Genomic DNA, 118,586 nt, shown 5'->3' with positions numbered 1-118,586 from the left:
GGTTAGTTAGCGTTAGCTAGCTTGTTGGTAGTGGTTAGCTAAGAGTTTTGCTTGGCATGAGCTGGTCTGAGTTTAGGAAGGCATGGATATTCCGTTGCTTGCACATATTAAAACGGGGAGTTCAGAAATGTTGTGAAACTTCTTTCCTGGTGTGCCGTATAGCACTTCAGAGTTCAGTCTTTACCTCATTTACCTAACACACCTGGTTCGACTCATCTGGTCAGTTGAGGTTGACACTTTGGATGCACTTACCTCATTGGGATTCATTTCTCCTCCACAGACATGAACGCAGGTGAGGCAGCGCTGTGATTGGTTAAATGCTGCGTTCGATCGCTCTGGAAAGTTTACTTTTCCTGGGAAACCCGGATGTTTCACCTCAAGCTTGAATTCGTATTTCTGAGATTTGAATCTGAGAGATCAGAATTTTTTTTATCTGAATTTTTAAAATCTGAAAATTGCAAGTTGTGATTTTGAAATGAAATTTTTTCAACAGCAAATGTCATTACCTCACAAGTTCAAATCACAAAAAAGCATTGTTAAATATCAAATTTATAAATTACGCCATTAAATATTTCAAATTTATAAAATTCAGATTGAAATATTTCAAATTTATAAAATTCAGATTGAAATATTTCAAATGTATAAAATTCAGATTCAAATACTTATGGCAGCGTTTGAGCTCCATACTCTTAACAGTAACAGCTTATCAGAACTGTAAAATTTAGGCAATAAAGAGAAATGTTTTTAATATTGAGCAGAATGAAGTTAAGCCCTCCACAACAGTAACAGTTTCTTATGTGGTCCCTTGGAAAATTTAATTGCCCACCCCTGGCTTAAGTCCTCTCCTTCAATCATTTTGTCCCTGTTGATGTCAATGCTATGAGCTCCTTATATTGTAAATAATGTAGGCTAACAAAAACATGTGATTACTAACAGGTTCAACACAATGTATATTTAACAAGAAACAGTAAATAATGCTCTGTGAAAAGCATCTTTTGTCTTTTTGTGATCTACTTTGTGATCTAATTCTGATCAAGAAGGAGAGCTTGTTTCCCTAAGGTGCTCAAGTAGAGCAGTGGTACAATGTGCAGCTCAGTACTGCATAGATCAACGGTTTAAATCCCCAGCAATGCAATAACCCGGTCGGACGCCTACATACATACATGACTGGCTATATCTAGGCCTTGTTATGGACTGGCATTCTGTTCAAAGGCCCAGTGATTCAGGAAAACTGGACTCAGCAACCCTGATTAGGATAAAGCAGTGGTAAAACATGACAATTAAATAATAAAAAAAAACACCCTAAATAATTACTTCATTTTACAAAGATTCAGTGTTTTAGGATTACTTACACAGAGAGCCCCAACACATATGGAGAGTTCTGTGAATTATCCACCCCTTTGTACAGGCACCTCGACTAACCAAGAGAGATTGTATTTGCTACAGCAATGTTTGTTTGTTTTGTTTATTAAGATTTTAACGTCATGTTTTACACTTTGGTTACATTCATGACAGAAAGTGTAGTTACTCATTACACAAGGTTTATCAGTTCACAAGGTTATATTGAACACAGTCATGGACAATTCACCTCACTTGCATGTCTTTGGACTGTGGGAGGAGACCGGAGCTCCTGGAGGAAACCCACGCAGACATGGGGAGAACATGCAAACTCCACACAGAAAGGACCCGGACCGCTCCACCTGGGGATCGAACGCAGGACCTTCTTGCTGTGAGGCGACAGTGCTACCCACTTAGCCACCGTGCCGCCCTGCTGCAGCAATGAAGAAACACATCAACCAACTTCCCAATCTCCCTAAGGCTTCGCCAGTTGTGCCAGTTAGATACACAGCCAGGTCAATAGCACAGTATGGTTCAACCTCAAGAGCTCAATGGTTGTGGGCCAGTGCAGCTCATTAGGCCACTTCACCACCCAAGTGGCATTTATTAGAAATTGAAAAATATACTGGGTTAAAATATCCATACAGCTCTTAGATCAGCTGGTGCTCTGTGCTCATATAAATAGGACTAGTTTAACATTACCTGTTACAAAGTACATGGAGCAGAAACCTCTTGCCAATTTCAGAAAGACAACCAACAGTGCCACACTAAGGTGAGCAGAATTTTTTTGGAAGGTCCAGTGTAATCTGAGAACCACCAGGTGATACAGCTAATGGACACTGTTCTAATATTCACCAGCGTGTCCCAGATATAAGTGAAATAATAACACCCCAACTGTTCAAACCTTTACTTTTTATTTTTAAACTTAACAATGAGAAACACATAACACAGTATGAAGCACTCACCCCAAATTTAATAACAAGCAAAGCACGAAAAAAATGCAAAAAAAAAAAAAAAATGTAAAGAGAAAAAAAGAATAAATTATTCAGCCAGTTTTTGAAAACTTGCAGGAGGACTTAGATCTACGTGTCCTGCTGAAGTCAGACCTACAGTAATCATACCTCAATGCATTAAAAAACCCATTATATCAGAATCAAGTGCTGAGTAGAGTTGGCGGTTGAGACGATGGTATGTTGACGGTACTGTGGTCTCCAGTGAGATGCAACACAGATGAAGAAGAGGGTTTAATGAGTTTCATTGCATCGGGCTGCTGGATAAAAGCCAGTGGAGAACTGACATTGTCTACACAACAAATATATAAAAAGAACATGTCAAACTTTCATACATAAAAAACAAATCATTGAACCAGTAAATCTTAGAAAGTGCTTACTTACCAGGGAAAGCACTCCTTGAATTCAGTGAACTTATGTCGGACCATGAACGTGGCTAGAGCATCAGCTACCTGTTAAAAGAGATCCAGTCGGCAACAATGGTTAATTCAATATAAAATAATGCAAACAGCCACTCCTTCAATTTAACCAACCAACCAACCAACCGATCCATCCATTAATCCATGACACAATATGGCACTGCTATTGTATGCAACCGGTCAAGATGGCTAAATGTATACCATGTCAGAACGGTCAACTTTAAGTGCCTTAAGTAGAAACATCTAAAAGTAACAACAGTCTTTAAAAAAGTTGACCATATTTGGTAGCAACATTCACCACAAACTTCCAAACTGCCTCTAGAAGCAACATCAGCCCCCAGACTGCTCGGTGGCTGCTTCATGGATTGGTTTTCCATGGCTGTATGGAAGCCCAGGATTGCCATTCACTATGCTGAGCAGTGGCTAAGCTAATAAAAAGCACAGCACCTTTAGACTCTGAATCAATAGAAACTCATTCACTAAATTCATTTGAACAGAATCACTTATGTTGAGAGCGATTCATTTCAAAAGAGTCATCCATTGTGAGAATGATTCATTTGAACTGAGTCATTCTTGTCGAAAATGATTCGTTTGCACAGAGCCATTCATGTTGAGAATGATTCGTTTGCACAGAGCCATTCTTGTCGAGAATGATTCGTTTGCACAGAGCCATTCTTGTCGAGAATGATTCTTTTGCACAGAGCCATTCATGTTGAGAATGATTCGTTTGCACAGAGCCATTCATGCCCTTTTACTGTGGACTTGGATTTATACACATGGATTATACACCTAGTGGAACATCACACAGATTTAAATGTAATTACATTTTATTAATTAACGTAAATGTAAACTAATGTAGATTTAACACGATAACCCACATTATAACGTCACATGCTGCGCTAGGACAAGACGGTGCAACTCCTGATTAAAAAATTCAATTTAAATATCATATGTTATTTTTTAATCTAATTTCACTGACTGTTAAACCTGTAAGGATTTTAGGGCAGGAATCCATCTTGAATTTTATTGCTAACTTCATCCGGTGTTTTGTGCCACTTTTAATGACAGAAAGGTATAGTAAATGTGATAAAAGTAGCATGTAAAAATTTAATCTAGCAATAAAAATGCCCTCCTATACATGCAAGAAGAGCAATTGTTAATATTAAAATAATAATAAAAAATTGTTAATATTAAAATAATAATAAAAATATTAATAATAATAATAAAAAAACATACTTTTTCAGGTGCATCCTCATGAACAGCGTGGCCACACTGTGGGAGAACCTGCATCTGAAACTTTCCTGTAGCAATAACCACCAAAAGTATATAAGACCCACTTATCCAGATAAACATAGCAATAATAAACATATTACAGTTCTACACAATGTTTTAGAAGAATACTGAAGTAAAAATAAGTAAATACAACCTCTGCAGCAAACTGGATTTCCAACAAGCTCATGGCCAAGTGTCAAAATATTTTAGGCCAGATATTATATGAAATTATAATAATGGAACAATGGAAAATAGTTTGTTGCATAGATTGTTTTTCTTTTTACTAAAAATCAACAGAATGTGACATAGTACCAAGTCTTACCCTGCATCTGTCCTATGGTCAGGTCTTTATCCAGTCTGTCAATGCCTAGAGAAAATACAAGCATGGTTAAGCTTAAAACCACAAACTTCAATGAAACACTTGATTCTGATCAGGGTTACAGCGAGTTTGGTTTCACTGGGAAACATTGAATAAAAAGTAGGGAAAACCCTGGACACAATGCCAATCCATCGCACGGCTTCGCCAACACATAGCCAATCATGTCTGTGTAGACACCTGGCTGGCTGATAGCACCACTCAGAATCTCAACGTTGGTGGACTAGTGAAACAGACTGCCACACTAGCTTAAAACTGCAATAATTATTTTACCCAGATCAAAGTTTTAATAAAACAAAATTGTACAAAAAAACATAGTTATAGTTAAAAGTTTACATACAATAGTAGAGAAAACATATGATTCGATAGTCTTAAGATTTTAGTACTTTCTGCAACTGCTCTTTTCCTGTTTCATTTAAATGTTTTGATAGATTTTTGAACAATCAGCAATGTCAAAATATACATGCATTAAATTAGACTGAAGGCGACCAGTTTTTACATGGTTATTGTAACAAAATCTCAGCCCACTTACCTGCCAGCAACAGCAGTTTTGGTTCAGAGCAGCTGAGGAAGAGGGAGGACAGGCCTCTGAACCAGCCCTCCCAGTACTTCTCCGTCTTCGACAGCTCAATGCGCCAGGTGTACAAACTCTCTTTTTTTACCTAAAAAACAAATATTCAGACATTCAAACACACAAACAAAAGTATATAATTTATTTATTAGATTTTTTTATGCCACTTTATACACTTGATTGTGTTATTTATAGCATGATCTGTGTTATGTTTAAGTCATTTTTTTCTTGTTTCTATTTGTCCATTTATATTTTTGCACAAACAAAGAGTATATAAAATACAGCTGAATCTGCAGGTCCTGGCAACCTAATCCTCCCCACCCCCCAAAAACTGTATTTTACTGCTAGCTGGGTAGAACACTGGAATTTTTAAATAAGAACTACAAAAGCATTTGAATCTACAGTATAATCCGGCCACACACTGATTATGACTGTAAAAGGTATTAGAGATGGACTTGAGTTATCAACCTTAGTGATAAATCATAACCTATATCTATATTTAAATGTTTGGGTTTTAACTGTAAATACATTTTCCATAATCATGAGGAAGTGCCAAGATCTCATCTCACTTTTTAAAACAAAGGATATTTCTGATCATTAACAGAATGTAAGAAAAGACTTTTTATTTTCTGTAAAAAAGCAGCTGGTACCTCCTGGTCATCTTCCTTCTTCCTTTTGTGATTGGACTCTCCTTCTTGCTCCTCTTCTTCCTCTTCCTCAATGATCCCTTCACTGATGCTCTTAGAAATACCAGCACTGCTCAACGGTTCCTCACATCTGTAAACAAAACAACGTTATTACATATGGCATAATTCAATACCAACAGGTCAAACGTAAAGTCTTTCTTAAAGCACAGGGCGCACTCACTTTCTTACTTGTCCAACCATAGACACACGTGCTGATTCAATATTCCTGATCTGTCCACTCTTCACACTGTCATTAACAAACAGATTAACAACAATTTGTGAGCTTAATAGTGCAGTGGTAGCTTAGCGGTTAAGGTACTGGACTAGGAATCAGAAGTCCCACCACAGTCAAGTTGCCCCTAAGCATGGGCTTAACTATAAATTCGCTTAATGCCATAAATGTAAAAGATGTTGTATCCTGACTGTCATGTGTCCAAAAATGAGATACACACCCAAATGACACCTACAACATAGATATACTTTGTGGATGTACAATTATGGACTGCAGATCTGCCGTTGCTCTGTCACCTCTTACATCCCTACCATCAATGGAAAGGGACTCTAATAGGACCCCCACTCACCTGACGATGTTTGGGTGGTGGACCATTCTCAGCACTGCAATGATACTCCCATGGTAATGTGTGGTACTGGTGTGAGTGTATCAGGTGCAGCAGACTTTTTTTTTAAATCACGAATGGTCAGTGAGGGTCTTATGAGAGTTCCTTTATGTTTATGGATGGGGTAAAGGAGGCAAAAAAGTATAGAGCCAGTGAATGCATGTACGTGAACCATATAATGCCTCAAAATAAATTACATTTATTACTACCTAAATGTTAATAAAATGTTATTAACTGATAAAGACGGATTGGAAATTGTCTTTGGGAATTGTAGCATACCTCCATTCAATTGCATTTTCCACTGACTTAAAGGTTTTTGGTCGACTCCTTAGAAAATTCTGCATACTGTTTAAGGCATCCATTGCTGTTCCTAAACCAAGACCAAAACACACAGACGTTATTAGCAGGCGTGGACTTTATTGCATCTAGGTTCCCAGCAAGCTGTTTTAGCAGAATGAGAGTTTTGTCTAAAGTTACCCTAAATTCACACAGGACAGTAGAAATCAACCTTAAAATCAGTTCACACTGGACGCATCTCTGCCGGGTTGCATAAGCACTAGTGACAAAAGGCACACAGGAGAATTCTAATTATTTTATGCATATAGGGGTGGCACAGTGGAATAGTGGGTAGCGCTGTCACCTCACGGCAAGAAGGTACGGGTTCTTTCTGTGTGGAGTTTGCATGTTCTGCCCGTGTATCCAAAGACATGCAGTCAGGCCAATTTGTGTGTGTGAATGTGTCTGCCCTGTGACGTACTGGTAACCTGTTCATGATGTCTCCTGGCTTTCGCCCAATGAATTGGACCCACTGTGATCTCTGTACTAGCGGAATGAACATCCTGTGTCTGTTCAGCTTAGTCTATCACCGTCTTCAAAAGACAAGTAAAGACCCACTTCTTTATTAAGAACTTCTTAATCTTCTATACTTAAACAAACCTTCTACCTATACTTTTGTTCTAACAGGGTTTGAACAAACCTGTTTCCAGCAGATCTGTGTTATGTTGTCGTCTCTTTGAACTATAGTAATGAAATGTTTTACTGAAGAAGTACTTCTGGAGGTGCAGAAAATGCAGTTGTAATAAAATGAGTGTTATTGCTGTGTGTGATGCACGTCTTGAGCGTAAACAAACCCTGCATAATTGCGTCCAGTGTGAACTGGCCTTTACACCTTAAAGAAACAATAAATCTACCTTCCACCACGTCGATGACACAAAGTCCAAGCAATGAGGGTAGATGATTGGCTGCGGCAGTGTGAACTGCTATTGCTCCTCCCATGCTGTGTCCAATCATCATGATCTGAGGTGGGTTTTCACCATACAGAGCTTCCACCACTTTCCCAATATCCCTGTACAAGAATATTCAGTAGCGTTACTTTTGTAATGTTTGATAACATTAGATATTGCTGAACAGAGTTTACTCAGTGAGTGTGTTAGTATGGGATGAGTATTTATATCTGCTAAAATTTACAGCTCTAAAATCTATCCCATTTACAAAGAAAAGAAAAAACAGAATCGGCACATTTATTTAGTACAAGAAACTTACTTGGCCATTGATTCAGCAGACAGGTCTTCTGAGTTTTTTACTTTTGTGTCTCCTGCAAACAGAACAGTGAAGTGCAGTGCACATGAAGAATCATTTTATTTATGATAACAAAACACCCTAACGTTTAGTACAGTACCTGACAAAGTGAATGTTACCTCAGAAGACAAACACTGGTAAGAGAGTGTGTGATACTAAAGCACTTAATGACTGTTAACATGGCACTGTCATGACATGCCATAAAAACTAGAGTTGCCCCAGTCAACACAGTAAACATTGTGAAGTGGAAGTGAGCGGCATGGTGGGGCCTGGGTTTGATTCCCTAGCCGGGCGGGTGAACGGGGTCCTATCTGTGTGGAGTCAGTGTGCATGTTCTCCTTGTGTCAGCTTGGGTTTCCTCCGGGTGCTCCGGTTTCCTCCCACAAGTCCAAAGACATACAGTCAGACCTCAATAGCTATGATTCAAATATTTCTGTCTGATACAGAAAAAAAAAAAAAAAAGAAAGATTCAACGACTCACCATGTGCCCTGAGATCCATAGCTACAACCCTGCAGTTAATCCTGCTACATATCACTCCCTACAAAGAAATAACCAAAAATTTATCAGGTTTAGCATTTTAAAACCTTGATATGTTTAGGAGCACTCAATAAAAACACTGCAGAACACACACACATACAGGGTTTTAAAGCTTATGTAGACAGTTTATGCAAAACATAAGATGTAACTGACAGAGAATACAGCCCAGGAGAGGGCAGAGTGGCCTCCGCCATGAAGCAAAAGAAGCACCGGACCCTGAGAACCACTGCTGTAGACTCTGAATGTGTGCACAGGAGTCAAGGAGCAGCAAACAGCATTAAGTGGACAAAAAGATAGATAATCTAGGTCAAATGGAACACCTTCATTTGTCATATATACATATACACATTTAAAGTACAATGTAATTTCTTCTTCATATCCCAGCTTGTTTAAAGGCTCGGGTCTGAGCGCTTGGTCAGCCATTGTATGGCACCCCTGGACCCGAGATAGTTAAGGACCTTGCTCAAGGGCCCAACAGTGGCTGCATGGCAGAGCCGGGATTAAGACATACAGACAGAACCTTCCATTCAACAGCCCAAAGCTCTACAAACTAGGCTACCATGGAGTGTCATCCCAACAGTTTCTGCAATGTCTGAAGTACTATACAGCTAACTATTCGAAGGATATATCTTTGCTGTTGTCATTTTCCACTTCTACGTCCTCCATGGTTTCAAAATACTGACTCCAGGGCAGAGGAGAGAAGTCTCGCTTTCTTCCAGGTCTGGGGAGCAGAAAGAAAAAAAAAAGACTTATGAAAACACTCAGTACTAGGGCTTATTTATAATACTTATCAGACAGGTTACAGATCCAAATGTATCTGGGCCTTGCTCATGGTCACAAATTCTCACAAACATACTCCAAAGTACTGCAAGAAGCCTTTTAAGAAGAGCGGCTGTGGTTATAGCTGAAATGATCATATAGATGTCACTCTAATACCATTTGTAGCTTATGGCCGGGTGTCAGAATACTTTTGGCCATATAGTGTATATTTCAAATGATTTATTTATTATTTCAGTGTCCAGTGAAGTAAATCAGACAAGATCATAGGACATCTCACCAGTGGTGATGTAGGAAAATTGTAATGTAAGAGATTATGGTGTGTGTGCTCCACTTACCATATAGAAGCACTTTGAAGTTCCACAATTACTGACTGTAGTCCATCTATTTCTCTACATACTTTTTTAGCCCCCTTTCATGCTGTTTTTTAATGGTCAGGACTCTCAGGACCACTACAGAGTAGGTATTATTTGGGTGGTGGATGATTCTCAGCACTGCAGTGACACTGACATGGTGGTGGTGTGTTAGTGTGTGTTGTGCTGGTATGAGTGGATCAGACACAGCAGCGCTGCTGGAGTTTTTTAAAATACCATGTCCACTTACTGTCCACTCTATCAGACACTCCTACCTGGTTGGTCCACCTTGTAGTAAAGTCAGAGACGATCGCTCATCTATTGCTGCTGTTTGAGTTGGTCATCTTCTAGACCTTCATCAGTGGTCACAGGACGCTGCCCACGGGGTGCTGTTAGCTGGATATTTTTGGTTGGTGGACTATTCTCAGTCCAGCAGTGACAGTGAGGTGTTTAATAACTCAATCAGTGCTGCTGTGTCTGATCCACTCATACCAGCACAACACACACTAACACACCACCACCATGTCAGTGTCACTGCAGTGCTGAGAATGATCCACCACCTAAATAATACCTGCTCTGTAGTGGTCCTGAGAGTCCTGACCATTGAAGAACAGGGTGAAAGGGGGCTAACAAAGCATGTAGAGAAACAGATGGACTACAGTTAGTAATTGTAGAAATACAAAGTGCTTCTATATGGTAAGTGGAGCTGATAAAATAGACAGTGAGTGTAGAAACAAGGAGGTGGTTTTAATGTTATGGCTGATCGGTGTATATATGGCTATATGGCTATATCTGCGCTGTATGGACTAATGTTATGATTAACTGGGTTCCATACTGTGATGTTTGCAGCTGGATATTGGCTTTTACATTAACCTGACTAAACTGAACTAATAGGGGGTTAAAATACATGCAAGACCATCCCTAGCATTTGAGACGTGGATGTTAAACAAGATATGTGTGCGGAACACCGTGACAGCAGTTCTACATATTAAACATGACTAATAAGCAAATATACAAGGTAGAAGTGCCTAGATAACTAGCAGCTAAAAGTATACACGGCTTATAAAGGGCATCCTAGCTGGCATGCAGTTGGCATATACGTGTGTGTATATTTTAAATGCATTAACATTATGTTGTTTATCTGACTGTGCTAGTTTTATCAAAGTCGTGACGTACCATTAACGACGGTCAGCTAATCAAACAGCTAGTTAGCCAGTGCTGTATACATTCAGATATTAATGAAGTTATACATTTTTAACCGTCTGAGTTTATTTATTTACACGCACTTAACAGTAAACTCACCCCATTTTCATTTTGGAGCCAGATTGGATGCCTCCTGGCATCGGGGGTCTGGAGGCTAACAGATTCAGGTGCAGCTGTCTCTCCATTCTGTTATCAATGCTAACGCACTTAGCTTTCTCCTGAATCTCACACACACCAGTTTACATCTAAATAAATTAGATTATAATACTGCTACTGACATGAAACCCAGCTCCAAAACCTACACAGCCAACTCTCCACCCACTCGTGAGTGCCTTCAGCTCAGCATTGTGGGAAAAGGAGGCCAGTACAAACGCTTTACTGTATACAGAAGGACGCTGAAAACTGCATTTCCCAGAAAGCACCGCGGTTTGCCCCGCAAAGACGAAGGGGGCTGAAAAAAGATGACGTAATGCTCCAGTGACGTGCTGGGCATCACCGTTTTTAGAATGAGTGGGCACACCAGCTTCGTGAGCTGTGCCCGGGGTTTCTTAGCACGTATTTCATCCTGGTCAAGGGCATGGTGGGCGCCACCAGGATAAACTGATTTGCTTTGTGTAACATTCAAGTCGTCAAAGACGCATATATGAGACCTTTTTCAGTCATTCAGTCATTTTAAGTCGTCAACCCAGCTAACAAAATTACGTTCTGAGAATGTTCCCCAAACGTTCCTTTTTGGTTGTGGGAACGTTGCACTGGAACGTTCCCTCAACGTTATTTTGTCCAGTTTTCATGTTCTCAAAACTTTTTTTTAAATATATGAAAACGTTCATAAAACGTTACATAAACCTCATTTGCAACCATAATTTAACGTTCTGGAAACGTTGTCTTGGAATGTTCTAAGAACATTTTAAATAAAGTCCTCTGAACGTTCCCTTAACGTTCCATTTTGGTTGTATGAATGTTTTATTAGAACGTTCCTTCAACGTTATTTTGTCAGTTTTTTTATCAGTTTTCTTAATATTCTCAAGACATTTAAAACAAGTTAAAGAACATACCCAAAACATTTTTAAATGTTTTAAATGTTACTTTAACATACTTTTAACATAACTACAGATAATGTTAATCCAGGACAATGTTAATCCCTCTGTCTCTGTAATATATTGGATGAAGGAGATTGCAGGCAGAGAGAATCCGTTTAACTATGCACATTTATTTGCAACATACACACACACACACACGTTCATGCTTCCAACCCGTTACATGTGCATTCACTTAGTAATTCTACCGTCATTATCTTATATAGTCATTAAGTATTTACTGCCACCTTCTAACCGTTAACTAATTTACAGTTATATATCACCAAATACAATTCTAATATACTACAGTCTTGCCACAAAAAATGAAAAAATAACAATCCCTCAATTTTTCTATCTCTTATAAACTGAGGTAAAATCAGTTAGAACATATTGTATTTATTATATGATGTTATTATTATTATTATCAAGCAATTAATTAAATTAATCAATGGAAAATGGAAAAAATATATATAAATTCTAATGTAAATGAATAAATTGGGGAAAAAAGAAAATAAAGTTAGGTAGTAATTCAGGGCGTCTCTGCATTCTCCACCTTAAAAGTAAACAAAAATATTTTTTAAGTATTTCTGCATATTTATCAGTACATGTAAAACATTTTACACTGTAACCAAGTCATTCTGGGCAGCTAAAATACAAAGCTTCCTTGAAGTTATGTTGCCGTCTTTAATTTAATTTAAGTCTTCAATGTGCAAGAGGTGTCTGTGGCTCTTTTTTAATTGTTGAATTACTCGTATGTGTGATTTTACAGTGAAAATCATGAAATAGCATTATTTCATGAGGTACATGGCAGTATTTAATAGGCCATAAAATAATTAAACAGCCAGCTTGATTAAACAAAATTAATAAGGGAAATCATACTAGTGTTGTGGATGTTTTAATATTTATTTAAATATTGTTGTTGTTTTTTTTTTTAAATATTGTTTCTGTTTCTGTATTTTAAATAATTCAACTAAGCAATTAATCAAAAACATAATCACCAGATTGATTAGGAAAATAATTGTTAGTTGCAACCCTAAATGTGAAGTGAAGCATTTTTGTTTTGTGCATAGACGTTAGTTTAGGATTATAAACTGTTCAGTCAAATGTAGGATATATGTCACATTAATAAGCTACAGGAAAAAAAAAAACTAATTTAATGTTAATCTTTTTATCTAATTAATCTTCTTTTTACTGAGAATAGTGAGGTGTCTTTGTCTTAACGATGAGGTGCCGATTGTGAAATGACGACTCCGTTGACACAGTTTATTTGCAATTAAGAAGTTTATTACAGAATAATAGCAGTGTCGCTCGGACAGCCTGGCTTTGTCCGGAGAGAGCTTGTGTTCGGATCTGCTGCTCTCTGACTCCAATGAAATTTGCTTCTCCTTAAATACTTGAATATCCATACAAAAAACATATGGAATGTATTGGGTGTGTCATTTTCTTAAAACTCAGTAGAGGTTCCCACAGTCCTACTGACAGTTAGGGCCTCTGTGTGATTAATATATTTTCTATAGAATAACAGAAATGTATGCATTTAAAATGGATCCCAGATGTGGGATTGCAACCGAATACACCCCGGCCTCCTTATGGAATGTAGAGGTCTCATGAGAGGCATCCCAGAAGTGTGGGAAACACTTCTACACAATAACCTATATATGAGATTGTTTTAAAAGGAATATTAAAAAGAGATATCTGACCAAATTATTTTATATGAACCTTCCAGACACCTCATATTCCCCCCTTTGGGACTAATTAGTCTCAAAAATCAAAAGAATAACATAATGAACAATGGTTATAGACATAACATAATCTAGTTCCTCCCACATGTATGTTTCCCCAACTTAAATGTAGCACTTAGCGACTTTTATGGAGTGCAAGGAGCGAAAAACCTATCAGGCAGTGTCATCCTTCTGAAATGTCCATCAATCAATCAATCAATTTAGACAGGAAAAACTCACTCGCGACCCCTCTGCCCAGGCGGCCACATATTGTACTCCAGTCCAATTGTCCCCAGAATCTAAAGGAGGAACTATTATATTTGAAAGGATCACATCCAATTTTACCCCAAATTACAAACGAAACTATTATATTTGATAGGATTATGATTTTAGCAAATACATTCGAAAACCTCAGAAAAGAAAATCAATAAAATGTCCAAAGGTCAACGGGTCAACCCCTCGGATTGATCTATTGGACCTTGTTCCTACCTATCAATCAATCTGTCCCTAACCATCGAGAAACAAACAAAAAACTCTGAGGTCCCCAAATGTACCTACCTCATAACCGAACATTTTTCATTAAAGACTAATACCTCCAAAAACAACATAATATCACATTAAGTACTCCAAAAACAACATAATATCACATTAAGTACTCATAATTACATACTACAATTATAACAGCACACATCTTATTTGCATAGTATAACATAAGAAAGACATAAGAATGTATCACACTGCAGCTCCTCAGCAGCGCTGACTCTCCATGTGACTCCATGAAGTCTTGATGATGTATTGAATCTTGACATTCATCACAGAGTCCTTGTTCAGAGTCTATCAGTCCATTCTTATTGTCCTCATGTGAGCTGTATGAACCCCTTCAGCACATCAGGGTCCTCGACTAATCAATCAACCAAAAAGTGGTCTCCCCCCTTTCATACTAAAAGGAAAGAAAGAACACCAACCAGTATCTTTTGCATAAACAACAGATGCAAATTGAAACATCAATTAACTCCTTATACAAAAATGTAAAATCACAATATCATACTCTCATATTCCCCCAATCTCATTACTCCATGGTAAAACTACCAAACAAAATAACTAAAATAAACGGTAGGACTACAGCCATATAACGAGATTATAACGAAATTACATATTCAAAATGGATACGTCTCCATCAGTTCACCTTCCACCATCAGTTCTTCGACATCGTCCATGTCAGTCCCTCGTAATAAAGGCATCTGTATCCTATCACCAGGCATCACAACACCTACCCATCTCATTATCATAGCCTTTGCAAAGGTCAATAACAGCGTACAAAAACAAAACATCACACACAATGATAGAAGAACCGCTACCAAAATCTGAACCAACACTGCTCCCAACGGTCCTAATTTCTCTTGCAACCAAGCATTCGCAGACCATCCAGCTCCTGCTGACGCTCCAAACGCATCCCTTATATTCTTCAATGCATCTATAACACTAGTCATATTATCTGAACTATCAGGAATCAAAGTATAACAAGCATCTCCTGTCAAGTTCAAAGCTACACACAGGCCACCCTGTTTGGCCAAAATGTAATCAAGAGCCATATCATGTTTCAGTAACGTCAATCTGTGACTTTTCTGAGTATTTGATAAGTATTCAAACCCTCTCACAGTTTCATTCGCAAAACCCTGTAGGGTGTAGGTAATATTATCAATGTGATCTGCTAAAAATGTCACACCATACCATGGAAATAAGCCTATACCCCACTTTTCTCCTATACTTATTCTCCAATGGTAGGCCTCTAGATTATGAAATTGTGCCATGTCCCTTTTCTTTCTACTTCCAGAAACAGCCTCAGATTGGCTCTCATCCGGTCTTTCACCTCTCTGAATAGTAAAAACCTCATATGGCAGCTTCAATGTTGCCATGTAACAACATCCTATCCATCCATATGGCAGAAATATATAAGCTTTATCACCACAAACCCACCAAATATCTTTAAAATTTCCTATAGTCACATTTCCAGGCAAAATCTGATTCCTCACCATCAAAGTTCTGCTTTGTTTACGGTGTGGCATATAAAAAGTCACCTTAAATAAATCACTCTTAGCCTTCTGCTTACGCTTACCCAAATCCATTATATAATTGTCACAATCTGATATTCCCATAAACATTCTAGTTCCTTTATGAGTGTCATTTGAACAAAAACAATCTTTAGCTCCAACAGATCTTACCTCTATTGCATCAGGAACTGCTGTCAATACATTTTCATGCTGATCAAGTAAATTCACATATGGTAAATCTCTCAACCAAGAACAATTATTCTTAGGTCTAAACAAATGCACTGACAAAGCCATCAATCTATCTCCTCCTGATTGCTGCTGAAATAATAACCATGACAGCACATAGTATTGACATATAGAAAGCAACGGCTCTGGTTCCGTTTCCAAAATTGAAGGCCATGTCCCTGGTGTTGGAACTTTCACTATACATGGACCATTCAGTCGTCTAACTGATCTTACTGAATGAGTTAACTGCTGAAACCACAAATTCCTACTTGCCCATGGGTCTGAGATTTGTAACACTGAAGAATCGAATCCAAATGCTTTCCACTTAGTTTCTCTCTTCTGTAATGAACGGTACTGGTCAGTCATTTCTTCTGATGTCCAGTCAAAATCTAAGAACTGATCTTTAACATCCAAAACAGTCCTCTGAGTTGTCACAGATGAATCTACACCCTTCTCTTCTTCCATCTGCTTCCCAGATTTAGATATCTTACTACTACTATTTACACTAAGCTCTATCTTTAACATAGGCTTCTGAGTTATATTCACCACTTCCTTAAAGTTCAAAGTCGTCATGTCAGGTGTTTGAGTCACCTTTACAAAATTCCTAGGCAACATCGTTGTCACCGTATTATTAACAAAGGTTGCCCTTATATCAACCTTACTTGTAATATTTCCAGAAGTGACAAAAGTAGATGCTTTCACCATCACTGTAGTAGCTTCTATTCTCTTCAAAATCTCAGCTACAGTAGTAATCTCCACTGATGTATTAACACTCTTAGTTGTTTCCGGAACTAAAGTAATACTCCTCATCTGTGTTCTATTTACCCCTAGAGTAGTCGCTGTAGTAGCTTGCTCCTCAATTCTCTTAGCAACCGTAAACATCTCCACAGGACTCAAATCTACTATCATAACCACCACTTTACGAGTTATATAACCTCCTCTCCAACTATTTACCAAGGGAATGAATTTAAACTCCGGCTCATAATAAGTACATGTATACTCCCCTAGGTCTTCTCTAGTAATATTTCTCACAAAAAGTGTACAATCATCACTGACTGTCAACCACCTTACATCATTCAGCAAAATATATTTCCTCTGATCAAGAGGCACAGTATCAACCTCAGATCCCATTAACAACTCTTCATCACGACTATTCCTCCACACAGGAGGATTACTACCACCAACATTAAACCTCGAGCATTTACAGGGAAGATAAACTGCTCCTCCTAACTTGGCTCTAACTACCTTCTTCTTAAGAGTTGACACCATTGTCACCATCTGAGGCGCTACCGTAGTTAAACATAACACACTCATACTTTCAGAATCATTCAGTGCTGAAAGATTACACTTCTCTGAAGTTCCTACCACTCTAGTTGTCATAACGCTTTGGCCTAACCCTTTTCCTAGCTGGTCTTGGACTCCTTTGTTTACCTGTGTCTCTGCATTCTCCTGCATCAGAATCACTTCCCTTTGTAACCTCTGGCGCTTCACATTCCTCAGGAACAGGCTCTGCTGTTCCTGGGACATATTGAAAATCAACGTCTCCAAATCTCCTTTCCTGCTCACTAACTGCAGAGTCATCTCTGACATCATCAGACACATGCACACTCCCATCAACATCTTCCACATTATCTTCCACAACATTTTCTTCTAACTTTCTTGACCCTTCAACTTCCTGACTCTGTGAATCTAGTACCTCCTCACTTGGCGCCTTAACACAATGCGACAAATGGTACCACGTTGGAGACCCCTTAACCTGAACCGCAGTTCCCGTACTGCGAACAACTTCAAATGGTCCTTCACGACGTTCGTTATACCACTTTCTTCTAAATACCTTCACAAACACCTTGTCTCCAGGTTGCACTGAACACTTCCTTTGTTCGTCCAGTCTCTCCTGCACCTCCTCTTTCTTTTGCCTGTCAGAAACGTACGCGGATATTCTTTTATGCAGATTAGCCATATACGCAACATATGCTCTCATTTCATCCTCTAAAAGGGCTAAGCTTGGACCCTTTCCACTTGTACGCAAACAAGGCATCGGCATCAATCTACCTGTAACCAATTCATGAGGTGTCATATGTAACTCACGCAGCTCACTCGAGCGACACACCATTAATGCCAATGGAAGTGCTGCTATCCAATTCAACCCCGTATGCTGGCAAATTTTCACAATGCGATTTTTCAAAACACCATTCATCTTTTCACAAATCCCTTGACTTTGCGGATGATAGACCGCACCAAGACGCTGTTTAATTCCCAGTTTTTGCAAAATCAATTTCACTGTTTTATCCACAAACTCTTTCCCATTATCTGAGGATATCCGATCTGGAAGTCCCCACCTGCTTATGACCTCTCTACACAAAAACTTAGCAACAGACTGGGCATCCTTTCGCTTGGTTGGACAAGCCTCAGGCCATCGTGAAAATCTATCCACAACAACCAACATATACCTCTTTCCTTCAACTGGCTTTATCATATCCACAAAGTCCACAACCAACTCACGCATAGGACCTCTCGGAGTTGGAATATAACCAGGAGGAACCATCACTCCCCTTCGAACATTATTTTTCAGACAGATAGTACATCTACCTATAACATAATCAATCTGCTCAAGCAGACATGGTGCCCAAAAACCATACTCCTTTGTAATCTTACGTTTAACTTCCCCCCTTGCAACATGAGCCAACCCATGTGCTTCCTGAATCATTAGACCTAACAGGTCTGGAGGTGCTACTATTAATCCCTCATGATTTCTCCAAAGACCAGTAGAATCCTTGGTGGCACCTCGGTCTAGCCACAACTGTTTATCCACATCAGGAACAGCTTCCTGAAGTAAAATGACATCCTTAAGTGTAATTTTTTCTTCCAAATTCACTTCATGCGTAACCAGAAACACTTCACCCACTTTGTCTGCTCCTGTAACTGCCTTTGCAGCTTCATCAGCTGCTTTATTTCCTTGTGTGACCCTTGACATATCCTTTTTATGTGCTGCACATTTAGCTATTGCTATTTCCTTGGGCTTCATCATAGCATGCAACAGTTTCATTATTTGAGCATGATGCTGTATTGGGGAACCATCAGTTTTCTTAAACCCTCTGTTCTTCCACACTGATCCAAACAAATGACACACATTGTGCGCATAGGCGGAATCAGTATATATTGTCACTCGCTTACCTTCCGCCAACAAACATGCTTCAGTTAGCCCCACAAGTTCAGCAAGCTGCGCAGATGCAGGCTGCAGTATTATTTCAGCCTTCTCAATAACAAATCCAGCTCCTTGGGCTTTCACTACTGCATAACCAGCACTCAACTTATCTTCCACACGATAACAAGAACCATCAGTCCAATATTCTACATCTGCTTCATGCAGTGGGAGAGCTTGCAAATCTGACCTAAGTTTCATATACCTCTCTGCTTCCTTAACACAATCATGTGGTTCACCATCCTCAGGAGTTGGCAAAGTCTCAGCTGGGTTCACTGTAACACACCTCACTAAAGTGACATCTTCCTGCTCTAAGAGTCTATGATAGTCCCTAAGCCTAGGCATAGTCAATGTATACTTGCCATAATTCAAAAGATTTCTAAGGCTATGATGGGTAAGAATTGTTACCGGATATCCCATCGTAACAGATGATGCTTTATCATACATTAAAGAAACTCCCACCATTGCTCTGTAGCACAGGGGTAACCCCAATTCTACTTCTGAATACGCAGTAGAATAATAAGAAACAGGTTGAGGGCTTGTTCCTGTTCCTGTTGGCTGACAAAGAACTGCACATGCATATTTACCCCCAATAGAAGTAGACACATACAACAGAAAATTCCTAGAATAGTCTGGAAGCGCTAGCGCTGGAGCCTCCTGTAACCTTCGTTTGATCGTCTCAAAAGCCAAAAGGCCATCCTGTGTCCACGAAAGATTACAATGCAATTGCGCATTCCCTGTATCTTTAATCATGGCTCTCAAAGGCCCCGTTAAACTAGCATAATCCTCTACCCATGCTGAAGAATAGCCAGCAATGCCAAGAAATGTCATCATTTCTCTGACCGTTCTAGGCTTTGGAGCCTTGCGAATAGCTTCCAACTGACTATCAGCAATACTTCTATGTCCCTGTGTTATTGTTTGTCCCAAATAAACCACTCTCTCCTGACAATACTGCAGCTTTTTCAGAGAGACCTTATGCCCCTTCTCTGCCAGTATCTGTAACAACCTAACTGAGTCCTTGTGACATGTTTGCTCATCTAATGAACAAATAATAATATCATCCACATACTGAATAACCGTGCTTTTTAGCATCTGATCTAACCCTGTCAGATCATCCTTCAATACTTTATTGAATATATGAGGACTATGTTTAAATCCTTGCGGCAACCTCTTATACTCATAAAACTGACCTCTGTATGTGAATCCAAATAAGCCCCAACTTTCTATACCAAGTGGAACACTAAAAAACGCACCACATAAATCTATCACTGTAAAATGTGTCGCATCTGGAGGCATTTGGGCTAACAAAGTATGCGGATCCGGCACTTCTGCTGGAAAATCAGCCACTACTTCATTCACTGCTCTTAAATCATGTACCAGGCGATAAGAATCGTCTGGCTTCTTCACAGGCAACAAAGGCGTATTACTCTGAGGATTCTGTGTTATCTTCAAAACATCTGCTTTCAAAAGTCCTTCAATTTGTGGTCCAATCCCCCTAATTGCCTCTTCTTTCAATGGATACTGGTTCCTCCAAGGAAGTTTAACTCCTGGTCGTAGTTCAACTTTCACTGGTTGAGCTGACTTCACCAGTCCAATATCAGCACTATGCTGAGACCATAAACATTCTGGAACTTGTTGCAACATCTCTTCTCTTATAAAGTTTCCATCCAACTTAGCACTGCAAATGGACTCATGCGTCATCCGCACAGTTTGTGGCTGTCCCTGCCCTTGAGCAGAAATCATAATCTTAATAAAACGCTGGTCCTCACTTCTCCAAATTGCAAGATTCTCCTTCATCGGTAGAAAAACAGCTTCCTCTGCTTGCACCATCATTTCTCCTATGTGCTTCTGCTCATAATCCTCAGACACCAACAAAGTCACATGTGGGACACTCTTTTCAATATCAAACTCCTTGGACAAATAATCATCTCTATCTATCTTCATAGCTGCCCCTTGTGGTCCCAAAACTATGCAGCACGAACGAAGTTGAACTTGCTTCGGTTGACATTTCAACCATTCCTCTGAATTCGATTGGGCAGCATCCTTGAAATACTTAAGCGTACAGTGATATGGATACTCCGGGAGCTTCGCATTAGGCATGTTTGCTACAATAAACTTCTCCCACAACTTGGCGGGCTCCAAAAATTCTGCACCAAGATTTCCAATCCAGAATACTGAAGAGACCTCAGTCTCCACTGACATCAACAATTGGTGCACCACATCATTTGGCACCTCCACCAGACAGCCGTCAGGTGTACACTTTATCGTACAGTTCAATCTACATAAAGCATCTCTTCCCAAAAGTGCAATAGGTGTATGTTCTGATACCAATATAGGTATTGTAGTCTTCAGATTTTTATAACAAAGCTCAATCGGTTTTGTAAGAGGTATCAGCTGTTTTATTCCCTCAAACCCAATTGTCCTAATCCATTGATTAGACATAGGGAGATGTATAGCATCTTCAGGTCGAATACAGGTGAAAGCCGCTCCACTATCCGCCATCATTTCCAAAGGTCTATTATTTACTTTCACCTCTATTGTTGGATCTTTCTCCGACCCTGATGCTACCAGCTGACACCCCCCTTTTGGGTCCTCTGGGCACCTCTAAAATCCTTGCTCCGGGCCCCTGTAAGGGTTCACAGGTCCCTCAAAAGACCTCGGTTGGCCCCTAAATCCTCCTCTTCGGAAATTTCTTCCTCTGAAAATTCCTCCTCTGAAATTTCCTCCTGGCCTGTTGCACTCCCTGGCAAAGTGACCAAACTGTCCACAATTAAAGCACACTTCCGAAGACTGTTGAAAATACGGATTAAATCTTCCTCCTCTTCCTATGTTTCCACGACCTCTTCCTCTCCAGGTCTGCACTTGACCAAACAATGGCTGTGGGTAAGAAACAACTGGAACCACTGATGATGACTGAGATGGTTGAGGCTGAGCCTGGCTCGGCTGTACTTGTGGCAATGGTGGATTTTGCTGAGACTGACTCTGTATAACCACAGCCTGCTTCTTCTCCTTCTTCTTATTATCCACCAATTGTATTTGGTTAAGTTTTCTAAGGGTTTCTTGGTCCTGCTCTTTTTGATCATGCTCCTTCTTCCTATACAGCTCCACCTGGTGGGCTATATGATCTGTATAGACACCCTTTTCCATGCTTCCAAGACCAACCACCTCTGCTAGCTTACTCCTCACCGGCAAAGGCAGCCCCTTCTGTATTTTAGCTCTCAAAATTGACTGCTCCATTCGATTCAAGTCCGGATCATTTCCTGTGACATTTCTCCACACTTGATGGGCTCTCGAGACATATGCCCTCGGGTTTTCTCCCTGGCCCAATGGCTCAATGAGAATATTATCTGGATGCACATTTGTCGGAAACGTATCTCTTAGCGCTCTCCACACTCGACCTCTATTCGCAGAAAACAGCTCCGGGTCATTCACAGCAGTCCCCACATATCGATTAAGCCCTGCTTTCTGTAGAAGCTCCTCCATGGCTGGAACCCCAAGGAGATTAGCTAGAAGTCTCTTAATATCTCCTACAGCCGATTGTGTCCCCACCATAATCTCTTCCAGCTTTGAAATCCAAGGATGGGCTCCATCCTGAAGAGTAGGCAACTTCTCAAGTATATCTGACATATCTGTATTCTGCCAAGGCTTGTACTCCAAACTCTGTCCTCGGATGACCACTGGACACATCTTCTCCAGTGACTTCCCTTTTCTTGAACGCAACACATACTTTCTGTCCACTTGTTTGGAGTCTTCTTTCTGCAACTCTTTCTTCTGTATCTGCAATTCCCTTAATTGCTCCTCCAGCTCTTTCCGGCCTTCCGGACTAGTAGATTCTTCCAGGCGTGAAAGACATTGATCTATACTTTTTCCTACCTTTCTTAAAGCCTTCTGTTTGTTCTCAATTCTGGTGCTGGATGTTGCAGGAAAAAACCCTCTTGAATACATAGGACCATCTGAATCACTATCGCTACCTCCATTTTCACTCTCCTTAGAGCTTTCATCTCCTGAGTCTTCTCTCCTCCTTGTTTTATCTCCTCTCTTTTCCGCTTTAGCCAATATCTTCCTGACTGCAGGGTCATATCCTCCCATGACCTCCTCCAGATCACTTCGATCTTCATCATCTTCAAATTCCATCCTCCTGATCCTCAGCTCACCCTTAGTTTTCAAAGATGTCGTCTTCTTCTTACTTTTAGAACTTGGGTACATCTTTATGGTCGTTTCCGCTTGTCCCATTTCTATTATTCGATCATCCTCATTTCTGATTTGATAATTGCCCTCCTGACTGATCACTGGGAGCTGGGGATAAACCTCCTCAAATTTCACATTCGTCTGATAGGGAGGGGGTTTTTTCACTGAGTCCACATGTGAAAAAGGCACATTGACTTCCGCCATTCGTTTTTCTATTTCTTTTGTGCTTTTTTCTATTTCTTCTGCACCTCTATCTCTCTTCTCTTTTGCAGCTCTCATCCGCTTCTGCCCTTCATTCTCAAACAACTGGAGAATGCCAAGCTCCTCTTGTCTTTTTTCTTTACGTTTTTCACCTTTTTTACCCTTCTTTTGATCAGCTTTATATGTAGACACAAGCACCTGCATTGTATTAATTACATCTGGATTAAACGTTCCCTCCAATGGCCAAGGTTGGTTAATCTCAGGCCAACGCTTATTCCACTTCTCCATCATCTTTGGGATGCCTTTAACTAAAGAATTATTCTTCTGTATCACATCAACAGGAGTAATAACCTTCGCAATTTTAGCGTCCTTCTCTGACATTGTAATGACTTCCTTATGTACCCTTATTGCAAAGAATGAGACTAATCACTATAACTACTTAAAACTATTTCAATTACCACTCCTTTATTTCCCTAAGCAACCGATGTGACACAATCAATAAAACCTAAAATGAATTTGCCAACTCCAAAGGTGACAACCATCCACAACACTAAGCATCTCCTATTATAATAACCAAACACCCAAAGAATCTATCAAATTGTAAGCAAAAGCTCACTCAATTAATCCCCCAAATAAAAGAAAGTCCTATCCCATATGAAACTCAAACTCACACACTCCCACAAGGGACCAACTATCATCAAATAAAGTCCAATTCGCATATTCATTCACCTTAAACCAACAAATAGTCTCAATATCAAACCCCAACACAGCTTAGATCAGAAATCATGCACAGACAATAAAACTCACATTAGCCATCAAAGTTTAGTATATTCCTATAGACGATCAGTCTGTTGCCAAGCCTTTTCTCTCTAAAACTATATCATATAGTGTAAACAAATACACATACTCTTGTATACCCAAATAGATGAATAATAATCATAAAATACACTTAAAATGCAGGTATTGGATAGCAGAGTTTGTGATAATAAACAGGAACACTGGCCTGATTAGATGAATGATGTCATCACACTTCAGTCCTTATTGAACAGCAGCACCTCCACTCCGCGCTGCGCACACAAGGGGAGAATCACCCCTCCTTCTCCTCTGCTCACAGAAACCCACTTTGTAGTCGTCTCATATGAACACACAGGAATCAGAAGACAGGGCAAAGTTTATAAAGTCTTTTACTAAACAGCACTCTATTAATTCACAACTTTGCTCAGGTTTTTTTCCTTCACTTCAACAAACTTTTATACACATGCAAGCATTTGCAGTCAGGCTAAACATTACACCTACAAAGGTTAGGCACGTCAACTACACACACACACATACATTAATGTACATGGACCTACTTAGTTCAGTTCCTTCAGTTCCTCTGACTACTTTTCAGTCCTTAAATCCTTACATATTCCTTATTTCTGTTTACATTAAACTCCTTTATATTGTCTATTCCTTAAACTCCTTTTAATAAATTTTTACGTCCTCGGATCTCTGCAAATCTGAATTACATGCATTCTATTCTTCTGCTATCTTAACTATTTGCTATCTGCTCCTCATCCTTCAAACCTCCTGAGGCTGGCTCTCCAATGTCTGTGGTGTCAAAAACTCAACTTCAAACATACTTTATCTTAAAACCACACCACAGCCAGCAGCAGCAAAAATCACATAGATTCATGGCATATTACACACACTCACACATAACTTTACAATTTATTGGTTTACTTATCCTAATTCTTCATAAAAGTGGGCTTAGGGGTCTTTTTTTCTCCTTTTTTTTTTTAAAGCCTGCCCTTACCACACTTCGCATCATCTGGTTTCCGTCATTACTCACATTACACTCAACCTCACACTAGACGACACCCTCCAATCACTATGATTGACAGGTCTCCATACCATTTGATTTCCTTACTCCCTAGGCCAAAAACTCCCCCTAAACGTGGGATACTGTCTCTCTCTCCCATACGCACATAGAAGCAGCACCTCTGACGTCACCTTACACAGCTCTCTAAGTCTGGGCAGCCCCCACTTTTTCTCCCCCTCTCACACACACACACAAAGGGATCAGGGAGCAAAAAACAGGACTTTGTTACTTATAAGAATTCAATGCAACTTAGCTGTCAGCACTTCATCTAAACACTAAGCCATGATTCACACTATACTTCTCACCTTAATACTATATCCATTCTTTAAAAATCTTTCTTGGGAGTTTATTGCTTACATTTCAAATGTCCTCATCATTTCTGAGGCTCATAAATTTTTAATTAATTAACCTCCCAAAGAAAGCTCATTAATTATCATTAATTACTTAATTAGCATTAAGCTGTCCTCTTGAAGAAGCTTATTATCTTTACTTATTAATTATTACTCAATAAAAATCAAACAAAAGTCTTCTTCAAGGGCTCATTTTATTTCTAACTAAATATCCTATTGACCACTACAGCAATCTATTACAATAATCACCCACTGACAATTAAGACAGGCGCCACACATTACACATATGCACACATACTTCTGTATCTCTCTCATGCAAAGGGGCTTCTCTCATGGGAGCTCTCTCCTGCACACACACACCCCAACCTAAAGCTCTGCCTCTCAAACAAACACAAACACACACACAGAATCCAAAGAGCCCAGCTCTTTGCACGCACACACATAGTCTTAGACACACAAACTCAATCCTAACACACACAAATATACATTACATAGAGCACACACACATAGACTTAACGCCCTTATGCACTCACTTTTTCCTGCTCTTCCATCTGACATACACACACACACACTTAGAGCTCTCACATACATTCCTAAAAACATTTAATGCTGCAAAGTCGACTAATTCATATTTTCCTTAATGCATGCTTCTTCCTTTACTCTCATTTAATCTTCTTAATTCTTTTTAACTCTTCTCTTTTTCCTTAAAACACTTCACTTTCCTCTTATTTACCTTTGTATTCTCTATTCTTTTCTGTTTCCTTTTAACCTTAAATTTCTCTTAATCCTTAACTTTAATTAATTAGCACCTTATTAATTGCTAACGAGAGAGGATAATTGCTCATGTCTTACAGTCAACAAAGTTAATAGGCCTATACTAAGTCACTCGCATGGCGCTAATTAACACTCTTACTCGTTAATAATCAAGGCTATTCCACATACTTCAACTTTTTTTTCCCTACTTAAACTTTTTCCTTTTCCATCCCATATTGTCTCTATTTTCACTTTACCCCCCTATTGTGATGTCCATATCACAATAAACCTTGAATTTGGACGGAGCATCATTCCACCGTCCACACCTCACAGCACACACAAGAACGTTGCAGTGCAGCCAAACACCACAGATTACAACACACAGGCTCACGCCCTATCATCATAAAAAATAGAACGCTCACCTGATGTCGTTCTGACAGTGTAGCAGCTACATCAGCATCCCATCCTCGTCGCCATCTGAGGTGTCTTTGTCTTAACGATGAGGTGCCGATTGTGAAATGACGACTCCGTTGACACAGTTTATTTGCAATTAAGAAGTTTATTACAGAATAATAGCAGTGTCGCTCGGACAGCCTGGCTTTGTCCGGAGAGAGCTTGTGTTCGGATCTGCTGCTCTCTGACTCCAATGAAATTTGCTTCTCCTTAAATACTTGAATATCCATACAAAAAACATATGGAATGTATTGGGTGTGTCATTTTCTTAAAACTCAGTAGAGGTTCCCACAGTCCTACTGACAGTTAGGGCCTCTGTGTGATTAATATATTTTCTATAGAATAACAGAAATGTATGCATTTAAAATGGATCCCAGATGTGGGATTGCAACCGAATACACCCCGGCCTCCTTATGGAATGTAGAGGTCTCATGAGAGGCATCCCAGAAGTGTGGGAAACACTTCTACACAATAACCTATATATGAGATTGTTTTAAAAGGAATATTAAAAAGAGATATCTGACCAAATTATTTTATATGAACCTTCCAGACACCTCAATAGTCCACAGAGTAAAAGTGTCAGTATAAGAGTTGTTGTATGTAATGTGGGTTACACTTGATAAAATACAACTTGTTTTGGAGCAATTTGATGAATATTTTAAAAGATATTGAAGTTATTAATATGCTGAATACTTTAAACGCTATAAAATTTATGAATAGAAATCTGTTTTTTATTATGTAATAAAGGGTAAAAGTGTCAGTATAAGAGTTGTAGTATGTAATGTGGGTTACACTTGATAAAATACAACTTGTTTTGGAGCAATTTGTTGAATATTTTAAAAGCTATTAAAGATATTAATATGCTGAATACTTTAAATGCTATTGAAGTTATGAATAAAAATGTTTTTTATGATGTAATGAAGGGTTAAAGTGTCAGTATAAGAGTTGTAGTATGTAATGTGGGTTACACTTGATAAAATACAACTTGTTTTGGAGCAATTTGTTGAATATTTTAAAAGCTATTAAAGATATTAATATGCTGAATACTTTAAATGCTATTAAAGTTATGAATAAAAATCTATTTTTTATTATGTAATAAAAGGGAAAAGTGTCAGTATAAGAAAGTATAAAAAAGTATAAGTTACACTTGATAAAATACAACTTGTTTTGGCGCAATGTGCTATTAATTTTTAAAGCTATTAAAGTTATTAATATGCTGAAAACTTTAAATGCTATTGAAGTTATGAATAAAAATCTGTTTTTATTATGTAATGAATAAAAATCAGTTTTTGCACTGATGATGGACTAGAGAATGAATAACACAAACTGTGCAGCAACAGATCAGCTATTAGTTGCGTCCTCAATCTTATGGACTTGAGAAACGTCATCATTCGCAGCCCAAGTACTGTTCCATTTAAATGTTCACATCTAGCAGAGTACAGCCCAAATAACCAGATGTTGTTCTTGCTCACCCATATTATTAAGAATGCATCACTCTCACTTGTGCCATATTGCTTAAACATTCTAATGTGAGGCACTATAAACTTACCTGTTATGGCTCTGATTGTGAGTCAGCAGCTGGTTTGACTGGTCAGATTAAATCTTTCACTTGGGAAGAGCACTTTTCTTACAGTCTCTTGGTACAACTCTCTTGGCTGCAATATGGTATTAAACTCTATAAATGTTTTTTTTTTTTTTTAAATAGTAGCAGCAACTGAAAAAAGATCTTTAAAAAGAAAAGAAATACTTTTATGGTCACAACATTGAGCCTAAGCAGGAGTTAAAGGGACAGAGTATCGTTATTTTCAAAGATAATGTTATTTTTAAAGATAATCTGTTTATATATATATATATATATATATATATATATATATATATATATATATATATATATATATATATATATATATATATATATATATAGTATTTTGTGATCTCAGCATTAATTTTTATGGTGCACAAAATATTTATTGCTGAAAAACATGACTTACCTTCACTAATGCACTGTCTCAGACAGATGTTCTCTCTCTTTAACTTCTTTATTTTATGCTGCAGTACATCTATTTTGCAAAGTAGCTCAGGTGAACACACCCAGCAAAATTTGATAACAGTCAGGGCTTTAAGCATACAGAGGTGGGCGAGTGAGCACAAAGGCGGATGAATGAATAGATATTGTCAGCACCAGAACTGAAAAAAGCGAGTTGTTCCACAATATATTTTCAACACAACCTATTTTAATAAAAAAGTCAACTAGCACTTACTTCAATTGATTTAGGATATGGGCTACAAAAACAATGACGTTCTGTGAATCTGGTTGTGGAGCAGTGTACTAAATGTCAAACTTGTTGCCACTATTATAAACTTGAATATGGGCGACCAATCCTTTTGTGCTGATGTGAATGAAGGCAAATACACTGAGACTCTCTCTACCTCAGCAGCCCTCCTTGACATGTGGTCATTTTCCTGGAATAAAAAAACCTGTTTTTAATTTCATATTTTAAATCTGTAGTTAACAGAATGCTACAATAACTGAACACAATGGCACAAATGCAGGGTTTTACCTGGGTTGTTGGTGGGCTTAGGTGGTTTAAAGCACACATATAACCTATTATTTGAAAGAAAATTTTGGACCTCCAGTATTTTAAGTGTAACATGCAGGTTAACGTCCACATTTAATTCATGTGTACAGATATGTGTATAAATATGTCATCAAAGGTGAATTGTCTCGTAAGAGATGTTAAAAGCATTTACAAACTTCTCTATGTTCATTTCTAAGTAATATTATCTGTAAACCTAAAATCATTAAAAGTCATGAGTTTATTATAGTGCAGTTCAGCACAATAACAGCACTATAAACTAAGCAATTGCACCAGTCTTAACAAGTATAACTAAGTATTTAAAATGCACAGTGAGAAGGTTAATGTTAACGTTTAGCTAACGTCCCAAGTTACTCATTAGAAAACATTTCATGCTGATACCTGGGTTGTTTTCGACTTTCTACAATGACCACTTATATATATATAATTTTTCCTAATATGCGTCTAAAGAATATCACACACATACCTTACCTTTAAAATTTTGTTTTAAAAAAAGTTCAAAAAACGTTCATATAACATTACACATCGAACAGTATATTTATCAAGGTCACGTGACACGTTTATAAAACGTTCTATTAACGTTATTGTGAGAACGTTTGCTCGTAACATTAGAACTGGGAACGTTCCCTGTTAGCTCGGAATAAACGTATATATATGAGACGTTTTTCAGTCATTTTAAGTCGTCAATAAACGTATATATGAGACGTTTTCAGTCATTTTAATTCGTCAATAAACGCATATATGAGACCTTTTTCAGTCATTTGGTCACAGGAGAAGAATTGCAGAAATCCTCAAAATCTTTGCCATAATATGAATGTCCCTTAAAAATGTTTTAATGCATTGGAGGGACTTAAAATTGTGACCGAACCAAAGAATTGAAGGTTAAGAGACTAGCTTAAGGTTTCAAAAGAGATAATTCGTTCGTGGTGGGGCTTGAACCAGTTACCTTCTGTTTACTAGTCCAGTATGCTACCATTGTACGTACTACAACAGCCAACATCTTTCAAACATGTGACATTTCTTAGAAATCCAAAATGTGCCTAACCCAAAATGGTCAATCAGACCGCCACATGCTGAAGCATAATTCATCACAATGCAGAATTGATTTCCTTTGCTCAAAAGGTTAATGGTAGTGATTTATGTCACTTCAACTAACACATGGCCTTGTGCATGATATCCTGTGTGGCTACTCGACCACAGAAACCCAAAAAATCTCTACAAATAGTTCTAGATATTGAGTCTGGAAACTATGTTGAGTTAGTTCTAGATCTCATCTAGGGTTTTAAACAAATTACAATGAAGTTGGTTTTTAGAAACATGTCTCAACTTTCACAGAAATAAGGTTTGTTTTTAATCCGTTGTTGTTAAGCGGGCATGTTTTAGAAAGCCTGTGGGTCTCTTTTGGTTTCACCCTGTAAAATGTAATAAAAAGATAAACAGGTAACACATATAAACCCTTCTAAAACATGTTTTGCACATACAAATATATTTAAAAAAAAAATAAGAATCTGAGACCAGAACGTTTTCTCTCCAGTTTGCTTTAATAGCTGTTTAATAGCATTTCGAGGATCAGAAAGTATTTTCAGGGCAGGACGACTGTGTGGATTTGATGCAACAAAATTAAATAAATAACGTCAATGAAGCACCTCAGTATGGATCATGGATGTAAATGCGTGTGAACTACATTCAGCAAAACTCTTTCCTTCAAGCACATGCGTCCTAAAGGCGCTCATCATTAAAAAAAAAAACATTCACAGTTCAGCAAAAGAAAACGCATGAACTATGCCACAGCAGAACCCTTTTCCCTTTTAAAACATTTTTGAGATCTCGGTGCACTCTTAGCATCCCAGAATGCAATGCAATCAAACTTCCTGTGGGTCTAATCACACTCAGTCCACAGTAATAAAAATCACTGAGAGCCCAAAAATTAAAACACCCGAACATCAGCAGAGCCACAGTAAAACTCATAATTTATACTAAAATCAGAACCTACAGAGCTGTTCAGTTGGCTGCTCTTCACTGAAGTCAGAAAGTAAACCAAATCAGCTTCAATCACTGAACCAGAGCGCCATCTACAGTTCAAACAGAACAACCACACAAACAAGCAACACAAATACAATCTTCATTGCATTTCAAACACAAAATAAAAACTAATTCTACAAAAGAAAGGGATTTGGGCATGGAGGGAAAATGTGCATGGAGAGATGTGTGCAAGTCTCCCCACAGTGCATCAGAGGGTGAAACTTCACATGCTGGACGAAGGGCTCAAAAAGGGGAGAGTCGCTACTTCTTCCAGACAGTATAAAATACCCACCTGTATCCACATGTTAAGGAAAAGCTTTAACAGATGTCGAACACAAGACATGATACTGGACTTATGTAAAGGATACAGCTCCATGTAGGAGGGAACACACACCACTTCTTTGGAGAAGTCCACCTTGCATGAAAGCCTTCCCAGCAGCTCCTCATACTCAGTAAGTGCCTCAGTCAGATTCACACAATTCCCCTGCAGAAAGAAAAAACATTATATAAGACCAGGGTACACACACATGTTTAAGCTGGCTTCTGAAAAACCCTTTACCTGAGTGAAGTACTTCCCAGTAGGACGTAAAACATTGATTGACAGGTCAAGAATAAGCCTCAGGAACTCCCATGTTGACTCTGCAAATATAATGAAAAAATTATTTAATGAGCAGTTTAAGCATAAGTTACATAAGACACATTTACATAATTTACATATTTATAAATATACACAAGACATATCTGATGTTCTTACCTTTCTAATTTTTTTAAGTATTAGAGAACAAGTACTATGTGTACTGACATTTTCCATGAACAGCAGAGGGTAATGACGCATGTACAAAACAAGTGTGTCCAAAATGGAATTAAACTTTTAAAGAAAGTCACTTTGCAGCGTGTAAATGTTTTAATTTATTTCAATAATTAAATTTTGCTTTAGTAAATGAAAAAACATAGCTGGGCCTAAATGGTGCACTACCTGAGTATGTCATACCTAGATTTATAACAAGGTACTAAATCAAACACTCAAATTGTGCACTACTAATGTGCTAGCCGCTGAGAGCTTAAGCTATTGAACCTGATTAACCATGCTTGAGGGAGGGTTGCTGATTAGATTCCTTGTTCACTGCAGCCACTGGTCAATGTGTCAACACAAGGTATGGGTGATTCATGGAGGGCACAACATAACTCTCTGTACATGATCAAAGACATGATTGGTTGTGTCGAATAGAGAGTGACAAGTGATATATCTGGGTAATTGGATACAGCAGATTGTAAGAAAAAGGGAAAATGTATAAATAGAATAAAAAAGACAAAGGATGACTGTCATGTTCGATGACAAGATTTTTTTTAACACTTCTCAGTGCCTTGACAGAAGACAGAAGACAACTAAAACACTCATGGACATAAATTCATACCCTCCTCTGGTGCTGTAGAAATCGGGACTGCTGTTAGGTCGTTAATGACAAAATCAAACATCCTTCCCTCTTCTACAAACTTCTTCAGAACTGGAACACAGTCCTGCACAAGCACCTGAAAACAAGAACAAGAAAAAAAGATGCAAAGTGGTAATAAAACGTTGAACTTTTTCTCAATAAATGTTAGCTAATCAACACATATAGACAGTTAGTCTTGAAGCAACGCGATCAGCTTCCACCAACCAATTACAAGCTCTCTCATTAGCAAAGCCAAGCAGCTTCTATTCAGCTTCTGTCCACATCACTTGTTACTTGCCACACATCCTGTTTAACTTCTTAATTCTTGTAAAATAAGTAAAACCACAAATCTGTGCTGTTTGCTTACTTCATAACAGTCACCCTTTAAGTTATCCAAGACGTTTCCACACGTCTTCCTCATGTGTTTCCGACATCCGTCAATCACCAGCTGATCGATGTGCACAAAGTCATTAAGGAAATGAACCACACTGCATCTGTTCAATGCACTTTACATCGATTTATCATTCAATGAAATAAGTAGAATATATTTGTTATTTGTCTCATTGTACTGTATTTACTATAGGGTGATCAGGTGGCACAGCAGTAAAGTACACTAGACCAATTGGGTGTCTGCATTGACATGATTGCCCCCTTAAACATAGCAGTGCATTCTGGTGCCACTTCTTCTGTCCAATTAGGATACCTAGGTAGGTGCTTTCTATGTTATACAAGAGTACGGATGAGCACTTAAACTGGCCTCTAACTACACAGCCCTATACAAAAACAGGATCGACAATGTGTGTCGTGACACATTCACTTCATCACCAGTATCAAAATGAACTAGGGCTGCAACTATCGATTATTTTTGTAATCGAGTATTCTATTGATTATTCCAGCGATTAATCGAGTAATCGGATAAGAAATACTTTTGCTTTAATAAAGAGCAAAAATAAATACATAATACGTAAGATTAAATACGACATGTCTCTTGAAACAAACTATATATTTTTATTATTTGCATACAGGACAGTTTAAAGGGTTTATTATGTATTATGAAAACATTTGGGTTTCCAGATTTACATCTGGATCTGATACACAGTTCAGAAGATAGCACCTTTTGTCGAAACCCACCCATTTTTCTTGTGAGCGTAGACAATCAGAGCTATTTATTGTTTAAATAATCAGTGTAACAGGACACACCTGGGCAACAAAACACACCTGACAGTCACCTGTTCCAATACTTTTGCTCACAAGAAAAATGGGTGGGTTCAGACAAAAGGTGCTATCTTCTGAACTGTGTATCAGATCCAGATGTAAATACCTGGAAATAAAAGCTGAAATGTTGAACTTTTGTCTCATAATCATCTTTTAATGTCAAACCCAAATGTTTTCAGTCTACAGCAAAAATGAAGGGATTGGCCTCACTGTTCCAATACTTTTGGAGGGGACTGTATATATATATATACTATATATATATATATATATATATATATATATATATATATATATATATATATATATATACAGTGTATCACAAAAGTGAGTACACCCCTCACATTTCTGCAGATATTTAAGTATATCTTTTCATGGGACAACACTGACAAAATGACACTTTGACACAATGAAAAGTAGTCTGTGTGCAGCTTATATAACAGTGTAAATTTATTCTTCCCTCAAAATAACTCAATATACAGCCATTAATGTCTAAACCACCGGCAACAAAAGTGAGTACACCCCTAAGAGACTACACCCCTAAATGTCCAAATTGAGCACTGCTTGTCATTTTCCCTCCAAAATGTCATGTGATTTGTTAGTGTTACTAGGTCTCAGGTGTGCATAGGGAGCAGTTGTGTTCAATTTAGTAGTACAGCTCTCACACTCTCTCATACTGGTCACTGAAAGTTCCAACATGGCACCTCATGGCAAAGAACTCTCTGAGGATCTTAAAAGACGAATTGTTGCGCTACATGAAGATGGCCAAGGCTACAAGAAGATTGCCAACACCCTGAAACTGAGCTGCAGCACAGTGGCCAAGATCATCCAGCGTTTTAAAAGAGCAGGGTCCACTCAGAACAGACCTCGCGTTGGTCGTCCAAAGAAGCCGAGTGCACGTGCTCAGCGTCACATCCAACTGCTGTCTTTGAAAGATAGGTGCAGGAGTGCTGTCAGCATTGCTGCAGAGATTGAAAAGGTGGGGGGTCAGCCTGTCAGTGCTCAGACCATACGCCGCACACTACATCAAATTGGTCTGCATGGCTGTCACCACAGAAGGAAGCCTCTTCTGAAATCTCTACACAAGAAAGCCCGCAAACAGTTTGCTGAAGACATGTCAACAAAGGACATGGATTACTGGAACCATGTCCTATGGTCTGATGAGACCAAGATTAATTTGTTTGGTTCAGATGGTCTCAAGCATGTGTGGCGGCAATCAGGTGAGGAGTACAAAGATAAGTGTGTCATGCCTACAGTCAAGCATGGTGGTGGGAATGCCATGGTCTGGGGCTGCATGAGTGCAGCAGGTGTTGGGGAGTTACATTTCATTGAGGGACACATGAACTCCAATATGTACTGTGAAATACTGAAGCAGAGCATGATCCCCTCCCTCCGGAAACTGGGTCGCAGGGCAGTGTTCCAGCATGATAATGACCCCAAACACACCTCTAAGACGACCACTGCTTTATTGAAGAGGCTGAGGGTAAAGGTGATGGACTGGCCAAGCATGTCTCCAGACCTAAACCCAATAGAACATCTTTGGGGCATCCTCAAGCGGAAGGTGGAGGAGCGCAAAGTCTCGAATATCCACCAGCTCCGTGATGTCGTCATGGAGGAGTGGAAAAGCATTCCAGTGGCAACCTGTGAAGCTCTGGTAAACTCCATGCCCAGGAGAGTTAAGGCAGTTCTGGGAAATAATGGTGGCCACACAAAATATTGACACTTCAGGAACTTTCACTAAGGGGTGTACTCACTTTTGTTGCCGGTGGTTTAGACATTAATGGCTGTATATTGAGTTATTTTGAGGGAAGAAAAAATTTACACTGTTATATAAGCTGCACACAGACTACTTTTCATTGTGTCAAAGTGTCATTTTGTCAGTGTTGTCCCATGAAAAGATATACTGAAATATCTGCAGAAATGTGAGGGGTGTACTCACTTTTGTGATACACTGTATATATATATACAGTGTATCACAAAAGTGAGTACACCCCTCACATTTCTGCAAATATTTCATTATATCTTTTCATGGGACAACACTATAGACATGAAACTTGGATATAACTTAGAGTAGTCAGTGTACAGCTTGTATAGCAGTGTAGATTTACTGTCTTCTGAAAATAACTCAACACACAGCCATTAATGTCTAAATAGCTGGCAACATAAGTGAGTACACCCCACAGTGAACATGTCCAAATTGTCCCCATATGTGTCGTTGTCCCTCCCTGGTGTCATGTGTCAAGGTCCCAGGTGTAAATGGGGAGCAGGGCTGTTAAATTTGGTGTTTTGGGTACAATTCTCTCAAACTGGCCACTGGATATTCAACATGGCACCTCATGGCAAAGAACTCTCTGAGGATGTGAGAAATAGAATTGTTGCTCTCCACAAAGATGGCCTGGGCTATAAGAAGATTGCTAACACCCTGAAACTGAGCTACAGCATGGTGGCCAAGGTCATACAGCGGTTTTCCAGGACAGGTTCCACTCGGAACAGGCTTCGCCAGGGTCGACCAAAGAAGTTGAGTCCACGTGTTCGGCGTCATATCCAGAGGTTGGCTTTAAAAAATAGACACATGAGTGCTGCCAGCATTGCTGCAGAGGTTGAAGACGTGGGAGGTCAGCCTGTCAGTGCTCAGACCATACGCCGTACACTGCATCAACTCGGTCTGCATGGTCGTCATCCCAGAAGGAAGCTGACGCACAAGAAAGCCAGCAAACAGTTTGCTGAAGACAAGCAGTCCAAGAACATGGATTACTGGAATGCCCTGTGGTCTGACGAGACCAAGATAAACTTGTTTGGCTCAGATGGTGTCCAGCATGTGTGGCGGCGCCCTGGTGAGAAGTACCAAGACAACTGTATCTTGCCTACAGTCAAGCATGGTGGTGGTAGCATCATGGTCTTGGGCTGCATGAGTGTTGCTGGCACTGGGGAGCTGCAGTTCATTGAGGGAAACATGAATTCCAACATGTACTGTGACATTCTGAAACAGAGCATGATCCCCTCCCTTCGAAAACTGGGCCTCATGGCAGTTTTCCAACAGGATAACGACCCCAAACACAACCTCCAAGATGACAACTGCCTTGCTGAGGAAGCTGAAGGTAAAGGTGATGGACTAAACCCAATTGAGCACCTGTGGCGCATCCTCAAGTGGAAGGTGGAGGAGTTCAAGGTGTCTAACATCCACCAGCTCCGTGATGTCATCATGGAGGAGTGGAAGAGGATTCCAGTAGCAACCTGTGCAGCTCTGGTGAATTCCATGCCCAGGAGGGTTAAGGCAGTGCTGGATAATAATGGTGGTCACACAAAATATTGACACTTTGTGCACAATTTGGACATGTTCACTGTGGGGTGTACTCACTTATGTTGCCAGCCATTTAGACATTAATGGCTGTGTGTTGAGTTATTTTCAGAAGACAGTAAATCTACACTGCTATACAAGCTGTACACTGACTACTCTTAGTTATATCCAAGTTTCATGTCTATAGTGTTGTCCCATGAAAAGATATAATGAAATATTTGCAGAAATGTGAGGGGTGTACTCACTTTTGTGATACACTGTATATATATATATATATATATATATATATATATATATATATATATATATATATATATATATATATATATATATATATACAGTGTATCACAAAAGTGAGTACACCCCTCACATTTCTGCAGATATTTAAGTATATCTTTTCATGGGACAACACTGACAAAATGACACTTTGACACAATGAAAAGTAGTCTGTGTGCAGCTTATATAACAGTGTAAATTTATTCTTCCCTCAAAATAACTCAATATACAGCCATTAATGTCTAAACCACCGGCAACAAAAGTGAGTACACCCCTAAGTGAAAGTTCCTGAAGTGTCAATATTTTGTGTGGCCACCATTATTTCTTAGAACTGCCTTAACTCTCCTGGGCATGGAGTTTACCAGAGCTTCACAGGTTGCCACTGGAATGCTTTTCCACTCCTCCATGACGACATCACGGAGCTGGCGGATATTCGAGACTTTGCGCTCCTCCACCTTCCGCTTGAGGATGCCCCAAAGATGTTCTATTGGGTTTAGGTCTGGAGACATGCTTGGCCAGTCCATCACCTTTACCCTCAGCCTCTTCAATAAAGCAGTGGTTGTCTTAGAGGTGTGTTTGGGGTCATTATCATGCTGGAACACTGCCCTGCGACCCAGTTTCCGGAGGGAGGGGATCATGCTCTGCTTCAGTATTTCCCAGTACATATTGGAGTTCGTGTGTCCCTCAATGAAATGTAACTCCCCAACACCTGCTGCACTCATGCAGCCCCAGACCATGGCATTCCCACCACCATGCTTGACTGTAGGCATGACACACTTATCTTTGTACTCCTCACCTGATTGCCGCCACACATGCTTGAGACCATCTGAACCAAACAAATTAATCTTGGTCTCATCAGACCAGAGGACATGGTTCCAGTAATCCATGTCCTTTGTTGACATGTCTTCAGCAAACTGTTTGTGGGCTTTCTTGTGTAGAGACTTCAGAAGAGGCTTCCTTCTGGGGTGACAGCCATGCAGACCAATTTGATGTAGTGTGCGGCGTATGGTCTGAGCACTGACAGGCTGACCCCCCACCTTTTCAATCTCTGCAGCAATGCTGACAGCACTCCTGCGCCTATCTTTCAAAGACAGCAGTTGGATGTGACGCTGAGCACGTGCACTCAGCTTCTTTGGACGACAAACGCGAGGTCTGTTCTGAGTGGACCCTGCTCTTTTAAAACGCTGGATGATCTTGGCCACTGTGCTGCAGCTCAGTTTCAGGGTGTTGGCATCTTCTTGTAGCCTTGGCCATCTTCATGTAGCGCAACAATTCGTCTTTTAAGATCCTCAGAGAGTTCTTTGCCATGAGGTGCCATGTTGGAACTTTCAGTGACCAGTATGAGAGAGTGTGAGAGCTGTACTACTAAATTGAACACACCTGCTCCCTATGCACACCTGAGACCTAGTAACACTAACAAATCACATGACATTTTGGAGGGAAAATGACAAGCAGTGCTCAATTTGGACATTTAGGGGTGTAGTCTCTTAGGGGTGTACTCACTTTTGTTGCCGGTGGTTTAGACATTAATGGCTGTATATTGAGTTATTTTGAGAGAAGAATAAATTTACACTGTTATATAAGCTGCACACAGACTACTTTTCATTGTGTCAAAGTGTCATTTTGTCAGTGTTGTCCCATGAAAAGATATACTTAAATATCTGCAGAAATGTGAGGGGTGTACTCACTTTTGTGATACACTGTATATATATATATATATATATAATAAACAACAATACATAAACATTGCCTCTAATTTGTGCAACTGATCTCAAACTTTCAGTCGTTTTCTCTGTTCCTCTCTGCTCATCCCGCTATATTCTCTCTCTCTTTCCATTTTACAGTCCGCGCTATCAAATCTCGGCTCAGTTTCAAATCGCTACTACATACTGAACAGTACGAGTGTGTACAAACAGGTGAAAAGTACCCGGATTAAGTCCTGTTAGGTACTGTTTAATTGAGAGTTTTGGGACGCAGCCCTGGGGCTTCCTCGCGTCACCTGAACACAGCGTAAACGCGTTGTGAAAGTGAAAGTCCGTGCGGAACACCGTGAGCTAGGTATCGGTGTATGGAATAAACGATTCCTCGATGCGAAAAATTTGAATCGATCATTTTTAGTAATCGAATTACTCGAGGAATCGTTTCAGCCCTAAAATGAACACATTTGAGAACACAAATGAGACACAGTAGCTCTTCTGTTCGTTCAAATAAGATGCCATATTCTTGGCTGCCCAGCAACAAAGCATGACTTATCCCTCCACAAACCACTGTCAGCAGGTACCCACCATAACTGCCTGTAAGCACCTCTTGTTTTCGAAGATCTGACCATATCTGTCACCTGACCATGACAATTTAGTCATTATTAAAGTCACTCAGGTTTTTACGCTGCCCATATCATGGAATGTGAAACGCACAATTGTTAAAATAGGCATTGCCGTGCACATTTTGGGGGTGGTCCTAACAGACTGGCATTTGTGTAGTATTTGGTCACATGTGAACTAAAGAGAAAAACAAACTAAACTCCACTAACAGGGATTGTTGAGGTGGTCAAATTAAAATGCTCCATTAATGCAAGATGCGCAAAATTAATCAATTTCTCTAAAGCTAAAAATAAAGCATGGTTGAATTAAATTGGAAATGGAATTGAAGGATATTTCCAACATGGTAATCATCTTTGGTTTGAGCTTTACTGCTTCACAGAGAATCCCTCCATCTCCTCCACCTAGGATCAGAACCTCCTTCCCAGCATAATGCTCCCTGCCGCTGCCCATAATGGCCTGCGTGTATGGCAAATCGCTTTCTGCCAAATCTGAAAAAGTCAAAGAAACAGTTCAGCTAAAAAACGTACACATTGCTATCAAAACCAAGTTAATGCAGAGTGTTACCAGAATCATACACAATATACACAATGCTTAGGAACATTGACTCTGAGGTCATTTCGAGGTGTATGGGAAAACTGTGGGGTTGAGGTAGTGTTAAAATATTCAAACATTTACACAGGATGAGTTTTATGAAAAACAAACACAACAAAACTTACTAACGTCTCCGTTGAGAATGAGGATGTTACCAAACTGAAGTGAGTGCAGGATTTTGATGTTTTGATAAGCAGAATCTTTCTCATACACAACTTCATCAATGTCATACTCAACCAATCTGCCATCAGCTGTAGGCCAGTAGCGGTCCACTTCAGCCCCTCGGCTCAGTGCAGGAAGCCTAACAACAACATAGATTGTCTAATTAATGAAATTCATTTAAGAAAAGATTGGGACACTTGAGTAGCACATAATTAATGAAATTCATTTAAGAAAAGATTGGGACACTTGAGTAGCACATAATCTAACATGCTAGAAATGTTAGTTAATGGGGACAAATCCTTAAAAAAGTACAAACGCTGGAATTCTCACCTTTTGACCCTTTGGATAGTTCCATGCAAGAGAGTCCGTAGTTTATTTTCCAGTGCATTCAGTAGCTACAAAGATAGAATAGATTACCCACAGCCCATTAAGAACTGTGTTTGAGTATCTATGTATATAGTGTATATGTGTGTGTGACTGATCATTGGCAGCTGTGTTTGCGGATGGCAGTGTGTGTCTCTCCGCATGCAGTGCTGCACTAATATTAAACTGCTGGAGATATCAGTGTGTGTTATGGGAATGTGTGGACTGGTCACTTACATTGTCCACTTGAGCTAAATCGTCCTCTTTACGACACTGCAGGTCGAAAGTCACCAGACCATCAGAGTGCAGTCTCAGGACGGCAAACCTGTTTGAGCAAAAAAAGACAAAAGAAAAAATGTGCTTATTATAGGAAGAGAGATCAACAGAGATAGTAAAAAAACATTTCTCTGCCAATCTTCCTTATTGTTAATTACCAACACAAACAAAGAATACCATGAGCAGGCAAAGAGTTAATGTTAAAAATAGTTATATTGACAAACATTATTTAGATATATAAATACTAAGCCTATGAGAATGTAAACATCTAAATACCAAAGACTGGTAAAAACACCGTCCCTACTGGAGACCATAAAGATGAACATCTATGGCATTAAACAAATGCCTTTATGCAATGCGACTTACAACAGTGCAAGCAATTAAAGGTTAAGAGCCTGGCTCAGGGGTCCAACAGTGGCCACTTGGTTGTGACAGGGCTTGAACCAGTAACATTCTTATGTCCTTATGTAAAGCACTTGCTATTGCCACTGTGTATGAAAGGTGCTACACAAATAAACTTGCCTTGCCTTCTGATTATAAGTCCAGTACTTTAACCACTGAGCAAGGTTGAACAGGTAGGTCGTACTGAATCTGAGAACACAGTGATATATTGCACCAACATTGCATCTAAACACAACACACTCATTAATCGATGGCACTGTAACTGTGCCAGCTACCTTCAGATGCTGACTCAAGCCTTTTACTGGTCCTGAGAAAAAGCACTATAACCATTACTGCTAGGCAATAGACATACTAAGCACTTGCAAGACAGTGACGATATCCAGCTTCATGTCAGTCTAAAACAACATATTGTCATGTGTGTTCACAACAAGTCACAAGCTAAAGCTGAATATACAAAGCCACTAAATCTCAACCCATTGTTGTCCAGAGGATGCACTTAATCACCCAGTCAATGGTCAATGCAGAGAGGGTCTAAAAATAACCTAATGTTTTTAAGTAGGGAGTATAGGGGGTGGGGGAGTGTGTGCCCTTAGGCATAGATGTACTATGTCCATCTCTGGTCACTAGTTTTAGTATTGTGGCAAGCCTTAGTGGAATGGCTTAAAGTATTTCAAACAGGGCCATGAAATGAAAAATCAAACAACTGGTCAGTTACATTTACCAATCATGATAAAATATATTCTAGATAAATACACTGCCAAGATGTATACAAAAATGTGCCTATTTTAACCATTTTAAAGTCTGTGTTGAATAATAAATTGTTTACTTGGTTTTTACCTGCCCAGGACAGTAACATTACTTAAAGCATTATTAAAGCATCTCTACAATTTACCTTCAGTAAAAAACGCCAAATAACAGTAAAATAAAATATGTTTATTTATATACCCAACATGCAGATTTTAAAATGCCTTTATACATCTTCCTAAGTTCAATAGCTGTTCTGCAACATTACTTACAGTGTTTTTGCCCCCTTTCCAATTTACTCTAATTTTTCATGTCACACTTACATGCTTTAGCTCAAAGATAATCACAAAATGCTTTTTAAAATAATGCTTTCATTTATTTTAAAAAAATTTGATCAACCCTGCTGTTTAGCTACTATCAACCAGTTAACCAAATTCAGTGACAACTGGGTATAATTTCACTAACCACACCTGGGCACAATTTACTGCCAGATCTGTTGAATGTAAACATCACTTACATGTAACCTGTCTGACAATGTACTGCAGGCTAAAGCTGCTTTCTTCTGGAGCTGCTTTAATTCCACAGGAGCTGAACAACTTGTCATAACTGATGGAACCATGAATTCTGCTCTATCAGAAAATCCTGAAGGAGAATGTCTGCCCATCAGTTTGTGATTAAAAGCTTAAGTGCAGTTGGGTTATGCGACAGGACGATGATCCGAAGCACACAAGAACAAAGGTCGATTGTACAGCTGAGATTTGAACTTAAAAGTTTGATATCGTAGCAGTGCTGGGCATTAGAATAATACTATAATAGCTTAATAATGACACATTGGTCGGGTTTCTCCAGCTTTTTTTTTCAAACGTAACATAGGTGGTTTTTTAAGCTTTGACATTACACATGCTACCTGATGATGTTGATGCTACCTACCTGCCATTCTTGCCAATAAAAGTGGCCAAGTATCCATGTCCCTCTGTATCATGGACAGTCTCTGTCATTTCCTGCTCTTGAAATATAGACTGCAGGCCACGCACAGTTGCAGAACAGTCAGCTGGAACAAGAGATGAACAGATGGAGACAAAGTAATCAGCTATTCTGTTCTCCAACCTCTTAAGATTTCTCTAGAGAGAGCATTAGTGCTGCTGACCCCGGTAAGAAAATCAGCCTTCAGTCGGACCTAATACAGGCTAAATCCTCATCATTACCTTACATACACACAAACATTGGGTATTCATTTCTTTATCTTCACTACCTGCTGGTCATATTTGCAGTGGGCCCAGAGTCACTGGGAAACACTAGACGCAAAAGGGCATTATAAGGGTTTTTGGGGGATAGGAAGATGGGTAACAGTGCATGGAAAAGAGAAACAAACATTTACATATTACAGCATTTAGCAGATGCTTTTATCTTAAGCACTCAATCCAAGCAATTTTTACTAGTTTTTATTACTAGTCCAGTATCTTAACCACTGAAACACCAAAAACCGACGTAACTAAACCCTGTAGCAGTGCTGCATCCACACTACACAACTCTGATGTGCATTACAAACATTTTTTTTCTGTCCTATACTTTACTACTTTATTTTTTTAGGTTTGTATTTGTATGACCCTATGAAAAACACTGGTAAAAGATAAGGTAGTTTGCTGCACAACTCCACCCTGACTACACCCTGTAAGGGTCATACTCACATTTGCATAAGAAGCAAATAAGGCTGACGCAAAATTAACTCAAAAAGCTTTCTCTCTTAGGATTAACTAGGAAATAAAACTGCTCCCTTAGCTGTGTATGGACATTATTATTTAATCTTCATGTAATGATTGATAGCATTATTAATTTAGAAATCTTAATGTATACCTGTCAAGTGCAATGCATAATACATCTGACTGGATCAAAAGATTCCAGAGTCAACACATTGTTTTACTTTTTGTTTTAGAAATGGTCGGGATAATGTACGTTTTTTTATTTTTATTACTGTTATTAGTAGTAGTAGAATATTTGGTAAACATGCTAGATGGCAGAACTAAAATAATTAAAGAAAGAATTAAAGAAATTATAGGAAAAACAATATTGGTGCCCCCTGTCATCTCAAATGACATTATAGAAATTTCTTTACTACCAGATTAATAATCCAAGTTATTTTATGTATATTTTGTTATATTTTTAGAAAATCCACAATAAACAAAGGCATTCACTTTATCAGCTAAAGGTATATGGACTCCCCTAATTATTACTTAAGTACTTCAGGTGTTTCAGCCAGACCCATTGTTAACAGGTGTATAAAATCAATTATAAGCTTTCAACCTTGTGGCAACAGTTTGGGGAAAACACTCTCCAGTTCCAGCAAGACTGGGGCAGTGGTAGCCTAGTGGGTAGAGCTTTGGGCTACCAACTGAAAGGTTGAACATTCAAATCCCAGCTCTACCATGCAGCCACTGTTGGGCCCTTGAGCAAGGCCCTTAACCCTCTCTGCTCCAGGGGCGCCGTACGATGGCTTTCAAACAAGCTGGGATACGCGAAGAAGAATTTCGTTGTACTGTACATCTGTATATGTAATATGACAAATAAAGGCATTCTATTCTATTCTAAACACCTTTAGAAAAATCTGGAACAGCAGGTGTATACCTGACCTCACAAATAACATATTGGGCACAAATTTCCACAGACAGACTCCATATTAATGCCAATGGTTTTAAATGTGATGTCCAACAAGCTTAAATTTAGGTGTTTACATACTTTTGTTCTTATATTGTATGTGTATCTGAAGCATCTCTAAAATGGTTTAACTGTAATTTGATCAAGCTGATGAATTTTAAACTATTTGACATTATTTTTACACTATAGCAAAAATAATAATGCATTTTATTTTGTTAAGACATGTTTAATTTTACTAATACAAAGCTGGCTCGTGAGGTTCAATTGTACGGAATACTGTTATATACATGCATTATATGCTGCATAAACAAAACATAAAAAAATCTATTAATAAATTTCTATATTGAAAAAAAATCTAATAAAAACCAGTACAAACAGTCTTTCTCACATTATTATAAAACTCGATAAAGGTCAACTGTATGGAACACCGTAATGTTGCTAATACACATAACCTGACCCTAGCACTATTTATAGTACTATTATAAATTAAAACATATATATATATATGAAGATTTAGATATTGTCCGGACATATCTCAAATCACTAAGCTTACTTTGATAGCCAAACTCAAAAATGTAAGTTAATAAATAAGCCATTTATGTTTCGACGGCGTGTATGCAGTGTGCTAGCCTGCTTTGTATGTGTATGTGTGCCCGTGTCAGATGAAAGTAAGGTTAGCATAACATTAGCGCGCACTGTAACCCCAGAAAGTCAAGCTAACGGCAGGGTAAATGCAAAAAAGACATTCTTACTACTACAAAGAGCAAACTAAATTCTGTTATTTGTAACCCTAATTTGTGTCAAAACTCGAACTCGCTATTTCGATGGTTCCGTTCCACCTTAAACGGTGCAGCAGCACTTTGCTGGCGCCTGTAGATGGCGCATGCGCCAGCAAAGGGCTGCGGCACCGTTTAAGGTGGAATGGACAACTCACCTCGAGTGTGTGTTAGCCGTTAGCCAGACAATAAAGCCGGGCATAATAAGAAAGAAAACGACAGAGCTCCGCTGGCACAGCCGCGTACCTGGTGCAAAGAGCTTGAAGTCGAGGGTGTAATGTCGCACTGCCATGTCGGGACGAAGCCGTCTGCCATGCCGGGAGAAGGCGGCCGGGTGTAGCGGGGGTGACAGCGAGCAGAAGGCGTATCTGCAATGTGCAGCGGGGACGGTAGCTCTCCGTATACTGCGGGACAGAAAGGGGGCGGGGATGGACATCATGCATAAGTAAAACCTATGGGGGTAGGTAGTGCAAAATATCATCTTGTGTCGCGTATTTTACAAACACACCAGTTTTGCTGACATTAATCGGGGTCGCGGTGGGACCGGGACGAGTGGAATGTTTTGAGGGAGGATGGAACCCTGGTTACTGGAGTTGTGCGTCACTATTAGCACCTGTTGCTGCACAACCATGCTCTCCAGAGCTCCAATTTACACACGTTTACTACTAATTATACACAGAGCTAATGCAAAAATATGGAAAATATTATGGGAGATGTATTGACTTTCATATTGCCAAAAGTATTCACACACATATAAACTTGAGTGACATCCCATTCTCAATCCATAGTGTTTAATATGATGTCAGCCCACCCTTTGCAGCTATAACAGCTTCAACTCTTCTGGGAAGGCTTTCCACAAGGTTTAGGAGTGTGTTTATGGGAATTTTTGACCATTCTTCCAGAAGCGCATTCGTGAGTTTAGACACTGATGTTGGACGAGAAGGCCTGGATCGCAGTCTTCGCTCTAATTTATCCCAAAGGTGTTCTATCGGGTTGAGGTCAGGATTCTGTGCAGGCCAGCCAAGTTCTTCCACACCAAACTCGCTCATCCATGTCTTTATAGACCTTGCTTTGTGCACTGGTGCGGAGTCATGTTGGAACTGGAAGGGGTCATTTCCAAACTGTTCCCACAAAGTTGGGAGCATGAAATTGTCCAAAATCTCTTGGTATGCTGAAGCATTAAGAGTTCCTTTCACTGGAACTAAGGGGCCCGAGCCCGTTCTCCTGGCAACCGCCAAACCCAGACTCGTCCATCGGATTGCCAGACGGAGAAGCTTGATTCGTCACTCCAGAGAACACGTCTCCACTGCTCTAGAGTCCAGTGGTGGCGTGCTTTACACCACTGCATCCGATGCTTTGCATTGCGCTTGGTGATGTAGGGCTTGGATGCAGCTGCTCGACCATGGAAACCCATTCCATGAAGCTCTCTACACACCGTTCTTGAGCTAATCTGAAGGCCACATGAAGTTTGGAGGTCTGTAGCGATTGACTTTGCAGAAAGTTGGCGACCTGACCCCGCTCTGTCATTTTACGTGGCTACCACTTTGTGGCTGAGTTGCTGTCGTTCCCAATCGCTTCCACTTTGTTATACTGTGGAATATTTTGTAGCGAGGAAATTTTACGACTGGACTTGTTGCACAGGTGGCATTCTATCACGGTACCACGCTGGAATTCATTGAGCTCCTGAGAGCAACCCATTCTTTCACTAATGTTTGTAGAAGCAGTCTGCATGCCTAGGTGCTTGGTTTTATACGCCTGTGGCCATGTAAGAAATTGGAACACATGGATTTAATGATTTGGATGGGTGAGTGAATACTTTTGGTAATATAGTGTACATATACAGTAAAGATGCTTCCAAAAATTCTGAACTAAATTATTAACAATAAGGAATATACAATAAGCAATAAACAACTCGTCATGTTTTTTTTTTCTTCTTTATATGCATATTTGCCCCAATTTTTCTCCCAATCTAGTCGAAATCCAATTGTAATTCGCCTCTACTGCCGCAGACTTCCAGTCCTAACTAACACAATCCCTCTCTGACCGCTTCTTTTACCTGCACCAGGCGGGTTCATACAGGGATCTGTCTCACATACAGAGTCACGCACTGATCTACATTATCCCCCATCTTTGTGCAGGCACCATCGATAAACCTGCAGAGGTCGTAATTGCAGCAGTTTAGAGAAATTCTCTCTGTCCCCCACTCCCCCAGACAAACCAATTATTTTCTGTATAGCCGATATCACAATCACGTTTGTACACATTAAATAAAACTCCTGGACCCTTATGTGGCCTTCTGCAGTTGTAGCATCAAGGTTTGAAATGTTGCACATTCTAAAATGCTTTTTAGCTTACAAAAGTTGTAGAGGGGTTATTTAGTTTGCAATAGTCTTTCTGTCAGGTTGAACCAGTCTGGCCATTGTTCTGTAACTTCTCTAATCAAAGTTGTTTCTGATCGCAGAAAGGCTGGTGACTGGATCTTATGCACAAATCTGCCTAAACTCTAAAATGTATGTGATAGACACATTTCTGAATGATTGGATTATTACATGAATGAGCATCTGTACTGGTTCCAGTCAGAGTGTAATTAGGTTTCCATGGTATAAACCTTGTAGAACGCAGTTCACGCCTGTTCACAACTGATCCAGTAATTAAAAGTCACAGGCAAAAAGACATTTATTGTAAATAAAAATGAAAGAAATATGGCAAAACATCAAGCAGTTTTTATTGATAAAATTAATTTCATTTCGCAGATACAGTACAACATAGTTGTTTTCACATTAAAATTGTATCCTGTCAAAGGGATCAATACTTATATCTTCAAATAAGACACAGCCTGAATACAAAACCATGTACAAACATGTGGATAAATATCATGCTTACAAAAATAGACAGCGTTTCACTCATGAACTCATTTAGTTTAACACGATCAAAGCCGTGGGTATTTCACATTGTACTGGGGTTAATTTAGGGGTTAAAGGCCATACCAGAGACCAGATGCAAGCAAGGACACGGGTCACACACTCACTTTCTTTGACAAGGGTAATTACACATGATCATTTTATATGTTATACTAACATACACTCTGTTACAGTAATGAAAAATAGTTCAAGTGAAGCTAGAATTCACACATTGAGTTTAAACTTAAACAAGCACCACATAAAATCTTACTTGTGGTCATGCAAATAAAACTAGCAACACGATCAGAAGTAACAACAATACTAGTTTTCCTTTTGTCAGTGCGTTGTTTCTTTTGCAGTCATTATTAAGAATGGATGTGCAGTCATTTGGCAGTCGTTAAAAAATCCATCACGTCAGTTAATACAAATGATACGATACACAGAAATCTCAACATGACTTTGATATATCAATATACAAAATAATGCCTTCGTATCCCATATTCACATTGTGCAATGTCAGAAACGAGTCGAAAAAATATAGGAAGACAGAGTTGGACTGGGTGATAAAACAAAATCATAAAGTGATATTTTTACATTAAATAATGTGTATCGTTAATTTATTGATTTACAGATGGACACAGTGTCAGTCACTCAAGATGGACTTAATCACTCACTCAATCACTCACTCACACCAACAATAAATATAATAAATCTGTCAAACATTAATATTAGCACATGAGTAAAAATAACATACATTATACTGCCAACAGTAGTTGGTCACCTGACCATGAGCTTGTTGGACATTCAGTTTCAAAAACAAATGGTATTAATTCTATTAATAGAGTCACCTCTATGTGATCTATTCTCTTCTGAGAAGGCTTTCTACAAGAATTCGAAGTATGTCTGTGAGAATCTGTGCCCATTCAGACAAAAAAGCATTTTGTGGCTGGGCACAAATGTTGGTCAAGAAGACTCAGTTGATGTTCCAGTTCATTCCGAAGCTGTTCAGTGGGTTTGAGGTCAGGGTTCTGTGCAGGACACAGGTGTTTCTTTAAAAAAAAACTTTCTTTATGTCCTAATAGTATTTTCTTTGTGCACAGGGCCACAGTCATGCTGAAACAGGAACTAAATGGTTGCTGCAAATGTATTTTTAACTGATTTAACTGATGTTTTACATGTGTAATAATTGCAACTGTTGTGGCTGCAACACATCACTTACAAAATTAGAAGGGGTGTCATAATACTTCTGCTCAGTGGTGAAATGCATATGTTTTTTTTTAATTCATATTAAAATGTACGTTGCTTTCCTAAATAGCAATGAATCTGCTGGCAGGGATACAGGGAGGGATGACACCAGTCATTTGGTGAACATGTGCTGGGGGTTGAATGCTGTGCCACAAATCTACATGGTACTGATGTGTGAAATCCACAGTCTTTGCTCAGCTCTCAGTATAAGTATCATGTGTTAACCTACAACACAAATCACATAAATACCTAAACAATAAAGCCGAAAATATGCGGACACCACTTCTAATGACTGAGTACAGATGTTTCAGACATAGCTGTTGCTAACCAGCGTATAACATAAATATTATAAATAAAATGACACACTTTCAACTCTGAGGCAACAACAGAGACCCGACCCGGGTTCAAGTGTCAGTGGTGCCACCTGAGCTCTTTTTTTTTCATAATTATGGGACTATGTACCTAAAAGGTTTATGTTCATGCAAACGGACTTAAAGTGAATCATTAATTAATTTTTACTAACTGCTTTATCCTGATCAAGGTTTCAGTGGGAATCACTTGTCCAAGGCAGGAATCAACCATGAAAAGGGCACCAATTCATAGTAAGGCAACATACACTCACCTATTCGCTCACTCAAGAAGAAAAGATTTGGAGTAAAATAGCCAGCTTCTTGGCACTACAACAGCAACTTCTACTGTCTGGTTGAAGCGGCAGCATGAGGGTGGAGGAATACAGAGGGCTGAGCATGTCAGGTGTAGGAATCTGCCGCTGGCTAGTAAAAAAAAATGTTGATAGTTTTGCACATGTCAGAGTGGGTGTGTACTAATCTGTGACTTTTCTTGGCCAGCATGGGTGTGGTGTGTGCGGCTGGAAAATTGAGGTAGATAAATAACATAACAACAGACTACACTGGCAAAAGAAATGCAAACAAAAAACCAGTCAGTTCCTGGCGAAAGCGATTAACAATCAAGTTACAAAAGCACTGCAAAGAGTATTATGATTATGTATCACAATATCAATATCATATTATCCTATCACCCAGTCCTAGTGCAGAGATATGGCAAGTAAAAGATGAAAGGAGAATCCTGGTATAGAGAAATGAGTCAACATCAAAGAGGAAGTAGAGAAAGGAGGTTGTGCAGAGGTATCTCTTCATTACCGTCAGTAGTCTTTATTTCTAAGGACAGATGTGTGATATAGGCTAGTCTCTTGCTACTTTTGTTGATTGCTGAATGACGTTCCTATACATCTCGATGAATGATCTTGGTCTCTGCCTCTTGAAGTGGGACGTCCTGTGAGAAATTAATTTACATTTATTAATTTATTTATCAAATGTGATTTGTAAGTGAAATACAATACATCAAAAAGACTTGTAGATCAGGGCAGTGGTAACTCAGCTGTTAGGATACTGGGCTAGTAATCAGAAGGTTGTCACTTTAAGCCCCAGCACTGTGAGAGTTGCCTCCGTTGGGCCCCTGAACAAGGCCCTAAATTCTCAAATGCTTCATAATTGCAGTCATAATTGTAAGCAGTTTTTGATAAAGTGTCTGCTGAATGCTGCAAATGTAAATGTAATGTAAAGTATAATGCATCAAAAGCATAGAATCGTTGAAGTTCTGGAGGTAATTTGGAGAGTGCAGGTGAAAAGCAGTTTAGAGATCTGACCACAGGTCCATATGCTTAAGATCAGGACTGTAACTAGACCACGTAAGGATATTTTTTTTTATCTTAACCCATCAGTGTGACTCTGATTCAGTTTGCTTTAGCGTCTATCTCAGATTAAGCTAATGGCAAAGTTTAGTCTGCTTTTGTCCAAGATATTTCTGTAATTGGCACCAATTGTTTTCCATAAATCCTAAGAAGACTGCCTGTCTCTGCTGCTGAAAAGCATTTCAATAACATGATGCTACCACCATCACATTTCACAGTAGGGATGGTGTTATCTTATCAATGTCCTGTTAGGTCAACAACCTAAATGCTACCTGGTACTTAAAAAAGCTAAATATTTCAGTCTCATCACAACTTAAGATTTTCTGCCATTTCCAGTTGATGTTCTGAAAATGCTTTAAAAATGAATACTTATGAAATGTACATTTTAAAAGTTACATTTTACTATGCAGTTTTCTTTGCTTTTGTGGTCTTTACAGCAAAGCTACATGTCTGATTTTAAAATACTGCACTTTAAATTACTACCAGTAAGATGTGTCAATCATTTATGTGAAAAAGGGTTGGGGGTAATTACTAAGAGTACTAAGAGTAAGGTTAAGAGTTAAGGTTAAGAGTATGAATCCCATCTCTGCCATGCAGCCACTGTTGGGGCCTTGAGCAAGGCCATAAACCCTCTCTGCTCCAGGGGCGCCATATGATGACCCTGCACTCTGACCCCAGCGTCCAGACAAGCTGGGATATGCTAAGCAACTGTACTGTACAGCTGTACTGTACGTCTGTATATGTATATATGACAAATAAAGGCATTCTTTTACTGTATAGCAGGGCTTTTCAAACCCTGGGTCACGACCCACAAAAATGGGTTGCAGAGAAAGTAATAATAATTAAATAAACTATTTTTAACAGGCACAAAATGAACTTGTACATGAACACCCCTTGTGGAGGCTTAAACCACAGTGAGACCAGATTTCAACCATTTTTTTAACAATGTATATTTCTTCTTGTGTTTTGTTTTGATGCATTGCCTGGGTCGTGGTAAAAATCATGGACAAAATGTGGGTCGCTTGATGTATAGACATGTTGTGTCGGCTACAAAAATCCTGGGTGTGTCAACAAATCTGGCTGTATTCTTAATTACTGGCACATGCATAGGTACAGCACATTTACTAACTAGATATTATATTTTACCTTAAACGTATTTTGAAGTATGCGTAGTCGGTGCAGCTTCTCATTAAGCAGGGGGTCGTTACCACGTCGGACGAATGAGCGCTTGTACTCCAGACGAGTGGGGGGCATGTGCTCGTTCACAGGGGACAGACTGGCCCTCTCCAAAGCTCGGTACAGATCACACAGAGAATCAGCCTGCTGCCTGCGTTCCCGCTCTATACCTGCAGAGGGCACCACAGCACCAAAAAAGTACATGAACCCAGCAGTAAATACTGAAACATCAATGAGGTGATGTGGTTACTATGTAGAGTGATTTCCCTTTAAAACAGGCTATGAGAAGGCTGAGATGGTTAATCTGGGAGTTCTGGGGACTACCAATAATATGATGTTTATATTAAATGTGTATACACCCTCAAAATCCACCTATTACATGTTTTTGAATGGCAGATCCATTCAGTAAGCTAAATTGGTTCTTTTATTTTAGGTTCTGGGCTTTAATGAGCCATGGCAGGTAGTGTGAGTACTAGCCAAAGATGTAATTGTGTGGTACCCTTCAATGGATTTGAACTTTATCTAGGTCTAGGGTGCTTTGAGTCAAGTGCTTCAGGGTGGTCTAGACCCACCAGAACCCTGATAAAGTACCATGGTGGCATGGTGTTTACTGGCACAATTCTGAGTACCTCCACTACCAAATCCTACAATTAAGGGGCAGCATGACACCTCACACGGGTGTTAATTTTATTAAACAATGCACATGTGCTTCCATAGATCACTGTATTTCTCAGTAAATGAATTTTTTTGTCACCCGGGCACAGTAATAAGAGATTCACAGCTGATAAATGATTACACCGTGTGCAGTAGAATGATCTGCTTCGTTCTGCTGTTCAGAGAGGTTTAAGAAGGGCAGAATGGAGGAGAGATGGGGGTAGAAATAGCCAGGAGCTGTGCCCTCTACATGAGAAGACATTAATATAGACTGAAAGCACTTCCTTTCAGGTCACAGCCACTTCTCTGATACATTCTGTGTGTGTGTGTGTGTGTGTGTGTGTGTGTGTGTGTGTGTGTGTAGTGTGTTTGAGAGTCTGTACGGGTAAAATAAAAGAGGGCAAGAATGCAAGAGAACTGTCTGAATAAATGGCATTAAGTGACCAAACAGTGCACAAGATTTTTCCCAATAAGATGTTTTCTAATTAAATGTGTTTATTAAAAAGCGTGTTCAGAGAATTTATTACTGAGGGGTTCCAACATTTCTTGACCAGATTCCTAAGTTGTACTGCTTAACAGCAGCGCTGCTGGTGTTTTTAAATACTGTGTCCATTCACTGTCCACTCTATTAGACACTCCTACCTAGTTGGTTCACCTTGTAGATGTAAAGTCAGAGACGATCACTCATCTATTGCTGCTGTTTGAGTTGGTCATCTTCTAGACCTTCATCAGTGGTCACAGGACGCTGCCCACAGGGCACTGTTGGCTGGATATATTTTTGGTTGGTGGACTATTCTCAGTCCAGCAGTGAAAGTGAGGTGTTTAAAAGCTCCATCAGCGCTGCTGTGTCTGATCCACTCATACCAGCACAACACACACAAACACACCACCACCATGTCAGTGTCACTGTGGTGCTGAGAATGATCCACCACCTAAATTATACCTGCTCCGTTGTGGTCCTGGGAGAGTCCTGACCATTGAAGAACAGCATGAACAAAGCATGCAGAGAAATAGAAGTGCTTCTATATGGTAAGTGGAGCTGATAAAATGGACAGTGAGTGTAGAAACAAGAAGGTGGTTTTAATGTTATGGCTGATCAGTGTACTGTATAATTGTGATGAATATTTTGACCTGTCCACTTATAAGAAATTGAAACATTACCAGGATTTGTTTTGTCCATGGTATCTGATAACTGTTAACTGTGTAAGAAACACGTTTGGCTAGAACATTCTTTAAGAAATATCTTTAAGCTAAAACTATTGATTCAACTGATTATTTTTAAATGGGTTTATTGTTAGAGGAGGAAATTTATGTTTATGGGTTTATGTATTATTTAAGTAATAAAAAAGAGAGGGAGTGCGTCACTGAATAAGATTACAACTGTGGAGCTGCCCCCTTCCCAGGTCATCCTGCATTTCTGCATTTTAATTGAATGTATAGCTTTTCCAATTTACTCTGCAAGTACTGCAGAGAGTTACCTGCTTCTCTGATGTACACCTGACCCAGCTGATGTTGCTGGACGTCTCTGTGGTCAGGTGTGCCCTCCGTGGCCGCCAGGATGGCGTGCAGGCCACTGTCTCGTGGCAACGTGAAGCTGCGGTGTTTTCCCTCCCTTCCTATCCGGGTCGTGAAGGGCGCCTGGCTGGACGGCTGGGTGGGCGTCAACAGGCTGTGGCGTTCAGGATGCGGGCCTCTCTGAGGGGGCAGAGTAGCCTGCCGCTGGAGTTCCCCAGAAGCTCCGTTGGGCTCCAGGAACACTGCGTCTTCCAAAGGCAGAGACTGCAGAAAGTGCAGACCTGAGCTGGTGAGCGGCGTTTCGATCAGGTCCTGCCAAGAACGCCGCTGGCTGGCTGACTTGCGCCCAGGAGAGCTGGCACTGCTAACACTGGCACACTGGGGCTCAGGATGGAAGACTTCATGGGGGGAACGTTGCTGGACAGACTCTGTGGAGGGAGGTCGGATGTGCTTGGGCTCCAGGTAGGGACTCACCTGCGAGAATTACAGAAAAGACAAATGAAATTCTGATGATCATCATTACTAGCCCTACTACTCACATGGTTTATACTGGTTTATATTAGAGTGTTTGTGGGAATCTGTGCCCATGAGGTAAGAGCATCTGTGAGGTATGGCACTGATGCTGGACAAATAGGTTTGGCCTGCAATTGATGTTTCAACATCTTCCTAGGCTCTTTAATAGCATTAAGCACCCAAACTTATTTATTGTATTTATTGACCCGGGAAGGACCTTCCTCAAACTGTTGCCACAAAGTTGAAAGCATAAATACATTCTCTGTCAATGATTTATACACCAATTAGAAAAGAGTGTGGATGAAACACATGAACTCAATAATCAGGAGGAGTGTGCAAATACTTCTGGCCTTATAGTGTATATTCATGTTACTGGCATTGTTATTTTTGGAATTATATGTATTGTTGTTATTTTTGGAATTACTGATGTTGTTATTGCGCTAGGAAGAAAATCTACAAGTATCTCATCTTTGAGGTGTGCTTTCACAATCCTGTATCCCGTATATGACCCACCTGGATTTAAAAATTTTTTCTATTATATTTTATGCATTTTCTCCCTTTTTCTCCTAAATTTAGTGTAGTCAATTTATCTTCCGCTGCTGGGGGATCCCTGATTGCAGTCGAGGTGGGTATATTGCTGCTCACACCTCCGAAGACCCGCGCGCAGCCCTTAGCGGAACCCTTTTTCACCCATGCATTCTGCACAGGCGCCTCTCTATCTGCCAATCAGGGTCCTTACACAGCTACTGAAGACCCCACCCACATAGTCCGGTCATCCCGCCCTAGCAGAGACGTGTCTGCTGCTGGCACTGCCAATTATGCCCGCTAGATGCCGCCCAGCCGACTGATGGCAACACCGAGTTTCGGACTGATGAGTTCAGAATCTCGGCGCTGGTGTGCTAGCGGAATATCCTGCTGCGGAATATCCTGCTGCGCCACCTGGGTGCCGGATTCCAAATTTTAACATTACTGACCGCACCTTTAAGCTACATATAATCTTTTTCTTAAGCCAAAGTGGGTGAGGTGACACCAACAGGAATAAAAGAAAAACTGCACACTTTAGGGTTGCCTGTCACCATCAGGTATACATACACACACAACCAGCTCTCCCACACGGTATTATATGTGTCATCATTGGCAGGATCTGGTATCAGGAGACGCTCTTCAGAAAGCCCCATTGTCTCACCCTCAGCCACACACGCTGATCCTAAGAGCTTTAATAATTAATGAATCTTTCAATTGGTTTCCTTTGTCTATTTTACACGTCTCTTTTTGGTCTCGTCTACAGCCCCTCTCCATTTCATCTTTTTCCATCTGTACAGACGTCTCTTTCTTCACTCCCTTAATCTCTGAAAGCTGCCTCACTGACAAGCGGATCTGAAGAGACGTAACGAGAAACAGCCAGCTGTGCTCCTGCTATTCCACAGAGCCCGGTCCTCAGAAAAAAACACAGCATGCAGTAATATTACAGAGATCTGTGATATACAGAGCTGGAGAGACGTACTAGGGCAGGAAAGGTGTCATAGGGAGGTGGAGGGCTGTCATGTTTAACCATTGAAGACATGTTATCACTATCCTCGTGATCGCTTTCACTCCAATAGTCTGAGAAAAAACAACAATAAAAAGCATTGTTATCAATATATTAATAAAAGTGTACACTGGTTTGACTTTACTTACCCTTTAAGTAATGTCTGCATACAGCCTAAATATACATAGACTGACATTATATACATACAGTACATATATCATGTTCCAATTTCTTCTCGGTCTGGTTGTTTCTAATTACCAATTGCAACTTCTCTACTGCTTGCACCACTCCTGCCTTGATCAAGGACTATCAAGCAGTTGCTGACCCCTTCTTTTATCCTGCTAGAGGTGAACACTCACAGAAAGCTGCATTGTGTATGTACAGTCACATTATGCTCTTCCATATATCCTCCACCACTCATGCCTTGACCAGCCAGCAGGAGTTTATAGCAACCCCACTGTCCTTCCTCCCTCTGGCACAGAAAATTAACATGATCAGATTGGGAGAAATTATTTAAAGTGCTGACATTGTGATGTAAAGGTCTGTTTTAAAAGAATATAATTGTATGATCTGACACTATTGACTCTTTTCAACCAAATAACTCTGGATAGGGTGGCACGGTGGCTAACTGGGTAGCACTATCGCCTCAAAGCAAGAAGGTCCTGGGTTTGATTCCTAGGTGGGGCGGTCCGGGTCCTTTCTGTGTGAAGTTTGCATGTTTTCCCCGTGTCCGTGTGGGTTTCCTCTAGGTGCTCCGGTTTCCTCCCACAATCCAAAGACATGCAAGTGAGGTAAATTGAAGACTGTTGAATGAATCTTGTGTAATCTGATGAATCTTGTGTAATGAGTAACTACCGTTCCTGTCATGAATGTAACCAAAAGTGTAAAACATGACGTTAAAATCCTAATAAACAAACAAACATAACTCTGGATCTTGCCTTGGTTCAGTTCAAACATCTTTTAACCTTGGTGCTATTTAGAGAACCAGCCCTATTTGCACTGAGTTTTTTATTGGAACCAAGGATGTTTCATCAACGCAGGGTGTTACACAATGCACACAATGTTACGACTTGACACGACCACAGATGTCGCCACAGTCGAGCTAAACCCACTATACTTTGGTTGATGTTTGGGAACGAATGTTCATGGTTTAAAATTAGGTGCGTGAATTGGAATGGAACCCATTCCACATTGGTGGAAAAGGGCTATGAGTGCACATGACATCACAGTGTGATACCGTGTGTCATATAAAATGTTGACAAGTAGTGATCTTACACCGCCACTAAAATCTGGCTTTAGATTTGTTTTTGGTAGATTCTAATGTAAAAAAGGGGATGTTACCTTACAGGAACAGCGACATTAGCAACAAGAAAGGTACATTCAGGGACTGTGTACATTCAGTGTTGGCTCTTTTATATTACATTACATGAAGGATATACAGTAGACCCTTGACTTACAAATTTAATTGGTTCCAAAGGGCTGTTCTTAAGTCAAAATATTCGTTAGTTAAACCTATTTTTCCCATAAGAAAAAATGTAAATAGAATTAATCCATGCCAGACCTCCCAAACCACCCCCTTACCTAACCTTTCTAATGTCTTAAATGGTCTTTTTTGTTATAAATACAACTATATTTTCCTTAAATTATAGAATAGACATTACTGTAATAAACAATAATAAACAACAATACACAGTAGTACTATACATAAAACACATCACATTTCAGTACAGTACGTGTGCTGTACCGTACACCATAATAAATTTCCTTTTTTTTATTTTATAAAATGTATCTACCAGAAACAACAATACCTCTCATATTTCTCTATTACTTCCTTCTTTATTTCAATAGTGTTGTATTTTGTAGGTGTAATTGCACGAAAGAAAGAATAGTTTACTCAGCCTTTTTCTCTCACTCACTGTCCCCTCTGTCTGATACACAGTGACAGTTACTGGCAGGAGTAATTATACAACAACAAATAGTAATAGATTTTTTCATTTTCTCAACACTGCGCTTTCTCTGCACCTTATTTGGGGACATTTTAATATAGAATTTTACAAAATATAAAGAAAACACCGGAAAAACACCATCCGCTGTCCAAACGTTCGCTCACTGTATATATACAGTGTATCACAAAAGTGAGTACACCCCTCACATTTCTGCAAATATTTCATTATATCTTTTCATGGGACAACACTATAGACATGAAACTTGGATATAACTTAGAGTAGTCAGTGTACAGCTTGTATAGCAGTGTAGATTTACTGTCTTCTGAAAATAACTTAACACACAGCCATTAATGTCTAAATAGCTGGCAACATAAGTGAGTACACCCCACAGTGAACATGTCCAAATTGTGCCCAAATGTGTCGTTGTCCCTCCCTGGTGTCATGTGTCAAGGTCCCAGGTGTAAATGGGGAGCAGGGCTGTTAAATTTGGTGTTTTGGGTTCAATTCTCTCATACTGGCCACTGGATATTCAACATGGCACCTCATGGCAAAGAACTCTCTGAGGATGTGAGAAATAGAATTGTTGCTCTCCACAAAGATGGCCTGGGCTATCAGAAGATTGCTAACACCCTGAAACTGAGCTACAGCATGGTGGCCAAGGTCATACAGCGGTTTTCCAGGACAGGTTCCACTCGGAACAGGCTTCGCCAGGGTCGACCAAAGAAGTTGAGTCCACGTGTTCGGCGTCATATCCAGAGGTTGGCTTTAAAAAATAGACACATGAGTGCTGCCAGCATTGCTGCAGAGGTTGAAGACGTGGGAGGTCAGCCTGTCAGTGCTCAGACCATACGCCGCACACTGCATCAACTCGGTCTGCATGGTCGTCATCCCAGAAGGAAGCTGACGCACAAGAAAGCCAGCAAACAGTTTGCTGAAAACAAGCAGTCCAAGAACATGGATTACGGGAATGCCCTGTGGTCTGACGAGACCAAGATAAACTTGTTTGGCTCAGATGGTGTCCAGCATGTGTGGCGGCGCCCTGGTGAGAAGTACCAAGACATCTGTATCTTGCCTACAGTCAAGCATGGTGGTGGTAGCATCATGGTCTTGGGCTGCATGAGTGTTGCTGGCACTGGGGAGCTGCAGTTCATTGAGGGAAACATGAATTCCAACATGTACTGTGACATTCTGAAACAGAGCATGATCCCCTCCCTTCGAAAACTGGGCCTCATGGCAGTTTTCCAACAGGATAACGACCCCAAACACAACCTCCAAGATGACAACTGCCTTGCTGAGGAAGCTGAAGGTAAAGGTGATGGACTAAACCCAATTGAGCACCTGTGGCGCATCCTCAAGTGGAAGGTGGAGGAGTTCAAGGTGTCTAACATCCACCAGCTCCGTGATGTCATCATGGAGGAGTGGAAGACGATTCCAGTAGCAACCTGTGCAGCTCTGGTGAATTCCATGCCCAGGAGGGTTAAGGCAGTGCTGGATAATAATGGTGGTCACACAAAATATTGACACTTTGGGCACAATTTGGACATGTTCACTGTGGGGTGTACTCACTTATGTTGCCAGCCATTTAGACATTAATGGCTGTGTGTTGAGTTATTTTCAGAAGACAGTAAATCTACACTGTTATACAAGCTGTACACTGACTACTCTAAGTTATATCCAAGTTTCATGTCTATAGTGTTGTCCCATGAAAAGATATAATGAAATATTTGCAGAAATGTGAGGGGTGTACTCACTTTTGTGATACACTGTATACTGTATATAGAGAGAGACAGTCGGAGTCAACGTGTTCGTGGCGTCACGTTTCGCGAATTTCAGTTTGTAATCCAAAATTTGTTCGTACGTTACGTTAAATGAACGCTCGTAACCCAAAATGTTCGTATGGTAAACGGTTCGTAAGTCAAGGGTCCGCTGTACATAATTTTTGTGTAATATTTGTGTGTACATTTAAGTACTTTAATTTTAATAAATAAAGACATTTACATTATAAAACTTTGATGTTTACAAGCTGTAGTCCAGACTACACAAGACGAAAGTAAAAGAAAATGTCATTTGACAAGTTCAGCGTGGTGTGAAGGCATCTTCTCACCATGATCCTGCCGAATCCTCTCCTGCTCCGAGTGAGCCGCCGCTGCCATGTTTAATCGACTCAGCCATCTGCGTGTTGACAGGAAAAAACAGCAGTCACCTGCAGAGCTGCTAAATGCTACCTAAATATTACTCAAACATGAAAGAACTGCTAAACTGCTGAACCACTCAGGTGTAAAAAGCTAATTGCAATAATGTAAAGAAACAGTTCCATGCTGCAGCTTTACGCTCACTCACCTGTTCATATCATCCACATTATCTGCTGCAAAGTAGAAGCTCTTGATTTTGGGATGGCAGGCCTTAAATGCACTTTAGAGAAAATGATAAACAATAAAAATGAGCATTTTTTTCCTTTAAGGAGGCACATCTGCTAAAAAAAGAATACAAATTGTACGTACAACTTTTTGCGACATTCATTTGCTTGGTCGATTTTGAACTCAGGGAGGCAGACGAACCCCTCGGCCTTCTCGTTCTGCAAAAGGCAAAATCATGTGACCATATCATCATGTTGGCTCCCTCATAGTCATTACAACAGCAACACCTAGTGTCTGGAAACTGAGCTGACATGAGCGGTGGAGAAATACAGAGAGCATAGTCTGCATGTCCGCATGCGTAAAAATCAACAATCAGCAGCTTTTTTTCACCAGACAGGGGCAGACACTATGCTGTCTGTATTTCTTCTGCTCGATCAGCGTGGATTTCGCACATGCAATCATTTTTTTTTATTCTGTTCTGTTCATATTCAATGACTTACCTCCTCGTTGTTGTACCAGTACAGACAAGCATCCTTCAGCACCACCCAGTATTTCTTCCACTTCTGAGAAAAGTAGCTCTTGGCGTCCTTTTTTTTCCAGAGCCAGCCTGCACAGTCTCCCTGTCCTAAATCTTTACAGGAAATCCTTCGCTTACTGACAGAAGGCACCGGGCCTGCTAGAAAATAAAAAGAATAAAATAATTAATTTGTTAATTTCAGCTATGATAAGAGCTAATTCTGAGAAGAACATACAGTAACTCACTTTTTAACTTATTTTTTGACCTCGACAGCATTGAAGACTGATCAAACGTCTGCAAGAAAGAATCACTGTTTAATAAGTCGGTAAATAATTAAATGTACACAATTTTTACATCCACTTGACTGAGCGTAGGGTGGGATGAATGTATGGGTTTGAATCTGTTAATAAGCTGAAGCAGCTAAGCCAGATACTGTTTAAAATTGTGTGCATATATTAGAGTATTTAAGGTAATTAAAATATTATTATACAAAATGTACAAACGTTTTTAAACTTATCCATCCAACAAAGATTTTACGTCCACCCACACTGCTAGCACACCAGTGATGAGATTCTGAGCTCCCGTGTTCAAATTTCGGCTCTGCTACCGGTCAGCTGGGCGCCCTCTAGCAGGCACAATTGACTGATTGCCTGCAATTTAGTGCTTTAAATGTAAAGCAGACAAAATTGCCTTGGGTGGGAAAGACCGGACTAAGGGGTTGGGTTATCAACGCTGTGTAAGGACCTTAATTGCCCAGAGCGCCTGTACTAAAAGTGGAGGAGCGCAGGGAACAGGGTGTGGCTCTCCCTATGCAAAGCCAAATCTACTGAAGTATGGGTAAATAAAAAGGGACTGGTGGACTGTGCACACATCAGAAGGAGTGTGTGTCAGGTGAATATACACCCTCCTTGGACGTCTTCAGGAAGTGGATTGGGCTAAAATGCATTAAAATAATAATAATAATAAAATAAATCCCAATAATTACCAATAGTCCCAGCAGTGGCAGAGCCAATAGCAGTTTGGGTGGATATACTAATATAAATTACATGTGATACTCATTATCTAAGAAGCAAAGATTACCTACCTTATTTAATTTCAGTGGGAACAGTGTTGTTGATCACCCTCTTTTACCAGCATATTGACTCAGCTTTTTGTAAATACTCAAGGAGTAGGATTAAACAGCCATATGTGGCCTGCGGGCCAAAATCTGCCCACCACTTGCCTATTTTCTATATATAGCTACAGGGAGGACACACTTCCATAGATGGCATTTGTATTATTGATCGGTATGGGTCAGCAGCAATTACCTATGGATAAATATGTAGGGATTTCCCCCCACGAGCCAGCCAATTGCAACCTCATTAGGTTAATCTAACTTTATGACCTATTTTTTTTTTTATTGGCCTTCGGTTCGATCTCGATCCATCCAGCAAGTGACACTGGGCTTGGTGACTTGGAAGCTGGTGTCAGAGTGCAGGGTCAGCCATTGTATGGCACCTCTGAAACAGACAGAGACCCAACAGGATCGGGATTTGGACTGACAATCTTCTGATTGATAGCCCAAAGCTCTACTACTGTTTCTGAAGAGACAATTTTAAAGTGGAGGGCTACTTTCTCACATGACAGCCTCTAAGCTTAAGGAGATATAAGGTGGCATGGTGGCTCAGTGGGTAGCACTGCCGACTCACAGCAAGAAGGTCCCGCGTTTGATCCCCAAGTGGGGCGGTCCGGGTCCTTTCTGTGTGGAGTTTGCATGGTCTCCCTGTAAAGTTTGCTTGGCTGTTGGCTATGACACAAATGTTCCAGCAGTTTTGTGGTTCTTGGAACATGTCTGACCATCTGGACGAATTTCCCCCTGACAGTCAGTGACAGTTTGGTTTTCTTGTACTTTGTAATGATTGGTGTTACTGGTAAAGTAACCCTATTTATATGGGCACAAAAAAAATCACCAGTTCTAGTCAGTCATTGCTAAGGTTTAAGAACTTTGTACACTGTCAAGTAGCTGAATGCCATTGTAGGTCTTTCTATATCTATCTAGGTCTTTCTATACCACCAAATTCAATAATCGATGTTGCTGAATGTATATTTTTATTCCGGCCTATTAAACCTATAAAAGAACTCAAATTCTTGAATGTTTTTTAAACAAGTAAGTATAATCTGGCTGATCCATTCCATTTGTGGTTCTAGAAAAATCGTAAAAATTGGATTTTCCACAGAACCGTTGTGTTCACTAACTAAATGTGGTGACACTAACCTGATAGATGGAGGAAGTTTCTGAGGTGGGTGTGGTTATCGAATCCTGTCTCATCATCTCCACTTGATGGGCAGGAACCAGGGCATATCGAGCAGGGCTACTTCCTTTCTCATTTTTCCTCCTGCTCCGCCTACTGCTGCTCCGTCCAATCACATACTCGTCAGGCATTGGCTTGTCTTCACCAACGTAACGAATCAGGGAATTTTCTGTGTACACAGTGATGTGATGATTAACAAGTGGGAATTGGTGGTGCATGGTGCATGTACAATTAAGCTGCATGGCTTACCATCTGCCCACTGGTGTATTACAGAGCGACTGTTCATATCACATTTATGAGTAATACAATGTAGTGGTGACACGAAATGATTACTGATGTCGAGTTATAAATAAACACACACAATTCTGCCATTGTGACTAAACAGTCCGTTCTCGCTGCACCTACTCAGTTTGCCACGAAGCCCCCACAGCCACGGATCTAGCCTGGAGTTTCCATGGCAATAGAATAGCACAAAATTTTGAATTCCTCAGACAAAGGGAATTACAGACATGCAGAGGGAGGTTTGGCGAAGGAAACAGGAGAGGGCGTGAGGGAGGGAGGATCGACACAGAGCAAAACCACAAATCGGACAGCATGGTCTGAGAGGGGTGAAGGGAAACCGATGGAACTGGATTAGGATTCATGGGCTCAGTAAGACTGAAGGAAGGAGGCTGAAACGTCCCCTGCTTTCGCACTGTCTCTGTCGTTCCCGCCTCCCTCACCCACCTCTCCTGAGCTCCTTCTTCAGCTTGGCTGGGTCTTCGTAGTCTCCCACCCAGTTATACTCCACCGGCATGGAGACGGGCCTCAGCCTGCCTGCCTCACACAGAATCATACAATGCTAAATACCACACTGCCAACTTCAAGACTGTTTACAGGGCAATAAAAAGCATCAGAACTGGATTTTGTACAGTACAAGTGTCACAGTTCTTCATCATTTTACCAGTCTCACAGGTCATACACACACACTCACACATTTACATTCTTGTGTAAGAAAGGTATCATGGCATTCTTAGGATCTCAATTATTTTCTTTGACTACATGATCATAGAGAACACAAGCTTCTTTCCCCTAGAATTATGTCATCATGGGCTTAGAAGCTGCCATGCAAACAAGTTTGAGTGAAGTTATATCAGATACGGCAGTTGTAACTGCTGGTTCAAGCTGCTTGCATTATATTTGGTCACAATTAAAAGTCACTTTGGATAAAAGCGTCTGCTAAATGCCATAAATGCAAAGATTTTGGGTAATTACATACACAAAGAAAACTTTGGCTTAATTCCTGCACGGCAAGTTGGTTCGAGTGTAGACAGTGACAGCAGAAACAGTGTTCCAGCAACTTCTACTTCATAGTAGATTTTCTTTCAAATTTCTAGACCCTCATATAAATAATCTAAATTGCTTTATGTACATTTTTCCCAATTTTTCTCCCAATCTAGTCATATACACTTACCCGATTGCATTACGCTTTCTGTTGCTGATCTCCACTCCTGATTGAGGAGAGCGAGACTGAAACACGCCCTCTCCAACATGAGTACAGTACCAACTGCATCTTTTCACCTGCACGAGTCGAGTTCATACGCGGATCAGCTTTGTGTACAGAGAGCCACACCCTGATCAACACATTATTCCTCGACCCTGTGCAGGCGCCAACAATCAGCCAGCAGAGGTCGTAATTGCATCAGTTATGAGGTCCCTATCCGGCTTCCCACCCTGTGTAAACAACAAGCCAATCGTTGTTCATGTAACCACCCAGCCCAGCTGGATGGCAGAGCTGAGATTCGAATTGACAAGTTTGAAATGTCAGCTCTGGTGCGCTAGCGTGTTTTACTGCTGCACCACCTGAGCGGCTTGTCTATTTTTTTTAAATCCACAATAAACTGAATGATTTTTTGGTTTGTGTCATTTCAGTCATTCAGTCACAGAGAAAGTACAGCTGAAGAAGTAATTTACATTGTCAGACTGCAATGACATTCATGAGCTTTACAAGTGTATGTAAACTTTTGACTTCAAATGTATATAAAGAACTCAGTGATTTAACAGAGACTTTGTTTTTTAGGTTTAGGTTTGGTATAGGACTATACAGAATTAGGTAGCATAATAGCATTATAGGCAAGGTTTGAACTCAGGGAGCCAGGACTCTGGTCTGTATGTTCCAAGTTTATATTACAGATATTTACAATCATTTAAACCTTTCATGGGCTGCTGGCTGATAACCTCTAATCCAATGTTTTTAACCTCTAATGTTTTTACTGGAAAACTGACCCCAAAATATCCAGTTCATCTAATAAAAAGCATTTACCATACGTGAGGGTGTTGTCCCTGCGGACAGGAGGGGGTCCTGGGTTCTGGTCGTATTCGTAGCAGTAGAGAACTGCATCCTCATCCACCATGGGAAATCTCCGCCCACACTCCTGATCCAAGAAGGAGTTGGGAGACTCTGAACGCTTAGCCACCTCATGTTGGGGATGGTCCCCACCCGCTCCCTCTCTGCAAAAACAAGAAAAGTATGGACGTCTTTTTCCTGGGTATAATAATAATAATAAAGTAGGTTCTGTACAGAGTACAGAGGTTCTAGTCTGTCAGCTTGATGTAAACTAAATGGCCAAAAGTATGCAGACACTTGACTATGAGCTTGTTGTAAAGGTGTGTAATCACCTGGGTGTGTAAGGTTCCTCAGGTGGTGGAGGGAAGTAAAGGTCCTGCAGGGCGCAGCTGTCCCGTTTTGAAGGGGTGCTCATGGTGCTGGAGGGTGTGGCTGCACTGCTACTGGGACTCGAAGGGAAGATGGGCTAAGGGTAGGACAGATATACCACATAAAGACAATCAAAATCTGCTAGTACAAAACCCAGTGTAACCCAAAATGGTGTGAAGATTATGCTCCAAAACTCAGCAAAAACACAGACACACATTGCTTATGTTCCCTCACTTACTAACTAAACACTAACGGATATTTTGGGCAGCACGGTGGTGCAACAAGTGATGGTCCAGGGTCATGTGGACCTTGGTTCAAGGTCTCTGACTGAAAGGAGTTCTCCCAGCATCTTTGTGGGTTTCCTCTGAAGATTGGCTGGTCTGAAAAACTTGATCCACCAAAAAGTAATACAATAGTATATATAACAATATAACAATAATATAAAGAAAAAAATAATTAATTACTCAATTTTACAAGGGCACTGGGGTGTCACAGTGGTCTATTCACCCATCAATGCTGAGATTCTACACAGACATGATTGGCTATGTCTGAAAGAGGCAGATTGCTGAAGCCATGTGATGGATTACCGCCCTGTCCCGGGTGTGTACATGCCTTAAGCCCAGTGATTCTGGATGGAGCCAGACTCAATGTGGCTCTAACCGGGATAAAGGGGTTAATAAAAATAAACTGAAAACAAAATGATTTTTATGTAACCCTTACATACACCACATGGCCAAATATAAATGGACACCTGACCATGAAGTTGTTGGACATTTCAAATACATTGCATTAACACTGGTTGATTAATTGCCTAATATTGATTTACCCCCCAATCAGTTTACATGTGTTTGTGCTTGGGGGCGCAGCAGTCTGTTACATAGGGCGTGAAGGAAAATTTGGAATGCACTGCAGTTGGGAAGAGCCCTTCAGATAAAGAGTCTTTAACACGAAGCATCACGAAGCATGGCACTCCTCCGATGTAAATCATTATATTATTCACACCACTTAAACAACACTGCTGTCTATATTCTCCTGCTCTCTCTCTCACATACACACACACACACTCACAGATGCTGGCGGTACCTGCAGTGCCAGCGGCTTCCATCTCATGTTTTTCAGTAAGGCAGGGGTGGAAGTGAGGGTGCTCTGTGGGCGTTTCTTCAGTGTTAAAGACACGCCAGCAGGGTCGCTGCGCAAAGAGTTGACTAAATTCTTCAGCTGCCAGCCCACCTACACAATCAAAAACTTACTTGAACTCCCGTAACATCAAAACACCTCTCAGCTCAGTAAATAACTATCCTTATATCAGAATCATTTGAGCTTTTAGGTATATTATGTAATCAAAAGAATGTAGACACAGTTTCTAAATAGTGACTTGGTCTGTTTGAGCTACATCTGTCATGAACAAGATGGCAGATGGAGACTTTACACCAACACAGGCTATGAAACATTTCTTGGCTGATTAAATACATTTGATTAAAAAGGTTTAATAATGAAATGTATTTACAAACAAATTCGTTGAAATATACACCGATCAGGCATAACATTATGACCACCTTCCTAATATTGTGTTGGTTCTCCTTTTGCTGCCAAAACAGCCCTGCAACTGCGATACACTGTGTATTCTAACACCTTTCTATCAGAACCAGCATTAAGGTCTTCAGCAATTTAAGCGAAAGTAGCTCGTCTGTTGGATCAGACCGGCACAGGCCAGCTTTCGCTCCCCACATGACCAGTGAGCCCTGGCCGCCCACGATCCTGTCGCTGGTTTACCAGTTTTCCTTCCTTGGACCACTTTTGATAGATACTGACCACTGCAGCCCGGGAACACCCCACAAGAGCTGCAGTTTTGGAGATGCTCTGACCCGTCCCGTCGTCTAGGCATCCCAATTTGGCCCTTGTCAAACTGGCTCAAATCTTTACACTCACCCATTTTTCCTGCTTCTAACACATCAACTTTGAGGATAAAATGTTCACTTGCTGCCTAATATATCCCACCCACTAACAGGTGCCGTGATGAAAAGGTAATCAGTGTTATTCACTTTACCTGTCAGTGCTTTTAATGTTATGCCTGGTTGGTGTATAGTCATATATATATATATATATACTGTATATATATATATATATATATATATATATATATATATATATATATATATATAGTACTTTAAAAAAATGTAAAAATAAATAAATAATAATAATAATAATAATACTAATAAATGCCGCACCACTGTCTGATGATTGACCTGAATGACTTCATCACCAGCATGGATTTTCTTACAGCGGTCAGCCGGGGACTAAAACACAAGAAGAGAGAGTCTGAGCAAGAGCATAATAAGAGATGACAATTACGGACAGAAAAAAATGAAAAAAGTCAGGTAAAATTTTTCTTCCTGATTTACTCAGTTTTTATGTTTGAAAAATGTGCACTCACAAAAAAAGTTCAGGCCCTTTTATAAACAACATCTACAGTGGGGTCATTTAAATAAACAAATTCATATATAAATTCATATAATTCATATTTTCAGTTGTGTACATACAGTACTCATCATTTATTTTATTATTATTTGTTAAAAGAGTATTTGTATGGCTAAGCACTCAGTTGATGTTTTAGTTAATCCCAAAGCTGTTTAGTGGTACTGAGATCAGGGCTCTGTGCAGGACACTGGAGTTTCTTTAAACCAAGCTTTTCTTCATGTCCTTATAGAGCTTGCTTTGTGCACAGGGGCAGTCATGCTGGAACAGGGAAAACCCCTTACTAAACTGTTGGTGCAAAGTTGGAAGCATATAATTCACTTCATATAACTGATTTATAACAACTATTAGACAATGTTATAGCATAAAAAAGTGGTGGTTCAGTGGTTAAGATGCTAGAGTAGTAATCAGAAGGTTGCTGGTTCAAACCCCACCTCTGCCAAGTTACCACAGTTGGGCTTTTGAGCAAGGCCTTGAACAAGGCCCTTAACCCTCGATTGCTTAGACTGTAAGACTGTAAGTTGCTTTGGATGAAAGCGTCTGCTAAATGACAATAACGTAAATGTAAATAAAACACATGAATTTAATAATTAGAACAATTGTCCCAGTAATTTTGTCCATACAGCGTAAATGCAAAAAAAAACAAAAAACGCTGGAATTTATACTGGAGCTCATGGATGCACTGTTACTCATATGAAAGTCTGCAAAACAACACCTAGAGAGAACTGAATCAAACAACAAGCCTATTTTCAATCATTCATTTTGGAGATTTAGGTTGTTCACTAAAACTGTTATGAATTAAAAGCTGTTGATTTTAAAGCAGGGAGGCTCCACAAGCCCGTGTTTAGTTTCAGCACTGTTAACAAGCCATCTTTCCCTGGATGTAATCTTGTTAATGATCCAGGATGACCCTGTGAGACTGGAAGGTCAGTCAAGCCGGGGCCTAATTTTTTTCTGTGATTATATTAGTCCACAATGATATGAGGCTAACAGAACTGATCCAGCTCATGGACGCATGAATCCAGTCCTGAAGGTCTGATGTCCAGCACAGTTTGATGATTTCCCAGCTTTAAAAAAACATCTGGGTCAATTCATTTTATTTCTCAGGTTTGTTAGGCATGATAAAGAAAGGAAATGATCAAACTGTGTGGACTCTGGCATTGGTTGTGAACACCAGATGTACTGTAGAATTAAAGTGGATTCTCACCCCCTCGGTGGTCCCTGTAATGACATGTAGGCCATCGTACGTTGACTTGATGTACATGCCCTGCAGGAAGGAGAGGAGGAGTTGTTAGTTGAACGTGTCAGACAGAAAACATGCACTGCTAGACACTTAAACACTTATACAGTTTGAAACACAAGGATCGAGGAGAAGCAGAAAAAGAATGTGTGAAAAAGAAGGTTTATTTTTAGCTCTGCTCAGCCTCCATTCACCCCAAACTGAACACACTGCAGTGTGTATCTGTGTGTTGGTGTATGTTTGTATATATGTGAGTGGGTGGGAGCAGTGCAGTCTTAAAGTCACATGTCTATTACCACAAGCATCCATGACTACATGTGGCTAAAAGTGTGTATAGTAATGTGAGGGGGGAAGGTTCCATGTTACGTCCCTTATGTGCAGCAAAATGCTTATGTGTATATTTAATATTTATACATTATTTGCAATCATAACAATCTCCTCTTTCCTGGTAGGCTTTTGAAATGTGTCTGTGGGAATTTGTTTCCATTTAGTCAAAAGAAAACGTGCGAGCTCAGACAATTGAATACAACAATTGAATAGGAAGGCCTGGCTCACAAATGACATTCCAATTCATTTTAAAGGTCTACACTACGTTTGAGGTCAGTGCTGTGGAGTTCCATGTACCAGACCCTCTATGCCCATCCATTATTTAAAAAAAGTCAGCAATAGGATGAGCAGTGACCTGATATTTTCTGGAGGGTGGAATCAATATTCAACACTGAAATAGTTAAGTCACGTTTATTTGTATAACACCTTTAACAGTGGACATTGTCTCAAAGCAACTTGGCAGATTCCAGTTCCCAAACCCCTAATAAGCATGCAGGAGGCAACAGTGGTAAGAAGAAATCTCCCTACATATTCTGGAAAAGAAACCTTGAGATGATCCAGACTCAACAGGGAAGAGTCTTCTTAGGGTAGCCTACAGAATAATTGGATGCAGTATAGTGGTCTGGTGGTCTATGATACTGGCTAAGGTGGATCTTGCATTGCATTTGGCATGGTAGCAGCTGATTATGTAGTAAGCCACACCTACCAGACCCTCTGAAGATTTGATGTTTTCCAGTTGTATCACCTCCAGATGAGCAGCCTGGGACACCATGGGGTCTGAGGAGAGTGTGATTATGTGGTCACATACACCAGACAGCATCTTACACTGTTTAAATCAGAACAGAGAAGAGAGGAGCGTAAAGAAGGATAAACGAAAAGAAGTGCTTTTTAATCAGAATTCGTTTTGAGGAGGGTGAAGCTGATACTGTTCTCAGAAAACGAACACATGATCACTCTGGAAGAACTGGGATCCTCTTTTGGATTGATGTCTCAGACATCAATTATTTCTATTTCTATTTATGAGATTCATACAAGTCAGATTGGATTTATTGATCCGCATATATGTCAAACCAACGATTTCTCCTCAAGTCAAAGCATGCATGAACCTCCTGTGGACAGGGTTATATTTTATTTACTTTGGCTAATGCACCAGCTACACTGCAGCATACTACCACCATCAAGTATGACAACAGGTATGGTGTGGTTGGGTTTGAATTTTCCAGACATGCTTCAACCATTATTTCATCTGACCACACAATTCTTTTTCAACTTCTATGTCAATGTAATCAGCAACAAACTCCCGTCCAGGTTTAAAGTGCCATTTTTGGAACAGGGACTTCCTTCCTGCATGAGACTAAGATTATAACAATGTAAAGCTTGCTCAACTGTGTACAGTGACACCTGTGTTCCAACAGCTTTCAACAGCTTTTGGCTTTCTTTCAAAGCTTGGAATAGACCACTGTTCCATTAAGAAGAAGATGAACTATGCCTTTACTTGTCATATATACAGGGGTTGGACAAAATAACTGAAACACCTGTCATTTTAGTGTGGTAAGTTTCATGGCTAAATTGGACCAGTCTGGTGGCCAATCTTCATTAATTGCACATTGCACCAGTAAGAGCAGAGTGTGAAGGTTCAATTAGCAGGGTAAGAGCACAGTTTTGCTCAAAATATTGCAATGCACACAACATTATGGGTGACATACCAGAGTTCAAAGGAGGACAAATTGTTGGTGCACGTCTTGCTGGCGCATCTGTGACCAAGACAGCAAGTCTTTGTGATGTATCAAGAGCCACGGTATCCAGGGTAATGTCAGCATACCACCAAGAAGGACAAACCACATCCAACAGGATTAACTGTGGACGCAAGAGGAAGCTGTCTGAAAGGGATGTTCGGGTGCTAACCCGGATTGTATCCAAAAAACATAAAACCACAGCTGCCCAAATCACGGCAGAATTAAATGTGCACCTCAACTCTCCTGTTTCCACCAGAACTGTCCGTCGGGAGCTCCACAGGGTCAATATACACGGCCGGGCTGCTATAGCCAAACCTTTGGTCACTCGTGCCAATGCCAAACGTCGGTTTCAATGGTGCAAGGAGCGCAAATCTTGGGCTGTGGACAATGTGAAACATGTATTGTTCTCTGATGAGTCCACCTTTACTGTTTTCCCCACATCCGGGAGAGTTACGGTGTGGAGAAGCCCCAAAGAAGCGTACCACCCAGACTGTTGCATGCCCAGAGTGAAGCATGGGGGTGGATCAGTGATGGTTTGGGCTGCCATATCATGGCATTCCCTTGGCCCAATACTTGTGCTAGATGGGCGCGTCACTGCCAAGGACTACCGAACCATTCTGGAGGACCATGTGCATCCAATGGCGGTGCCGTGTATCAGGATGACAATGCACCAATACACACAGCAAGACTGGTGAAAGATTGGTTTGATGAACATGAAAGTGAAGTTGAACATCTCCCATGGCCTGCACAGTCACCAGATCTAAATATTATTGAGCCACTTTGGGGTGTTTTGGAGAAGCGAGTCAGGAAACGTTTTCCTCCACCAGCATCACGTAGTGACCTGGCCACTATCCTGCAAGAAGAATGGCTTAAAATCCCTCTGACCACTGTGCAGGACTTGTATATGTCATTTCCAAGACGAATTGACGCTGTATTGGTCGCAAAAGGAGGCCCTACACCATACTAATAAATTATTGTGGTCTAAAACCAGGTGTTTCAGTTATTTTGTCCAACCCTGTACATAAACATGTGTACAGTACAATGAAATTGAAAGCTGATCTCTATGTGTGCAATATCTAGCTGAATATGTGAATCCTCACAGATCAACATAATCAACATAGTTTTTGTACCTAAATCAGGTTACACTGGTACACCAATCAGCCATAACATTAAAAGCACCTCCTTGTTTCTACACACTGTCCAGCTCCACTTACCATATAGAAGCACTTTGTAGTTCTACAATTACTGACTGCAGTCCATCTATTTCTCTACATACCTTTTAGCCTGCTTTCACCTGCAGTGACAATAACATGGTGGTGGTGTGTTAGTGTGTGTTGTGCTGACATGAGTGGATAAGACACAGCAATGCTGATGGAGTTTTTAAATACCTCACTGTCACTGCTGGACTGAGAATAGTCCACCAACCAAAAACATCCAGCCAACAGCGCCCCGTGGGCAGTGTCCTGTAACCACTGATGAAGGTCTCGAAGATGACCAACTCAAACAGTAGCAATAGATGAGCGATTGTCTCTGACTTTACATCAACCAACCAAGGTCAACCAACTAGGTCTGATAGAGTGGACAGTGAGTGGACACGGTATTTAAAAACTCCATCAGCATTGCTGTGTCTGATCCACTCATACCAGCACAACACACACTAACACACCACCACCATGTCAGTGTCACTGCAGTGCTGAGAATCATTCACCACCTAAATAATACCTACTCTGTGGTGGTCCTGTGGTGGTCCTGACCATTGAAGAACAGGGTGAAAGCAGGCTAAAAAGGTATGTAGAGAAATAGATGGACTACAGTCAGTAATTGTAGAACTACAAAGTGCTTCTATATGGTAAGTGGAGCTAATAAAATGGACAGTAAGTGCAGAAACAAGGAGGTGGTTTTAATGTTACGGCTGATCAGTGTATGTATTTGCATACTGAATAAATTTTTAATAGTTTTTTTTTACAATAATAACTTCAAAAACACTATTTGGCCAAAAGTAAGTTAACACCCGACTGTGACCATTGCAGCTATAAAAACCTCCACTCCTCTGTTAAGACAATGTCTGTGTGTGTAAGAAAAAGGCCTTTCCCAAAGTTTTTCCCCAATGTTGGAGGCATATAACTGATTAGCACATAATTGGCTGTAATGTATAGCACATTTAAAAAATCCCTTAGCACCTGCAAGTAAATTAAAAGCCTCATAATCGAGAACAACAGGACATGTGAACACACACAGTGCTAATATAAACACAACCCAGCAAGCTAAATCAAATCTAAAATATCGAGTCAGCTGATAGAAAGATCAGCTGATGAAGCAGGCAGTTTATTACTCTCTGTCATTCTGCCATGCGCCCGGGATCCTGCTGCGCTGCAATATGCTGAGCTTTCGATTGCATGGTCACTGTGACGCCCCGCCACACCATCTGTGCTGAGGAGGAAAATTCTGTCTGATCCATGTACTGTTATGAAACTGTTCATCTACATTATATAATAACGTATATATTTAGATTCATTTGTCTCTTTTTTATTTCATAGAACACTCCTTTGACTGTGTGGATCCAGCCTCGCTTGTCTTATTATGTTTGACTTTGCATGTGTGGGTATTCCTAAAATATGAGCACAAATCTTAAAAGGAAATGTATACAGTACTTCAGATGAATATTTTGTCTCTTTGTCTCTCTAATGACACAGTGCATATGGTGGTATTTATAGCAGGAGGACAGTTCTGTTCAGTGTAATGTGGCACAGATAATCTACAAAAAGCATCAAATCACAAAGATGAATTTTTTCTTACCACATGAAGGATTTTATTCTCCGTCTCATAAACTGTGTTATCCTAGAAAAAACAACAAAACAAAACATAAATAGTTTTGTATTATACATTATAATTAAAGGAGTATTACTATTATTATCAGATTTCACAATACTTAGTATAATAATCTATTAGCTATGATCAACATCTGATGTATGCTACTTTCATATCAGGCTAATACAGCTACAAAGCATTAGAACCTCACCCTTAATCATTTACTAGCAGTAAATGTTCCCCTTTTTACATTTCCATTCTAATTGGGATATTCTTGTGTTCACTCTGAAGACCTCTACACCACCTGCTGGTCAAGCTAGCACACACCTCATCCAACTGGGTAAAACCCAACAGTCATTCAATTTATGACCAGTATTAAAATGATCTGAAATCTGAGTCATATTTTCTGCATTTTTGTTGATCCATACCAGATATTACAAAGCTATAACATGTATTCTGACATCAGTGAGTCCTGGCTGCCCAAAACACTGTCGGTGGTTAATGGCTTGTTCATCCTCTGACCAGTGTTCCACATCCAGGATTCCCCCTCTTGTAGTACTTTAAATAAAATGCCTGTCTGATTATCGCTTCCTCTCAGACAGACGAGCGAGTTATGAGTCAGGCCACCTACACTCAGGCTGATGAAATACTTCTCTTCTTCCCCTGGCTGCTCATTTCCTCCTCTCCTCAACTCATTCCTCCTCTTCCTCCACCAATCTGAACTGTCAGCTGTCTGTGCTGCGTGCCTGCTCTGAATTATGTGGGCGCGGTGGCTTTCTGTGAGGAACTCCACTGGTTGGATCTGAAGTGACTCTGAAGTGGCCATTAAAAATAATATTTAAACACCAGTAACTAGTTTAATATTTTTGCATGCTTTACATATTTACTCTCGTTAAAATCATAGGATATATATTAATATTTATGATCATATAACTATAAATCAGCTATCCAACAATTTGACAATTTTATAACAGCTTTATGAGGTCTAGGGACATCCTGTGCAGCCTTTACATCCCACAGTCTATTTATTCCAAACACTGCTTCCTTTTTGCAATAATTAGAACTATTATATAATATCTGTTTACATAACATGTACGTCAAGCTGCTGTAAAAATGCCAGGCAAGCATTCACTCGTCACCGTGGCCTAATTCTAAAATATAAAATTTTTAGACAACGGTTTCTACCTTGTGTGTCCCTCTGACAAGAAGAAACACTATTCAGTCCACGGCACAGAAAAAAAACATCCATGTCCTCATTCTATAGAGCCCTCTGACCTAAAATAATCCCCCAGCTCTCAAACCTGGGTCTTAAAAAAGTCTCCACAACCTTACGTAACTAAAATACGTGTCAGCAAAAACAGGACATCAAGGTCAGAACTTTACATACATTTAAAAGGGACATGGACTGGGATGTATGGTAGTCTTGGGATTTCAGTTATTTCTACGACAAATGACAGAAACTTCAAAAAAAAAAATTTGCCCTGAATCATTATCCCACTTGTCATTTGAAAATTTATTGTGGTTTTAGTAGTTTTTTTAAGACAAGTAACCAAGTTAGGCCATATGTGTACAATTTGCCTTAGTAGTCTAAGTCACCGTTAGCAAGCTTAACACCCATAAACAATACTAAAATTGACATATTCTAGTCTATCTATAAACCTAATTCCCAAAATAGGTTGGGGTGTATTAAACTAATAACTATTGTTTATTAATACAAATGTCCTAATTCTAAATTTGATGGCTGCAACACATTTCAAAAAAGCTGAAACAGCAGAGGTACTACAGCGCCCATATTTATTACAGAAGCTTGTGGGTTCTGAGGGATCAGAAGTCATCTGCAATTAATAGTGATCTTCAGCATGCACTTCAAATCTCTGCATACACACAGATATTCTGACAGTTCTGCCATGAGTTCTGACACCACATGTTATGGACTGTAGATGGTAAAAAGTCTAAATTTCTTGCAATCATGCAGTGAAAATGTTCTTCAGCTGTCTTATATTGTTCCTGTTCCACTTAGAATGCTATGCTGAAATTAAACATGGAATTCGTATTAAATATTTTAATTAAAAACCCATAAAACACATTGGTTTTTGTGTATTTATTCATTTATTTTTCATTTTACCTGTCTATTTTAAAATTTTGGAAACTATTTTGGAATTTGGTTTTTAACTAAGCCTCTTGACTAAAAACAATAATAAATACTTATATTGATACATTTTTATCAAACGATTTGTAGTTGATTGAATGTGTACTCTGCATGTGTGAAAAAAAGCCGTATCATTACTAGTATAATAATCTGGTATTTACACAGCTCTGAACTGGGCTTATGACTAGACCAAAATTAAGTGACTTAGATTTGTGCCCAGTAATGCCAGATTTCTTACTCATGCAGGCTTGATGAATACTGGCCCTGGTGTGGATTTAAGAAATGTACCTGCTGTACGATTGTGGTTAATTCCAGACACAGCTGGATCACGTTGTTCCTGGTCAGGGAGTAGTCAGCTACAGCGGCAAAAGGAGACCTGAGAAAGATGCGACACCAAAGATTAACCAATAGTTTTAATAATGTAGTTATAGTTTAATCTCATACTTGCCAAAATAAAATGTATAATGTTTCAATACAAAATATTGCTATACACATCAAGGTTAAACCTTATCATCAGTTTTAAATTGAATCATATGCATAATCAGTAAAACAAATTAGTATTATTAAAAACTGTGTTCTCCTTTTTCTGTTACAAATATATAGTTTTACTCAAACTTTATATAAAACTTGATAAAACAATAATAATAATAATAATAATCATATACACTTTTTAAAAGCTTCTTCTTTTTCAAAATTATTAAGACCATTGTGGTCCTGGGAGCACTCAAAGCCTTGAATATTTTTTTATATTCTTGCTCTAATATTTGCCACAATTTGAAATCCACAGACACTTTTTCTTCAGTTTTTGATTTTTAATTTATTTTCAAAAACTTTAAAAACATGTTTTTACTTTGTCATTACGGGGAATTAAGTGTAGACTGGTGGGTAAACATGGCCATGACATCAATTTAAAATCAAATTCACAACACAATAAAGGGTACAAAAAGTCAAGGGGTCTGAATATTTTCTGAATCTACAGTATATACCTGTTAGCAATTAATGATGCTGAAATATCTGAACATTCATTTAAGCAACATACTGTATTTATTTTGAAATAAAAGTGCATTGAAAAATAATAAGAAGCAGAGCATTTTAAGCACCAAACATGTCTCAGCTGATTACCGACATTTGGAGTGAGTGGAAATCTGCGTACGCTTCATTTTTCATTGATCCATTAAAGTCTCTGATGAAAATTTATGACCAGTCAGTATTAAATGAGAAGAAAGACAGGAGGACAGAGAGGGGTGAAGATATGAAGGCTGAAAGAGAAAAAGGGAGCAGATTTTTTGGTCCAGTGCACATTTTCATTGAGGCAGTGCAGGAGAGTGTGTGGGCGTTCATACTGATTATTCCCACCACAATGACTGTCATTATGTCAGCTGAAGTTCTCCTAACCAGCACTAAACTACCTTCATTTAGTTAAAGCCCATAGTGAAGCTAACATCACAGTGATAAGAAGTAGGGGTGTGCTACTCCAGAGTTTTTGAATGAGATGTTCCACAATGCCCTGGTCAGGTGTCCAAATACTTTCAGGCATTTTGAAAAATAAAAATTATACCTGATCAAAAGATACTCTGACTACATAGCATTAATGACCACAGGATTTGAGGGTTTGCTAATCAACAAACGATGCGTAAATGCTGTTATTATAAGATGGAAATATCCTTAAAAGTGAATGCATTTCATTGTGAAAGAGGTAAATTTTTCACAAACGGGATATAATTTATGGTTAAATGTGTGTTGTATTCAATTATTATCATTGTGGAATATAATTTAGTTAACAAGTGTAACAGGGACAACTAGAAAGGGGGCAATGACTTTTTTACACCACTGTTCAAAAAGCACATTTTAAAAATGACAGGAACTTTAAAAGCATGCAAGTTTTGCTGTATGGGCTTGGGCTGGACTGACCTGTCTAACCAGGCCAGAAGGCTTTTGGCAGCAGCGATCAGATCCACAACAGAGGTCAGGAAGTCGTTAGGAAGCTTGCGAGTGGCTCTGCCATCGTAGTGGCCTCCTCGTCTACGACCTGTTATGAAGTTCTGCAGGTTTTTAGCCGAGGCGTTGAGCTTATGGGAAAGAGTCTTCAGATTTTCTGTCTCCAGACCGTAGTTCTGTAAAATTGTACAAGAAGAGGAAGGATGTATATGTGCAATTTCCAAAAAAGTTGGGACAGTATGAAAATTGTAAAAAAAAAAAAAACCAGCAATAATTATCAGTTTTTTAGAAATTTTATTCACTGAAAACACAAAAGTAAAATATATAACGATTAAACTAACTGAACCAAATTGATATGAAATAAAATATATATTGGTACTTTGCAGGTTTGAGACATCTTTAAAAGGATAAAACAGAGTGAATTATTAAATACTGCATGTGCCATATTACAATGTGTTACACCACATGTGTAAGGTAAGACATTTACAATTTTTACAACTGAAGACCTGTTCTAAACTCACTTCTAATGTTTATTATTTTGTTGGCGTACCAAAAACTTACATAACAAAGCTGGAATTGCAAGCAAGTCACTCTTTTTGGCAAGGCCTTGGTGGAGGTGAAGGTGTTCAGGGGCAAGGTTAGAGGTTGCTCTATTTTAAAATAATGACATTTAAGTGTTTTGGTGGAATCCTTAGCCTCAGAAATTGCTTTGGAATCCTTTATCAATGTTAATGACTTTTTCCTCAGTTTTTTTGGAATTTAGAAGGAAGGGTTTTAGACTTTGGCTGTAAGGTTCAAGATTCTTCCAACTTTGTGGCAATGGTTTCAGAGAAGTCCTTTTCTGTTCCAACATGACTGCACCCCTTTGCACAAAAGTAAGGTCTATAGAGACATGGGGTCTGTCTAAAAACAAAGTGAGCTCTCTACATATACAGCATTTTTACGTCATCCTACACGCATCCGTAGAGAATGATGTGTAAAAGGCCTACTGAGGTGCCCTAATTGTAAGCGATAAATTGACCAAATAATGAGGGAGCGTCCGATGCTTCCTCATCACTGAAGGCAATCCCAGCATTCAGTGCAGCACAACTTTTCTCTCAAAAAACCATTCCCACAAAAATCTCATTGATTTTTAACTGTCAATGACAGTTTAACCATTTTTGGTACACGGAGGGAGACGCTAACTGGCCTGCTAGTGGTTTGTGCTGCTTCAGCCCATTGGTTTGAAAGGCCTGAGGCTAACTGTGTTAGCTTAGTAAGTGAAAACTGTGGTGATAAAATTGAGGTAATTGCTGTCTAATGGGGGTAATTGCTATCTAAAATAACCTGCCTTATGAGTTAGATGTCTTATTAAAATTCCTTTCTACTCAGGCAGCTGACCAGGTAGGTAGTAGGCAGCAAGGCAGCTCACTAGGTTTTCAGACAGACCCTTGGTTTGTCGTAGAGGAAGAATAGTGGTCTGCACAAAGCCCTGACCTCAACCCCACTGAATGCCTTTGGGATGAAGTGAAACGACGATTGCAAGCCAGGCCTTCCCATCAAATATCAGTGCCTAAACTCACAAACACTCCTTTGTCTAAATGGGCACAAACATCCACAGATAAACTCTAAAATATTGTGAAAAGCCTTCCTGGAAAAGTAGAGGTTGTTATAGCTGATTATAGCTGAGGAGGGACTCTATATGAATGCCTGTGGTTTTGATGTGTAAGCTCATGGCCAGGTGTACACATACTTTTGGCCATACAGTCTATGCCTTTTGATTAAACGTGTGTAAAAATTCAAACTTTAAAAAAGGTTTTATGATTTTTCTCAGAGTTTAAATTATTATGGTAATGGCCAATCCAGTGCAGATGTGGTACAGAGAGATGAAATGAAAAAAGCCTGGAGGATTCCAGTACCATGCAGTAGCACATCTGTGCAAGAGTTACTCATGCAGAATTAACTGCCACGCTGAATGACACTGGCACACAGATGGGTTTCCTCTGTATTATCTCTATGTAAGATGTCACCCTGCCAGATCACGGACATGAGTAGATCTCTGTTATGTAGGGATTATAGAGGGATTTCACTAATGCATCGCTTTTTAAAACCAGTGTCAGAAACGAGGTGACTTCCGACAGAACCGCTGCACCGTTAGTTTAAGATATAATTTACCATTAGCCATCATTTTTTCATTTGGACTCTGGCTTTTACTGTCCATGTTTAGGTTTAGGATCTAATTCCTTTAATGCATTGCTACAGAGGATAGAGAGATTAGTGCATTCCAATAGTGACATAACCACCTGACTGTGATTATTTAACACACTGATGAGCCAAAACATTAAAACCATTTGTCTAATATGCTCCTAAAGCAGCTCTGACCTTCACATGGACTCCACAAGATCTGAATTAGTCGTGCAATATCTGATACCAGAACATAATCAGCAGATCAGTAACATCTGTACATTAAAGGTTGATCCTCTTATAGTGCAACTATCTTAAATCTGTTCTGATATCTACATACCCACTGTAGATGTGTGGGCCACAAACAAGGACCTGCCCTCTCCCACGCAAGTTTCTGGCTTCTTCTTTACACCAGCTAAGGATTCTCGAAGAGAGGTGCACCAAAATGGAAAGTCACTCTATAGCCTATTTTTGTCAGAACACTGACTAGACAAGCAGGAATACTGTTGCAAGAAGCAATCTGTCCTTTATCTGTCCCTCCCTCCCACAAAAACCAACAATGCCCAGCCAGGCTGGTAGCAGCACTAAAACTTAAATTCAGGGTCCAGGGGTAGAGGGTATTGAAGGTAATTGAGGGTAATTTACTTTTTTTATGGACTATAAGCTTGTCAGTTTATGGATAACTTCTGAGTAATGACTCTTGGTCAAGTTTAAGAGAAAAAACAGCAGAAGGAATTTGGCAAAATGTATATTTCTAAAACAAATCTTTGCAGATTGGATGAATATTAACAAAATGTCTGATTGATGGTGCCTGCACAGAGTCGAGGGATAATGAGGATCACGGTGTGTCTCTCCGTACACAAAGCTGATCCACATATAAACTTGCCTCGTGCAGGTGAAAGGATGCAGTCGGCGACCGCACACGTGTCGGAGGGGGCGTGTGTTAGTCACAGCTCTCCTCAGTCAGAGTGGAAGTCAACATCAGTAGAGAGAAAGTGTAATGCAATCAGGTGATTGGATATGACTAGATTGGGATGAAATTGGGGGGAAATGCAAAAAAAACCCAAAACGTATCAGTTAACAACAGCAATGCCTACTGTCTGGTGGAGCTGCCAGTATAAGTGACAGAAGAATACAGAAAGCAGAGCTAGTTCTTAATTGTAAGTAAACGGTGTGTGTGTGTGTGTGTGTGTGTGTGTTTGTGTGTGTGTGTGTGTGTGTGTATATCTCTTTATTTAATTTGGCCCAGTGTCTCAATTAATTATCAGCTAAAATCTCATAATAGTAAAAGGCCTGAGGAAAGTCTGATGCTTGACTGCTGTAACACTGAATGGCATGAGGTGTTTCATCAGAGTCCAGGTTAAGGCACTTGAGTGATGAATGGGGCACATGGGGTTTCATTTTTCTTTAAATTTTAATTCTGCACCAGTGCATTCTGTCACTTTCTAGAACTCTCTGTTACTTGTTATTCTTTCCTTGTTTCTCCTGTCATCCCTCCATCCACTCTCCCACGCTCATGCTTTTGTGCTCCCGTCCCTATTTCCAGCTCTGAGCACAGTGAGTGATAACCCATGGGATTAATATCTATTTTGTATATGATTATCTAATAGAGTGAAATTCAAGCATTATGGATATGAAACCAATATTGACTTGCAAATCATCTACAGCCTACACAAGCTCAGCATCATTGTAAGAACCTTAATATCTAACATCTTCAACAAACACAGCAAAAAACCTAAGAATATAAATACATGAGCAACCTCAATTTCTCAAGGTGTATTCAGTCACAACTGTAAGTAGCTTTAGATAAAAGCATCTAATAAATGCCGCAAATGTAAATTTAATGGTGAACAATCTAAGAAAAGCACAGAAGCTGCACAGCCAACTCAGCAAATGCTTCAGGCACTGACCCAGTAACACAGACCACTTCCCATAAAAGCAACAACCCTGAGCAAAACTGGTCCTGTAGCTTTTAATTTAATCCTCCTGTTGTGCTACGGTTATTTTTATAGTATTAATTGCTTTTTTGCTTTTTTGAGCTTTGTACAACACAGTTCTAACCACACACTGTTTTAATCACACTGTAACTGTTAAATAATACAGACATGTGAGATAAATACAACCAACACACAAGTGACGGGCAAGCCGTAGCGTAGTGGTTAAGATACTGGACTAATAATCAGAAGGTCACTGGTTCAAGCCCCACCACTGCCAGGTAGCTGCTGTTGGGCCCTTGAGCAAGGCCCTTAACCCTCAATTGCTCAGACTGTATACTGTCACACTACTGTATGTCGCTTTGGATAAAGGCGTCTGCTAAACGCTGAAAATGTAAATGTAAATCTGATAACAGCAGGTTATATTAACCATACATTCAACGCTCAACTGACCAGTTCTTTTAAGGAACAGACCTCTTAACTATTTGATACTTAATATGCTTTTAGCTTTCATTTTTGTTAGAGTTCAACAGCATTTTGAAGTAATTGATTTTGTAGATTGATTCTGGTTCTAATCTCAACGGTGATATCGGCTGGCCTATTTACTATAATTGACTGACTTCAGACTGACCTGCCTGATCGTATTAATACTGCGTGTGTGTGTATGTGTGTGTTGTTTTACCAGTGCACACAGCAGGTCCACCGCCTCCAGTATGAGCTCCTGGTGGCCGATTCGAGACACTCCGAGATCCTCCAGCTCCTGATGGGTAATACGCAGCAGCTGGTCTCCTCCCACATTCTCCTGCTCAAAGTTCTTAATGTACTGCTGCAGACAGTCATCCAGACCTGCAACCCACCAACACACCAATAACACAGACATGTAAGATGACATTTTACTCTTAATGATTTCACATTTTAACTACATGTTGTTTTACCCCGAGGTTAAAGACTGCACATGCTGCTCCTGCTAGATGTGATGGAAACCTGGCTTGTTTGCACCAAAAATGTCAAGAACTCACTACGGACTTTATCACAGACAAATAATGAAGAACTTCAATTATTTTTTGCTAGTTTTAACTTTTAGTTTAATTTAATTTTGTGTTTGTATGATTTGGGTAAATCCTATTTATTCAAATTATCCTCCAGGCCACCCAAGAAGGATGGGTCCCTGCTGAGTCTGGTTCCTCTCAAGGTTTCTTCCTGTAATTTTAAGGGAATTTTTCATTGCCAATGTTGCCCTCGGCTTGCTCAATGGCTGTTTTTGGTCTGTAGGTCCTGGATTCTGTAAAGTTGCTTTGAGACAGTGTTCAGTGTAAAAAGCGCTATACAAATAAATAAATTGACTAAGATAAATACAAAAACTTACTTATTCATGAATCCCTAGCATTTTAGGGGTGATTGAATTGTAATAAATACTTAATGTAAAAATGTAAAATGCAGATTCACACAGAGGACCATACAGCATTACAGACAAGCAAGGAAAAACAAGACAGTTAACAAGCTGGGACACAATAACACTAAAAAATATCACAAAAATGATCATGGAATCTGCTACATCCTAAAACATCACACCTCATATCAGTGTGGATTCTGGCAAAGGTGGGTTTATTATTTGTCCTCACACTTCATTTTCTCAACATTATTGTTACAGTTAAACTATTAATGTACTATTAAATCCTATAAATAGTGAATATTTACAGGCTGCAGTGTGATAATTTAAGGAAACCTCAATCCAACATTATAGGGCCATAGTACGTAACCATAGCAACCATCATGTAAAAGCTGGCTAATCTACGGAACTATATTATAACAAATGTACTCTATAGAAGAAAACAAAACATACACCCCCTCTTTAAATGTTGTCTGTCCTGTTTTATGGAACACTGACCTGTGTACTTCACCTGTTTTGTCTGTAGTTTCCCTAAAACAGAACAGTATGTATTGTACAAGTCTACACTGGGCATGTGTGTGAACCTCCAGTACAGAGTAAATGTACTGGCTGTGTGGTGGCACACACACACATTATACCAAACACACAATTTTCTCATGTGACACTGGCTGGCACACACAAAAATCCCAAATGTTATAGAATGAACACATATGGCGACTCACAAGGAGGTGAGAATTAGTGTATATGTGCTGCATTAGAATACATGAAGGTACATGTATACAACACAACACACACCTATACACACACGTTATTATGTTAATAGACACAGTAGGGTTTGATGTGATGGCTTTATCAACCACCTGTTTAAACAATAATGAAATTATAATATTAAAATCACACACACACACACACACACACACACACACACAGGAGTGAAATGCCTGGCTGTCATGGACAGATTTCCATGGATTTGAAGGACTATTGTCATTATTCAGGGCAGAACTGCTTGGCAGACCCTCACGGTTGTCACGGAAACACCCCCTCTCAAAAAAACCCACACGCACCGTCTATCCCCTGACCCTCCTGCAGCGCTGTTCCTCTGTAGACTCGACACAAAAAGAAAATTTCACAGATATATTTAGCCTGTCTGGGGTAAAAATATTATCTCATATACAAGACAGCATTATAATAGAAATCAAATGCGATCAACAGATCAGTATGGCACAGCAGACTATTGCGCTGGCCAACCACTCATTTAGTCAAAAGAACATTGTGAGATCAGGCACTAATGTTAAGCGAGAAAGGTCTGGCTTATGGTGGATTTTCCAAGTCATCTAAAGGTTGTTTAGTGGGGTTTAGATCAGGGATCTGTCCAGGTCACTGGAGTTCCTTCTGTAATGGATATTTTTCTATACAGGCACAGGAAACTGTTCCAAACTGTTGGCACAATGTTGGACACATTTAAGTATTTTAAACAAATAGTTCTAATACATTTAGTAGCTAGAGGTAACACCTAACCTTAATAATTTGGAGGACTGTCAATGTACTTTTGGTCATATAGAGTATCAGAATCACAAATACGATACCACCCGGCTCTCAGACAGCAGCACTTTCTACCCCTGAGCTTCCTTATCCATGCAAACTTCTTTATCCTTTCTGACAAAAGAAGCTCAGCGCAAAGCAAGGATCCCGCAAATCCAAGCTCAGATATGGTAGCTAATCTGCTGCGCTGTGTAGTCTAATAAAGCATGAAGAAAAAGCAGCTACACAATAAGAAGCTGTATCTGATTTGTGGGGGTTTAACCAATCAGCCCCCTCAGCAAGATCTTTTAACCCAAAACATAGGAACCCTTCACGGTTTATCAGTGTAGGTTGCTATAGAAACAGCACCTGGACAAGCAACTTTGATTAGGGTGCCAATCATACCATATTTGTGTACACCAATGATTATGCATAAACAGATGAATGTCAACTAATCAGAGCTTTGGTGGCATCAATACCTCACAGTTCAGGATTATTCACAGAGGGATCTGCACTGAAGGGCCCCTACTAGCAGTATACAATAGGCTCCAATCAATACTGCTTTATTTAAGTATTTCACATGTGTTTATGCACCAGGCACTTTAAACTAGAGACAGGCAACTAAATCCCAATTTAATTAAAGTAAAGAAATAAAAATGTCCGGCGGAAAACATGAAATTGGATTGGCTGCTTCAAATGTCCCCTATGTGTAGATAAGTTAGTGTCTGCCTTGAGCCCTGTTTTTTTTGGGTGACGATGTACCTACCACCAAAATCCTGACAATGAGAAAAGGACTAAAATGGCAATGTCATTCACAGGAAATCTGTGAAAATCAGGACAAAATCTGTAAAACCAGGGAAAATGTTTGAGTATTCAATTCAGTTGTTTAATGGCACAAATGTGCAGGTACAGTGCTTTAAAAAGATTTGCCACCTTTCTGCCTTCTTGCAGTCGTGGAATCTGAACCAAAACCTGATGGAGAAACAAACACTGTTGCTATTTTTAAAAGCAGAAGGGCTGTTTTAAGCTTATTAAAAATGCATTATTTACTCTCAGTACAAGAAACACTGAGAACCTGAACCAATTATGAAATGGTTTCGTATTAAGCAGGGAATAAACTTAATTATATTCACTATAATTCCTCTTTACTGATAAGCCTGGTGCTTCATGTTAATGCCCCAAAACTGATTCTTGATGCTTTACTCACTGCATAATATGGACAAAATAACATTATTGGTCCAGATTTCTTTGACATTTGTTTTATAATAATTAGGATTTATCTTTACAATGCCTTTTCTGCTTTTAAAAAGTAGCCAAATGTGACTGTTTTCCATCAACTAAGCACAAGAAGTGTGTGTATCTGGACATTGTAATAAAAAAAAGTGGACAACAGCATAGCGTAAAGTGCAGCAATATAGTTCCTGGATACCCAGATTGTATCCTCATCTTCAGGTACTGCTTGTCAGGTGTTTTGCACACTCTTTTTCATGTCTTTTAAATTTGTTCATGAGCCGGGCCCTTACCGTGTAAAAGGTGGTGAATTGGCTGTTATGTGTAGATAAGCAAAGAATTGAGTGTACCATTCCCTGTGATGGATTGGGTTCAGTTTTTCGAATGGTGCTTAACCCACTGCAACCCTGCCAAGGATGCAGCAAGGTTAGTAAAAATGTATGAATGATCTTATGTATTTAAGGCTTCTCCAACAATAGTACTCAAATAAATCCTAATGAGACAATATATTACAAAACAGTTCAGAAGCTTTTGAGCTAATCCCTAAACTGAAGAGCATTTTTTTCCACAGCTGAGACCGACACCCCTCACCAGGAGCCAGCACACACAAACACAGCGCTCATTGATTACGAGCGCATTAAGCAGCTGCTAATTGTAGTAGCTCGGACTGAGCCATTAAGTAATGCAGAAGTGTGCGGCAAGTTAAACTGGATTGTTAATCTCTTTCCAAAGAAAAGAACAATCACTCGATGAGGGTCTAGGTGGAGTTTGTCACTAAATCTGTTGTCCTGTCCCAATGGCACACTAGTCTTAATTCCCTCTTTTGCACATGTCTGCTAAAGCCGCAAGTCTGTGAGCATTTTATTTTCAACAGACCATCCATGGGCTGCCAGTCTGGAGCCTCTTTATATTAAAAATCTTAACTAAAATAATGATATAAAACACTTAACATTCATGAGTACAACAACGGGGGCCAACACACAAAATCAATTCGAGACTTTGGCAGAAACCCAAACCACATTCTTTGTACTGCCTAAAAAAAACCAAGACACCAGGACGAAATGACCATCTTACAAATGATGACCACAGTGGCCCAAACTGAATGAGAAACTGTAGGCCGTGGCTACTTGTGTGATATCAATGAAACAAAAGTTTAAGAATTACTTTATCCTGGTTGGGGTTGCAGTGGGTCTGGCACGAAAACTCTGGGCACAAGTCAGACATAAATCCCGGACAGGGTGCCAATCAACCCCAGGGCACAACACACTAAATAATTAATAACACAGTCACTCATAGAAGTAACAGCTAATTAATCTAAAAGTTTTTAAAAGGTGGGAGGAAATGAGAATTTTTAGGAAATTGTGTGCTTTACTATATCTACTATTTATCTAGCATCACAGAAACTTTATATATAAATAGACTGTGGGTAGTAATAAATGTGGCTTTATCAGAATTTTGATCCAACAAAGACACTGCAAAAGAGAAGTACATGCCCAAAAATGAGCAAGCAAACAGGTCAAACTACACAATAAATACAATTATAACATTAGCCATGACAGCATATAGGCTAACTGCTAATGAACTTTTCTGCCATTTGCTAGAACTAAAAAGAAAACAGTGAAGTTTTAGATCTTTTTAAGCTGTTTTTACAGCAAGGACATGAGACTTTTCACCCTTTTTATCATAAAGTAGATTAGTAAAACTTCTGCTGCTCCAAGACGGATATTCTCCAAACACTGTGTTTCAGTTGCTTTCAAACCCCAGAACACGCTACGCCAGAAATTAGTTCACCCTAAGGACCGAGTTCCTCGAGTAACGTAGTGTATGCTGTTAGGTGCCAGGAGGATAGTCGGGAACTGTACATCGGGGAAACTAAACAGCCACTGGCGAAACGGATGGCCCAACATAGAAGATCAACCTCTTCTGGCCAGTACTCCGCGGTTTACACCCACCTGCAAGCCAGCGGCCACTCATTTAATGATGAAGATGTGCAGATCCTTGACAAGGAGGAACGCTGGTTTGAACGTGGATTCAAAGAGGCCATTTACGTGAAGAGGGAACGACCATCTCTGAACCAGGGAGGGGGCCTGAGAGTACATCTCTCACCATCATACAACACCGTAATAGGAGCTTTACCCCAATCATGTGTGAAAGACACACATGGCCATTGTAATTAATGGTCATTGTGAATTACATATGGACCTGATCACCGGTTCCATTGTTATGCAATGGGCAGTGATCGGTCGTTATGCAAATCAACTGCATATAAGGTTGGCGTATTCAACACCAGCTCAGACTGAAGAAGTCATTCGGATTGAGTGACGAAACGTATCTCTACAACAAACTTGTGTCCAGATGAACTGATTCAACTTTGTGGTTCTGCTGCTCCAGTTTCTTAGCTTTTTCACTTTTGTTCTACCAGAAATGCCAGGGGGCCACTCAGAGGGAGGTTGAGAAAGAGAGTCGCATTGTGTGAAGGTCATTGGTCTCTTTAGCTTTGCAGAAGCTGTTGTCTAGCACTCTGCAACCCTAAGGCCATCACCACAAAGCTGTATGCTAATGATGAAGCAGCAGCGTGCTAATTGTGAAGAGTGTCAGAGTGTGAGATTCATGATACAACAGTTTTTGAGATTGTGAGATCAGAAAACATCTGGATTTATGACACTGAAGTCTACAGTGTTGATGTGCTAATTACTATTCACATTTTGAAGACGGGTTTCTAATCTGAGACATGAAGTAACTTCTCTGAGCACAGTGCTGCTTCTCTGGTTTCTGTGTTCAGTCTCAGCTGCAGGTTTCACTCTGGGGATTTATTGCTAAGTCAAACACCAATGTGATTGTTTTTCAGATTTAATGAGTAACATCAAAGATTTACTTTTTTATGGGTGGTAAACAAAAACTGCAGCATATTTTATTCTTCTCTCTCTTATAGCTTCCAAAGCCCAGCTGTCATTTTACTTTAATCTGATTTAACATGTTTTGTAAAGGTTAATGTTCCTTACAATTAGATCATAAGAGCAGTTACAAACAGACAACAACCGATTATGCAGGACACCCTTGAGGCTAGCTTGTTTTTCCTCAAAATCTGTATTGATTGAAGGACTAAAAAAAGTAATTCAGTAAAATATCAAATATACAACCTCTTTAATCCTGAACGCAGCTGATCAGCCAGGACAAACAAGACTAGTCTGTTTCTTATGTTTGCTCTTCAGTTTTGCCATTAGACCTAATAAACATCTTACAATAAGGCTAATTGTAATCACATTTAAAACCCTGGGCAGGAAGATTTTGGAATATGACTGTAGGGACTCACTTCCATTCACTAATTACAAACCACAGAAAGTATTCCTTAATAGTTCAAAGCTTAAAATTCTCTTAAATGTAATTGTAGATTAAAGATTAAACTCACTGTGGAGGAGTCTGATGATAGAGGGAGTTAAAGTAGTCCAGCCTTGAAATGATGAGAAACTGAACAACATCCGCCTTATGTCATGTCATGTTAAAAGTCATGGCACTGTTGAGTGTTATGTCCTATGTGTCTTTTAGTCTGGAAAACATAACCATGGGTCTTCCTACACACAGTGTGTATTTTGATTTATAATTCATTATTTTATTTTTGTTCCTATTGTTTCTCCTAAACTTGAGTAAAAAGTGCAACATGATTCCTCTGGGTACCAATCAACCAGAGGGCGACACACTCACATATTCACTCTCAGCTAGGACCAATTTAAAACAAACAACACACCTTTTGCATGTTTAAACAGGTAAGAGGAAAACAGAGTACCCTGAGAAGATCTATGCTTACACAGGGAGAACATGTGAAACTACTCACAGGACCCAGGTCTCATCATCAGTTGCACCGCTGTGCAGTATTTTCAGAAAGGCATAAAAAATCATTCAGTGTAATACAACCAGATAGATAAACAAAGGTATGAACTGAACACTTGTGACTAAATTTCATGATTACAATTCAAATATGATTAATTATGCAGCCCTGGGGGTCTGAATCTAAGGTGTGTTTGTACCATTGATTATACAGCACTAATAAGCACACAGGCATGAGCACCTACCGACAGCCTGCATCACCACAGGGACTTCAGAAAACACACACACACACAGATACACATATGTTGCCTGGTTTAAGTAGCCGATGTGGCAGCTTGCCTGACTCAAAACTGAATGATGCCCATCCTGCCAGCTCTGTAGCTAAGTGTAGGCAGCATGGGTAAGGGTAATTGTGTAAACACATGCAGGCTATGGGACTGTATTCCTCAGCATCACCTCCCCCAGGGACCTGCAATTATGTCTGGCAATGGGCCATTTATTTTCAGTGCCGTTTATTGAAGATACGACAATGGTCTATTAGCGTGCGCCTGCTGTGTGAGAGGACATGTATAAGATGTATCGCAATGTGTTCCGATACATCAGTGCATCTGTTTGTGAAAAACTGCATTTAAATGGACATTTAGAATCAAAATGTATTGATGCTGGTGTTTGTAGACACTAGAAAACTCACAACATAAAGTACACATACTTAGTACACTTTGTACACTACAGTATATTGATTGTATGTGGACACCATAGCATGAGTTTATTGCACATCCCATTGTCAAACCATGGTCATTCATTTATTTGTGTTCCCCTCAATTAGAATTGTAACGGGCTTTACTCTAATTTAGTCTGTGGGAATTTGTGCCCATTTAGTCAATTTAGTGCCCATTTATTATTATTTAGGGGCCCATTTAGTGCCCATTTATTTTTACGGAAACCTGGCTTCACAGCAGACTATCAGACTCGGCTATCATGCTACAGGGACTAACAGCACATCGCGCGGACCGTACGGCTGCATCGCTAAAAACAAAGGGCGGAGGATTATGTGTGTTCGTAAACGACCGATGGTGTAACAACTCAGCTGTTGTGGATCACCACTGTTCTCCTGACCTGGAGTTTATGGTGGTAAGATGCAGACCCTATTACCTCCCCCGGGAATTTACTGTACTCATCGTGGTGGCTGTTTACATACCCCCACAAAGCGACGCTAAGCTAGCGCTAGCTACGTTAGCTAATGCTATCAACAAGCATCAGTTTCGCCACCCGGAGGCTGCACTCATCATCGCAGGGGACTTCAATCAGACTGATCTCAGAACAGTGCTTTCAAAGTTCCATCAGCACGTCCTCTGTCCGACACGAGGGAAAAACACGCTGGATCATGTCTACACGAATGTGAAGGATGCCTACAGCTCCATCCCGCTACCTCCATTCGGAAAGAGTGATCACATCTCGCTACTGATGAAGCCCACATACCAACAGCTACTGAAACGTGTTAAAACTACAGTGAGAACTGTGCGTGTGTGGCCTGAAGGGGCAGAATCAGTATTGCAGGACTGTTTTGAGTGCACGGACTGGGATATGTTTAAAACTGCAGCCACCAGTGACTGTCTGACTGATGTGAATGAATATGCATCATCTGTCACTGGCTTCATCCAGAAATGTGTAGATGATGTGACTCAAACAAAGCAAATCCGCACATTTCCAAACCAAAAACCATGGATGAACAGCGAAGTCCGCAGTCTACTGAAAGAACGGGATGCAGCTTTTAAATCTGGCAACCCCGAAGAACTCAAGACTGCTAGACGTAACCTGAGGGTCGGCATCAAGGCTGCTAAACACAAGTACAGCACACAAATTGCAGCCCACTTTAACAACAATTCAGACCCCCGACGCATGTGGCAAGGGATACAAGTAATCACCGACTACAAGAGCAAAGTCAGTAACTTGGAGACTACAGACGCCTCACTCCCTGCCGAACTGAACACCTTCTATGCCCGCTTCGAGACCACTGCTCAGGCTCAACCATCCACGTCTGCCGTGCCGCTTTCCACAGAAGAGCCAGCACTCATCCTAGCTACAGACGAGGTGAGAAGAGCTCTTTCGAGGGTGCCAACCCGGAAAGCAACAGGTCCAGATGGCATTCCAGGACGGGTCCTGAAGGCATGTGCCAACCAGCTGGCTGCCACCTTCACAGACATCTTTAACCTTTCCCTGGCACAGTCTACTGTTCCTGCCTGTTTCAAGGCCACCACCATCATACCAGTCCCAAAGAAGTCCAGCATCACATGTTTGAATGACTACCGCCCCATCGCTCTCACACCCATAGTGATGAAGTGCTTCGAGAGACTGATCTTGGCTCATATTAAGAGTAGTCTTCCTATCACCCTGGACACTCATCAGTTTGCCTACCGTGCCAACAGATCTACTGATGACGCAGTTTCTCTGGCAATGCACACCGCACTCAGTCACCTGGATGGAGTTAACACATATGTCAGGATGTTGTTTATTGACTTCAGTTCTGCCTTTAACACCATCATCCCATCCAGACTGATCTCCAAACTGAGCACACTTGGGATTAGTCACACAATATGCAGTTGGATTATGGACTTTCTTAGCTCCAGACCACAATCTGTTAGGATGGGTGACCACACCTCCCCCGTCCTCACACTCAGCACAGGATGCCCACAAGGTTGCGTCCTCTCACCTATGCTGTACACACTGTACACATACGACTGCATCTCAAAACACAGCTCCAACACCATCATAAAGTTTGCCGACGACATCACAATAATCGGCAGAATCACCAACGATGATGAGAGGCTGTACAGGGAGGAAGTGAGGATGCTCACAGAGTGGAGCACTGCTAACAACCTCTCCCTCAATGTTAGCAAAACCAAGGAGATGGTCATCGACTTCAGACGGGGGAGTAGAGTGCACACACCACTGAGCATCGAGGGGACAACGGTGGAAAGAGTGAGCAGCTTCAAGTTCCTTGGCGTCCACCTAGCTGAGGATCTCACCTGGTCACTCAACACATCACACGTCATCAAAAAGGCACAACAACGTCTCCACTTCCTTCGAAGACTGAGGAGAGTCAACCTGCCACAGCAGCTTCTCTGTAACTTCTATAGATCCACTGTGGAGAGTATCATGACAAGCTGCATCACGGTCTGGTACGGCAGTGCCACAGCTGCTGAACACAAGGCTCTTCAAAGGGTGGTGAAAACTGCTCAGCACATCACTGCAACTGCACTCCCACCCATACTGGACATCTACAATAAAAGATGTCTGAGGAAAGCCAGGAACATTTCCTCTGACCCCACACACCCCAGCCACTTCCTGTTCCAGCCACTGCCATCTGGGAAGAGGTACCGGACCATTCGAGCCAGAACCACCAGACTCAAGAACAGTTTCTACCCACGAGCGGTTAAACTAGTCATTCCTACTATAACTACCAGGACATAACCACCTCTACGACTGTTGCACTCGCACTTTTACTGGACTCTTGCTGCTAATCCACTACCTCGAATTTGTTTACCTAAACCTAGCTGCTAAATCCAAATCCACTACCTCAATCTGTCTATGCACCTTGCTTTTGTTCTTGCACCTTGTTTTGTTCTTGCACCTTATATTGTTTTTGCACCTTATATTGTCTTGTCATTGCACCTTGTCTATGCACCTTATGTATGGTTTTCTTTTGGTAACTTCCCCCATCCCCTCCCCCATTGTTTTTGCACTATTGTCTTTCATTGTCTGCACTGGAGATGTAGCCTGACAGTGTTTCGTTATACTGTACAACCCTGTATTGTATAATGACAATAAAGTTGAATTGAATTGAATTGAATTGAAAAGCTCCAGCCACATGCATTTGTGGACCACCATGGGGTAGCATTCTGGCTCTAGAACTTCAGCTACTGCTGCAGAGAGGTTTGCTTGAGTACCACCACTGGACATTAACATATACTGGACAGTATAGAACTCAATTTATGTAACATGATAAAGCATGCTTTAAATTAGGGGTTACTGGATGCTAAAACACTTGCGTAGAGCCATGTGTTCATGAACATTTTAAACATTAGTATCTGATCTCAGCAATGATTTTATGACTAAATGGAAGGAAATCCAGTCATGTGTTAACATGTAATAGAATCACTGATGATGTGTCCAAGTAGCACCTAGTGGTGTATTCAAGAACTGAATGCTGTTATAGCATCAAATGAGTACCATATCCTTCTTGATGCAGTAATGTTCATGATCAGTTACTCAAACTCTCCACACTGAATCTGACTCATGTACAGTCTTAGAATCTGAGATGCAAGCAGGACATTTGCAGAGCTAAAGTTTGATAATAACCAGAAATTAATTTACATGTATTAATGTAATTAAATCATATCACACGTAACTAAGAGGCTAAAGCGGTTGCGGAACAGCTGCAGTCACAGAGCACAACCAGGCTAGAGTTTAACTCCTGTCTCAAATAAAAGACAAACTGATCAATTGTATTGATCAAATTAATCAGTCAGTTAATTCCAAGTAACAGGCATAGTAGTAACATGACCTGAAGGTAAAGAACTAAGGTTAATTATTCATCCACAAAAGCTGCTTTATCCTGATCATGGTTGAGGTGGATCATCATGGGAACACTAGGCACAAAGCGGGAATCACACTACAGTTTAAACTCTCTCACACTTGGGGCAACGAAAAGTCATAAGTGAATCAAACTACAATCATAAGTCATAAATAAACTTTTAGTCTTTCCTTCAAATCTGCAACTATACAAACAGAGCTGATGGACTGATAGAACCTCATGTGCTCATTGAAAATCACTGACTCCTCCTTTAAGAGAAACAATCCACCTACTGAGGAGACAGGAGAGTGCAGTATAGAAGGAAACCCACAGGTACACAGTGAGATCATACCATCCTACCAGTACCTAAAGGCCAGGTTTGAACCCTGGAGCTGTGCAGCACCATTATGCCACAGGGTTTAAGGTAAATAAAAATATATCACAACGTTTAGGCTGTAAATTCTTGGATTAAAATGATGTAGGAATACTGGGTGATTACTCACGTCAGGACTCATTCGCTATGACGTCATGACATGAGCGCTCATGCGACTCGGTAACTTAAAATACAACAATAACACATCATATTTCATCCTATTTATGGCTGAATTAAAGAAGAAAAACAGTTAAAAACAAACGTCTGTTTGGTTGGTCTGGTTGCAGTTTTTTTAAGTGACCACAATATGTAACCTGGTGTTTTCCCTGCCTGGTATTTGCAAGTATTGCATCAATGTTGCACATCGTTACGACTACAGACAGGCGTTCAGAATTAGTAAAATGACGACACGCATGTGCATGATATGCATGCACGTATTTTCTATAATACAGGCACGTATAGCATTGACGTGCATTGCATGCACGACAAATAAATCATCACCTGCGTGTTTCATACCTTTCATCCAGTCCACCACTTGGCTTGTTGTCCACTTGCTTACAGGTTCCATCACCAAAGCCATCCTAGTGCAAGTTTCTGTGCCAAAACAAAAGCGCGAATGTGCAAAGCAGCGAACTCAGACGCGCAATGTTTGTTGTTTACAAAAACTCGATCCTAAATCTGACCGTTTTACACCCATTTGGTACCGAGCTGGAGAGAAGCGATGAATGGTGACCAAGTCCAGATCATTTCTGCGTGTTCGAGTCTCTCCGCTTCAGCGCATTCCAGCACACGTCTCCATTTATCGGCATCCAGATCATCATGATCCAGACGAGCTTTTCATTCAGCCAGACCTGACTGAAGAGGGAACTCATTAAATCACCACACATCTAGAGACCGCATTCATTAGCACTGCCCTCCTCATGTGTATCACACAGCACTGTTCTCCTCATGTGTACCACACAGCACTGCCCTCCTCATGTGTATCATATAGCACTGTTCTCCTCATGTGTATCATATAGCACTGTTCTCCTCATGTGTACCACACAGCACTGCCCTCCTCATGTGTATCATATAGCACTGTTCTCCTCATGTGTATCATATAGCACTGTTCTCCTCATGTGTACCACACAGCACTGCCCTCCTCATGTGTATCACACAGCACTGCCCTCCTCATGTGTACCACACAGCACTGCCCTCCTCATGTGTATCACACAGCACTGCCCTCCTCATGTGTACCACACAGCACTGTTCTACTCATGTGTATCATACAGCACTGCCCTCCTCATGTGTACCACACAGCACTGCCCTCCTCATGTGTACCACACAGCACTGCCCTCCTCATGTGTACCACACAACACTGTTCTCCTCATGTGTATCACACAGCACTGCCCTCCTCATGTGTACCACACAGCACTGCCCTCCTCATCTGTACCACACAGCACTGTTCTCCTCATGTGTACCACACAGCACTGCCCTCCTCATGTGTACCACACAGCACTGCCCTCCTCATGTGTACCACACAGCACTGCCCTCCTCATCTGTACCACACAGCACTGTTCTCCTCATGTGTACCACACAGCACTGCCCTCCTCATCTGTACCACACAGCACTGCCCTCCTCATCTGTACCACACATCACTGTTCTCCTCATGTGTACCACACAGCACTGCCCTCCTCATGTGTACCACACAGCACTGCCCTCCTCATGTGTACCACACAGCACTGCCCTCCTCATGTGTATCATACAACACTGTTCTCCTCATGTGTACCACACAACACTGTTCTCCTCATGTGTACCACACAGCACTGCCCTCCTCATGTGTACCACACAGCACTGCCCTCCTCATGTGTATCATACAGCACTGCCCTCCTCATGTGTACCACACAACATTGTTCTCATGTGTATCACACAGCACTGCCCTCCTCATGTGTACCACACAGCACTGCCCTCCTCATGTGTATCACACAGCACTGCCCTCCTCATGTGTACCACACAGCACTGCCCTCCTCATGTGTACCACACAACACTGTTCTCCTATTGTGTATCACACAGCACTGTTCTCCTCATGTGTATCACACAGCACTGCCCTCCTCATGTGTACCACACAGCACTGCCCTCCTCATGTGTATCATACAGCACTGCCCTCCTCATGTGTACCACACAACATTGTTCTCATGTGTATCACACAGCACTGCCCTCCTCATGTGTACCACACAGCACTGCCCTCCTCATGTGTATCACACAGCACTGCCCTCCTCATGTGTACCACACAGCACTGCCCTCCTCATGTGTACCACACAACACTGTTCTCCTATTGTGTATCACACAGCACTGTTCTCCTCATGTGTACCACACAGCACTGCCCTCCTCATGTGTACCACACAACACTGTTCTCCTATTGTGTATCACACAGCACTGTTCTCCTCATGTGTACCACACAGCACTGCCCTCCTCATGTGTATCACACAGCACTGCCCTCCTCATGTGTACCACACAGCACTGTTCTCCTCATGTGCATCATACAGCACTGTTCTCCTCATGTGTACCACACATCACTGTTCTCCTCATGTGTACCACACAGCACTGCCCTCCTCATGTGTATCATACAGCACTGCCCTCCTCATGTGTACCACACAGCACTGCCTTCTCATGAGTACCACACAGCACTGCCCTCCTCATGTGTACCATACATACATGTTGGTTTAGTTTCAAAGAAAGCATTAAAAGCATGTCTCTACACAGCAACCACTTATGCAGTATATTCACTGTGTGTGTGTTTGTGGGGTGTGGGTTACTAATAGATGTTTTGGTTCTTACTAGTCTGGGAGTTTTTAAGAAGGCATTTAAAAGACAAGGAAGAATGAAGGGGTGAAAGGTTCAAAGGCCGATGCCCTTAATCACCTCTTCATCAGTCACTTGTTGCTCTTCACCATCTGTGCATGAAACTAAAATGTTAAAACATTTAAGGTACTCCTTAGTACTAACTTTTGATGATAATGGTGCATAAACAGTACATATGAAAGTATATATTTCACTATAACTTCATTCTCGTCATCATTAAAGTTTACAAGAAGTAGGCTGAGGGAGAAATTCCAAGGGCAGGATGGAGCATCACACATATTTAATCCAGCTTCTGTTCTCTTAAACTGGCTAATATTGCATAAATAACTACTGAGATATTAGAATGCCTCTGTAAAGGTTGATTATATAAATTACATAGCTCAACTGGTAGGTAGCATAAATGTGCAACAGGAAATGTAGGTGCAAAAGCTCCAGGGACCTGGGTTGATCCTCACTTCTGATTACTAGCTGTGTAAAGTTGATCATGTTCTCCATGTAACAAAATAACAAAATTAGTGTTTAATAACTGTAGCCTAGCAGTTAAGGTACTGGACCAGTAATCAGAAGGTTGCCGGTTCAAGCCCCACTACTGCCAGGTTGCCACTGTCTGCTAAATGCTGAAAATGTAATAAAGATAATTGATTTATTGACTTGTAGTTGACTTGTTGACTTATAGGTTCTTTGCAGCAAGCATGAAACTAAACTCAATGCAAATCATTCACTGCTACACTATTGTTGCACCTTTTCCAGGGTATTCCTGCCCAGTGTTTACTGGTGGAACAGGACCCGCCAGGCTCCTGACCAGGTTAAATCAGTGGATAGAAATTAAATGGAATGCAAAGGTAGTACTGTCGCAAATATTAGATCAACAATGCCCCCTTGTGGATATAAATGGTATCATCGCATGCATTACATTACATACACACACATTACATCCAAAACATTAAGACCAGCCACATCTAATGACTGCACCGTGTTCCATAAAATAACTACACTTACATTTGTTACTTTTATTAGGTTTTTAGGCATTTTAAAGACTAAATATTGACTAATTTGGACTCCCGTTTTTGGCTGATGCTTTTGTTCAAAGTCACTAAGAACAGACACAGAGCACACTCCACCCAGCTGAGGGTTAGAAGGAAAGGTTGTCAGAAGTTAAATCTCTCATGATACATGAATAAAACCTTTCTTCACTGGTTAACATTAGATAAACACAATGTCAGAATATAAATCTTTTATGATACATGAATAAAACCTTTCTTCACTGGTTAATATTAGATAAACACAATGTCAGTTTCCTAACATAACGCAAGGGTAGAGAGTAGAATATGTTTACTTATCATTTTTACACCAGTATGTTGGGGTGTGTGATTATGGCATTGATTCGTGATTTTACCTTATCAGTTTCGTTTCTTGAAGACATTTATTTATGCTTAAAATATGTACTATTAATTAATTATTACTTATAAGTCAAATATACATAATTTATGTAATACTGATTACCTAGCGATATTACTGGCTGATCAGTAGGTGGCGGTAAATGCCGCTGGGAAGTTAAAAGCCAAGGAAGAGCAACGAAAACGAAAGTAACAAACAACACTGACTTCTGACCACAGGATATAGGCATGTTTATATTTATATCTTTATATTTACCTCCGTGTAAAATATTTAATACAAGATCAGGTAGCCAATTCAGAGTCTGATGAAATTCGATAGTGTGTAGGAGACGGTGGGTGCCTCGAATAAAACGCGTAAGTCATTACATAACATAATAAGTGTTTATAAACATATGAACCAGTATAAATCTGCTATGGAAACACATTCGTGTATATAATGTAAACATTAAAATAATCATGTCAGTATGGTGTGTGAGAGTAAAACATGAGAGTAAAACATGAGAGTAAAACACATTAAGCACATCAGGCCACTGTTTAAAATACAGCTAACTTCACCGCGGTGTAAAATGTAATTAAAATAAATAGAAAGCATTGATTTGTAGCCTTTTACAGTTATTTAACTGATAACAACACAAATAATTGATTGAACTTTACTGTATCAACTCTACTGACTTTGTAATATATTTGCTAATTTCTGTTTTGATACCTTCGACACATTCCAAAAAGGTTTTGCAAATCACTGCTGTTTGTATTTTTTTTATTTGTAAAAGAAATACATCACCAACTATATTCAAAATAATTGCCACAAAGTTTAATACCAGTATACACCACCATGTTACCATGTCTTGCTATGTTTTTGCTTTACAAAAATGAATAACACCAGGCTTGTCTTTTTATATTTTCAGTTAACAGGAAAGAAAATAACTACACTTTGAAAGCACACAAAGTTTTATCAAGTGTTACATAATGGATGAAGATGATGCCATGTCGGATAACAGTGTGCCATTTGGTTATGGAGCTTCAGCTTATGGCAGTGAGGCAGAGGAAGAGGATGATGATTTTGTTATCCACAGACCTGTATCACTTCAACAGATGGTTTGGGAATCAACCACTGAAAGGTACAGTCATTACTCAACAGGGTATATATTATATTATATTATATAAGTATATTTGACTAAATTCATATCTTTTAATTAAAGATTTGTTGACCTTCCTGGGTTTGCTGGGTCTGTTAAAGTATTAAAATAATTTTTTCCTTCTTTTTTAATGAACATTTCATTTCAGATATGATGTGGAGCGAGCTGCATCACCTGCACCCAGTTATCTATCGATGCATAGTGACGACTGGGTACCCAGTAAGTCGAGAATGGGCGCTGATACAGAGTGTATCACCACCAGGTAAGTCACCGATCTAAATCATTTTAACTGTTAATATTTTACTATAAGAAGTAGTAGTACATATAACTTGCATAAGAGATTGAGTGCATCTGGGCTTCTGAAGTTACTAGCTCACATACTCAAGTTGTTCAATGTTGCATTTTATTTCTGCAGGATCCAGTTGGACAGACAGGACTCTTCAGGATCGAGCCGTTGTTCTGTTTCAAGTGATGAGGGGGCAAAAACTGAAATAAAGCAAGAAAAAAAGTAAGAGCAGCTTAGTCTATTTATTATTTTACTTTAGCTATAATTTCCCCAACATAATTTTTACAGCAAGGTAAATAAATGTTGTAACTAGGGATGCATCGATACAATTTTTTCCCAACCGAGTACGAGTACAAGTACATGTATTTTTGCACTCGCCGATACCGATACCTATTTAGAATGATGCAATCTGAAGCATTATGGAATAGTGTAGTTTTTAGTGTAAAATAGTGCAGTGGAACAGTTGCTTGGGTTGCCATCACTAATTGTAAAAAAAAAAACACAGCACAGACATCATTGAGAAAGCTTCTGACAAGCTAATGTTAACGTTCATTAATAAACGCACGTAATTAACGTTGTGCACATCATACATGCGATGCGATTCTGCTGATTGAAATATTTACTTTAAAAGGATAATACACTCCGATCCCATCTGAGCCGATTCTATCAGCACATCCATTCGTGGTTCACCTCGGTAAATCGTAAACGACTCTGAGTCGGCTCCCGCTCTGTGGTAATAACCAGCATAATTAAGCCTGAGCTTTATAATGTAAGCGAGTCACACAAAATGTTCTGTAGTAGTTGGTGTTTATTTACAACCGCAACATTCATTATAACAGTAAACACGGAGAGATGACTGAGAAAAGAAACTTACGCTGCGCTTAAAATGAGTCGACTCCTGAATCACTTGTATCGACACTGTGAACAGAGTATTGAACACAAACACGTCCTATAACAGCGGTCGCTGCTTTTGTAACCGGTTTATCTTCACTGTTAGCTCTATTTTGAAGGTTTTTTTTTGTCAAACGGAACTAAATAACATTAAATGTGCGAGTGAGCGTGGTCAGTGAGAATAATTCAATCTGTCTCCCGTGGGTGAAAAATGAATTGCTTTAGTTTTAGAAGTAAAAACATCTCGTAATGTCACGCCCGCTGGTCAGGCACTCGCGCCCCACAGGTTGAAAACCCCTGCGTTAACGCAGCAACGTGCACTAGGCACAAGGTATCGGATGTTTAGTATCGGAGCCTCGTTTGCGAGTACGAGTTAATGGGCGCGGTATCGGGCTAATACCCGATACTAGTATCGGTACTCATGCATCTCTAGTTGTAACAATGCCATATTGGTATTTGCACCAGTATCGTATTAGACCACACAGTTGTTATTTAGGCCTTTATACATGAAGACATACAATTTAAGGAGGATATACTTTCTTTTTCTTATAACTTTTTCTTATCACAATTAAATACACAGTGTTAGGAACCAACATTAAAGTATCCACACCACCCAGTTTAAATTTATTCAAAGTTATTCAAACATTAAAAGTCTTTTTACATTGCCCTTACCAAAATAATGAAAGGATTGACAAATTAAATGTTATATTTACCAGGATTTAAAGGGAAATACCAAGAACTTACTCTAGACAGATGGTATCTGTTGGCCGATCAGGTATAGGCAAAGGAAAGTGGAATCAGTGCATTCTGGGTAACAATGTTGAATTTTTTTCTAGGCCAGAGAAGAAACCAGTTCCAGAAAAAAGTCCTGCTCCACTTATAAAACCAGAGTTGGAGAAAGAGCCTATTGAAAAGCGCCACCCTGCACTGACTGTTGAATTCACTTTCAAGGTAAGATACATCTCATCCTGGTTTTTGTGTTGTACTAGTGGTAACAAACTTAATATTATACCCGAACAGAATGGCTTATCAACAATAAATAAATAATTGTGTTCTTAAAAATGTTTTAAAATATTTTATAGATCTTTAGATGTAACTATTTCTAAAAAAAAAATGCTTCTTTATGAATGTGAGGGACAGGAAAAATATCAATGCATTTGAACTTGGTTCTGGCTAAGATGAGAACCTTGGGTGGCAAAAAAGACAAACAAGTGGATACTCAACCAAATCTCTTACTTAAAGCACAGACAACAAAACTAAAGCTTTCTTATTTTGGACACATTATAAGAATAGTTATATAATTGGAGAAGACAATTATGCTTGAGAAACAATGAACGAGCCAGTCAGATGCTTGAAGGTCCAAACAGAACACAGGATATTTAAAAAAAAAAAAAACTCTGTCAGTACTGTCAGCAGAATCAAATATATTGTTGTCAGAATCAAACTGATGGATAGTTAACAGATTTGCTGTTGATTTTTCCACCCGTCTCTAACGTCTCTACCAGTTTTAATACTTTAAAACAAGTAATGTTGTTTATTTTTAGGTTCTTCAAAACTGCTTTCAGAAACTTCGAGAAGACGAGTTTAAACGCTTTAAAAGGATCCTGTGGGAGCGCTACCCTGAGTGCTTTCGGGATCGGCTGGATAATTTGGATATAATAGATCTGGTGGACAAAATGTTGGAAGTTTGTGATTTGGAGGTTTCTCTGAAGATCACAGATGTCACTCTGAATGACATGAAGTTAAAGAAGTTGGCTGAGCAGCTGAAGGGGCTCTGTAAAAGAAGTAAGAATCATTTATATGCAAGAAGCTGCAGTTTGTTACACCCAGGTTTACGCTATACATTTACATTAACATTTTCGGGATTTAGCAGACACTTTTATCCAAAGCGACAATCTAAGCAAATGAGGGTTAAGGGCCTTGCTCAAGGGCCCAACAGTGGCGGGGCTTGAACCGGCAACCTTCTGATTACTGGTCCAGTACCTTAACCACTAGGCTACAACTGCCCGCCTATACAATATTCAGCTTGAATTTGCTGTTGCAGATATTAAATCATTAATCAATTCTTTGGTGGTGGGAGATGATTAGTGGTCTCAGTCTAGTGGTGGCTGATTTCATGACATTATATTGAAAAGAAAACAAATATATGCACACATACATATATACAAATTTTGATTAAAGAGCTAGCTAACATTAGCCTTCTATTCAGCAGCCAAATTCCAAGTATTTTGCAGCTACTAGAAGGCCAACCCTCGTAAACAAGCCACTCCTCCCCACCACATAAGCCTTAAATCATTTAAAAAAACATTTTACGATGTATAAAATGACTTGGTTTTAACAGGATCTAGAACTCTGCCCCTGTTTTAAATTAAACTGAAAACTATTTAATTTTTTTCTTTGCAGACAAAGTCCGTTATGAGTTAAAAAGGAATCTGAAGGTAAAATACGAACGGATTTATGAAGGTCTGACCCACCAAAGAGTGTTTAAGGATGTGTACACAGACCTCTACATCACAGATGGTGGAAATGCTGCAATAAACAGCGAACACGAGTTCAGGCAGATACAGGACCTAAAGGAGGACGGCCATGGCAAGAAAAGGGATCTGTCCTGCAATGACATTTTCGACCCAGAAACTGTCAAGTCAAGGCACCTGAGGACGGTGATAACTAAAGGAAGTCCTGGGATTGGCAAATCCACTGTAGTTCAGAAGTTTATTTTAGACTGGGTAGAAGGAACATCACATCAGGACATCTTCTTTCTTCTTCCTTTGCCTTTTAAAGAGTTAAACCACATCGCAGAAGGCATGAAGGAAGAGAAAAAGAGCTCAGTGCCCATGACAGAAGGCTTAACGTTAGATGATCTGAACCAGATGGAAGTTGACTCTGACCAGAGGGATGAAGGCACCAACCAAAGAAAAGAAAGCACAATAGGCTTTATGGATTTAATCTGCAGACTCTATCCAGAAATGAAAGAAGTGGACAATCTTGACGTAGAAGATTGCCAAGTTATGTTCATCCTCGATGGCATGGACAGCTGGGATGTTCCTATTGACTTTCGCAGCACTGCATACTGGTGTGATCATAACGAACCAGCACCATTAAAAGTCTTAATCACCAATCTGATCAGGGGAAACCTGCTGTTTTCTGCCTATGTCTGGGTCATCACTCGTCCCATTACAATCAACCAGGTCCCCACAGAATGCATCCACCAGCTGCTGGAAATTCGAGGATTTACGAATGAACAGAGAGAGGAGTATTTTAGGAAAACTGTTGCTCAGAAAGAGCTTGCAGAGAAAATAATCACTCACATCAAGTCCTGCAAAACACTTTACATCATGTGCCACATGCCACTTTTCTGCTGGGTGGTACGCAAGGTGTTTGAAGCAGATCTCCCCGTAACTCTTACTCATTTATACACAAACTTCCTACTTGTGCAAACTGGCATGTGTGGACAGAGACAGTTGAAATCTGAGTTTCTTATGAAGCTTGGGAACATGGCCTTCCAGTTACTGGAGAAGAATGTGTTTAAAATTGAGAAACAACACTGGCAGGAGTGTGGTCTGGATCCTCAATACGCAGTGGTTGCCGCAGGCCTCTGCACACAGTTCTACCGGGAGAAGTTTATGATGTATCAGGAGAAGGTGGACTGCTTTATTCATCCGACGATGCAAGAGTACCTAGCTGCACTTTACGTTTTCCATTGCTTAAAGAACCTCAAAAAGAATATTCTGGAAGTTTCAAAGCCTCGAATGTTCTCAGGTTTAAAAGAAGCTTCACTGGAGAGTCTGCACAAGAGTGCAGTAGATAAAACAATTCAAACCCAAAACAGCAGCTATGTCCTCTTTCTGCATTTTCTCCTGGGACTGTCAGTAGAGGTTAACCAAAATCTGCTTAGCAATATGCTTTCCAACACGATGTCTAGCGAGCAAGCCAGAAAGGAGACAGCACGCTACATCAAGACGATGATTGAAGAGAATCGCCATCCTGAAAGCAATGATTACCTTCAACGATGCCTGGATGAACTTTTGCTTTAAAGGCAGTTAAGTGATTTAAAAATGACCCAAAGCTTCTTTTAAAGGTCAATATTTTTTTTCTAGTTATTAATTAATTTGGTAGCTGTGTCAGGGTTTCGATGGTTCAAGAGCAGTTTTCTGCATCATGCAGCCAAATCCAGTGTGGATAAAAATGTTTTTCATTCATACATTTATTTATTGTCTGTTTTACCACTGGACACACCCTGGAAACACCCTGGACAGGTCGCCAGTCCATCACATGCATTGCAATAATTGAAAAAAAAATTAGATAAATAAGGTTCAGTAAGGCAAAAATGAGATTGTTCGCACACGATATTCAGGATCACTGGGCCAATAATACAACCTGGGCAGGATGCTAGTCCAACTAGTCCAAAACATATTTATTTGTGCCCAAATATATTTTTAGCTGCTATTTTGCTTTCATCCTATATAAGAAGCATATACGTGAATAAACTAAATCTGCACAGAGGCACAGGGCCGGAGTGGGCCCCTTTTTCAGCCCGGGAGTTTCATGCCCAAACCCGGCCCACTTTTTCCATGGAGGAGGAATTTGAATAAATGAAACAGCAGCTAGCTCTTACAGTGCCTTTTTATTGGGTATAAGTTCAGGTGTATGTTGGCAAGTTAACAGAAAACACTTCACTTAAACATGTTTAATTAAAATTTAAATCAGATAAAGATTTGAAAGGTAAAAATATGATAAAGATGAAAATGTATTTACATTTGTACAGGAGCAATAAGTTGAAAAATTTATTTTAATTAAAATTGCAACAGAGAGGTGCTCTATTGTTAGGTTAAACTCTTAAGTAGCTTCACTACACGCATATTTAGTATGCTACCTACAGCATCAAAAGCCTCCTGATTTTATGCATTTTCAGCATTCTGAATATCTGGGTACTGGGTATCATTTAGAATCTATCCATCACATCTGTTCTGTGTGCAGCTTGTTACATAAAATAGTTTTTTTTAGTTAATTTTTATCCTCTCTACCTGTCTCTGTAGTCCTGGCCTCTCCATGCCTACTCGGTTCACCAGCAGGATCAGACTGGCTTATTTGCTGCTCTGAGGCTAAAAAACACATTTCATTAAGGGTTAGCCTATTTTGCTGAATAACATAACATGCTTGAAGGTTTTTTTTTTATTTTTATTTTTTTAACAATTCAGCCTATGCTATGATGGTGTAAAATTGATAGTGATTTAGGCTATTTGTCTCCATTTGTTAAAATAAATTAGGCTATCGTGCTGACATCTTTCTGAATGTCTGAACAATTTAACATATATCATGTATATTCTCTACGTAATATTTTACATTACAAATAACTATCTTAGTTTAAATAACTCTGTTAGACTATCCTCTACCTGTCCCTTCAGTAGTCATGGATCATCAGTGCAGCAGCGTCGGAACAAAAACATTCCATTAATGAGTTAGGCTATTTAATATATTACACTTCAAATTATGTTTATTATTTTTGGCTTGAAACTGGATATTTGTGATTAATGGTGTGTATTGGGTTCTACAAAATCCACCGACTGATTGCGCTTATTCTGTTGCTATATTTACTTTTACCGGGAACACAAAAGACGCCTCGTGGGCCCAACCAACTGAAACATTTGGGAGGGGGGAATTCCCTCAGATGGTAGAACCCATCTAATCTACTGTGATGTGGGGGCTGTGCTGTCAGATGAATGGAGAATGAATGCAAGCAGATTAGATAAGTGACAGATAAGTGTCACAATTATTTTTCCCATCCAACCGGCCCAAACTCGAGATTGACATGAGCTGGCCCATCGCGAATCCTCCCGAATCTCCCGATTAGCCACTCCGGGCTTGCAGAGGCATCAACTCTACCACACAACCAACAATTATTATTAGTTATTATTAGGTAGTTTTTTACATTATTACACTCATCAGAAAATACGGATTTCATTGTAAGTTGGATATCATCACCGGTCCATTCCACCTCTGGCATATTGCAGTTACACAGCCTGCATACTGGAACTTGGATTTAGATCTCATCTTCAGTCACTGTATGGAATGTCATGGGAATTCAAAATAACCCTTAAAGATTGACACAGACAACTGGAGTAATAGTAAAAGCAAATAATCAATTTATTACTCAGATGAGGACCCATCTTATAATGCAAACACACATGCTTTTACAGGAGAGAAGGGTGGATACCATCCGCCCTATCGCAGTATTTATACCCCGCTTTACTGCCCCTTCAGGCTCACTCTGCTCAGCGACCCAGCTCAAGGCCGACTTTCCACATCAAACTTGTTTATCGTTAAATGTTCTATAACAATGGTCAGGAACATGGCTGTGTGTATGTTTGGGTGTGTGTCAAGGTCAGTATCAGTCTTTGGAATTCTGAAACCTTCAAAAAGTCACTTCCATCCCTGTTAATTGTACTAAGAAAGCAGAAACTTATAAGTTTGATGTAAATAACTAATAAAATAGTTATTTTCCACAGAGTGGACTAATTCGGTGGTTTGGACAGGACCTGTCCAGGGTGTATTCCTCACAGTTCTCCAGTGCTCTGTGTTTTCAGGTGGTGATGGTCCCATTGTGGCCCTGATCAGGACAGGAAAGTTATTAAACAAATAACATTTATATACCATTACGTCTTAGTGACTTGTTTGTCACATTAATTACTTTTTCATTAAAGGTACATTCTTTTCATTTGGTAAGATGTTGCAAAACCGAGTGTAGTGTGCAGTAATGCTTTATGTTTTATATTGACTTTTATTGAGTAGCACAACCTAATAGAATCAGTTACTATTTGTACCTGTGGATGTATTCACTAATGAGCCAAAACATTATGACCAGCTACCTAATATGCTGTCAAAACAACTTGACCCAATGATACATAGATTTCACAAGACCTCTTGCAGTTTCTTGTGGTATCTGGTCCCTGGCCATTACCTGCAGTTTATTTAACTCCTTTACTTTACTGGATCGTAAACAAGATAAACATGCTCGGCCGTCCACATAATTTTGAATGGGATTCATCAGACCAGGAGACCATTTTTCATTTTTCTAATTTAAAGCACTTTTCAAGATGGACTGGGGTCAAGATGGACTGGGGTCAGGATGGGTACCTGGCTAGCCAGCAACTACGCAGCTCCATATACAGAAGCGTCGGACGAATTGTGTACAAGCCACAGGAGTCCTTCTGATGGTCTGTACCAGATGCAGTAGCTTTCATTATGTGTGGATATTTTAACAACCCAACAACATGGTTTGTTTGTCCCTGGATTACTGTCGATAAGTTCTCACCACAGTGATGACCACACCCATGAGCACCATTTTCTGTTTCAAAGATACTTTGACTCAGTCATCTGGTCATTGGCCCACAATAAAGTCTCTCCAGTCTTTTATACCTGCCCATATCTGCTGCACTCAACACATGTACTGTAAGTAACACCAGCTCAACATGTCTCCAACCATGATGTGCATTTGTCATTTGTACTTTTGGAGGTTAGTCATTTTGTATTGGCTCACTTGTGTATTTGTTCATGCATGTTCCAAAAGTGAAAAAATAATATAGACATGTAGTTGTTCTTCAGTTTTAGTATCGAACACTAAACCAGAATGTATTTCTTTTTGTCCTGTCTGAATTGTGTGTTTCCAATAAAGTTGTGACTGTGTGCCACCTCTGATTTGTAGAGATGTTTTCAAACAACCAGTTGTTTTGCATTTTAAACACACAAACAATACGCCTAACTGATGCTGTGAATAGCTGGGCACATGTGGATCATTTTCTCACAGAAGACGTAAGACGATGAACCTTGCACAGCTAGACTTGTAGATGATCTTACACCAATCATCTGTGGTCCAATCCTTATGGTCTTTTGCAAACCTCACTGTGTAGATGTTCTCTTGTCTTTCCAATATCAAAGAAACTTTGACCTCTGTCACCTAAAGGTAAAGAAGTAAAATATATAACTGAAATGCTTGTTAAATTTTATTCAGAATTTGTAGAAGTGCCAATGGTTGTGACATGTGGGATAAAGCAAATTTATCAAAAGGTACATTTCTTAATACCCTTTTTTTCTAATCTTTACCGGGGTGCCAATTGTGGATGGGACTGCAAATAAAGTATATTCTTCATTCATGTTTTGACTTCCATTATTCAAGGTGGCACAGCGGCTCACTGGGTTCGATCCCCAGATGGGGCGGTCTGGGTCCTTTCTGTGTGGAGTTTGCATGTTCTCCACATGTCTGCATGGGTTTCCTCCCACAAACCAAAAACATGCAAGTGAGGTGAATTGGAGATACAAAATTGTCTATGACTGTGTTTGATGTTAAACTTGTGAACTGATGGATCTTGTGTAATGAGTAACTACCGTTTCTGTCATGAATGTAACCAAAGTGTAAAACATGACGTTAAAATCCTAATAAATAAATAACTTCCATTATTAATGAAAAACAGGTTTGTACATTCTTTTTTCAGTTCTGACAAATGTGTTAAAAATATAAATTACTGTTTGGGCTGAAGCAGGTTTATTATTATTTGAGTTTATTTTGTTGAGTATAAGCATTTAGATCACATTAAATACAAATGAAGTTGAATGCAGATTCTTATTACTGTAAATACAAAAACTAAACAATTTTGAAGGTGTCAAAGTCTAGTCGCTCCATTGTAGAAACAAAGTTCCAGCCATGCACACAAGTTACTGCTTCTTCTTTATGACGTGGGCACAGTCGTATTTGCCCCTGACGACAGTAAGTTTGACCCCCGGCAGGTCCTGTGTCCTACCTCCTTGCACCAACACAACGTTGTGTTCCTGCAGGTTGTGTCCCTCGCCAGGAATGAACACCACAGCTTCTTTACCGTTAGAGAGACGGACCCGGGCACATTTGCGGTTGGCAGAGTTGGGCTTCTTGGGCTTTCTGATCATGGTCTTTAGAACTACAGCCTTTAATTGTGGCCGACCAAATGTGGCGCCGAGCTTTTTGGGCGGTGGGGAGGGTTTTCCCTGGCGGTGCATCTGATTGAGTGTAGCCATGCTCCTGGTGAAGAGAGATCCAGACCAGGGGAATGCGACTCTTGATGCTACAGTTAAAAAAAACACAGAGCATTCCTGCATTAGTGCTAAACCAAAACCACAACATTGGGTTCACAAGTACGTCATAAATTTATGTCATTAATTTCAGTTATGTACAATGTTTTAACACACTAGAAAAACTAAGTACTAATGCAAAATTAGTTTTCCACAATCCTATTTAAATATTAACCTGTGGATGAAGAGAAAACTTTAAAAAAGTGTTTTTCTGTTTGGACAATGCATTTTAAGGGCTAAACATTTTCACAGCCCACAGACTTCTTTCCTGCCCCACTGGCTAATTATTCCAATGCATTGTGAAGTAAACAAAAATGTATTAGATTAATGCAAGATTACACAGGATTACACAGGAACAAATTAATTTTATTGTTCACTTTTATATTATTTCCTGACATGCAGGTTAACAAACTCATTAACGGTAATAATATTAAAAAGAGAAAAATCTTATTTTACTTAGCTAATACTGTTATGAGTGTACAAGGAGTCTATACTAATATTTATTTATTAGGATTTTAACGTCATGTTTTACACACTTTGGTTACATTCATGACAGAAACGGTAGTTACTGGTTACACAAGGTTCATCAGTTTACAAGTTCAATATCAAACACAGTCATGGATAATTTAGTATCTCCATTTAACCTGACTGCATGTCTTTGGACTGTGGGAGGAAACCGGAGCTCCCGGAGGAAACCTATGCAGACATGAGGATAACATGCAAACTCCACATAGAAAGGACCCAGATTGACTCACCTGGAGATCAAACCCAGGACCTTCTTGCTGTGAGGCGACAGCGCTACCCACTGAGCCACTGTGTCGCCTGTCTAAACTAATAAAATTTGAAAATAGTACAATATGTGGGTAAAAAAAAACGTCATCTGCAGATATGAAATTATTATATTTTAAGGTATGTTATTGATTAAAAACAACCTAAACTAAAAACACACTGTCACGTTTATAATTGTTTTTCTTTCACATCGCACGTGTTTATAGAAAATTAATCTCCAGAATGTTCTAGACTGGTGAACACAAGGCTAAAGCAGCACCATGTACAAACCTTTTAGACCATTACCATAGTTGGTTATGCTGGCACCAACCCACAGGGTACAGACCTACAACTTTTCTCCATGAATTCATACATTTACATTTTCGGCATTTAGCTGACACCTTCCAAAGCGACTTACATTACAGTTACAGTATACAGACTGAGTGAGCAATTGAGGGTTAAGGGCCTTGCTCAGGGGCCCAACAGCAGCAACCTGGCAGTGGTGGGGCCCAACCAGTGACCTTCTGACTGCTAGTCCAGTACCTTAACCACTAGGCTACAGCTTGCCCATACCATAGTAATACGGGTTTACTCATACCAAGTAAAAACAATGGTGTGTATGTTGTGGCCAACCTGAACGTGACACATTTGCCAGGTTGTAAATAAGTGGGTAAGTGAATGTAAAGTTGGAGCAAATATATAAACGACCTTAATATAACTTTGTGTGTTTGCTGGGATTTTACTGATCTACTTTTCTCTTAGCTTCAGGTAGTTTGAAGTAACGACACTCACCTTGCAGGAGAGAAGAAAGCATCGGTCTCAGATTCCCAAGTAAAGCCATAATACAGAGACTAAAAACAAACAAACACCATTAAAAACACACACACACACACACACACACACACACACACACACACACACACACACACACACACACACACACACACACACACACACACACACACACACACACACACACACACACACACACACACACACACACACACACACACACACACACACACACACAGTTCTAATTGATACAGAACTCTATATAGACAGTATATCATGCTCTGAGTTACATTTACACCGTTACATGAATAGCTGTTTACTGCACACACATTACACGTCTTACCTGAGCTGCTTTCAGATTTGTAACTTTAAAATCTCTTTGTGTTAAATGAATCAGACTTCAGAACGAGGAGGATTTTTGTGACCTTTTTGCTGTTGTTGCCATGCTAGCCGCCATGCTAAAGTGACGTCATCAGGCATGCTGTTTCAGCTCTGTAGTTCAGACGCGGTTACACATGCGCACTGACATCTAGTGAGCACAGCGAGATTTACACTTACAGTGAATTGTACTGAACTCTAGGGATGGAACGATACACTCTACCCACGATGCGATACGATTCACGATACTGGGTTCACCGATTTTTTTTCCTGTTTTTTTTTTTAAACAAAATGAAATTGAAGACAAATTTTGTCAAAGTTTCCTTTTATTATTTCTCTTTTAAAAAATAAAATACTGAATTTGTCAACTACAACGAATTTCAACAAGTCCCTTGTTGCATTTAGTAAGAATACAACACTTAATTGTCTGTCTTTTGCCACAGTTTGTCAGCCACCTACAACTAGAAAATAAAATGAATAGGGGTTTTTATAGGATGACAACTGACCACGTATAACGTGGTTGTGGACCATTTTAGGACCCTGATGTTAATTTGTATTTATGTAAACAAGTGTCTATCTATCTATCTATCTATCTATCTATCTATCTATCTATCTATCTATCTATCTATCTATCTATCTATCTATCTGTCTGTCTGTCTGTCTGTCTGTCTGTCTGTCTGTCTGTCTGTCTATCTATCTATCTATCTATCTATCTATCTATCTATCTATCTATCTATCTATCTATCTATCTATCTATCTATCTTTTATTTATCTAAATAATGAATGCCCTTTAATTTCTGAAGTAGGTACAAACTATGCCAATTAATTCTTATTGTGCAAAAAAACTGAAATGAAATTTTGAGACAAATCCAACATTATATAATTACATGAATAATACAAATAATGAAAGTATTCTCACTTGAATAAATTTGCCTGGAAACTCCCCTACCTGGCAACTTTGTGAAGTGCCGTCAACCAGGCGAGGTGAATAGCACCAGTGCCCTCTGCTGTTTAAAGTGAATATCGATTCGAATCGTGGCACATTGTCTTGTGGTGCATCGTTACATCCCTACTGAATCCCTCAGTAGCAACTCGTCCAGCTTTGGGAACTCTTTCTTATCCTGCCCAGGGTCCGGGTGTGTTATCCGTGGTGGGTTTGGAGCCTATATGGGGAACACTGGGCCCAGGGTGGGAATATGCTCTGGACAGGGCACCAGTCCATCCATGGCATCAAACATACACTTATTCACTGACTCACTTACTCTGTAAACAATGTACCGTACCAATACAAAAATAACGTCAGGGTCCTAAAATGGTCCACAACCACGTTATACTTGGTCAGTTGTCGTCCCAACCCCTATTCATTTTATTTTCTAGTTGTAGGTGGCTGACAAACTGTGGCAAAAGACAGACAATTAAGTACTGTATTCTTACTAAATGCTACCTTTATTGTGGGTGTACTTGTTGGTTTATTAAAAATTGGCAAACAAACAAGGGACTTGTTGAAATTCGTTGTAGTTCATAAACATAACCACCAGATGTCAGATATTAAGCAGTCTATTGCCTTCTGGTCTCACCTAATTATTATTATTTATTTATTAGGATTTTAACGTCATGTTTTACACACTTTGCTTACATTCATGACAGAAACGGTAGTTACTCATTACACAAGATTCATCAGCTCACAAGTTTAATGTCAAACACAGTCATTGACAATTTTGTATCTCCAATTTGTTTCACTTGCACGTCTTTGTATTGTGGGAGGAAACCCACGCAGACACGGGGAGAACATGCAAACTCCACACAGAAAGGACCTGGACCGCCCCACTTGGGGATCGAACCCTTCTTGCTGTAAGGCAACAGTGCTACCCACTGAGCCACCGTGCCACCCAGGAATTACTTAATTAAAGTAATATATAAGCTAGAATAAACATCCAATATACAAGTGTGTGACAGATTTAGGCAAAAACCAAAATAAATGAGTAAAGAAATATAAATGCAGATGCTTCCACACACAAGGACTTTTTTTAATCTATATTTGCACATTTCCCATTGTACATACATTGTGGCATGTATACCTTTGTGAAGCAGGCCCAGTTGATTTAGATTTTGAATCAAGATGTCCATATAAAAAGATCTTGAAAAGAGCGGTTAATTATTAGGATATTGGGGTAGAATTGCTCAGTGGAAACTGTGACTTAAGTGACATCTGCATTAATGTATAAAGACGAGTAAATAGGGTTAGAAATGTAGCAGCACTGATTCTTGTGCAGTAGTACAACACATAAGGAAAGAAAGAAAACAAGTTGTTCTTGACATGACTAAGAACTTCACTTGATAAATTAATCAATGCAAAATGATTCTAAATGAGAAATCAATATAATCCTGAAACCCAGCAATTCATTTTTGTCCTCTGTAGGGGACATGGGTCTGAGATCTCTAACTCAAGCACCATTTATGCAATCCATTTGAGTACTACTTTATTTCATAGAGTACATCCTGGGCTTTTTAGTAATGTCACATTTGTGGGGGTGTGGCAAACAGAGCTCATGAACTTTCTTTTCAAAATGCAACAAGCAATGTAAGAGATCAGTTTTTGCTGATATTATGTTTATGTTGCTAATAATCAAATTGTTTCATCTATATGAGAGTCTTACCTTCAATTTAGAAAGATTTCAGAAATGTACAGCATTTAAACCCTTTCACACAACATTTATTCAATGTCTTTTGTAGTGGACAGCAGGACTTACTACCCCTTGTTTAAAGCCTGTTTCTAAACAAGGAAGCAATGGGCTGAATAAGGCAAAGATGATTTTATTAAGAATTTATGCAGAAGAATTAGATTTAGAGCTGTCAGGAGATTAGGAAGAGGAGGGCCAGACTGAGGAGCTGGGAGAAGAGAAGGCCTGTTGAACCACAGTCCAGTGACGAGGTCAATAGGAATTCATCATTGTACGGTTCCAGGAGAATATATGAAAAAGCACAGTGGAGCTGTGGTAAGAAAACAAAGCACCTGAGAAACACATTTAACAGCTGCTTTACCATTCCAACCTATACTAATAATAATAATTATTATAATTTTTATTGTTGTTGTAAATTTTCGTATAATTTTGTAACAAGAGAACATTATTGTTCTCATAATTGTTACATGTATAATGTGTACTTGGTGATTTTGAGAACACAAGATGTTTGAAGAGTTTCTTATATACTGTTACATAAACACATAAGTGGGCTTGGGCTGTTTGTGTGGCTGAAGCTGGAGGATGCTCAAACAAAGTGTGACAAACAGAGGGCCGGGGTAAAGTAGAGAATAGCGAGGGATGGGTGAGAGGGGCGAGGGTGAGTCATAAAACAGAGAGGGGACTAATGAATGAGGAGCCACAGATGTGTGAAAGAGGGAGGATGAAAGAACCACTGCTGCCTGAGGAGTGGGAGGCGAGGAATGAGCCAGCATCTGAAGTTCTTGTGTGCTTTTATACCACATCTCTTGTTTTTTTTTCTTTCTATTTTCAGACCTGTCTTTTTTGTTACTCCTCAGCTCTGAAAGACCAATGTTCTTTCAAGGACAGAGAGAGGGGATATAGAGCTGAGGCTTGTTAGCTGCTGAATGAAGGCTGATATTTTTAGATATGCTGGGATGTAATGACCTATGGCTGAGTAGGTGGGTCAGTGTTATGATGGCCACTTGTAATGGACAAGGACAAAACTGAACAACCCTACCAGATGATCGTATTGGCTGAGCCATTGAGATGTAGCTTGTATGTGTGGGGTGTAAAATGCCTCAGCAACAGACAAGAACAAGGAGCCAAATAAGCGAAATCATAGGCCAGGTATGAAACTGTGCGGGCGTCAGGAAAAGCCATATTGGGTATTATCAGGCACAGTGCGCTGGCTGGCATAATGAGTGAGTGTAGGCTGAGTGAATGGGCATAGGCTGTGTGTAGGAGTGGGAAGCTGATTGTCTCTGCAATGTCTCTGAGTCAAGAGCGTACGTCAGAAAAAGAATGCCTCATCATGTGCGTCAGCCGCTACATCTCAGGTCTGCAAAACCATGGAGACCACCATAAAAAGGCAAAATGAAAATCAGGAAGTACAGAACCCAGTACAGAACCCAGTGGGTGGCATTGAACCTGCACACTGATGTTCGTTGCTTTGATAAAATTGCATTTTCACTGATGGGGATAGATGTTTTGCACACAAATGTGGCAATTTGGAGTGAAATGACCACGTAGGATTGTGAACATCTTTATTATTATATATTATTTTAATACAATAAAATAAATACGTTTATATATTTGCATACAATTACACAGGAACAAATATA

General features: G+C 39.9%; 5 protein-coding genes across 7 annotated transcripts; 1 reads left to right on the top strand and 4 right to left on the bottom strand.

The window, feature by feature from the left end:
* Positions 1-2,291: 2,291 nt before the first annotated feature.
* On the bottom strand, positions 2,292-11,151 carry ppme1 (protein phosphatase methylesterase 1). Its single transcript, XM_063011164.1, has 14 exons — positions 10,838-11,151; positions 9,033-9,126; positions 8,559-8,651; positions 8,349-8,406; positions 7,832-7,883; positions 7,480-7,634; positions 6,569-6,659; positions 5,854-5,919; positions 5,637-5,763; positions 4,948-5,077; positions 4,362-4,406; positions 4,004-4,068; positions 2,733-2,800; positions 2,292-2,640 (listed from the first exon to the last, which is right to left on the bottom strand). Coding segments are annotated over exons 1-14 (1,131 nt in total). The 5' UTR covers positions 10,924-11,151; the 3' UTR covers positions 2,292-2,639.
* A 19,787-nt stretch (positions 11,152-30,938) lies between these two features.
* sms (spermine synthase) lies at positions 30,939-46,467 on the bottom strand. 3 transcript variants are annotated; one of them, XM_063011194.1, is made up of 12 exons: positions 46,453-46,467; positions 46,191-46,348; positions 43,447-43,567; positions 41,332-41,419; positions 41,062-41,126; positions 40,695-40,870; positions 40,312-40,466; positions 33,239-33,328; positions 32,854-32,968; positions 31,998-32,077; positions 31,807-31,922; positions 30,939-31,730 (listed from the first exon to the last, which is right to left on the bottom strand). In XM_063011194.1, exons 2-12 carry the CDS (start codon positions 46,234-46,236, stop codon positions 31,700-31,702), a joined length of 1,083 nt encoding a protein of 360 aa, XP_062867264.1. In that variant the 5' UTR covers positions 46,237-46,348; positions 46,453-46,467; the 3' UTR covers positions 30,939-31,699. The 3 variants fall into 3 exon arrangements, with proteins under 3 accessions (XP_062867264.1, XP_062867266.1, XP_062867265.1); XM_063011196.1 differs by lacking the exons at positions 46,191-46,348; positions 46,453-46,467 and adding an exon at positions 45,921-46,004; XM_063011195.1 differs by lacking the exons at positions 46,191-46,348; positions 46,453-46,467 and adding an exon at positions 45,722-45,823.
* Positions 46,468-51,132: 4,665 nt separating this feature from the next.
* On the bottom strand, positions 51,133-97,387 carry cnksr2b (connector enhancer of kinase suppressor of Ras 2b). Its single transcript, XM_063011197.1, has 21 exons — positions 97,191-97,387; positions 84,445-84,608; positions 79,640-79,841; positions 78,016-78,122; positions 75,567-75,608; positions 71,741-71,860; positions 70,675-70,734; positions 69,221-69,289; positions 68,076-68,222; positions 66,956-67,089; positions 66,600-66,787; positions 64,261-64,466; positions 62,252-62,300; positions 61,990-62,165; positions 61,634-61,707; positions 61,473-61,544; positions 61,237-61,304; positions 57,163-57,260; positions 55,109-55,619; positions 52,947-53,146; positions 51,133-51,382 (listed from the first exon to the last, which is right to left on the bottom strand). The coding sequence occupies exons 1-21, from the start codon at positions 97,252-97,254 to the stop codon at positions 51,332-51,334; spliced, it is 2,802 nt and encodes a 933-aa protein (XP_062867267.1). The 5' UTR covers positions 97,255-97,387; the 3' UTR covers positions 51,133-51,331.
* Positions 97,388-101,823: 4,436 nt separating this feature from the next.
* nlrc3l1 (NLR family, CARD domain containing 3-like 1) lies at positions 101,824-107,372 on the top strand. The gene is made up of 6 exons (XM_063011773.1): positions 101,824-102,030; positions 102,197-102,310; positions 102,464-102,556; positions 104,062-104,176; positions 104,770-105,010; positions 105,629-107,372. The coding sequence occupies exons 1-6, from the start codon at positions 101,879-101,881 to the stop codon at positions 107,257-107,259; spliced, it is 2,346 nt and encodes a 781-aa protein (XP_062867843.1). The 5' UTR covers positions 101,824-101,878; the 3' UTR covers positions 107,260-107,372.
* Positions 107,373-111,759: 4,387 nt separating this feature from the next.
* On the bottom strand, positions 111,760-114,360 carry mrps12 (mitochondrial ribosomal protein S12). Its single transcript, XM_063011796.1, has 3 exons — positions 114,228-114,360; positions 113,885-113,943; positions 111,760-112,317 (listed from the first exon to the last, which is right to left on the bottom strand). The coding sequence occupies exons 2-3, from the start codon at positions 113,931-113,933 to the stop codon at positions 111,935-111,937; spliced, it is 432 nt and encodes a 143-aa protein (XP_062867866.1). The 5' UTR covers positions 113,934-113,943; positions 114,228-114,360; the 3' UTR covers positions 111,760-111,934.
* Positions 114,361-118,586: the final 4,226 nt, after the last annotated feature.

Source organism: Trichomycterus rosablanca, chromosome 16 (assembly GCF_030014385.1).
Source record: "Trichomycterus rosablanca isolate fTriRos1 chromosome 16, fTriRos1.hap1, whole genome shotgun sequence".
Classification (NCBI taxonomy): Eukaryota; Metazoa; Chordata; class Actinopteri; order Siluriformes; family Trichomycteridae; genus Trichomycterus; species Trichomycterus rosablanca.
Note: the sequence above shows the minus strand (reverse complement) of the source record. Positions and strands in the feature narration are given on the sequence as shown.

Coding starts and splice junctions, on each gene's coding strand:
- ppme1 (XM_063011164.1), bottom strand. CDS start 10,923: ATGGAGAGACAGCTGCACCTGAATCTGTTAGCCTCCAGACCCCCGATG. Junction 8,652..9,032: donor AAAATGACAACAGCAAAGAT/ATATCCTTCGAA, acceptor ACTCCTGTGCAC/ACATTCAGAGTCTACAGCAG. Junction 5,078..5,636: donor AGAAGGAAGATGACCAGGAG/GTACCAGCTGCT, acceptor TTTGTTTTTTAG/GTAAAAAAAGAGAGTTTGTA.
- sms (XM_063011194.1), bottom strand. CDS start 46,236: ATGGCAGTGCGACATTACACCCTCGACTTCAAGCTCTTTGCACCAG. Junction 41,127..41,331: donor ATTTAGCTCAAGTGGACAAT/GTAAGTGACCAG, acceptor CTATCTTTGTAG/CTACTGAATGCACTGGAAAA. Junction 31,731..31,806: donor GTTCCCTCCTACATGGAGCT/GTATCCTTTACA, acceptor ATGTGGATACAG/GTGGGTATTTTATACTGTCT.
- cnksr2b (XM_063011197.1), bottom strand. CDS start 97,254: ATGGCTTTGGTGATGGAACCTGTAAGCAAGTGGACAACAAGCCAAGTG. Junction 75,609..78,015: donor TAACCACAATCGTACAGCAG/GTACATTTCTTA, acceptor TGTTTTTTCTAG/GATAACACAGTTTATGAGAC. Junction 62,301..64,260: donor AAACTTCCTCCATCTATCAG/GTTAGTGTCACC, acceptor TCTTTCTTGCAG/ACGTTTGATCAGTCTTCAAT.
- nlrc3l1 (XM_063011773.1), top strand. CDS start 101,879: ATGGATGAAGATGATGCCATGTCGGATAACAGTGTGCCATTTGGTTAT. Junction 102,557..104,061: donor GAAATAAAGCAAGAAAAAAA/GTAAGAGCAGCT, acceptor ATTTTTTTCTAG/GCCAGAGAAGAAACCAGTTC. Junction 104,177..104,769: donor CTGTTGAATTCACTTTCAAG/GTAAGATACATC, acceptor GTTTATTTTTAG/GTTCTTCAAAACTGCTTTCA.
- mrps12 (XM_063011796.1), bottom strand. CDS start 113,933: ATGGCTTTACTTGGGAATCTGAGACCGATGCTTTCTTCTCTCCTGCAA. Junction 112,318..113,884: donor GCTTTCTTCTCTCCTGCAAG/GTGAGTGTCGTT, acceptor TTTTAACTGTAG/CATCAAGAGTCGCATTCCCC.